Source organism: Microcebus murinus, chromosome X, assembly GCF_040939455.1.
Source record: "Microcebus murinus isolate Inina chromosome X, M.murinus_Inina_mat1.0, whole genome shotgun sequence".
Lineage (NCBI taxonomy): Eukaryota > Metazoa > Chordata > Mammalia > Primates > Cheirogaleidae > Microcebus > Microcebus murinus.
The window spans coordinates 38535633-38679811 of record NC_134136.1 but is presented as its reverse complement, the minus strand read 5'-3'; the positions used below and the strand labels follow the sequence as shown (position 1 = coordinate 38679811).

General features: G+C 39.2%; 1 protein-coding gene across 4 annotated transcripts; it reads left to right on the top strand.

Annotated features, from left to right (window-relative positions):
* The first annotated feature begins 22988 nt into the window (after window positions 1-22988).
* CHRDL1 (chordin like 1) lies at window positions 22989-143350 on the top strand. Of its 4 annotated transcripts, none has more exons than XM_075999113.1 (12): window positions 22989-23337; window positions 26861-27006; window positions 55574-55686; window positions 58337-58430; window positions 102160-102302; window positions 103701-103794; window positions 119520-119587; window positions 126247-126415; window positions 129881-130075; window positions 135286-135453; window positions 137923-138012; window positions 140954-143350. In XM_075999113.1, the coding sequence occupies exons 1-12, from the start codon at window positions 23186-23188 to the stop codon at window positions 141082-141084; spliced, it is 1563 nt and encodes a 520-aa protein (XP_075855228.1). In that variant the 5' UTR covers window positions 22989-23185; the 3' UTR covers window positions 141085-143350. The 4 variants fall into 4 exon arrangements, with proteins under 4 accessions (XP_075855228.1, XP_012605494.1, XP_012605485.1 ...); XM_012750040.3 differs by having other exon boundaries at window positions 22991-23337; window positions 102157-102302; XM_012750031.3 differs by having other exon boundaries at window positions 22995-23337; window positions 129881-130090.
* The last annotated feature ends 829 nt before the right edge of the window (window positions 143351-144179 follow it).

The window sequence follows — 144179 nt, the reverse complement described above, 5'->3', positions numbered from 1 at the left end:
GAAGCTGCTTTTCAGTCTCTTGAGGAAGCTGCTTTTATGAATAAGAGGACAAGGAACATCTTGGTAAGAAGAACATTTTTATATTTTTTATCTTAAGGAAAGTTGGCCCAATAGGAACTTACTTGACTGTTACCAAAAGTAGAACGCATATTAATTTCTTCAAAAAATATTTTTAATTACAGAAGAAAATACACGGCTATATTCTCTATTCTCCTTTTAAAATTTCAAATTGTATAGACAGAGGAAAAGTCCCTCTTGGACTACCCTATCTCATTCCCTTACCCCAAGGTAGCCATCATTAGTTTGGTACACATCCCTCTAGATCTTTCTCTATAAGATAAGATATATATGTGTATATATTAATATAAAATTGGGGGGGTTACCCATATAAATTAGATAAGTGGTATAAATAGAGGTTAAGAGTACACATTCTAGTGTCAAACTGCTTGAATTCAAATCTATACTTTTAGCACTTACCACCTATGTGATCTTAGAGAATTTCTTCAAATCTTCTGTGCCTCAGTTTACTCATCTGTAAAATGGGGATAATGATATTGTCAACCCCATAGGTAGGGCTATAATGATGTTAATAATCTAATAATACATATAAAGGACTTGAGATAATATCTGGTACATATTATGCTCTCAATAAATGCTAGTAACTATCATTATTCGGCAACTCACTTTCCCCCTTAACAATGTTCTAAGTTATATATATATATATATATATATATATACTTTAAAATTCATTTTATGCTACTTCATAGTATTTCATAATATGGATGGCCCCAGTTTGTCTTGCCCATTACCCTACTGATTGACATCTAGATTGTTTTCACTTTTTTGCCTCTTTTATGAATAAGAGGACAAGGAACATCTTGGTAAGAAGAACATTAGTCTAGGAATAAATCCCTAGAAGTAGAATTGCTGGGCCAAAATATATGTACATTTCAGTTTTGTAGGTTATGTGGAATAAAGCAAATGAATAATTAAGTGATATTCTGATCCCATCAACACTGCTTTCCTTGAAAATAAGGATTTTTAGGCAGATACAGACGCAAGGTAGAAAAAGTTAATAAAATCCCATGTCATACTGAGTATGAATTGAAATTATCAGTATAAACTCATAGGGTACTATACTTAAACAAGAGACACAATAACCAATCCAGTAGTAATAAGCATTTTCACAGCTTGACAATGGTCTTGAAATAACATTTCATGTGAAAAATGGGATTTCTTGGAGAAACAGATGATTAGAGTTCTTTCCATGGCTTGCAAGGCCTAGTGTCATCTGATCCCATCCTTGTCCTTATCTCCCACTACTTTCCTCATATTTCACTCCATTCCTGCCACACCAATCACCCTATTTAATATTGCAAACCATTCCTTGACCCCAGTCCTCCTGATCCCCCTTACACTTCTACTTTTTATTTTTTTCCATAGCACCTAGTATCTTCTAACATACTTATACATATACACGTACATATGAATGTATATGTATGTATGTATATGTCTATACCTATATAAAAAGGTATTTATCTATTTTATTATATCAGTCAAGTTGTCAAAATAGTTCTGTGTTAATATACTATCCCAATTCTCAGTGGCTTAGAACAACAATCATTTATTCTCAGTCACATATCTCTCATTGACTGGGAATTGGTTCCAAGCTGTGATTTGGGTTTAATCCTCCTCCACTTGGACCAGCAAGGCTATCAGGGACATATCTTTCTTAAGCTTATGACAGGAACATAAGAAAACAAGCTGAGCCTGGGCATGGTGGCTCACGTCTGTAATCCTAGCACTCTGGAAGGCCGAGGCAGGAGGATCCTTTGAGGTCAGGAGTTTGAGACCAACCTGAGCAAGAGCAAGACCCCATCTCTACTAAAAATAGGAAAATTAGCCAGATGTGGTAGTGTGCACATGTGGTCCCAGCTACTCGGGAGGCTGAGGCAGGAGGATCGCTTGAGCCTACGAATTTGAGGTTACAGTGAGCTATAATGACGCCACTGCACTCTATCCAAGTGACAAGAGCAAAACTATGTCTCGAACAAAACAAAAACAAAAACGAGCTGGACTGCACAAGCATATTTTAAGCTTTTGTTCGCATCACTTCTACCAGTATTTCATTGGCTAAGCAAGTCTTATGGCTAAAACTAACATTAAGGGATAATATACAATAATAACATACTGTGTCTCTAGTAGGAGGAACTATAGAGTCACGTAGCAAAGAACACAGATAGATGGAGGGTGAAAATTCAGAGACAAAAATTTAATCGACCACACCTGATATTGTTTATTTTCTGACTTCTTCAATTAGAATATAAATTCTACAAAGACATGCTTTGTCACTGGTATATTCCAAGTACTTAGAACAGTACCTGACACATAATAGGTGCTCAGTAAATATTTCTTGAGTTAATATATAAATGAAATAGTCCTGTCAGAATGAATTGCTTCCTTCTCTTTGCTTCCATAGCACGTGGTTTAGACCTCTCAGGTGACAATGCAGTGGGCCTTGTATGTGGTTTCCTCAGAAGACAGTATAGGATTATGTACCTACTAGTACATCCACCCTCTCAGCAGCAAGTGGGAGAGGGCAAAGACCTCAAGCCTCAGCCTCCTGCTCTGAATCCTGAGAAAGCTCTGTAGTTTGGGTGGGTGTGGCCTGCTGCTCTACCCCATAATCAGCATTCTGTTCGCAATGACAAGTGACGAGCAAAAGCTATGACAGGCAGCCTGCTGGGCACTTCTGACTGAAAAAAAAAAAAAAACAACAACTATAATCATGATGTGGAATCAAACGAACAAGAAATGCAAAATTGTTCTTTCTACCCCCAAGCAAAAACTTCTGTGTTGTCTGACATCCTTGCCAAATCCTGTGTTAAGCTAGCTGTCACACTAGCCAGGGTCTGGAACAATTTCCTCTAAGATGTTAATCATTGGTAACGGCATATTGTTTTATCTCCTTTGCAGCTGAACAGGACAGTGCCTTAACTAAGGATCTAGTAGGTTGGAGAGAAGCTAGATGGGGACAAATGGCTAGTGCTCCCTGAATCATCTATCAGAGGACCTGGCCAATAAACAATACTTTTACACACACACACACACACACACACACACACACACACACACACACACACACACACTCTGATGCTTGGGCTCCAACCACAGACATTCTGATTTGATTGGTCTGGGCATTAGGATTTCAAAAGGAAAAACTCCCCAAGTAATTCTACCATGGAGCAAAACTTGAGAACCAGTGCACATGGCTCAATACAACTACCACAAACTAGTAAACACCTGATGGATGGGAACACTAAGAAATTTCTCTCTGCTGCATCTCTCTGAAACATGTTATTGCTCCAATCTTTGAACCCAAAAAAACCCTCTTCTTGACACTACTTCCTCCGCCAGCCATGGTTCTATTTTTTCTTTTTCTCCTTATAGAAAAACTCCTGGATAGCATTGTCTACACTCTCAGTCCCTCCCGCCCCATTTCTTTTCTGCTACTTTCCCTTGAACTGACTCTAATAAGGTGTTGGCTTCCACTACTCCTCCAAAACTGCTCTTATAAGGTCACTAGCAACATCCACATTGTGAAATCCAAGGACTACTGCTCAGTTCTCATGTTAACTGACCCATCAGCACACTTTTTCATAGCTGATTAATCTTTGAAATACTTTCTTCACGTAGTTTCTAGGATGCTATCCTCACTTCTTTGTCCACTTACCTCTCTGGCCATTTCTTCTCAGTGTCCTTAGCTGGTTTTCCCCCATCTTCTGACCTCCAAATGTTGGAATACGCAGGGTTCAGTCCTAGTACCTCTTCTCTTCTTTATCTACACTTGTTCCTTAGAGAATCTCATCCTGGGTCTAAATTTAATATGCAGTCAATACAATTATGACTCTAACGACCTATTTGACATTCATTCTTAAATGTCAGTTAGGTATTTTAAATTTAACATGTCTAAACCTCGGTTCCTGATCTTTCTCCTCCAAACCTGCTCCCACTGTAATCTTTTTCATCTCAGTAAATGGCAACTCTTTAAGCCTTTTGCTATGTCCTGACAGTGAGTTATTTATAAAGAAAAGAGGTTTATTCAGCTCATGGTTCTGCAGGCTGGGAAGTACAACAAGCATGACGCTACATGTGATCTATCAGAAAATTATGTCTACTCTACCTTCAAAATTTATTGAGAATCTGACCACTTCTCACCATGTGCACTCTGCCATCCTGGCCCGAGTCACCATCTTATCTTGCATGAATTATTGCAATGGCCTTCTAACTGATGCTCCTGCTTCTGCCCTGGCTCACCTTAAGTCTGTTCTCAACAGAAAAGCAAGAGTGATCCTATTAAAACACAAGTCAGATGATGCTCCTTTGCTCAAAATCCCCCAAAAGTTCAACATGTCCCTCAGACTTAAAACCAACATTCTGACCATAACCTTCAAAGTCCTACATGATCTGGCCCTGTTCCTTCCCCGACCTCATCTCCCTACCACTCTCCCCCTCACTCTCTATCTTCTCCAGCCACACCGGTCTCTTTGCTGTTCTTTGACCATACCAAGCATTGGTTCACCTTAGAGCCTCTGCACTTCTTGTTTCTTCTGCTTGAAACACTTTACTCTCAGATATCTACATCGCTCACTTCCTTGGCCCCTTCAAATATCACCTTCTCTGTGAGGTCACCCCATCTCAGAATTGCAAACCCCACCCCCACTCTCATCGTATATACTCCCTAACTCCCTCTATTCTTGACCTAACATATCATATATTACAATACAACATAGTATATATTTTTATTACTTGTTTGTTGTCTGTCTCCCCCACCTCCATCAAAATATATGATCTGTGAAGGCAGAGTTTTTTTTCTTTTTTTGTTCCATTTTGTTAACCAATGTTCCCCAGAGTCTACAACAATGCTTGGCATACAGGTGGTGCTCAATAAGTATATGTTGAAAGAATGAATAAATGAAAGTAGAAGATATGTTTTTTATTGATATTAATTATTTTAATTATTCATTACTGAATAAACGAGCTCAAACCTAGGATCTCATTCTTCTTTTGCATCAAGGCAGTTATCATAGTGGTTAAGCGCATGGGTGCTGGAGTGAGTCTCCATTTACAAGCTGTATGACTGTGGGCAATCTACTGAACTTTCCTGAATCTCAGTTTCCTAATGGGACACTTGAGCCTCCTCAAGTGAGACAATTCAATGAACTGATCAGCTTATCTGCAAAATGGGTCAAAGCATGCATCGCAAGCATGAAGAAACAAAATAGTCAAGTTGGCTTAAAATCATTAGGACCATTAATTCTAACTGAGATTTCCCAGTTCAATGGACTTCTACCCGAACCGGAACTAGGTATGCCAACTGATTGATCAGCAGCCAAGTTCTTTAATTTCACACATGAAATGGTTAACAATGTTGTGACTTGGATTCAAATCTTAGTTTCATCATTATGTGACTTGAGTGAGTTACTTAACCTCTTTAAGACCTAATTTCTTGGGCCGGGCGCGGTGGCTCACGCCTGTAATCCTAGCACTCTGGGAGGCCGAGGCGGGTGGATTGCTCAAGGTCAGGAGTTCAAAACCAGCCTGAACAAGAGCGAGACCCCGTCTCTACTATAAATAGAAAGAAAATTAATTGGCCAACTAATACATACAGAAAAAATTAGCCGGGCATGGTGGCGCATGCCTGTAGTCCCAGCTACTCGGGAGGCTGAGGCAGTAGGATCACTTGAGCCCAGGAGTCTGAGGTTGCTGTGAGCTAGGCTGCCGCCATGGCACTCACTCTAGCCTGGGCAACAAAGTGAGACTCTGTCTCAAAAAAAAAAAAAAAAAAAAAGACCTAATTTCTTCCTTTGTAAAATGGGAATAAAAATATCACCCTGCCTTCTAGGGTTATTATGAGAAGTAAATGAGATAAGCCTACTTAGCTAAGTGCTTGGCACATATTATTATTATTTTAATTATTGTTATTTCAATAACCCCCATTCAAGTACATCAGCATTTATTTTGAGTTTAAGGAACTCTAATGCCTGATAAATATTAGATGCCACATAAATATTTATTTAATATATGAGGGAATTCAAATTTAAGCCACGTTGATCTTCTCATTAACAAATACCTGGGGCCAATCAACAGAAATGTTTTTCTTTTGCACTTATGACTTACAACATAGACACCAAATACATCTTTCAGGAGCATTAGCGGGCAGGCAATTGGTGAGAATGATATGGTCAGCATTTTCATTTATGCTTCTGAAGCACCTGAAAACTTGATTTAATCTGTAACATTTCAGGAAAAGAAATAAGACCAAGAAAGTACAAAGGTAAGATCAAATGTTTCTCTGTAATTAGAATATTTTCAATTAACCTGAAATCCGTCTGACATCAAACATACATTTGGAAGGCAAGGTGGGGGGTGGAGTACACTTTCAGTGGGAATTCTTAGTGGCTCAGTCTCCTTGATGTGTTATTAAATAATATCCAACTGGCATACAAATATGAACATTGATATAAAATTGATTCTGAGATTTCCCTTATGATACCCAAACAACCAGAAGAACTAGTTAATACAATGAAAAAGTCACTTAGAACTCTTTGCTTGCTTGCCCATAGTCAAAACATCTAGTTGATTTAATTTTTCATTTCTTAGCCAGTTCCTTAGGTGACAGGCAGACATAGCCCAAATTTTGTTTTTTATTCTTTTTTCATCTGATGACTTGCTTTTGGAAATGGGAACATCTGAGCCTCAATAGGTCACAATCAATTTATCATTGAAGCACAAAAAACTTTGAAAAGCTAAAGACATTAAGATCTACTCCCTCAGCAAATTTCAAGTATATAATTGATTATTATTAACTATAGTCACCATACCATAAATTAGATCTCCAGCACTTATAACTGAAAGTTAATATTCTTTGACCAAAATCCCCCCACCTGTCATTTGTGACAACACAGATGAACCTAGAGAATAGTTCTTGATGGAGAATCAGCCTACTTTGTGTTATACATAATCACACTCTTACTTTATTAATAAGTGTACCTTGCATATGAATAGCTCTTTGTCTTGTTTTACCCAAAGGAACACTTCATATGTATTATCTCATTTTCTCCTTAAAAAAACTCCTTGAGGTGAATAAAGGAAGTAAAACCCTGCTCCCATTTATAGATGAGGAAACTGAGTCAGAACCCTTCCTTCCAGCCTCCCACCACCTTATTTTCCTATCTTAGTTTGTTTTGTGTTGCTACAACAGAATTCCTGACACTGAGTAATTTATAAAGAAAAGAGGTTTATTCAGCTCACAGTTCTGCAGGCTGAGAATTATAACGAGCATGGTGCCAGCATCTTCATAGCTTCTGATAAGGGCTTTGTGCTTGGTCAAAATATGGTGGTAGGTCAAAGGAGAAGTGGATACCTGGGAAGAGGCAAAACCCGAGGGGCATCCTGGCTTTACAAAAACCCATTCTCACAGGAACTAATCCATTCCCCTAGAACTAATCCAGTCCTACCAGAGTGAGAATTCACTCACTATCCAGAGAGCAGCACCCAGCCATTCATGAGGAATCTGCCCCCATGATCCAAATACTTCCCACCAGGCCCACTTCTTAACACTGCCACATTGGAGATCAAATTTCAACATGAGGTTTGGTGGGGACAAACTCAAACATAACACTTCCCTACTCTCATTCCCTCTGACACTCATAAAGGAACTGCAAAATCTAATAAGTAGTGTGCATTAGGTATTAAGGGCCTTCTCTCAAATGTCTAATTTGTTGGTTCTCCCCATTTAAAATATAATTTTCTAAATGCCATGTTGTATCCTGGATGGAATCTTGGAATAAAAAAAAAGATATTAGTGGAAAAACTGGTAAAATCTGATTAAAGACTGGGGTTTTAGTTAATAATAATGTACCAATGTTAATCTCTTAATCTTGACAAATATACTATAATTATGTAAGATGTTAACATGAGGGGAAACTGGTTGAAGGGTATGTGGGAACTCTCTGTTCTTTGCAATTTTTCTGTAAATATGAAATTATTCCCAAATAAAAACTTGTTAAAATGTAAGTTTAAAGTACAGCAACTCTGAAATTAATGTCTTGTATATCTCACTTGGAACATATGAATTTTTTACCATTATCAGTACCATATTTTTACTTTCCCCTCTACTTTTCCCTTTTACTTTTTGTGTAACTCTCATGGCAGTGGGGGTGGGAGTGGTGAATAAAAAATAATACCTTCCCAAAATAATTTTCAACCTCTTTCTCCTTTGAAACATCTATCACAGTTCCAGTAAATGTCTTTCAGACCTATAAACACATGGCATCAGTCTGAAGAATAAGCTTCATATTGACCTTGGAAGACTAAGAGTTGGGAAGCAGCAGCTGGCTGACCATTGGCTGAAGTTAAAACAGTGAGCATCCTGTACCTCCCCTCCCCCAACAAGCCCATGATCTTCTCCCTAATTCAAGGTTCCCAAGACATAGACTAGAGAATTGAAAGGAAAGAAGATCCTCAAAGCCAACGCCATCTTTAAATAACTTTGTAAACCATATAAACTACTCCCTTTTTCTTATAAATATACTTTGCACCCAGAATCACCAGCAAAATTATTCATATCCAGCATTTTGCCTCTAAGTGGCACTTGTCTGTATCATGGGGTACTTAATTGTGGCATAAAAAGGGAAATATGTTAAGACATCTAGATTCAAATTGTGTTGGCCCTAATAATTGTGTAACTTTAGCAGTCGATGTTCTTTAGCTAATTGAGAGATAACCTAAAACAAGACTAAAGGATGTCAATGGTAATGCTGAGCTAGGAAGCACATTCTTTTTTATACTTTATCCACCCCACCTACTCTGTTTTCTGAGATAAACTATCAAGAGACAAGGGAGGAGAAAATAACCTAATTGATATACTGCATTTTTATTACAAAGATGATGCTCCTACAAAACAAATTCTTTGAGATGGTCTCTTAGTAGCTGGGTTCAGTGGCAGGGAGCCATCTTGACTCTCCTTTCCCCCTCAGACCATTCGTTTTGACCAAGGAATATCATGTTTAGGGTTTGACTAGGTATGAAGTCTCTGAGTTTTCATCTGGATAATTTTTTATATACTAACTAACCCGTGATTTCATTACAGGTGTTTCCTATTACTTCATTACCTTTCTCCCATTCAAGCAGATTCACCATAAAGCATCCACTGCCTCAGAGTAGAACCATCAACAGCATAAATAATGGGAGTTAGAAAAAAGAGTCAATTGTTGGCTTTTGAAGTTCAAAAATATAGACTGGAGGAGTAATATATATATATATATATATATATATATATATATATTTTTTTTTTTTTTTTTAAGAAAGAGTCTCATTCTGTTGCCTGGGTTAGAGCACCATGGCGTCAGCCTAGCTCACAGCAACCTCAAACTCCTGGGCTCAAGCAATCCTTTTGCCTTAGCCTCCCGAGTAGCTGGGACTACAGGCATGTGCCACCATGCCTGGCTAATTTTTTCTATATATTTTTAGTTGGCCTATTAATTTTGTTTCTATTTTTAGTAGAGATGGGGTCTCACTCTTGCTCAGGCTGGTCTCGAACTCCTGAGCTCAAATGATTCACCCACCTTGGCCTCCCAGAGTGCTGAAGTTCAAATATTAATAGAAACAAACCAAATACCCATCAGTGTGGGCATATTTACATACTGAAATAAGCTGTGATATCATCACACAATGGATTATCCTGGAGATGTCAGAATGAATGATCTAGAGTCACACACAACAATGTTGATGAAGTTAGTGATAGGAGAATGTTAGGTAAAAAAAAAAATATGAAGTCCCCCAAGGTAGATCATGATGCCCCTTTAGTAAAATTAAAAACAACCGTGATTTTAAACATTGAAAACTACTTTCTGTAACACATCTATTATAAATACAATAAAATTATATAAAAATGAAAGCAAGAGAATGATGAATATGTAATTCAGGATAACAATTACATCAGATAAGGGGGAAGGAAGGGATATGATGGGGAGTGGAGCACACAGTTAGCTGTAGGTTATTGTTAATGTTATAACTTTCTAGCTTTTGTTTTGAATGGGGTCTATTTACAATTATTAAAAATAAATAACTAGTTAAAGCAAAAAAAGGCCATATATGGAACAATGATGGGGGTGTATTTTGATACAAGGCTTATGATTAATTCACTTCTGTGCATTTAAGGATCAATTAAAAAATATCGGATAGCAACAAATAAACTCATAGTAGAGATAATTATTTGAGAGCAATGGGTTTTGAATTTCCTTATATCTTACCCCAAGATTCCAGCCAGAAACTGGATGTGTGGAGAAGAGCCTTCCTCACCCCTACAACAATATAAAGATCTTCCAAGTGGGTGAGTCAGAGAGTCAGCAAGGAGGCTGGTAGTGAGTCATCATAGTGAGACATGAGCAGGCTCTTATGTCTGACACTTCACTGGGAAGAGTTCTGGGGGCAATAGGAACCTTGTACTTCCCAACTAGTTTAGGGAACCCAAGAGGAGACTGATCCTATGGCCCCAGTAGGACACAAGAATAGGACCTACAGCCCAGAGTTATGTGGATTCAGAAGAAATGTCTACATATGGATCTGAGAAAAATGGGTGGGATTCAGCTCCACTTAATGTCTTGCAGCTACAGAGAAACAAGTTGGAAAATCCTGTGTCCATGTGCTTGAGGGTCGTGGAAGTGGCTGAGACAGAGCTGGACCTGGAGAAACCCTGTGGTGGAAAACAAAGGACAATGCAACAGTGACCTGCTTGAATTCACAGCCAAGGATCAAAGGAGATGTGACATATCTAAGTAGATACCAGCATATCCCCCCCTATCACCTCAACCCCATTCTGGGGAAACTCTTGGAAATCTCCAGAACTTGGATACAACTCTGGAGGAAGGGGAGGCATCTGGAATGACTAAGATGGAGAATCTAGTACTGGCATGAAGGAAAATATGATATAGAAATTAGATTGAGTTATGGAAGATTTAATAAAGTTACATTTCTTACACAACTGAACTTGTGGCCTGAGATATGAAACTCCTTCATGAAAAAGCTGTCCAATCAAGCCCTTTGATTATCTAGTAATATGAGATATGGGAAAAAGCAGACAGATTAGCCTTGCCTTTGCCCCGAAACTAGCTATGTGAACTTTAGCAAATTTCTGGGTCTCAGTCTTACTTATATAAAATAAGGGTGGTGGCCAGATCCCTGGTCAAGCTCTGACCCTGCACAGTGGTCATACTCACTGTGTGACATTGAGCATATCTCTTTCCTTCTCTGGGTTTCCATTTTCTTATTTGTAATATAAGGGAAATAGGTGAAATCTATGTGTTCTTTTAACATGAATAATCTACAAGTCTAACTTTCATATGGCCTTCTTTGGACTTCAAATGCACTAGATGCAACTAATATCCTCTGGGTCACTAACTATTAATATAAAGGTAACTCCTATTTTCTTCTAAAAAGTTTATAGCCAAATTGGGTTTGTAGTGGGTCATTTAACCAAATCTACAGCCTGTCACTCAGATGGCCAAAAACAGCTGAGACATTAAGATTTAACCACGAATAACCAGCGGGATTCCTCTGCAGAGCTAAATACAGTCAATTTTTGTTATTTTTCTAAATATTATTGGCTTGGCTGTCTCTGCTTGAGAACAGTTTCTAGGGTCATGAATGTGATCAGACGGCTCTCTTCTTCTAATCCAACCTCAAAAGAGAGAAGGAGGGTCCATTTATTTTTTTTAGGAGTCTGTGTATAATTTTTGGCCCCCTGCCTATTCTATTTATTTGCCTGTGAAACACCATAGAGATGGGGAGGTGGGGAGAATGAAACATGGTAGGCGCAGGTCTGGTGGGCTTGGAATCTGGAATTAGGGGATTAATTATCAGGGTAGTGTGGAGACAAGGAAAATAGAGGTAGTGGTACATACCAAGACATATGTAGACACACAGTCTACAGTCTCAAACACATGGAGACACAGAATGGATGGGACAGAGAGGGGTTAAAAGCATAGGCTGTAGATTCAGACACACATAGACTTGAGTCCTGGCTGTACACCTGACTAGCTGTGCAACCTTCCTCATTTATAAAAGATGGCATGTCCATAATAGTATCTATAATAATAATAGTTGCTGTGAGGTCTAAATAAAAGAATGCATGTAAAAGTACTTATCATGTTTGACACACAATGAGTACCTAATAAACAGTAGTTAGTGTTCTGATGACTAATAATAATCACAATTTCACAGAATCCTAAAGCTAGAAGGAACCCCTGAGATCACTTAACTTAGTCCTTTGCTTGTATAAATGAAGAAGCTGAGACTCAGAGAGATGAAAGGACTTGTCTTAGGGCACACAGCTATTAACAGCTAATGAAAGTAACAGTACAAGGGTCTAAGTCTCCTAAAGTCTGTTCCTAAGATCTTTCTACTCCATGTCACATACTTATATACTTTGGCAGAATTGCAATGAGGGTCACTTTGGTCCTTTTTGTCCTTCTACCTCTCCTTTCCCCATTCTGGTAACTACTAACTACTACAAAGCCCTGGGTCCTATTTGGGATAGATTTCCATTTCTGGGAGCCAGCCTACCCTCAGGGAAGATCATAGCAGAAAAGAGTGGCAAGACCAGCTTCCCCAGCAGCCAGAGCTGCCTTCTTCAGTGCACATCATCCACTTTGTGCCAGGCCTTGTACCCAGGGAGTCTGCAGAAAGTGCCCATGCTTGTGGCTTCAGGGCTTCCCTTAGGAGTGAAAAAGACTGTTATTGTTTCTCTCATGAAGATCACATGATGCTTTTTTCAATAAGTGTCTCTTTCTTACTACCACCAGCAATGACAAAATATCATTTTGTGATACACTTAGAGTGATATCCAAAACAGTTAACTTCTAGTCCACCATGGGCAATGATTGACTAGAATAGATGTCAGGAGGCCTGCTGGAGCAGGGGACCAAAGGCCTTCTGCTGTCCCAGCCAGTAGTCCATTAGTTATGGACTGTGGAGAGAACCCAAGGGGTCCAGGGGAGGGGCAGGAACAGTGCAGGGGACATTTGGGGAGGCTTGGGGCAGCAGCACTTTATCCAGTGGCAAGGAAGTATTAATATTTCAATGCTTTAACAATGGTACAACTGTCCTGGAGCACACTTGGATATACTTACATAGGGTTTTAGGCCTGGGGCTGACTAAGGGACCCAGCCAGAGCTGGGCGCAGTACTCTAGAAACTCACATGTTAGGCAACTATGCCCACACTATGGATCTAAGACAACTGGGCCAAGTGTGAAACCACTATCTGCTGGCAACTAAGCAGTTTACAGCAACACATTGCTCCCAAGGTTGAGAACTCTTCTTGCTGCCATTGCTTAAGTCTGCAAGGGCTGCAAGCAGCAAATGACTCAGGAGCCCTTAGATATGGTACTTAGTACTTTCAGATGAGGTGTCATTTTTTTGCAATGGATCAATCTAGTATTGTTCTGAAGAGGAACTGAAGGGAAAGGCTCTGATCTGTGGGGGACAGCATGCCCTTTTTCTTAACACACACACCATCTTTTTTAACCCAGACAATTTGCTGTATAGTCACTCCCCTCCTCCTTGTCTCATGTGGTAAGGTGTTCCAAGAAACCACAGAAGTACTGGATTTCAACAATGACTCTCCAAAGGCATATTTAGCCAATGTTGTTTTGACAAAAGTAGAGCTCATCAAATGGGCTGCATAAAGATGATAATTAAATTAAACAAAATTAATCCCAAGAACTACTATTATGGGATTGGCTGATTACATAGGTAGCTAAGACCCACTAACTACCATTTTCCCTGCTGGACTCAAAAATGCCATTTTTTGTGATGTATGAATAAGTAGTAAGAGCAACATAGCCCTGTCCACAGAAGGAACTCTTCTCTATAAGTACTGAAAATCGGGAGGCAGGACAGAGTCTCCAGGGGCGTGCACTCTGGCCTGATGGCCTCCCTCTCAATGCTCCTTGCTGTGCTCTGCCACAATTAATCAAGCTTTCTAGGTTTTAGTTAATTTCAGGACCCCAATAAATTGGTTTGTACTGGCATTATTCCAGCCCTGATAATTTCACAGCCGTGTGCTTGGAAACTGCTGCAAGTTTGCACAGGACTTAGCAAGCAGGGAGCTGGGGGGAGAAAGCATAAAAGGAACTCTTGTTTGGCTTAAGTTCCATTAATATTGGCGAGAGCTGAACTCTAAGTGACAGAAAAACATGGTTTAGCACATGGACTTTGTAGCTGGGAATGGGTTTCTCTGTGTTCTTTTAACTCTCTCCCCCTTCACCTCATGGTGGATTTGAAAACAATAAAATTAAATAAACCCAAACCTTTAGTTTGACATTTCTCTTTGTCTGATTGTTCTCAATTTTTTGTCTCTGATTTCACAAGAGTCCCTTGAGGAATAAGCAGTGGAGCCCATAATCTAGTAAAAGGTTAATTTGGGTTTAAGCTTTTTATTTTTAAAGATATGATTCTTTGTGAGTGTTTTTTCTTTTTCTTTTCTTTTCTTTTTTTTTTTTTTTTTACAATTTCAGGAGGCTTTTATAACTTGAGAGGTTACCAGGAAAATTCAAAGACAATGAGAGGAGGGGTCCCTAATAAAAATAGAAATTTGGAGCTGCCTTACAAATTAGCTACAGTGGAGAATAACCCCAACTACTAAGTTTTTTAGGCTTTCAGAGGCACAGCTATGTCTCTGTCACTTGGGTTCTAGAATGTCCTGTGGCCAGAGAAACACAGGTTGGAAGGGCCAATGAGTTGAGAGAATAGACACTTGGAATATGATTTTTTAAAATCAAAGACCAACAGTGCTTGAAGGAATCCAAGAGGTCATGGAATTCAATTCTTAAATTTTATTTACAGATGGGGAAACTAAGGCCCAAAGGGAGCAAAAGATTGGGATATGACCAATCCAAGGCAGAAATGGGACTAGAGCCAAGAGTCCTAACTCACAGTTCAAGAATCCTTTGAGGTTCTGATGCAGCTTCTTTGGTGACAAGAATATTATATTTTCTCTGACATGAAAAAGGAGAAAGAAAGTCTTGGACACTTGGTTATAGAGCCAGTGTGAGAGTGACTGTTTAGATTTTCAGATTTTCTTGGCAAAACTCCCTGGATGTGAAGATTCTCTGCTAGGTTTTTAAACCATCCAAACACAGAGAAAACTGGAGATGAGTGTTTTACTGTGTCTACATGATGCCTAAACAGACAGTTGATTCAGTCAAAAAATATTATTCATGTTGCTGGTTTGGCAACACAACCAGTTGGTGCATTCAATCTTTCACTTTTTAACTCCTTGAGAGGTAGTGTGGGATAGAAGAAAAAGCTCCAGACTGGCTGTCAGAAAACCTGGCTTCCAGACCTGGCTGTGCCACTTATCCTCCCTCTCTGGGCCCCAGTTTCTCCCTCTGTAAATCAATCAGATTTGGACTAAATTGTCCCTAAGGTTCTTTAGAGTTTTCACCTTCTAGGGTACTGTTCTACACATACTTGGTCATTTTTCCAGTGTGGAATGGGAGAGGATGAGGTCCCTGTTTGTGGTCTTTGCTATCTGCATGTGAGGTCAGCAGCCCCACAGTTCTAGTGTGAAAAGAGATTTTCTGGATGTGATTCATAGCCTATTTCCATTTCACTCTGAATTTGGCTTCTAAATACGAAGCTCCCTGCTCTCCTCAGTCCCTCCCTTAGTAATCTTCTCACAAAGAAGAAAAGGAGTCTGGTACTCAGTTGACAGGAAGGACTCAGCAGTACTCTCAGGGGTACTGTACTTTGTCTTCTGACCTCATCAAGCTAGTTCCAACCTTTCATCAGCCCTTACCTCCCTCCAAGATTACCCATGCCCAGAGGCTGGATAATTGGCCTGTGGGATTTTAAAGGAGAGCAAGGAAGTAGTGTTGATCTAATGATGGGTTCCATGTCAGGTGTTGAATCTGACTCTTTCTGGTTGATTTCTGACTCTTAGGCTGTGAATAAGATCTCCTGGCTCACACTCCTGACCAATCCATTAACTTGATGAAGCTTATTGAGCAGATTCAAGCCAGTAGCATTCTGGAGCCAGCTCTGACCAGTTTGTGAGAAACAATTGTGCACAGCTTTATCAACTCCACATTAAGTGACAATACATTGTTAGTTTGAAATTGGCCATGTTGGAAATATTTATACAACAGAAATTGGAAATTGCTACAAATCAGAGTGTTGTTTTTTCCTCCCTAGAGGACCAGTTCTTAAACAGTTATCACTGTATACTATGGATCAAACTCAAACACATCTAGGGGTTAGGAAGATAATGTGAATGAGTAAAATAGGCCTGAGGGTAACAAAAGGGACACAATAGGGAGTGATGGGGACTGCGGCAGTTGGCAAGGACATATGCTGTCCAAAATAGCAGTGACTACTGTGTCACCTATGTGACCATGCAGAGATGTCAGCCCAGTATTGCCAGCAATTTCAATTTTTTAAGCAGAACTATAATCAGAGTTTTTATGTTAAATCTACCAATAATAAAAATTAAAGATTGTTTAGAATCAATTCAAGTTTTGGAAAAAAATTCTGTACAGTCCAGGCAAAATATGTGGGCAGACTCTCCCTAGCCCTTGGGTGGGTCAGCAGTTTGCCATCTTTGCTTTATGGGATCTCTGGTTTCTGCTCTTCTTCCCTGGGTTATAGCTCTGATATGGAGTTGCCAGCATCTTTCCTAATCAGAAACAAGTTTTCTTTTCTTGAGAACTAAAAGAATAGGCAATTTGAATCTGAGAATATCCAGGTGGCTTTTTGTGATTCTACTCTGGCTTGTGTCTTGTTTGCTAGTATATGTGCTGTGACGTCAGAGAAGAAGATCCTAGCCCTAAATCTGTATCTAACATTTTATGACAGTCTCCAGGCACCAGGGCAATAGCTGGTTCTTGTGCACCTGTGTGCAAGGAAAGAGTGATTTCCATCTTGGCATCAGTCTCTTTACTGTTCGTTCCTCTTGAAGGCATGTTGGCACTCTACTCTCCAACTTACTCCCTGCCTTGAAGAATAGGGTGGGAAATTGGGCTAATTATTGGTTTTCTCTTCCTGTTTTTATCCCCACTCTCTTCTAAAGACAGGCGAACTGAAGCTGGAGTAGAATAAAGGACTTTACTGAATGTGAAATAGCTTTCACATTTGGACTAAATGGATGGAGGCAGGGAGGGGAGAATGAGGATGAAAACAGTTATTGTGCACCTACTATATGCCAGGCACTCCACATACCATAGGCCATTGAATCTTTACAGTAACATTATTATCATCCCCTTTTTACATACTATAAGGAAATAGGCTCAGAAAGGTTATAGGACTTTTTGGGATTCCAACTCAAGTATGCTGGATTTTTACTGGTTCTGCTAACAAAAACAATGGATTGATTTACTACCTAGCTCTGGGAATAAAGGGGAGTATCCTGAGAATTTCATGATGGTTCTAGGGAACCGTGGGTACCTTGGGGTCCTACAGCAAACTGTCTATGCAAATGCAATTTGGTAAAGTGATTACACATTCTATAGCAATAGAGCTTCTAGAGAGGCAATTTCTATTTCACCATATTGCATTTTTCTATGCATAGCATAATACTTGGACATATTATGTCTCCAGTTTGTTTTTATGACATCCTTGGTTAACAAGTTTTATACACCTTTGTAAAACTCCTCAAAAATGCAGTTAAACTATGTGAAACAAATCTTCAATAAGAACTGATTCATTTTATACTCTGCCCGTGTGACCCATTAATGGTAATGGTGGGGCACACTATAATTTTGGATCCAGGAAGTCACTCTCTTTCATCTTTTAGATATTTACTATAATCCGGTATACTATGATGAGTTTACTTTGATTTTAAAAATAAATATGTTCCTGAAATTTTCTGTAAACCAAATCTTGCTCTTTTAATGGCCTTTATTATAAATCTGGAGATGTGTGCTGTTGGGAAAAGAATCACTTAAAATGCTTCCACAAATATCTCAAAATCACTTAAAAAGAAAATCATTTCAATAAAAATACTATTCAGATATAGCACAAAGCACAAATAAAAAATACCTTGGGTTATTTTTGTTTGCTATAATAACTCAAAGGCATAAATAAGAAATGATAGTTTAACTAAAAAGAATACATTGAACCCAAAAGTACCTGCTTTTTTTAAGTCTATTTCCAAGAATCTATAACCTACTCTATTTATTTCTCTGGTTTTCATAAAATTCTAGGAAACAGTATTGTTTTTACTGGTGTTATCAGTCATGATTGGTTAGGTTATGCTGCAAAAAAAAAGCAACAACCAACTCTTAGAAGTTTAACACACAAAGATTCATTTATTACTCACTGTAGATATCTGAAATGAGTCTGCTGCAGGCTTTGCTCATCTTGGTCACTTAGGAGTTCAGGCTTCATTTCAGTACATCCATCCATTATGCCTGTGGTAGGAAGGAAGAGAAGGTGACAAATCGTGCACTCTTAAAGTTTCCACCCAGAAGTGACACATCACTTTTACTAAGGTTTCATTAACCAAAGCAAATTAGATGGCTATGCTCAACTTCAAAGAGAGAAGAGGAGTAAAATCCTACCTGAGCCCAAAAGGATGAAAACTGGAAATATTAGGTGAACCACACTAATGACAACCAAGTCTGTTTTCTAGCAGTTTTTAGAACTGGCTAGCAGGAAGAAAACACAACGAAGGGACAAAAATTCAGTAATGAGCAAGAATACATACAAGTAACAAAGGGACTCATTAGAATATGGTTTAGTAGTCCTAAAAGGTCTTTAGAGAGAACTGTCAACTTCTACATATTAAACTCTAGGTCGGTCTGATTTTCTGTATAAAGAGGTAAACCTATACTGTAATATACTTATTAATCATTATGTATTCTGCCATGTTTTGGGGAGTTAATTCAATAACCTGAATTTTCCATGTTCCAGTGGGACATGAAGCATGTAAAAGGATAAAATACTTTGTTTAGTATTAATAAACAATAATACTAAAAAATGTATTAATCATTTGTAATACTTCTACTTTCATGTGTATTTTTTAAAATAAGTATGAGTTGTGCAATACAATATAAGAGATCAGCACAAAACAATTAACTACATTTATATTTACTAGCAATAAACATGTGGCCACTGAAATTAAAAACACAATAACATTTACAATTACTCCAAAGAAATAAGTAGGCATGAATTTAACAAAATATGCCTAGAACTTATACGTTCAAAACTACAAAATACTGATGAATGAAATCAAGGAAGACCTAAGTAAATGAAGAGACATACTATGTTCATGTATTGGAAGACTCAAGACATTAAAGTTGTCAATTTTTCCCAAATTCATCTATAGGTTTAATGTAATTTCTATCCAAATACCAGCAAGATATTTTTGTAGACATAGACAAGTTTATTCTAAAGTTTATATGGAAAGATATAGGACCTAGACTAGCTAAAAACAATCTTGAGAAAGAACAAATGGGAGGAGCCACTCTACTTGATATTAAGACCTACTATATATGTCTATAATAATCAACACTATTTGGTATTTGCAGTGGGACAGACACATGGATCAATGGGACAGAGTAGAAAAGCCAGAAAGAGATCCACAGAAATATGTCCAACCAATGTTTGACCAAGGTGTAAAATTAATTCAGTAGAGGAAAAATAGCTTTTCTAACAAATGATACTGGAGCAACTAGACATCTATAGGCAGAAAAGTGAACATCAACCTAAACCCCACACCTTACATGAAAATTAATTTGCAATAGATCATAGAATTAAACGTAAAGTGTAAAACTATACCACTTTTGGAACAAAAACATTGGAGAAAATTTTCCAGATCTAGAGCTAGGCAGAGTTCTTAGACTTAACACCAAAACATGATCTCTAAAAGGAAAATTTGATAAATCAGACCTCACCAACATAAAAAACTTTTGTCTTGTGAAAGTTCATGGGAAGGGGATGTTCAAGCTACAATCTGGGATAAAATATTTGCAAAGAAGATATACAGATGTCAAATAAACACATGAAAAAATGGTAGATATCATTAAGTATTAGGGAAATGCAAATTAAAAGCACAATGAAATATCACTATCAGAATGGTTAAAATAAAAAAAAATAATGACAATAACAAATGCTGGTAAGGATGCAGAGAAACTAGATCTCTCATATATTTTTAGTTGGGCATTTATCCCAGGGAAATGGAAACTTATGCTTATGCAGAAACAAAACAAAACAAAACCAGTAGATAAATGTTCAAAGTAGCTTTATGTGTAATAGCTAAAATCTGGAAATCAACCCTTCAATGGATAAATGGTTAAACCAATTATGATACATCTATACCATAGAATGCTACTCAGCAATAAAAAGGGACAAACTATTGATACCTGGAACAACTTTAATAGGTCTCCAGAGAATTATATATGGGGGGGTGGAGCCAATCTCAAAAGGTTACATACTATATGAGTCCATGTAACATTCTTAAATGACAAAATTATAGAGATGCAGAACAGTTTAATGTTTGCCAGGGAGTGGGGGGGGGAGAAAGGTGGGTGTGACTATCAAAGAGTAACACAGTGGCACTGTTCTGTATCTTGACTGATGGTGGTCACATGAACCTGAACATGTGATAAAACTACATAGAATTCTACACACAGGTAAAAGAGTGCATATAAAACTGGTGAAATCGGGGTAAGGTGAATGGATTGTATCAATGTCAATATCCTGGTTTTGATATTGTACCACAGTTATAGCATGATGTTACTTACCACTGGGAAAAACTGGGTGAAGGGTATTCGAGATCCCTCTGAATTATTTCTTACAATTGCATGTGAATCTATAATTCTTTCAAAATAAAAAGTTTCTAAAAAATGAGTATGAGATGATCTATGCTCTCATCCCCATTTAATAAATAGAGAAAATAAGGCATTAAGTTTGTATAAGACCTGGTACAAATCTAGATTAGGACTCACTCAATTTAGAGTTCCCAATTCAGAAATCAAGAATGTAAATAATACAAGAACTGCTGACATTTACACTAATGAAGAACCTGTCAAAGAATTCCAGCAGCCCCATATAGAGTTTCAGGCAATATCTCTGCATAAGAGATCCTGATCAAGTTCAACAGAATCAATTCAACAGCACTAATTGACAATAACTTGTTTTAAGCTAGGTTTTGGGATGGGTAGCTATACAGTAATCAGACTACAACATCAAGCAAGGGGAGCCAGTGGTTGTAGCCAAATACGTGAGCTTTGAAACTCAGTGAGTTTATTTATTTTAAATGCTAGGATCCATGTTTTGTCTCGGACTATTCCTTGAAACCCATTTTCCTGAATACTCCGTAAGCATGTTAAAGTGATGATGGGGGTTGGGGAATGCACACACAAAGGAAACTGAACCACAAGTCCTTGCACTTGAAGAACTCACAGTCCAGTGAGACAAAACATTAATGCATTAAATGGCATGAGAACAGTTATAAGACAACAAATCAGCAAGTTCAAACCAATATACTACAGCACAAATTGAATGCATGTGGCAGTGTATGGCTACCCAAGCAGCAGGATGGAGCTAGACATTTTGGGCCCTGAAGGCAACATTTCAGAAAGGGCCCCCTTTCCTTTGTTAACAGCGAAATAAACATCTCCAGCAATGCAGGGGCTAGTTGGATGATATTAACACTTCTGAAGAAAGAAAAAGGAGGTAACTTCCACAGACAATTATTCTTGTTTTAATTTTCCTTTGTTCTCTGTTCCTGATAAGTGGTTTTTTTGGCAAGCCACAATTTCCCTCAGCATCAATTTCCTCATCTATAGACTGGAGATAACAACCAGAGAGCAGTGGGTTGAAATTCAGGGAATCTGACTTGGAATCTCAAATTTGTCATTTACTAGCTGTGTGACCTTGGATACATCAACTCCCCTACCCTCACCTCAGTTGCCTCTTTTGTGAAATAAAGAGGTTAAGCTGAGTGCTTCAGAAGGTCCCCACCAACTCTGACACTAGAGGCCACACATAGTTCAGGGTGTTGTGAGGGTTTAAAAAAGTAATATTGATGTATATGAAAACACTCTGTAAGCCATAAAGTGCTATGCAGATAGATGTTAGGAATATGGATGTTATCCAGTTCATGTAGAAAAAAAGCCCTACAGCTCTCCTCCAAATTTAGGGGCTTACAATACTGTCTGTCAAGGCAGCAGTTTCCTGGACCTTGGAAGATTCTTAAAATCCTTTCTATCATTTATGGAATAAACACAAATTTAGAGTATTCTGTCTCAGGCGCACCATGGCATAAGCAGTGCTTGTGATTTCAAGGTTCAGCTTTTGGCTCATCTTAGGAACTCGATAAAAACAGTGGTGGCTTTGGTGGGTCACTCCAAGTTTTCTTCAAGACACTTAACAGTGAGTAGAGGCCCTTTCCATGGGGTTTTGGAGCCCTCTTCATGGGAGAAAGCAGATTTCTAAGCACCTCCCGCCCCCAGCAACTCCCTCACACACCCATCTCCACCCCGGCTTTAAGGACATCAAAGCTTTGTCACTTTACTAGCCACAATGTGGATCTGGGAAACGCCCGAAATGATAAGCAGCAGGCTAGGGCGTAATTTGTGAGGCCAGCTCATCCTGCGTTCCGGGCACTAGCTCAGGACCAGACCAGGTGCACCCCTCAGAAAGGCCATAGTGCTGGAAGACAGGGGGTGCGAGCTTCCAGGCAGGGAAATAAGACAGTAGCCGGGGTCTTCAGCGCCCGCGCGAGTCCTAGGTGCATCCAGCGTGGAGGGGGAGGAGAGGCCGAAGGAGATGTGCGGTCCCTTTAAGACCCCAACGCTAGTCTAGCCAAAGGAGGGGGGTGCAGTGGGGGCGCTGCGTGATGGGAAAGTCGCCGGCTGAGCCTCACACTTTCTCCTGATTTTAAAACTTTCGGATCCGGGGAGCCGGAATAAAGCCGTTGTGCCGGGGCGGAGAAGGGGTGCGCGCTTGCAGCGGCTGCGTGCTCGCGGACTTCCCGCCAGCGCCGAGCGGCCGGCCTCTCAGGCCAAGTGGGGAGCTGGCGGGCGGGCGGGCAGGTGGCCCCGGGCCGCCGCGCCCGCGCCTTGGCTCTGCCCCCGGGAGCCAAGCGAGCCGCTGCTCCCTCGTGGTCTGAGGGCGGTGATGTTTTTCCTCCCACCCACTTTTGAGTCCCCCCTCCCCCCTCGCGCGCACTCTAGCTCTCGCCACAACCTGCAAGCCCCAGACTTCGGAGGAGCGCCCCGGGGAGCTCGGAGCGCGTGCACGCGTGGCAGACGGAGGAGGCCAGTGCCCAGGTCAGTGAGCAGTGCCCGGCTCCCACTTCCCTCATCTCCCTTTCCAGCCTTTGCACAGGTGGTGCCTTCTGGTGGCCGGAGCCGCCCTGGAAAGTTCTCCCAGGGCGCCCCGAACTCCTCAACCTGCCACCCCAACCGGTCCTGTGGTCCAGCTGCCTGCGGTGGGGATGGAGGTGGGGTCCAAGGAGCGAGACTGAGGCAGGTTGGGGGCTCTGGATTCGAACTCACAACTCGTCACTCCCTGCTCGGCCTGCATTTCTCCATGCTGTGGAGCTTTGAGAGGTCACTCGGATACTCCACGCTGAGCTACCTAAGGGGCTCTGCAGTCCCCTTAATTACTGCATGTGTCTCTGAGACTGTTTTCTCATTTGCTGAAGTGCCCTAGACCAGTGGCTGATTAAAACATGCTAAAATTCATGAAACAGGGTGGATGGGCGGGAGGCTCTCTATCCTCTGGACTTCCGCCTCGTTTTCTGGCCCAGACCACTGGGGTCAGAGTTTGAAACACTAGGCTCAGGAAATAACGTGGTATTGCCGGCGTATAGGGCCTGGAAGGCCTGCCTTTCCGTCCTTCCTGGCCCTACCACTAATTCAAGTCATTTGAGTTCTTTGGGCCCCCGGGTCCTCATTTTGGAGGTGGAGTTGTGTGGAATAAAATGAAATGATAGATAGGAAGGTGTTTTGCAAGCCAAATGCAAGGCATTGTTGGTCAGTCATAAGCAGCAATGACGACATTGCCTCTGACAAGAGATACCCTGGGCTAAAATTTTTTAGTGGCAACCTACCACGAGTTAACTAAGCTTTTCTTGCTGGGTGGTAGAGTGGGGAGAGAATTTCAGCTGATAGACAAGGGCCTGAGACTCCAGTGTCTTTCTTATTGTTTGTCAGAAAGAAAATTGCTACCCTAGGGGCTGTCCCACAGATGATAGTGAATGTGCGATTACAAGGTCAGTCAAGCCTCTCAGGAGGATTAAAGAGACACTGTGGGGCGTGAAGAGCTGGCAGATATGTACTCATCCCTTAACCTTCCCTTGGGGATGTCTCTGGTTCTGTTCAACCCAAGAGACCTATTCTGAGGGTGGGCTCCTGACACTTGATGGCCCAGATTGCCTTGCTGTTACAGTTGGGCAAGGAGCAGTTGGCTCCTTAGCTTGTTTTATAGAGGCACCTTAATAAATATCTTTCTTTTGGTGTCTGATATATTTCTTGTTCTCTTGTAAAGCCCACTTACCTTCCTACCCCACCCCCACCCCCAGCGTTAATTGCAGGGTTTTGTTTGTTGCTTTCTTGTTGGGTCCTGGATCCCCCAAAACATGTCAATAGCTACATTTCTAAGTAACCTGTAAAAGAGCCAGTGCAAGTTCAATGGGACAACAGCCTGTGTGAAGCAGACAGAGAGTTAATGCAGAAATAACTCCAGTTAACTGGGTCAAAGTATAATTTGAAAAATTAAGGACAGTTTGGCTCTTTGCAAGAATAAAAGTCGGCATGTTTGCTGAGCAATGCTTGCTGTGTTTACTGCTGCAGTCCCAACAAATGTTGTGAACCACCCGTCTCCCCCTAAAGAAAAAGTTAAAGAAATAAAGAGAAATTGAATGGTGGGGAGACCTGGGGAGGGAACTCTTCTCAGTTCATATTTCTGCACAGAATACAAAGGCAGGACTTCACGATCTTGTAAATCAAAAGTGAATATTTATAAAGCGATTCATTTTCTGATGTTCTCCATCACAGCCTGGGAGGCCACACAGATGACAGCAACGCCAAAAGAGATTAATTGCTCTCTAGTTACCAACTTTTCTATTTGCTCATAACATTAGTTGGGACCCAAGAAAAGCAAAAAATTTCTAAGAGCCATTTTCTTGCCAGCTTGAGTTATGAAGCAATGCTACTGTTCACCGAATCGCCCAACCATTGTACAAGAAAAACAGCCCTGTTGGTTCTTGCATGGGGAGACCCGAAAACCATGGTCTCAGAAACACCCCCTGAGACCCATATATGATTGTGATAAATTAGATTTCAGTGGTTAAAAATCTTTCTCTTTTGGAGGCTTGGGGGATAAGCTTATTAAAGCAGGCTCAGGAAGAACCTCACTGAGGTGGGTAGCTGTGTTAAACTGTTAATGAAAATGATTTGCTTCAGGGGAACCTGGTAGCTCTCAGGGGACAGCAACGTTCTGAGTAATTGAAAGTAGGCCATAAGCTCACAGAGGGGACCGATACATCAGAACCCAGGCCTTTGGAAGGCTAGGAACATATTCTAGGAGAACTTGATCCTTTTATAAAGAGCAAGGAGGAAATAGAGAAAGAAGGCGAATGCTGCTGCAAATCCTGCTTCATAGCACAAATTATTCTCTGTGATCAGTTCTTCTCAGTTACATATTCATAATTTGAAACTGGATTTTGGATGATCTGAGCAACTTCACAGCATTTAAATAGGAGCTGTGGCATCTACAGAGCCCAAAGACATTCAATTCTCCAAAATGATCATCTTGCACTCCCTCAAGTTCTTTATGCTCAATATTTAAGTTGGACTCTCAGAAAAGATCAATGACTTCAGTTCCTATTCAGGGTTAACCCCAGATTGAATTTGGTGTTTCTAGAACATTTAAATATTTTCAAATCATCCATTGGAGGAATCTTGCAAACTCTCAAGTCTGTGGAAATGACCTGTGACTGAATATGAGCTACAGCAAATTTTCTGTGTTCCAAGGCTTTAAAGGCTTAAGATTTCTACCCCTTAGACTAGAAATGCCAATCTCATATTTTAAAGAATTGTAGTTGCTTTAATAATCTTCTGCTTGGTGAATACTATGTGAACAAATTACCTATTTAAATTTGCCTAATTTCCATTAAAAATGGCCCATTTAAAATTTCCATTTCACAATGCACTTTGTGGGGGAGGAATAGTCTGAACCATTCTAAACAATAAAACCTTTCAGGTGTTTAATTGCATCCATTTGCTAATTACATCTTTTCCAACATAAGTAGCCAAACTGAAGATCCTTATAGATCTTATAGAGAACACAGGAGAAATTTTGATCAATTTGTACTTCATCCCTGAAGGATTAATGATAACAGTAGTTTTGAAGCTAAGATTAGTTAACATTCATTTCAGAAATTGCTTGGGTCTCGTGCCTATTCCTTTTACCTTGTTTGCCAAAATAGCCATTTTGCAAACTCCCGTTTCCCTTTTCTCCCAAAGAAAATCTCTTGAGAAATCAAATTTAATTCCCTTAGAAAGGAGGATTTCAAAATTTATTTTTATTTTCCTGTGACTTGCCTGTAAGGATTTAGCATCAGCATTGGATAGGAATGCATACTCATTCAGCTTGAATTTTCTCCCACAGTCTTCCCAAGACTGGAGAGGCAAGTTCTTTTTCTTATGCCAGCAAACAATACTTGTGCTTATGTAAATTCTCCTGCATTTTTTTTCTAGCAAGCTAGAAGCCTAAGTTTCAATGACCTCTATTAATACGTTTTAGAGGATTCTGTGTTATGTCTTTTTTCTGCTTTCTTCCCAATAGCTTGAGTCCACCGGGCCTTGAAGGTTCTGAGTTGCCTGTTGCAGTGGCCTACATGAGAAAAAAGTGGAAAATGGGAGGCATGAAATACATCTTTTCCTTGTTGTTCTTTCTCTTCCTAGAAGGAAGCAAAACAGAGCAAGTAAAACGTAAGTGTCTTATGTTTAAAAAATAATATACTTTCTTATAATTTCTTTGAAAATGTGGTTATAATCTGCAGGGATTGTGATTTAGCCCAAATGTGGCCATGCCATTATTCTAAGAGAAGAAAGTGAATGTTACTGGTTTATGCATGAGTTGATAAAAGAATGAGAGCTTTGAATCGGGCCAACTAAATTTGGGACTGTTTTTCTGATTATCATATAGTTTTCATCTCATAGAACACATGACACATTAGCCTATTTTCCCTTTCCTGTTCTAAACTATACAAATCTCATTCCATTTTACGTAACTCTAGAAATATCTGACAGATGAGCTGGATTTTTTCCCAAATTTCAGACTCTTCAGCAAAGGTTTTCAGTTTATGAAAAGAATGACACAGAAAAGAAAAAACAAAGAAAAAGTAAAGCAGGCTCTGCCTATTCCCTTATGCTGAAAAACGAGGAAGAAGCCTTCACATGAACTGGATTCAGATGAAAAATCCTTTGAGGAAATTGAGATTCCAGGGACTGTTAGCAAATTGGATGCCATTTATTGAAAAGAACGTCCCCGCAAAGCCAGGGAATATTTCTAGAAAGTCAGCGATCCGTGTGATGGGCTAACACATTGGAGAAAGCAGAGAGTGGCAGGAAAGGGGGTGGGGAGGAGATAATTAACCCTCCTTGCTGCCACATTTGGGAGATTTATGAGTAACCATCGAGATCTCCGTTCTTGTTAAGAGCTTTCTGCTGTCTTTGCACAGTGTAGACATTACCTTCTTTGAGCCACTTGCAGCTACCTCTGAGATGGACACTTGCTCTAAATTTGAATTAAAAGCCTTAGCTCTAGTTCCTCTTTTTGGCTGCATCAAAAGAAGCACAAAGTGGAATTGGTCCAAAAGGGGCATTCTCTGCTCCACTGAACTTATTCATGAGAAGGAGCTTTGAAAATATTCTTGGTAGGAGCTGAAGCAGCATCTGAAGCCCATCACTTAAACATTTATCTTCTTTATCAGCATAAGTTAAATAGATCAGGCAGAAGTCTTGTTGACAAGGAGAACAGTGCCAAGCCTATTCCATCCTTAAATGTGTTTCTGTCCCACTATGAATTTCATAGTAAACTTAGTCTTTTTCCTGTGAGAAATAGTGCTTTTGATTAAGCTTTTAAGCATGAGCAATCTATGGTGATATTTCGTATAATTGGGATACAAAAGGAAGTTTAGCAGGGCACAATCTCAGTGAGGAAAGTTGGATCACCTTCTCCTCTTGTATCCCTTAACTGCCTCCTTTTTCCACTTGTATATAGTTCATCTCAGAACCCTCCTCTTCCAGAAGCCCTCCTTGATTTAAGTGGATGTGACAGAAACGTTCATCCATTCTCAACCAGCTGGGCTTAAAAGTCCTCCTCTCTTAGAAAAAAACTTCCCTATGACCTGCTACTGATGGCCTCACAGGGGAAGCTTGTAACTCTCAGAAGACATTCTTTTCTGGGAAGTCTTCCATATTTAAGAAGAATTGAAGGATATTGTCCATGAAACTTAGAGATTAATTGATAAACCTGAGAAAACTGCAACTTAAAAAAATATTTACAGACTAAAAACTACTACTTTCTAACATTTCCTTATCTCTATGAATTTGTCCCAAAACCCTTTTGATATTTAGTTGATGCCAAAGTGATTATGTAATGGATGGCCTAGGGCACCAGTTCTGGTCTAGTGTTTCGGGCATATTGTTAGATGATGAGGCTAAAGTGATGGTCATTTTCTGAATGAGCCACTGAGCATGATCCTATATGGCCACCCTCAACCTAACTATCTCGAAGATGTTTGAAGATGTGCAAAGTCATTTTTGCTAAAGGGGAAACCTCAAAATATATGTCCTATGTATGTTGCCTTGATACACAGGCACATGTACACATGCACACACACACAACATACATGCACAGAGATTTGTATTGCAACTCTAGCAGTGAGAAGCTAGAAGCAGTGGAAATGTCAATCCATAGGGAAATGGTTACAAAAATGATCCAAGTAATATAATATCATGCTGCCATTAAAAACACTGTTTATTTAAATTTGGTGGTGCTGGAAAATGCTTTGCTAACATATTTATAACTTTCTTAAATTATAAAGTTAATATATATATACTCATTATACAAAATAATATGAAAACATCTGAGCTTCAATAAAGAAGATGTGCCCCTTAATTCCATTCCAATCTCCAGGGATAACCATTATTAATGATTTGCCATAGCTTCTTCCAAACTCTTTTCTTTGTGTTATAAAATCATACATACTTGTCTGTAGGGTTTTTTTCTTTTACAAAAATGGGTTATATTTTCCTAGATAGAGCTGGAACCCATTCTACTAAGTGAAGTATCCCAAGAATGGAAAAACAAGCACCACATGTACTCACCAGAAAATTGGAATTAACAGATCAACACCTAAGTGGACATATAGGAATAACATTTATTGGGCATTGGGCAGGTGGGAGGGGGGAGGGGATGCGTATATACATACATAATGGGTGCGATGCGCACCATCTGGGGGATGGATATGCTTGAAGCTCTGACTCTGGGGGGGAAAGGGGGACAGGCAACCCAAGTAACCTAAATATTTGTACCCCCATAATATGCTGAAATTTAAAAAAAGACAAAAAATGGGATATTATATACATTTTTCTATAACTTGCTTTTATTCAACAATGTGTCTAGGATATCCTTCCATGTCAGAACATTGCAATATAACAGTGCCATATTCTTTCTAATCAAATTACATGTGTGCCATGATTTATTTAACTAATCTCTATTTGTAGATATTGAGGCTACTTATAATTTTTGCTATTATAAGTAAGGCATTAATGAACACCTTTAGGCATTTGTGCAAGTATTTTTGAGGAATTGTTAGTCAAAGTATATGTTCAGTTTTAATCTTGGTTACATATTGCCAAATTGATCTTCAAATAAGTTGTATTAATTTTTACTCCCACTATCTGTGTGTGAGTGTCCATTTATAATTCCTTCACCAAGAGTGATATTAATTTTTGTATTTGGGGCCAGTTTACTTGGGGAAATCATATTTCGGTTTTGCTTTGATATTTTCCTATTACTGGAATATCTTTACAATTACTTTTTAGTTTAATCATATTTATTCAGTGAATTACCTATTTTTCAGTTGTGTTGCTAGTCTTATTGCTAGGCTTATTTGTTAACCTCTTGTATTTCAAATATGATTTTCTCTCTGCCATTTGTTTTAAACCTTGTTTAAGTTGCATTTTCCCATATAGAAATTTTAAAATTTATGTAGTCAGATCTGTCATTCATTTCCTATATGGCTTCTGGATTTCTTATTCCTAGGAAGATCTCTCCCACCTTATAGTCTATATTTTCTTCTATTGCTGTCATAATTTTGGCTTCTGCCCAAGGTTCTCTATTCCATCTGAAATTTATATTCATGAATGATATGCAGTAGGGAACTAATTTTTTAAAATCTCTGGATGGTAGATTTATAAATGTCATTTTTGTTCACCTTTGTGTGTCTATTGCAAAGTTTCCCAAATTAGCAAGTATTACTTTTACAATAGGGGAAAAGCTCTTTAAAGTATAAGGACAAATCATTTCCTATATTTTACTGTCCAATTCTAAAGATGGGTAAATATGGGAGTAGATGAAGAAAAAAGCGGGAATTTTTTTTTTTAAATTAGCAAAGCAACCACTTGGAAAACATGTAAGTGTAGGCATAATAAACCTTCACATCTCTCCTTGCTGCCTAATGCCGTTTTACCAAAGGAAGCCAAAGTTTTTGATCTTTCAGAGACTCGTTAGAATATAAAACTCTAGGAGGGTGCTCTGTAGTCTGTTTACTCTCCTATTTCGGACATCTGGTGGAATAAGGATGGATGCTGTTATGGTCAAAGATGCTCACTCAATTCGTGTAGAAATCTCAAGAGGTCTGGAAAGCTTTTTTTTTTTTTTTCAAGGACTGGTGAAGTTGGGTGCTGCCACTTGTTGGTAGCTAATTAGGCATAGTTACAGTTGCTCTCACAAGAAGGAAGACAGGCTCAAGAAGCCAAAAAATACTGATAGTGCATTGCAATGGATGAATGAGCCATTTGTTGCTTACATAAAAGTTTGTTACCATCCAGCATCAGCAAGGTTTGAGGTCTTTAGCTGGGAAAAGGTCTTTCTGTAACTCCATTATGCTCTGTTGTTAAAGTTGTAGTCAATGAGGCCAGGAAACTCTTTTGAAGTTCAAAGGAGCGTAACATTCACAACATAATATTCATGCAAATATGGGACAAATGGGCTGACGAGTTTGCCCCTTTTGGCAGATCTAACTTAGGTAATGAACTATTGATCAAAGTGAGGTTGAAGAATTGAGTTGTTAAGAATATTCAATTATGTATTTCTAATGGATCAGCCTGTGCCAAGTCTGGCAAAGGTTCTGGAGAGAGAAATTGTTCATGTATTTCATGGAGTCCTTTCCTGCTTCATAAGGTGAGTTAACTGGATCTTCAAGGGACCAGATTCTCACTCATTTTTCTCCTCAGGAGAAAAGTTTCACCATTCAAATGTGGCTGAAAGTGGGCCTCTGGACTTCTTAGGAAAGGCATACCACCAAAAGATTATTGGAAAGGGGGAAGATACTTAGAAAGTTTGAGACATGGGAAGCATGGCCTTATGGAGCCTACCCAGAACCTCTCTGTCTATTGTGAAAGCCAGCCAGGAAGCCATGAGTTTTCCTCCTCCAGATTCTCACTTGGACATTTGAGGTGATTATTGAACAATAGAAAGAAACAAGCCAAAGAGTAGACCTGTTCATGTCTTACAAGTTTAAGTAGGTAGAAGAAAGGAAGAACACCTTAAAATTAGATAACTTAATGGTTTTCAAAGGGCATAATTATTTTTTATTTTGGGGTAGGGACTTTGGGTTTTGGCATGGAGGCTCTGGAGTAATCCTAGATCCAACCCCCAGCTCCATGACTTAACTTACATACCTTGGGAATGTTACTTAACCTCTCCAGCTTTAGTTTTCTTATTAGTACTATGGGAAAAATAATAGCATAAAGAGCATCAACACGATCATTTGAAGAATAAATGAGATTGTGTATACCAAGTGCCTTGTACAATGGCTGGCATATAGTAAACTTTTAATAACTATTAGAGCAACTCTCTTACAAGCCAAATGGTATTATCCCCTTAATTGTAGACAAGAAACTTGAAACACAATGAGGTCAAGTGACTTAGTACGAAGATAGCCAGAAGCAAAACTAAAACCCAGATCTCCAAATTCAGTGTTCTGTTCCCTATACCAGTTTGCCTCTGACAATTCTCTGAGGAAGCCAGTTCATTCTCTTGAATAGAAGCCCAGTCCTTCATACATGACAGCTACTTAATACAAAAGAGATGATCCAAGTGAATAAATTAAGAACTTTGTAACTGGAATTCCTAAGAGAGGCAGTATACTATTTGAGAATTAAAAGACTGAGACTAGAAATAAAATTATTCAGGAACCTGAATTAGCTAAGCTGAAGGAAAGTAGTGAGGAAGGTTAAAAATATGTGTCTTTATCGCCATGTTTCTTAGAGTTAGTTCCCTGACTTCTCAGTAGGATTGGAATGTCCTCAAAGTTTAATGGAAAGAAGACTACGTTTAAAGTCAAAAGACCTGGTTTCTGGTCAGCCTTCTGTTGTTTGCTGTGTAGTATTGGTTGAGTCATTCATGTTCTTTGAAGTTAAAAGATTCTCTATGTACAAATTGAGAAGAATTCTTGCTTTCTGGACAGAAAACTAAGAACAAAAACTAGGCACTAAGGAGGTCAGACAAGGGAAACCGAGACCCTGGCTTTGTGTACTTGGAGCAAACTACCAGGACTTTTAATATTGTCACAGGTCATTGCAAAAAGTATTTTATTCACTTAAAAAAGATTTATAGGTTATCTATTTATAGAAAGATTAAGTACATGGAGATGAAAGTATAGGTGCAAGATAATGTTTTTAACGGTGAAATAAAATAGATGCCACCTGAAGAAAGTAGAAAGAGTAGATGTCTTTAACATCTGGTTAAGTAGATTATATCATTTGCACTCTAAGTTAGACTTATGCTTCCTGAAAGGATAAAAAGAGAAACTTTGGGTTTGTCGACAAGAGAAAATGTTCAGTTTCATCTGCAGAGATTATTCACACCTCTTACTCACTCAAGCAGTATTGATCATGGGATGACTGAATAAAGCACACTCTAGGTGATACAAGGAGACCATCTGTAACTTTGGTTTCATAGAAGAAAGAAGCATTGTCTGTTGGGCATTTGTTTATTGAGCCTCTGTAAAGGAAGAGAGAAAATATTAAATTATAATTCAATGAAGTTCTTTCTGTAGTTGGTAAGCAAACGTGGTCCAGGAACTTTATCTTTGAATGATCTAAGTTAATTGGAAGATAGAACATAGAAATGTTAAACAAATAGGTGTTTAATATGTCTACTAGACTGGATAGTTAACTACCAGATGCCCTAAGCAAGCTTTATATTCACATGATTTCTTTATAATTTTAAAATAGAAATTTAAAAATTGTTAAACATTCAGAAGATACATAAAAGTATAAGGAAAGCAAAAATTAGCAGTAATCTCAAAATGTATGGATAACCATAGTTAATTGATATAGATACTTCTAGTCTTTTTTTCTGAGCTCAACTATACAAACATATTATTTTACAAAATTAAAGCACTGTCTTATAACCAATTTGGATCAGGATTTATTATGTCAGTTCACAATTGGAGTCTCTAGAATACACCTGTAGTCAAGATATATCTCATGTTGTCTGAAGTAAAAGCTGGGTGGTTTAGATATCAGCTGCAGGGAATGCAAATTTGATTCTGCTCAAGAACCCAACTTGTATTCTTGACCAAACAGAAAGAAAGTATTCCTGACCAAACAAAATGTCTCTTTTAACAGAAACTTGCACAGCTGAGGTGCTGATAGGAAGAACAATTTGTTTTTTTGAACAAGAGTTTTGATTTTTGCCCAAGGTCCTATGCCATATGACATGGAAGAGATGATTTTAGCCACAAAAGAATATTCAGGTCAGGTTTCACGAGCAGATCAGCATTTCTGTAAAAGGATTTCCCCATGGCCTCATTGTAAAGACTAATGAGAATACTATTAACTTCCAGTTATCCATGCTAATGTGAGATAGAAGGGCACAATAAATTGAAATTTCATGGAAAATCTCCAGTTCTTAGCCAATGGTGTCACTTTGCTTGACTGTCAAACCTCTTTGAACTATGGACTCTTTTCTTCTCATTGAGTTTATCCACCTGCTAGTAGAAAAGTGAAATAGCCACAAGGAAAGTAGTGGGAGGGCCATGCTGTGAATAGGATACTCAATATATATTAAGTTGAATTAATTTTTTTTTTTTTTGAGACAGAGTCTCGCTTTGTTGTCCAGGCTAGAGTGAGTGCCATGGCGTCAGCCTAGCTCACAGCAACCTCAGACTCCTGGGCTCAAGCAATCCTCCTGCCTCAGCCTCCCGAGTAGCTGGGATTACAGGCATGCACCACCATGCCCGGCTAATTTTTTCTATATATATTAGTTGGCCAATTAATTTCTTTCTATTTATAGTAGAGACGGGGTCTCGCTCTTGCTCAGGCTGGTTTCGAACTCCTGACCTCGAGCAATCCGCCCGCCTCAGCCTCCCAGAGTGCTAGGATTACAGGCGTGAGCCACCGCGCCCGGCTATTTTTGAGCAAATGATTCAGCTAGTAGGAATAAGGTAATTAACTCCTACATGAAAGAATAAGCTGTATACACAGGATGGAGAATTTGGCTTCTTCCTGACTTTCCTTCATTTCCATATCCTGGAAATGAAGTCTTAAAGTCATGAGGAAATATGACAGTCTTCAACTCTAGGAAACATAATAGCCACAGAAATGAGAGACTTTTTTCCTTAACTATTATATCTTTCCCTTCCTACATTCTGCTTCAAGTTTGATAAATGACAGAAGTACTTATCCCTTTAATTTTTCTTCACTGTTCTAGTAGCCTTTTTAAGAAGTAAATAATTAAAAAGGAATTTGTTTACTTGATGTGTCCACTCATATAATGAACAGCAAAGATTCATCTCTCCCTTTCCACTGACTGTATGTGTTATAATAGAATAAATATTATTGTAATACTGACATGATGATGTGTCTACAGTAATAGCTCTTATCAAAAACAGTTCATGGGAATGTTTTCTTGATTTTGGACTGATGATGAAGTTATTGACCTTTTGACCTAATCCTGGGAGCTCAGCAGTAATGATTGGGCAAAACATTGATGGCATAGTGGCACATCTCTGTTGTTGCTTATTTTTTGTCATCATTGTTCCTATTACCAGGGGCCCCTAAAGTAGCAGGGATTGCCACCCCTAATTAGGGCCAGCTGAATCATTTGAAAAATAGCTATGATGATGCAGGTTGAAGGTCCATCTCACTTGTTAGTTGGAATTCCTTTGTGACAAAATTCTACTCTCAGATACCATTAATTAATACTAAGTCACTAATTCTATAGCTGGTATCTCTCAGTTATTGGCAAGTGACCACCTTACTTTTTTGCTTATATCTCTTAGAAGGTGATGAGGCATCTTTGTTTCAATAAAATCAACTCATTTGTTTTTCTTGTCCAAGATTATATACTAAGACTTTAGGTGTAGTTGACTATATGTGTAACTCATTAAATTATCCCCTAGGTAATGCCAAAATCTTTTTAAAAGTTAAAACTTATAAGCATATGCTGAAATTGACTTTATCATATTAATAATTTCTGAAAATTGATTATCCTCCAATGTGTTCATGGTGAAATCAGTATAATTGTGCTAACCATTCAATCTTGGACAACCATGCTGAAACATTTCTTAAAGATTATGATGTTTACTTTTGTAATGTGCTTTAAAAAATATCAATGTCAATAATTGCAGAAGCATTATTTAATAGCACCAATGGTATTCCTGTTCAAATCCTTATTTGCCTTCAGTTCCTGAAGTTTTTCCTTCTAGAAGTTGTGGATTTCTGTCTGGGGAATAATTGGCCAAATAAGGCCAATGCAGTTGAGGAAAGACCATTAAGTTTGCATTGTAGATCAGGTTTCTATTAGCAGTTAGTATTTGAGTAAGATACTTGCATCCTCAAAAAGCATAGTTTGGAAGATACTGGTATGTGGGATAAATGGCATGTGAGCATATGAAAAAAGTGCTGTTAGGTTTAAAGAGAATGAAAAATAACTTTTAGCTGAGATAATCTCATCTTCCCAACAAGATTTCAAAGCCCTTGAGACCATGGGCACTATTTTATACATTATGCTGTGTCACTGATATAAAAATGCAAAATAAAGGCTCTGCCAGCTGTACCATCTTATGTAGTCTGTCTTGAGTATTACTTGACTTCATTACAAATAAGACTGGTTCTTCAAAAGGTACTCAAAGTTGTGTTTTGAAGGCAGAGTGGAAGGGTAGTTTGAGAAAAGGTTAGGCACGAATATATTGAAGCCCCTTAATTTCCAAGTTCTAAAAGTGGGTGACCTGCACTTTACCAACTACATGGCAGGCCAGATAGAATTCTGTTAAGGTTATAGTCCTCAGTTTGAAAGTCAGACTACATAGGTTCGAATCCAGATCCATACCTTGATTAGTCATGTCAACTTGGACAAGTTACCAAACCTCTCTGTGCCTTAGATACTTCATTTGTAAAATAGAGCTAATAATGGGACCTATATTGGGCTGTTGTGAGAATTTAGTGAATTTGTATTAGAACAGAGCCTGGCTCTTAGGAAGTGCTCAAAAAACACTAGTTGTTGTTAATATTATTGTTATCACCATTTTCACCAGGCTCCACATTTTTCCAGGACCTGGTTTTCTGTCTGTTTTTTATACTTATCATCTACCTCCTAGCCTTTAAGCCAAAATTGGGGCAGGAAAATTCAGGTCACTCAGCTTTCACACTTTGTCTAACAATACTCCTTAGAGGCTGAATTTTGAGGAAATGGAATCTATTGGGTGAAATCGGTTACTTGGGTTATCTGTGGATAACTGTGAGCTCAGATATATCTAAGTAATCCGTTTAACAGTGTCAATGAAATAATCTATCTTAAAGATACTTTAGAGAAGAGATAGCAATTTGCTTGAAAGAGATATATATGTAAAGAATACCTTCCTTGTTGCATCAATGTAAACTGTGCCTTTGGAAATAGATTTTCCTGAAAGCTAGAATTTTTAACAGTTTGGATGAGAGTTTTAAAAATGTGTAAATGCAATTGAAACCCACATTTTGATAGCTTTTTTTTTAGTACTTGCATAGTCTTTCAGAGATATTTACTTTTTATTATCCCATTTCTTCCTCATCAAGTAAGGAAAGGGTAAGTCATTCAACTATGCAGAACACATAGCTGATAGCAAAAGCTCATTTTATTTCATATTTTAAATAGATAGATATGATGTCAACCTCTGTTGAGCTAATCCAAGCAAGAAAAATAACCCAGAACCAAATACATAATACACAGGTTCTATCTTACTTTGCAGTGTGGAATGAAATCTACAAAGTAACTTCTAGCTTACTTCCATTCAAGTATTAGTGGCCCCAGACCCATATGACTATTTATGCTAGCTTAATAATGTCATTTGAAGGAGCCACCTTCATGGATTTTCTTATAGTTGTATACTCAGATTCTTTCTGAAATGTTGAATTAAGTTGTATATGTGAAATACAAATCACTTGTCAATGAGACTATAAATTTATTACACAGAAACAATCACTCTCCTCTCACCAACATGTAGAAGGTAGAGAAAGAGGCCTCATTTAGATGTTAGTCTTGGGAAATTCATGGTCATCTCTCATCAGTTAAAGATGCTGAGATTGTTAAAATATTTTAAATATTTCTTACATATCCTTGAATATCATGGAGCAGAAGTTTAATTTGTGTCTCTACCAAGAAAACTGTATTGCTAAGACTTGGCTGAAAAACACAAGTTCTGCCTAAAATTATTTTTTATATTTTTTCAGTTAATAAATGGTTTTGAGCACCTAATCTTTGTCCACAAATACAGATTAATATAACAATGTTAACAATAATGGCAATATCATAAAAGGGGAAACAAAATGGTTACTAAAAATGAATGTATATTCACTTACTGATTAAAAAGGAAAGAAAAATTGGTTCCATTTCCCCCCCGAAATTGTCAAATTTTTAAATAATTAAACTACCCATTGCTAGGCATTATCACTCACTGCTAATGGGTTCAGCTTTTCTGGAAGGCAGTTTGGCAATATAGATCAGGAATTTGAAAGCATTTGAAACCTTTGACCCAAGAATTCTACTTATAAGAACTTATATTGAAAAAATAACTATTGTTGCACACAGAGGTTTATATGCAAGGATGGTTGTCATGGATGTTTTAATAGAACATAACCTAGTATCCCCACATAGGGGATTAGTTAGTAAATTATGGTTCAGCTGTATATTGGTGTAGAATTATGTCACTATACATGAGGTATGGGGAAATATTTAATGGCATAGCAATGTTCTGATATGTTATTTTTATAATGTAGTTTATAAGATGTGTATGCTATAAGTTGTTAATTTCATAATAAAACCTTTATACACATAATGCATGGAAAAAAGACTGGAAAGAGCTCAATCTGATATATAAATATCTTGGAGGTTGACACTCCTGTTATCACAAGAAAAAAGCTGAATTAATTGAAAATCAATAATAGATGCAGTAAGATGGGAAATGGGAAAAAAGTATACAGATTGAGAAGGAAGAAATCAAACTACTTTTATTTGCAGACATGATTGTCTGTGTAGGAAACCTCAAAGAATCACAACAATGACAAAAACATTCCTATAATTAATAAGCAAGGTGGAATGATACAAGATTAATGTACAAAAGATAATTGCTTTCCTATATACTAGGAATGAACAAGTGGAATTCGAATTAAAAAATAAATACCATTTACATTAGCATAGCCAAAACCAAAACACTTAGGTATAAATCCAAAAAACTATATACAAAATCTAAATGATGAAAGTTACAAAACTTTGGTGAAAGAAATCAAATAACTAAATAAAATGGAGAGATAATCCATGTTCATGGATAGGAAGACTCAGTATTGTCAAGATGTCAGTTTTCCCCAACTTGATTTATAGATTCAATATAATACCAGTAAAAATACCAGCAACTTATTTTGTGTATATCAACAAACTGGGCTGGGCGCGGTGGCTCACGCCTGTAATCCTAGCACTCTGGGAGGCCAAGGCGGGCGGATTGCTCGAGGTCAGGAGTTTGAAACCAGCCTGAGCAACAGTGAGACCCCATCTCTACTATAAATAGAAAGAAATTAATTGGCCAACTAATATATATAGAAAAAATTAGCCGGGCATGGTGGCGCATGCCTGTAATCCCAGCTACTCGGGAGGCTGAGGCAGGAGGATTGCTTGAGCCCAGGAGATTGAGGTTGCTGTGAGCGAGGCTGATGCCATGGCACTCACTGTAGCCTGGGCAACAAAGCGAGACTGTGTCTCAAAAAAAAAAACAACAAAAAAAAACTCGACTCTAAAGTTTATATGGAAAAGCAAAAGACCCAGAATAGACAATAATAAAGAGGATCAAAGTCAAAAGACTGATACTATCTAACTTCAAGACTTACTATTAAGCTACAGTAATTAAGACTGTCTGATATTGGCAAAAGAATAGATAAATGGATCAGTAGACCATAATAAAGAGCCCAGAAGTAGACCCAGACAGACATCATCAACTGCAAAGCAATCCAATGGAGAAAAGATAGTCTTTCAATAAATGGTGTTGGAACAACTGGACATACACATCCAAAATAAATAAATCAATAAATCTAGACATAGACCTTATACCCTTTACTAAAAGCTATTCAATATGGATCATACACCTAAATGTTAAATACAAAACTATGAAACTCTTAGAAGATAACATAGGAGAAAATCTAGCTAACCTTGGGTTTGGCAGTGATTTTTTATTTTCAATTATTATGGTACATAATAATTGTATATCTTTATAGGGCACATGTGATGTTTTAATACAGGCATGTAATGGTGATTAATCAAAATTAACCCTTTTAATAAAGGGATTTGTTCTGTGAAGTCTGGATTCGGTCAAAGGGCTGCACTTGGGGATACAGAGGGCCACGTGTGGCCTTGAGACCTCGGGTTCCCAACCCCATCATTTCTTTGTGTTGGAAACATTCTGATTCCACTATTTTAGTTATTTTACAGTATACCCTAATTTATTGTTCATTATAGTCACTTTGTTGTGTGGTCCAATATTGTTCGTTCTATCTAATTATATTTTTGCACCCATTGGCCATCCCCACTTTATTCCCCCTCCCCACTACCCTTCTCAGCCTCTGGTAACCATCATTCTACTCTCTGTCTCCATGAGATCAATTGTTTTTAATATTTAGTTCCTACATATGAGTGAGAACACATGAGATTTGTCTTTCTGTGCTTGGCTTATTTCACTTAACATAATGTTCTCCAGTTCCATCCATGTTGTTGCAAATGGCAGGATTTCATTCTTTTTGTGACTATATAATCTTCCATTGTGTATATGTAACACAATTTCTTTATTCATCTGTTGTTGGACACTTAGGTTGATTCCAAATCTTGGCTATTGTGAGTAGTGCTACAATAAACATGAGAGTGCAGACATCTTTTTGATATACTGAATTCCCCTCCTTTGGATATATAGCCAGCAGTGGGATTGCAGGGTCATATGGTAGTTCCAGTTTTAGTTTTTTGAGGAACCTCCATACTGTCTTCCATAGTGTTTGCACTAATTTATATTCCTACAAACCATGTACATGGGTTCCCCTTTCTCCATATCTTTGCCAGCATTCATTATTGGCAATGACTTTTTAGATACAACACCAAAAGTGCTATCCATGAAACAAAGAATTGATAAACTGGACTTCATTAAAATTAAAAAAATTCTGCTGTGCAAAAGTCACTGTCAAAAAAATGAAGAGACAAGTAACAGACTGGAAAATTTTTGCCAAAAGGACATATTCGATAAAGGACTACTATCCAAAATATGCAAAGAACTCTTAAAACTCAACAATAAGAACACAACAACCCAATTAAAGAATGAGCCAAAGGCCTTAATGGACACCTCACAAAAGAAGATATACAAATGGCAAATAAAGGTGAAAAATGCTACACATCATATGTCATCAGGGAAATGCAACAATAAGATACTACTACACACCTGTTAGACTTGCCAAAATCTATAACACTGACAACACCAAATGTTGGTGAGGATGTGGAGGAACAGGAACTCTCACTCATTGCTGATACGAATGCAAAATGGTACAGTTCTTTGAATGACTGGCAAATTCTTACAAAACTAAACATACTTTTACCATATAAACCAGCAATACACCCCTTGGTATTTACCTTCAAAAGTTGAAAACTTATGTCCACACAAAAACGTGCACATGGATGTTTATAGCAGCTTTATTCATAGCTGCCAAAATTTGGAAGCAACCAAGATGCCCTTGAGTAGATGAATGGATAAATAAACTTTGGTAAATCCAGGAAGTGGAATATTTTTCAGCGCTAAAAAAAAATGAGCCATCAAGCTGTGAGAAGACATGGACAAAACTTAAATGCATATTACATTACTAAGTGAAAGAAGCCTATCTGAAAAGGCTACATGCTATATGCTTCCAACTATATGACATTCCAGAAACAGCAAAACTATGGAGACAGTAAAAAGATCAGTGGCTGCCAGGGCTTAGCAGACGGGGAGGAATGAATAGGTAGAACACAAAGGATTTTTAGGACAGTAAAATTACCCTGTATGATACTGTAATGGTGTATACATATCATTATATATTTATCCAAGCCCATGAAATGTACAATACCAAGAATAAGCCCTAATGTAAACTAAGGATTTGGGGTGATAACGATGTGTCAATGCAGGTACATCAGTGGAAACAAATGTACCACTCTGGTGGGTGATACTAATAATTGGGGACACTATGTGTTTGTGGTGTCAGAGGGTATATGGAAATCTCTGCACCTTCTGAATTTTGCTGTGAACCTAAAACTATTCTAAAAAGTTGTCTTAATAAAAAAGACTGAATGAGAGCTAATTATACAATTATAGAATAATCCCCCTCCCCCTACAATTTACAACTGCATCAGATTTCTCTTTAGAAACTGCAAGCAGAGAAAGGATGTAGTGAAATACTTAAGTTGTTGAAAATAAAAAAAAAAACTAGCAATCTAGAATTATGTATCCAGGGAATTTATCTTTCAAAAGTAAATGAGAAATAAAGACTTTCTCAAACAAACAAAACTGAGAGAATTTGCCACCAGTAGTCCTATCTTGCAAAGATATGTTAACAAAAATTCTTAAGAAAGAAGGAAAATGACATAGGTCAGAAACTGGTATCAACATAAAGAAAGGAAGAACATTAGAGAGGTAATAAGTAAAGGTAAAATAAGATCTTTTTTCTTAATTGATATAGTAGAGAACAGTTTGTTCAAAATAATAATAGCAATGATATATTAGGTGGTTATACCTTGTGGAAAAGTGGAATGAGTGACAGCAATGTAATAAGGAATGGGAGGGAGGAATTGGAAACATTCTGTTAGAAGATACTTATGCTATACGTGAAGTGGTATAGTGTTATTCAAAAGTGGTCTTAGATTAGTTATAAACATATATTGCAAACTCGGCCAGGTGCGGTGCTTCGTGCCTGTAATCCTAGCACTCTGGGAGGCCAAGGAGGGAGGATCACTCAAGGTCAGGAGTTTGAAACCAGCCTGAGCAAGAGCAAGACCTCGTGTCTACTATAAATAGAAAGAAATTAATTGGCCAACTAAAAATATATAGAGAAAAAAGTAGCCTGGCATGGTAGCGCATGCGTATAGTTCTAGCTAATCAGGAGGCTAAAGCAGAAAGATTGCTTGAGCCCAGGAATTTGAGGTTGCTGTGAGCTAGGCTGACGCCATGGCACTCTAGCCTAGGCAACAGAGTGAGACTCTGTAAAACAAAACAAAACACAGAAAAACAAACAAACCCAAAACATATATTGCAAACTCTAGGGCAGCCATTAAAAAATTTATTGAAAGAAGTATAATTGATATGCTAAGAGAGGAAATGGAATAATATAAAATATTCAGTTGAAACCAGAGAGACAGCAAAAGAGTGGAAGACCAAAAAAGTAATAAAAAAGAAGGGCAATGAATAGAAAATAGTTGCAAATAAGGTCAATATTAATCCAACTAATTCATAATCACTTTAAATGTGAATTGACTATATAAACCAACTAAAAGACAGAGGTTGTCAGATTGGATTAAAAAACCAACTATATGTTGTCTACAAGAAACTAGTGATTTTTTAAAAAATATATATTTTAATAAATTTGATCATATATATTTAAGGTATACAGCATGACATTAATGAGATACATATATACTGAAATGGTTACTATAGATAAACAAATTAACATATTCATTATTAATATCTTACCCACAAGAACAGCTATAATCATATCAATTGAACAATTTGTCCCTGTGAGTCAAATTCCTCAGTTGTGCTGCGTAATATTCCTTAATTGTGATCAACCCCTGCAGGTCAAATTAGAAAAAAAAAATTTAGTGGTTTTGTTTTTGAGAAAATTCTCATTTCACTTCTCCTAATGGACAGACATTTATTTCAAGGATCACCACAGCCTATTATTGTCAGTGCTTCAGAGGTACCAGCTATATCTCAGAGCACCAAAATTTGCTATCCATGACTCTTGAATGTTCTTCATGTCACCATCCCTTACAATGGACGGTATGACACCAGTGCAAAGACAGCTATTTGTAAAAATGTGTTCACCACTATTACCAATCGTCATGGGTCTCCCTTTGAAAGGAGTGGTGCTCTCCCTTTGAAAGGAGTTTTTTTTCCACAAAATCCAATGTCTCCCTGAAAATGTGGCTTTGTCTTCTATTGCTATGGTCTATAGAAGTCACACAGACTGAAATTTCAGTCCACAACATGGGCAAGCATTACTTTGAACTGCATCTGATTTAGCTTGGTGGTCATTACTTACAAATCAATGAGTCCTACTTCGGAAGTAATGTTTTCAATTCTCTTTTACTGCATAGATCATAAAAATATCCTGTTAACTGATATGATGTTTTGACTTTTGGTTTTAGCATGTTTTAGTACAAATATCCAGGGACAATTGAATACACCCGAGAGACAAATTGTTCAATTGATCTGCTATAATCTACTCAGCAAAAATTCTGAACAAAATACACCATTATTAACTATAGTCCTCATGTTGCACATTCAATCTTTAGACTTGTTTACCCTGTTATACATATCTGCTACATTGTATTCTTTGACCTACATCTCCCCATTACCTCTCCCCAAACCCTGAGTCTGGTAACCAGTGTTCTATTCTCTAGCTCTGTGTATTTGACCTGTTTTTTTTAAATGCCACATATAAGTGGGATCATATGGTATTTTTCTTTCTGTGTCTGGCTTATTTTACTTAGCATAATGTATCAGTATACAATGGAACATTATTTAGCCTTTAAGAAAAGGAGGAGATCCTGCCATTTGCCATAATATGGCTGGACTTAGAGGACATTATTCTAAGTGAAACCTTCTTTAAATATAAAGACACAGATGTATTAAAAGTAAAAGGATGAAGAAAGATATATTGTGCTAGCACTAATCCAGAGAAAGCTGGAGTTGCTTAATAATTTCAGACAAAGAAAACTTCAACACAAGAACAATTATCAGGGATAAATTGGAAGCGTTACATAGCAACAAAGGGGTCAATTCCCCAAGAAGACCTAACAGTCTTTAATGTGTACGCACCTAACAAAGCATCAAAATACATGAGGCGAAAACTGATAGAAGTGTGAGGAGAAATAAACAAGCCATTATAGTTGGAGACTTCTACAACCCACTATTAGTAATTAATAGATCCAGCAGGCAGAAATTCAGTAAGCACATAGCTCATTTTAACCACCAGTAAACTGGATATAATTGACATTTATAGAATACTCCAGTCCTCAGCAATAGCATAAACATTCCTCTAAAGCTCACATGCAACATTCACCAAAATAGACTATATTCTGGGTCATAAAACACACCTTAACAGATGTAAGTGGTGCTCTCACACCACACTGGAATTAAACTAGAAAACATCCTCTGAAGTGAGGTATCACAAGAATGGAAGAATAGGCTCCATGTGTACTCGCCATCAAATTGGCACTGACTGATCAACACTATGGTGTTCACACAGTAGAAATATTCTCCAGGGATTAGGGGGTTGGGGGTGGGTAAACTCACAGCTAATGGATGTAGTGAGCATTGTAGGGGGGAAAGGGCACACCTCAATCATGGTTTGGGCGTGGCAAAGTCATAACTTGTAACTGAAATGTTTGTACCCCCATAATATCCTGAAATAAATAAAAAAATAAACTAGAAATCAATAACAGAAAGACAGATATAGAATTCCAAAATATTTCTGAATAGCACATGGTTCAAAGAAGCAGTATCGAGAAATTTAAAAATATTTTGAACTAAATGAAAATGAAATGAAATGAAAATGAAAATGAAAATACCACTTATCAAAATATGTGGGATGCAGCAAATGCAGTACTTAGAGGGAAATTTATAGAATTGGAATTAATATATTTAAAAAAGAAAGATTTAAACTCAATAATCTAGACTTAGGAAACTAGAAAAAAGAAGAGCACATCAAATCCAAAATAAGCAATAGAAAATAAATTTTTAAAAATGAGAGTAGAAATCAATGAAAGTGAAACCAGGAAAATAGCATAGAAAATCAATGAAACCGATAGCTAGTTCTTTGATAAGATAAACAATAAACAATAAATTGATCAACTTCTAACAAGGTTAACTAAAAAAAAGAGAGGACACAAATTAATAATATTAGAACCAAAAGGCCATCATTACTGATCTCATTGACTTTAAAAGGATAACAAAGTAAAGGATAACAAAGTTCAATATTATGAACAGCTCTATGTCCACAAATTTGATAACTTAGATAAAATGGACCAACTCCTTATAAAACACAACCTACCAAAACACACAAAAACAGATAATCTGAATAGGCCTGTATCTATTAAAGAAATTGAATTACTAAATAATACCTTCCAAAAAAGAAAGCACCAGTCCCAGATGGGTTTACTGGTGAATTCTACTAAACATTTAATGAAGAAAGTATACCAATTCTCTACAATCCGTTCCAGGAAATAGAAGCAGAAGGAACACAACCTACCTCATTCTATGAAGCCAGTATTACCCTAATTCCAAAACCTGACAAAGACATTATAAGAAAGCTACAGACCATTATGTCTAATGAACATAGATGCAAAAGTCCCCAAGAAAATATTAACAAATTGAATCCAACAATATGTGAGAATAATTATACACCACAACCAAGTGGGATTTATTCCAGGTATGCAAGCTAGTTTCAGTATTCAAAAATCAATTAAGGTAATCTATCACATCAACAACCTAAAGAAAAAAAGTCACATGAACATATGAATAGATGCAGAAAAAGCATTTGATAAAATCCAACACCATCCAGAAAATGAGAAATAGAGGGGAACTTCCTTAATTTGATAAAGGACATCTGTAAAAAAACCTACAAGCTAACATCGTCCTTAGTAGTGAGAAACTGGATGCTTTCCCACTAAGATCAGGAACAAGGTATTGATATTCACTCTCACCAATCTTATTCAGCATTGTACTAGAAGTTCTAGCTAATGCAATAAGATGAGAAATGGAAATAACAGGTCTACAGATTGGGAAGGAAGAAATGAAACTACTTTTGTTTGAAGATGACTTGACTGCCGATGTAGAAAATATTAATCGACAGCACTGACAAAAAACTCCTGAAATTGATAAGCAATTATAGCAAGGTTGAAGGATACAAGGTTAATATACAAAAGTCAGTTGCTTTCCTGTATACCAGCAATGAATAATTGAATTTTGAAATTAACACAATACCATTTAAGTTAGTAGCAATAAATGAAATACTTAGATATAAATCTAACAAAATGTGCACAAAGTCCTTAGGAGGAAAACTACAAAACTCTTAGGAAAGAAATAAAATAAATAGAAAGATATTTCATATTTGTGTATAGGAAAACTTCATATTGTCAATAAGTCAGTTCTTCCCAACTGGGTCTCTAGATTCAATACAGTAATAGTCAAAATTCCAGCAAGTTACTTTGTGGAATCAACAAATTGATTCTAAAGTTTATATGGAATGGCAAACCAGAATAGCCAACACAATATTGAAGAACATCAAAGTCAGAGTACTGACACTACTCAACTTCAAGACTTGTTGTAAAGCTACAGTAATGAAGACAATGTGGCTTGGTGACAGATTAGACAAATAGATCAATAGAACATAATAAAGAGCCCAGAAATAGACCAACACAAATATAGTCAACTCATCTTTGACAAAAGGAGCAAAGCCAATTAATTAGAAAAAGGACAGTCTTTTCAACAGTGGTGCTAGAACAAGTGGACATTCACATGCAGATAAAAATAATCTATACTCCCTAAAACCTTTCACAAAAACATAATTCAAAATTTATCCAAAAGGCTGGGAAGGGTAGTGGGGGTATGGGGAATATAGTGGGGATTGTTAATGAATGCAAAAATGTAGTTAGATAAAATGAACAATATTTGATAGCACAACAAGGTGACTATAATCCACAATAAGTTAGGGTGTATTTTAAAATAACTAAAATGGTGGGATTGGAATTTTCCTAACACAAAGAAATGATAAATGCCTGAGGTGATAGATACCCCAAATACCCTGGATCAATTAATTCACATTGTATGTCTGTATCAAAACATCACAAGTACCTTATAAAGATATATAACTATTATGTACCCATAATAATTAAAAATAAAATTTAAAAATTAATAAAAAACTCAAATGGATCAAAGACCTATATGTAAATTGCAAAACTGTAAAAGTTCTAGAAGATAACATAGGAAGAAATCTAGGTGACCTTATGTTTCACAATGAGGTTTTAGATACAACACCAAAAGCATATTCCATGAGAGAAAAAATTGATAAATTAGATTTCATTAAAAGTAAAATATACTGCTCTATGAAAGACACTGTTAAGAGAATAAAAAGACAAGCCAAGTACTGTGCATTTTCAATGCACATATCTGATAAAGGATTGTATTAAAAATATATAAAGAATTATTAAAAGTCAACAATAAGAAAATGAACAACCCAATTAATAAACAGGCAAAATATCTAAAGAGGCACCTCAGCAAAGAAGATATACAGATAGCAAATAAGTAAATAAAGAGATGTTCAACATTATATGCCATTAAGAAATAACAAGTTAAAACAACGTGATACCGTTACACACACTCACAACACCAAATGCTGGTAAGGATATAGAACGACAGAAATTCTCATTCATTGCTTGGGTAATGCAAAATGATAAAGTTGTTTTGGAAAGCAGTCTGGCAGTTTCTTACAAAGCTAAACATAGCTTTACGATATGATATAGGGACCATACTCCTAGGTATTATCCAAATGAGTTGAAAACTTATGTCCACATCAAAACCTGTACATAAGTGTTTATAGAAGCTTTATTCACAATTTCTGAAAATAGAAAGCAACCAAGATATTCTTCAATAAGGGAATGGATAAACAAGGTTTGGTATATCTGTATAATTAAATATTATTCAATGATAAAAAGAAATGAACTGTCAAATCCTGAAAAAACATGGAGGAACCTCGAATGCATATTACTAAGTGAAGGAAACTAGTTTTAAAAGGCTGCATACCCTATAATACCAAGAATGTGACATCCTCGAAAAGACAAAACTATAAAGATAGTAGAAAGATCAGTGGTTGCCAGGAGTTAGGGCAGGGGAAGGTGGAGGGAAGGGATGAATAGGCAGAGCACAGGGGATATTTAGGGTAGTGAAATTACTCTGTATCATACTATAATGTTGGATATATGTCATTATACATTTATTAAAACACATAGACCTGTACATCACAAAGAGTGAACTCTAAACCATGTACTTTAGTTAATCTTATCAATATTGGTTCATCATTAATAGTATTAATAAATGTACTACATTAATGGAAGATGTTAATAATAGGGGAAATTGGGAGTGAGAGTAGAAAGGGGACATATGGGGAGTCCCCCATATGTACTTTCTGCTTAAATGTTTTTTATAAACCTAAAACTGCTTTAAAAAAATAAACTGTTAAAAAAAAAAGACTGGACTTGAACAGAAATTTTTCTAAAGAAGACAGAAGAATGGCCAACAAACATATGAAGAAATGCTCAACATCTCTAATCATCAGGGAAATGCAAATCAAAACCACAATGAGATATCACTTAACCCCAGTGAGAATGGCCTTTATCAAAAACTCTCCAAACAATAAATGCTGGCGTGGTTGCGGAGAGAGAGGAACACTCCTACACTGCTGGTGGGACTGCAAACTAGTTCAACCTCTGTGGAAAGCAATATGGAGATACCTTAAAGCGATACAAGTGAATCTACCATTTGATCCAGCAATCCCATTGCTGGGCATCTACCCAAAAGATCCAGTGACACTCTACAAAAAAGACACCTGCACTCGAATGTTTATAGCAGCACAATTCATAATTGCAAGGCTGTGGAAACAGCCCAAGTGCCCATCAATCCAAGAATGGATTAATAAAATGTGGTATATGTATACCATGGAGTACTATTCAGCTCTAAGAAACAATGGTGACATAGCACATCTTATATTTTCCTGGTTAGAGCTGGAACCCATACTACTAAGTGAAGTATCCCAAGAATGGAAAAACAAGCACCAGATATATTCTCCAGCAAACTGGTATTAACTGAGTAGCACCTAAGTGGACACATAGGTGCTACAGTAATAGGGTATTGGGCAGGTGGGAGGGGGGAGGGGGGCGGGTATATACATCCATAATGAGTGAGATGTGCACCATCTGGGGGATGGTCATGATGGAGACTCAGACTTTTGGGGGGAGGGGGGGAAATGGGCATTTACTGAAACCTTAAAATCTGTACCCTTACAATATGCCAAAAAAAAAAAAAAAAAAAGACTGGAAGGACATTACCAGAATGTAAAAAGTAGTTATTTTCTGGTGATAAGGTTATGTGTGATTTTTCTTTCCTCTCTCTATTTCTTTTACTGTTTTTTTAAGATATGATTTACATGAAGCAAAATTCAGCCCTTTTTTTAGTATAGTTTTGTGAGTTTTTTTTTTTTTTTTTTTTTTTTTTTTTTGTTGAGACAGAGTCTCACTTTGTTGCCCAGGCTAGAGTGAGTGCCGTGGCGTCAGCCTAGCTCACAGCAACCTCAAACTCCTGGGCTCGAGTGATCCTTCTGCCTCAGCCTCCCGGGTAGCTGGGACTACAGGCATGCGCCACCATGCCCGGCTAATTTTTTTTATATATATATCAGTTGGCCAATTAATTTCTTTCTATTTATAGTAGAGACGGGGTCTCGCTCTTGCTCAGGCTGGTTTCGAACTCCTGACCTTGAGCAATCCGCCCGCCTCGGCCTCCCATTTTGTGAGTTTTGATAAATGCATTCTGTCGTGTAGGCACCACCATACCCAAGATATAGTTGCATGTGGTAGCTCACATCTGTAATCTCAGCTACTTGCAAGGATGAAGTGGGAGGTTCTCTTCAGTCCAAGAGTTTAAGATCAGACTGGAGGACAGAACAAGACCCTGGTCTCTTTAAAAAAAATAAGGAAAAAAAAAAAAAAGACATGAAATGGTTCCATCACCCAAAAAACTTGCTCTGTGTCCCTTTGTAGTCAAATCCTTCCCCTACCCAAGTCCTTGGCAACTACTAATCTGTTTTCTGCCCCTACAAATTGCCTTTTCCAGGATGTAAATAATTGAAATTATACAGTATTCTAGACTTTGAATCTGGCTTTTTTCATTTAGCATAATACCTTTGACCTTTGAGATTCATTATCAACTGTTTATTCTTTTTTATTGCTAACTAAAATTCCATACAGGTGTTCATAAATTGATCAGTTGAAGGACATTTGAGTTGCTTCCAGTTTTTTGCTAACTATGAATAATGCCACTTTAAACATTTATGTACAGGTTTTTGTTTAAATGTGCAGTTTTATTTCACTGGGGCAAATACCTAGGAGTGGGATTGCTGGGTTGGATAGTAAGTGTATGCTTATAAGAATCTGCCAACTCATTTTCCAGAATGGCTGTATTATTTTGCATTTCCATGAACAAAGTATGAGGAGAGTTCCAGCTCTTTCATATCTTCACTAACACTTGGTTTTTTGAGTTTAGCCATTTTAATAGGTGAGTACTGATAGTTTATCATGGTTCAATTTGCATTTACCTAATGACTAATAATACATTTGACATCTCTATATCCTTTGGTGAAGTGTCTATTAAAACTATATTCCCATTTTTAAAATTGGGTTATTTATTTTCTTACTCTTAAGTTTTGATTTCTTTGTATATTTTGGATAAAAATCTTAATCAGGAATGTAATTCACAGTACTTTCTCTCAGTCTGTGGCTTTTCAATTCATTCTTCTAACATTGGCTTTCAATGAGCAGAAGTTCTTAATTTTGATGAAATCCTATTTTACAGTATTTCTTTTATGGATTGTGTGTCATATCTAACAACTTCTTGCCTAACATAAGATCATAAAGATATTCCCTTGCGTATTTTTGAAATTTTAAAATATTAGGTTTTACATTAAAGTCTGTCATCCATCTTGAGTTCATTTTTGTATATAGTATGAAATATGGATTAAGATTCATTTTATTTCATGTTTTACATATGATTATCTGAATATTTTGGCAGTATTTGTTGAAAATACCATCCTTTCTTCATTGAACTACCTTTGCACCTGTGTTGAAAATCAATTGACCACATATATGTGGGTCTATTTTTGACTCTATTCTGTTGATCTTTTTTGTCTAACCTTTTGCCAATGCCACATTGTTTTGAAAACTGTAGTTTTATATTAAGCCTCCATCGTCTTTCTTTTTCAAAATTGTTTTGGCCATTCTACATTGTATGCCTTTTCATGTAATTTTTAAATTACATTACTAAGTTTTATAAAATATTCTACTGGGAAATGTATTGGATTGCATGGAATCTATAAATCACTTTGGGGAGAATTGATATCTTAACAATATTGTGTCTTCCAATTCACAAATAAGGTATAAGTCTCCATTTTTTAAGGCCTTTGTTGATATCCTTAATCAGTGCTTTTTAGTTTTATGAGTGCAGATCTTAAAAATATTTTATTAGATTTATACCTCAGTATTTTCATGTTTGGGGGTAGATATTGTAAATATTAGAAATATTTGAAACTTTGAAATATTGAAAATATTGGAAACTTTCAATTTCCAATTGTTCATTATAGAAAACATAAATGTGATTGGTTTTTGTATATTGGGCTTGTATCCTTCAATCTTGCTAAATTCTCTTACTATTTATAGTAATTTTTTAATAGATTCTTTGTGATTTTCAATACAGAAAATCATGTTTCTGTAAATAAAACGTTTTATTTTTTAATTCACAATATATAGGACTTTTGTTTCTTTTTCTTACCCTATTTCACTGGCTAAGATCTCCAGGAGCAGTGGAGCAGACATCCTTGCATAATTCCTGATCTTAGGGGGAAAACGTTGAGTATTTTGCCATTCAGTGATGTTAGCTGTAAGTTTTTCATAGCTGATGACCTTTATCAGGTTGAGGAAGTCCTTTTCTCAGTTTTCTCAGAGTTTCTCTTATGAATGGATGTAGAATTTTGTCATATGATTTTTCTGCATTTATTGCAATGATTATGTGGTTTTTCTTCTCCAGTTTGGTGATATGGTGAGTTAAATTGATTGAACTATGAATTTTGAACTTGCCTTGAATTTTTAGGATAAGCCCCACTTGCTCATAAAGTATTATCCTTTCTATATATTGTTGCATTTAATTTGCTAAAATTTTGTTGAGAATTTTTGCACCTATGTTAATGAGTGATGTTGGTCTGTAGTTTATTTTCTTATAATATCTTTATCTGGTTTTAGTATCAGTATAATGCTTGCATCAAAGAATCAGTTGGGAAGCATTCCCTCCTCTTCAGTTTTCTGGAAGTGTTTGGTAGAATGTTTTATAGAATTCACCAGTGAAGCCATCTGGCCCTGGAATTTCCTCTGTGAGAAAGCTTTCAACTACAAATTCAAATTCTTTAAAAGATATAGGACTATTCAGGTTATCTGTCTTTTCTTGAGTGAACTTTGGTAATTTGTGTCTTCTAAAGTATTAATCCATTTCATCTAAGTTGTTAAACTAACTGGCATAAAGTTATTCATAATATTTCCTTTTTACCCTTATAATATCTGTAGGCACTATAATGAAATCCCCCCTTTTGTCCCTAATATTTGTAATTTGCATCTTCTCTCTTTTTACCTTTATTGATCTTCCTAAAGAACCAGTTTTGATCTCACTGGGTTTTTCTATTTATTTTCTGTCTTCAGTTTCATTGATTTCTTCTCATTATTCTCTCCTGCTTTCTTTTGGTTTATTTTGTTCTACTTTTTCTAGTTTTTTATGGTGTTGATTTAAGACTTTTCTCCTTTTATAATGTAGGTATTTAGTAATATAAATTTCCCTCTAAATACTTAGTTGAATCCCACAATAATGTGCTGTGTTTTCTTTTTCATTAAGTACAGAATACGTTCTAATTTCCCTTTTGATTTCTTCTTCAATCCACAGGCTATATATATGTTACAAGTTTGTTAAAAGTGGTAATCTTGTGCTGAGATTATGCATAGCGTTTCTTCTATATAGTTTTATGTTTTTATTGCTGTTCTTTTTGTGTGTTTATGTATATTTTCCAATGAGCATGCATTACCTTTCTAATTAGAAAATGTCAACAAATATAAAATAACACTCTGTTTTATAGCACTTTATAATTTATAAAGTTCTTCAATTAATCTTCTAACATCTGCTTGAGAAACATAATCCATATTTCACAGATGTTGAAAACCAAGGTTGACAGAATTTAAGTAACTTGCTCAATGTCCACAGCTAGAGCTAGTTAAAACTCAAACCCAGATTTTCCATCACCCAGTTTTTAGTGTTCTGAAGAAGTTGAAAATAAGATTTGAAAAGTAAATTGGAATTAACCTTGTAGGTAGTTAGAAAGATTCATGGGGGTCTCTAAAGCAGTAAGTGACATGAGGCATTTATCTCAGTATAGTTTTAATTTGAATCTCTGATTGCTAGTGAGGTTAAACATCTTTTCATGTTTATTCTCTGTTCCCATTTCTTCTCTGACTTGCCTCTTCCTGGGCTTAGATTATTTTTTCTTTTGTATTCATTGGTCTTTTACTTATGGATTTGAATGATTTAAAAGGTTCCAATGCTAATACTGTGTTTATTATATGTTAGAAGTATCTTCTCTCAGACTTTTCTTTATTCTTTCAGTTTTGATCATCAGGGAAATGTGTACAGGAGTGAGGAAAATTAATGTGTTTGTTACAGGAGGAGTATTGGTTTATTTTGACCTTGTATGACAACAAGCAGGAGATAGAAGAGGATGGGATTAGAAGATAAAACACTTGATTTGGAAATTCAATTTACCAATTATTTGTCAATTGATTATATTTGTTGGCCACAGTGTATTAGGCCATGTAATGGATAGAGAGTAAAGAATAGATGTTGCCTACTTTTGAGGACGCTGATGGAGAAATAAGACATGTAAAATAAGACAAATAACATGGTATGTACTCAAGTGAACTATGGTATAAGATAAGCTGTGGCTACCAAAATTTCTATTCCCTTAAAGGGCAGTGGATGGTTTGAGTTAATTAGGAGGTGTTCATGCAAGAGGAATTCTGTAAATTGAATAGAAAGGGACTAGATATAAAAATTTCTGCTCATTGTTTTATCTCAAGCACTTAGTGTAGTGCCTGATAGTGCTCAAATATTTGTTTAGTAATTGCATGATGTTAGCACGTGTAAGCAGAGCCATTTGTAGAGACCTAACACAATGGGTACAGTCTGTTGCTTCTAAATCACCACCAAACAGCTCTGAGAATGTTCTCATATATCCACATTTCAGACATTAGCTTGCATTTCCAAAGAAAAGGAACACACCCTTTTGGGGGGAAAAAAGGCACATGATATGCTCCTTTATCTTACCATTGTAACAGAGCAGTAGTTAAGATCTTGTGCTTCCCTGTCAGATGAACCTGGGTCTGAGTTCCATATCAGTTTCTTACTGGTTATGTGACCCTTGATTTTCCTCATCTATAAAATGAGACTAATAGTTGTATCTACCTTATGGGTCATTGTGAGGATTCATGAGCAAAGTATGTAAAACACTGAGCTCATAGTAGGAGCTCTGTAAATTCTCACTATACCTCTTCCCTTGATAAGTACTAAAATGGCTGGAACCTGTGATTGCCTTTGAATTTTGTGACTTGGTCCATGTTTCATAACAGGCCTATTTTCCATCTCCTTCCCTACAGATTCAGAGACATATTGTGTGTTTCAAGACAAGAAGTACAGAGTGGGTGAGAGATGGCATCCTTACCTGGAACCTTATGGGTTGGTTTACTGCGTGAACTGCATCTGCTCAGAGGTACAATCCCTCATGTCATGTGATCTCCCAGTTTGTTCTTCAGCATGCAGAGGGGCTTTTAGTACCCAGATGGCCAAGGAGCACAGGTGATAAAAGCCTAAAAGAAATTAAGAAGCAGATTGCAAGGAAAAATAAACATCTCCTGTCTTTTATGCTCTGTTGTTTTTGGCTTGATTTTTATGGGCTCTTTGAGTATTTGCTATGGACAGATACTTATGGTCTCTTAGCCTAATGATAAAGGACATACTGGGAAAAGGCAGAAGAGCTTGATATTGGGGGTGGGGGAAAAAGCTCAATATAATGCTTGGATTATAAGACAAAATCGTTTTTGAAAACTATTTTCTAGGCTGACCTTAGAGAGGAGATTAGGTCAGATTATAAATTGGTTCATTGGGAGAGTAGATTTTATGTTGTCTCAGCCAATAACTATAATTAAGACTGAGTTTGTGAAACACTGGCCTCTACCAGGTGAGGATTAGAGTTCTTTTGGCATGGCTTTGGCTCCTGTCCAGTCACCCAAAGAAGCTGTTGGACAACTTAAATACTATCTTTGCAATAGCTAAGGCAGGTACTTCCATCTTCTTTTCATAGCCTTGACCCAGGACTACATCTGGGTGTGTGGTCCATCTTTCTGAACAAGCCTTTACCATAATAATGTGGGCCACAGTTTCTCAACCTCTGCACTATTGCCATTTGGGGACAGATGATTTTTTGTGGAAGGGGTTGACCTGTGCATTGTAGAATATTTAGAAGTATTCCTGGCCTTTACCCACTAGACAGTAGTACCAACTCTAGTTGTAACAATCAAAAATGTCTCCAGACATGGCCCAGTTGCCTAGGGAGCAGAATCACCCCTGGTGGAGAAACACTGTACTAGACCAGTTGGGAAGGAAGGCCTTGTACAAGGGCTTGAGAATTGAGAATTCTGAACAAAGAATTTTCAAGACCAGCCTCTTATTTGAGATCTTATGTAAGGGAATGCAACTCCTGCCTCATGCCTAGCTAGGACAGGAGTAGCCACTTGCAGGCCTGATACTTTTACCATTTGAACAGAATTTTGGAATTTCAGAATTTTGAGCATGTGGAAACCTAACCTTCAGGCTACATAAGGCAGCACTGAGAGGCCATGGGATTCTAGAATAAAAACAGACCAAGTTTCCAGCCCTGGCTCTGCCACCTATGAGCATGTACATTGGACAAGTTGCCCTAACCTCTGAGATTCCTTCAGCTTTCTCTTCCTTAAAATGGGATAATAATATTACCTATTTCATAGGGTCGTGGTAAAGATTAAATTTACAAATCCATTTAAATCACTTAAAACAGTGTTTGATCATGCAAACAATCAAGAAATATTAACTGCTGTTACTGTCATCATCATTGTCCTTGTCATTGTGGTTATTACCATTATTGTTATTATTAATCTGTTAACTCTAGAACAGAATTCAGTATATAGCATTAAGGAGGATTCAGTTTAGACTGCAGCTGGGAGGTGTAGTTTCTGATGTGCTTCAGTGATCTCACCTCCAGGTGATACCACCTGGCTCTGAAGAGTATGATACATAAGGGGCCTCTGTGGTGTTTCCGGATGTAACACTCCAAAAAGTTATTATAGAAAGTACATGAGAAAAGGAAAAGGTTGTGATGAGGTGATTCTGGATGGATAAAAGAAGCCTGTTTCTTTAAATGACTAGGACATGTATTAAATAGAGCATTTGGGGACTGATCAACTGCCTGGTATGGCCTGATTTTGTCAGATTCCTGACCCGACACATTGGAGACAGACAGCTAACCATTTGGGGGGTGAGGCTTTGATGTCTGCAGGGCAGTGGAAATGTTAATAGGATCCCAATGCCAACAGCTCAAGCACTAGACATCTTCTTTTTCTCCATTCTCTTCACTGCCCTTTTCCCTCACAACAGCCTGACAGATACATGCAGTTTTTGCTTCAAATGAATTATGGATGGAAAATGTAAATGTAAAATTGATTTCCAGAGTCTTCCTTTGTCTAGCAATTGTTGTGAGCTGTCAGAGCTGGGGATCTTGTGATTGTAAATCAGGCAGAGACTCAGCTGCCCCACCCAGGCATACTACCTAATCAGCTCAATTCCAAACTCCAGCCTGTTGTCGGAAGAATTTTGGCTGAAAAAGGAAAGGAGGAGAAGAGTCACTCAGTCTGTGCCAAGGCAGAGTTATGTGGAATCCAGAATCCATGTGCCAGAGATCCCTTTTTGCCCCGAGCTGGGTAGCAGCTCAGGGGACCCATGACCCATTATCTCTTCCCTTCCATGGCATTGGGCAGGTGATTATGAAATCAGAGTAGGCTCTTGGAAAAGACATGCAGTTAGAGCTGGGGAATGATAGAAATGCCACAGAGCCTGACCAGAGGAAGCCTCCCACAATTAATGGGAAACTTTGAAAACTGGAGCAGTAGTGATCCCAACCTTAGAAAAATATTCCAATAAACTATCAACCAACCCAGCAGAGGTGCTAGTGATGAGAAAAGGAAAGAAATTGTTGATTGTATTACGCTTCTTGAGAATGCGTTATTCACTGTCTGGATGGGTCCCTGCCTGACTGTTTCCCAAGCTGGCATGATCCCAGCGACCTTTGAAAGACATTTATTTTTTTCTTGTTGCTTTCTCTCTTTTAGAATGGGAATGTACTTTGCAGCAGAGTCAGATGTCCAAGTCTTCATTGTCTCTCTCCTGTGCATATTCCTCATCTGTGCTGCCCTCGCTGCCCAGGTAAACCAATTTGCCTCTTTCTTTCCCAGCTCTGGTTCTCCTTCCTCCCTCTATACTAACCCAACTCATCTCCCTAATTCCCCAGAAGGGAAACACGTCCAGACAGAGATAACAATAGGACACTTTTAGTCAGCCCATACTGGCCCCTAAATATGTTTTATAGCCCAAGCAGGGCACATTCTAGGCTCTAATAAGTTATTGGCTACCCAGTAACAGATTTTCATTGGGCTTTTAATCATTTGAAGGTGGGTGTCAATTGGGGGATGGGAATTCTGGCCCAGAGATTTTCTGCCATAAACAGCTTCTTCCTGCCATGGGCAACAGGCACCAGGGGAGTTGTAGCATGGCGGCACGTGTCCTATGCAATTAGTGCTGGAACTGCATCCAAGCATAGCATCTAAATTATGAGGGGCTATTCATAAATCAAAGGAACTGAACCAGTGAGGTTTATGACAGTATAAAGCTGCCTGCCTGCTGAATAGCCACCTCCTCCAGACTGCACATTTATTATGTACACATTGTTAAGAGCAACTCTAAGGGGGAGTCAGGCAGAGACTTTTTCACAAGGCTGTTAGGACGTCTACTTTCACGGTTAGCAGCTAGGGTGTTTGTCTGAGGCAGGGGCTCCCTCAATGACACTTTGTTCATGTCTGGCTGGGGCCTGGTTCCCATACCAAAGGCATGTAAGTGTGGAGTGATTCACAGAATGCCTGTGTGTCAAGCGGCAGTCCTAGGAAAAGCTACTTGACAGTCTTGGGATCTGCAAAGTAGAATCCTTGTCATTCTGTAAGTTGATTATATTTCCCTTTAAGATGGAAATTGTTGAGCTGGGTTCCTGGATGGGCTTTAAAGGGTCAGAGAACTCTTTAAAATTATTTGTAGTTTTTGGTGTAACTGTGTATATGTGTAAATTCCTTTAGAGAGGATCCTTAGCTATATTGGTATTCCTAAAGGGGTGTACATGAGCCCCCAAATGTGAAGAACCACCACCCTAGCTAGGATGTAGATGGTGCTTTTTAAGTAGTTACGAACTTTCTTGAACTGATAAGAGAGAAACAAAAAGTATCAGGGAAAAAATGGTAGGAATAGGGCTAGGAATGAGGTTCAGTAAAAGCTCAGTTAACTGAAATGTTATAAGACTAGAGTATTTGTTTAATGGAGAAAAAGCCGGGGGGGAGCATGATGTCTCATGCCTGTAATCCTAGCACTTTGGGAGGCCGAGGCGGGCGGATTGTTTGAGATCAGGAGTTAGAGACCAGCCTGAGCAAGAGCAAGACCCCATCTCTACTAAAAATAAAAAGAAATTAGCTGGACAACTAAAAATATATAGAAAAAATTAGCTGGGCATGGTGGTGCATGCCTGTAGTCCCAGCTACTCAGGAGGCTGAGGCAGGAGGATTGCTTGAGCCCAGGAGTTTGAGGTTGCTGTGAGCTAGGCTGATGCCACGGCACTCTAGCCCAGGCAACAGAGTGAGACTCTGTCTCAAAAAAAAGAAAAAAAAAAAGCCCCCAAACCCTTTTTGTTATCACCTTTATAATGTATTCTTTTTTTTTTTTTTTTTTTTTTTTTTTTTTTGAGACAGAGTCTCGCTTTCTTGCCCAGGCTAGAGTGAGTGCCGTGGCGTCAGCCTAGCTCACAGCAACCTCAAACTCCTGGGCTCAAGCAATCCTCCTGCCTCAGCCTCCCGAGTAGCTGGGACTACAGGCACGCGCCACCATGCCTGGCTGATTTTTATATTATATATATATATTAGTTGGCCAATTAATTTCTTTCTATTTTTATGGTAGAGATGGGGTCTCGCTCAGGCTGGTTTTGATCTCCTGACCTTGAGCAATCCGCCCGCCTCGGCCTCCCAGAGTGCTAGGATTACAGACGTGAGCCACCTCGCCCGGCCTATAATGTATTCTTTCTTGCATCAATAAATACACACTAATGAACACAGGAGATTGTTTTTCAGATAGCAAAAGACCATGCCATATCACAGGTTTATCATTCCGGGTGTTGGTGCTCGTAGTATATGCCTCAAGATGTGAGAGATTGATTTGGCATATGACCAAACTAAAAGTTATTTTTTATTGGAATAAATTTCATAAGTGAGACTTACTGTTTTTGTGTTTATTTTGCTTCTTCTACTTAAACTGGATTACAAGAGTATGGTAATGGGAGGGGCTCTGGTAAATGGAAGCAATGTTTCTGATAAAGTAGCCAGTCTGGAGAGCTTTTTTTTAACCTGCCAGGTAGCCTAACGAATAGCCTTATAGAAGCTTTTTTCCCCAGAAGTCTCCAAAATTAATCTAATGTCATAGAAACTTATTAAAACTACTATATAGACATTGTTCTTTCCTGGGAAGGAGGTTGAGGCATGACCCAGACACATAACATAGGGCAGAAGAACATAGAGTCTGGCTGTCACCTACCCCATATATTAGTGACTCAGCTTGGGCTCCCCTGTGGCTGGCTGGTCTATTTCTACTTCTGTTTTCTTGTACAGTGCTAGTCCCTGATAATGATTTTGGACTGGGAACTCAGCCACAACTGTCTACCTTGGGCAATCAGTGCATTTTGGGGGAACAACCTTGGGTGCAGAGAGCTATGTCAGCCCCTCTTTACACACGAGGAGTGTGACCCTAGTCCCCATCTTCATACAGGAAGCCACTTGCAGACTGTAGTTTCTCCTCATCCATATTGGCCACAAACTATCTATATCCAGTCCCAGCTGCCAGTGGACCATATGGCCTTGGCCTCCATTTATTGCGATATCTTCCTCACATATTTTATTCCAGAAGTGTTTCCTTTTGTTTTTGAGTATGATTTTGCAGTTTTAACAATTTATATCTTTATTTTCCTAGTGTCACATTTCATCCCTCTTCTTTGTTTGGATAAGAACAGCAGTATTTCTCATGTACTCTCTTTGCCGTATTAAACCAGAATTCAACCAGCTATTCTTTCTGTTAAAGACAAAACAAGAATAAATGGGTTTAAACCATAACAGAGGAGAGTGGAGTTTGACAAAAGGAAGAACTTTGGGCCACAGTGGTTGTTAAATCCTACAGTAAATGACTAAGGAGAATTTTAGTCTCTTTACTAAATATTTCTAGAAATAAAAAGGTCCCCACGCATCTGAAATAGAGTTGGCACAGTCCTGCTTTGAGATAAGGCAATGGATGTGATGACTCCTCTGTATTCCTTTCACCCCAGTGATTATTAGGCATGAGGAAACTCATGCCTTCAGGGCCACAGTAATGTTTGGTCAAAGGAAGGGTCTCTGGTTTTCTGTCTTAACCCAGTAAAAGGCACTGTGATAAAAATTTCCTCATTTAAAAAGAGGATATTTTAGATATTTATTTATTTAGATATTTCTAAAACCAAGATGATTGATTAAAAAGCTCTATATCAAAAGAAGAAAACAAGCAAACCATATACCCAAAGTATTGGCTTTACATACTGTCCTATAGCAGTGTTGACTCAGGGAGGCTTTCACCTAGGTAGTGACAGACTCAGTGGGAGGATCCTACCTACCATAGTTAGCACTCAGTTTCCATTGGAAGAGACAGAGGAGCAATCTCTTCCCATTTGTTTCTGTGTTTCCTATGGCTCTTGCTTTCCAAACTCCTTACCCATGAAATTTTCAAGAGTCCACCTGTATTTGAGGTTGTCTTCTGTACTCTTGCTAAACCACGGAAATCAGAGTATGCAGACTTCTTTTCCAAAATCACCAGAGAGAAATCTATACTGATTCTAACACAAAGAGCAAATGAAAAATTTTCATCAGTACTTGCCCAAGTCTTCACGGCAGAAGTCAAGGCTTGGCTACATATCACAGGGTATGTAAAAGAGGCTTGGTGCTACAAGAAGGCTGGAACATGCTTAATAGAAAAGTCAAGACTGCAAAAGAGTCATGAAGGGCATTGCATCCTGATCTCTAGGCAGGATTCCATGGAGTCCTTGATAATTAGAGATTTGTAGGAATGAAATCCCCCCTCTTCTCTTTTGGGAGTATGTAGTGGTAAAGGGAAGAGAAGGAGAGAAACAATATGACTTCCTTCCTTTTTTCTTTATATATAATTTTATCACTGAAAGAAAACTTTTATAGTGATCAGGAGCCTAAATTATGACATTATCTGAGAGGTTTTTTTTTTTTTTTAATGGTCATTCCACTGAGAATTTGCTATTCAGAATTAATACATTTGGGTTCCCTTGGAGGTATTCCAGCATTCCTGGATTATTAAAGAGCTGCTATAACATTGCCAAAATAACTGATTTTCTCTGGTTACCAGAGACCTAATCCACAGTGTTTCCTTTCAGCTAGGTGTGAAAAAGTTTGGTCGTATGATATGGTTTTACTAGGGACAGTGACAGTGTGGTTTTGCCAAGAGAGACACCCCTCACCCTGGTCTTCTAAATTTAAGGTAGATTAAGGAAATGACCTTTCCAGTGATGCACTATAATCTTCCTAAAAGAAGAATGTTGGAAGCACTCTATCATTTCTATCTCAATAGTAGTTGGGTTGTGAGTAAGCTAGCAAACACAGGCATTTTTGCCATAATAAAATATGTACATTTTTGAAAGTCCTCACATTCTGCAAAATTGTACACTGAAAAATAATAGGACTTAAAGAAAAAACAGGATTGGAGAAAAACACTCAAAACATGTGCAGTTTTGTAACCAGGATACTAACAAAGCAACTATACTAATAAAATACCAGCATAATTTAAAAAGACATCTTACATTTGTAATAAATAAAAAACTATTACAGTAAATATAGACTTAAACTTTTCCAGTGGTGACATTAGCTGGAAAAAAAGAGGGTGTAAGGAAGGATTCAAGCTACTGAGTTATAGAGACAAGAGAAAATGCACAAAGATTAGGGAGTATCATATAATAAGCACTTATAAGACAGAAGTTATGGCCAAACTGAGCTCAGAGGAAGAATGCAGGGTGAATGGGAAGAGGATAGAGTACTGTATCCCCCCCCTTTTTTTTTGAGTCAGAGTCTCACTCTGTTGCCCAGACTAGAGTGTGGTGGTGTCAATCTAGCTCACAGCAACCTCAAACTCCTGGGCTCAAGTGATTCTCTTGCCTCAGCCTCCCAAGTAGCTGGGACTACAGGCATGTGCCACTATGCCCGGCTAACTTTTTCTCTATATATATTTTAGTTGGTCAATTAATTTCTTTCTATTTTTAGAAAAGACGGGGGTCTCGCTCTTGCTCAGGCTGGTTTTGAACTCCTGACCTTGAGCGATCCACCCACCTCGGCCTCCCAGAGTGATAGAATTACAGGCGTGAGCCACAGCGCCCGGCCTGAGTACTGTTTCCCTTTAGCGCTTCTGATTTCAGTTGAGTTAGTGTACTTGGCTTTCAGCTGCTGTCACTTGCTAGTGCAAAATATTAATTTTCTGGGGAAAATCATGTATAGACTAATGCAATATCTACTTTACACCAACTTCATTCTCTTATTTAACACTTGCATATGAACAATTTTGCATTACATAAATCCATATTGTGGCAGAAACAAACTATGTAAGATGAAGTAGACATATGGCATTTGGCCTTTGACAATTTAGACTAAGCTAAGGCATTGAAAGTCACTTGACCACTCTGAATCTGCTTTTTTGGTTTTTAATCACTGGTCTCTCTGCACCTTTTTTTATTTGTACAAATTTATGGGGTACACATGCAATTTTGTTACATGCATAGATTGCTTGGTGGTAAAGCCAGGGCTCTTAGGGTATTCCATTACCCAAATGATTTACATTGTACCCATTAAGTGATATCTCGTCACCTTCCCCGCACCTACTCACCCTTTCCAGTCTCCATTATCTATCATCCTATTCCCTACATCCATGTGTACTCATTTTTATCACCCATGTATGAGTGAGACCATGAGATATTTGCCTTTTTGTTCCTGGCTTATTTCACTTAAGATAATGATCTCCAGTCCCGTCCATGTTGCTGTAAAAGACATGATTTCACTCTTTTTTATGGTTGAATAGTATTTCGTTGTGTATATATATCACATTTTCTTTATTCATCTGTTCGTAGTCATTTAGATTGATTCCATATCTTGCCTATTGTGAATAGTGCTACAAAAAGCAAGTGCAGGAATCATTTTTATATACTGACTTCCTTTGCTTTGGATAAATACCCAGTAGTGAGATTAATGGATTATATGATAGTTCTATTTTTAGTTTGAGAAATCTCCATACTGTTTTCCATAGTGACTGTACTAATTTACATTTCCAACAGTGCATAAGAGTTCCCTTTTCTCCACATCCTTGCTAGCATCTGTTATTTTTTGCTATTTATTAATAGCCATTCTGACTGAGGTAAGATGATATCTCATTGTGATTTTGATTTGTATTTCTCTGATGATTAGTAATACTGAGCATTTTTTCATATACCTGTTCTCCATTTGTATGTCTTTTTATGAAAATTGTCTATTCTTGTCCTTTGCCCACTTTTTAATGGGAATATTTGGATTTCTGTTTGTTTGTTTGAGTTCCTTATATATTCGGGATATTAGTTCTCTGTTGGATGAATCGTTTACAAAGATGTCCTCCCATTCTCCAGGTTATCTCTTCATTCTGTTGATTATTTCTTTTGCTAAAATAACTGATTTGCTCTGGTTGTCAGAGACCTAATCCACAGTGTTTCTTTCCTTTGGGTTAGGTGTGAAAAAGTTTGACTATATGATGTGTTTTTTTTATTTCAGTATATTATGGGGGTACAAATGTTTAGGTTACATATATTGCCCTTGCCTCCCTCCCCCCAAGTCAGAGCTTCAAGCGTGTCCATCCCCCAGATGGTGCGCATCACACTCATTATGCATGTATATACCCATCCCCTCCTCCCCCCTCCCACCTGCCTGACGCCCAATGAATGTTATTCCTATATGTGCACTTAGGTGTTGATCAGTTAAAACCAATTTGATGGTGAGTACAGGTGGTGCTTATTTTTCCATTCTTGGGATACTTCACTTAGTAAGAATGGGTTCCAGCTCTATCCAGGAAAATACAAGAGGTGCTATATCACCATTTTTTCTTAAACCTGAATAGTACTCCATGGTAGCTGAGCAGTACTCCATGGTATACGTATACCACATTTTATTAATCCTCTCATGTATCGATGGGCATTTGGGTTGTTTCTACATCTTTGCAATTGTGAATTGTGCTGCTGTAAACATTTGAGTGCAGATGTCTTTTTTATAGAATGTCTGCAAGAAAAGATCAAACAACCTTATCAAAAAGTGGGCAAAGGACATAAACAAAAACTTTTCAAAAGAAGACAGAATAATGGCCAACAAACATATGAAAAAATGCTCAACATCTCTAATCATCAAGGAAATGCAAATCAAAACCACAATGAGATATCACTTATCTCCAATGAGAATGATCTTGATCAAAAAGTCCCAAAATAATAAATGTTGGCATGGATGCAGAGAGGTAGGAACACCCATACACTGCTGGTGGGACTGCAAACTAGTGTAACCTCTGTGGAAAGCAATGTGGAGATACCTCAGAGAGATACAAATATATTTACCATTTCATCCAGCAATCCCATTACTGGTCATCTACCTAAAAGAACAAAAGACATTCTGTGATGTGGTTTTAATAGGGACAGTGACAGTGTGGTTTTGGCAAGAGCAACACCTCTCACCCCAGCCTTTTAAATTCAAGCAGAAGCATTTTAGCTTAATTAAGTCTCATTTGTCTATTTTTGTTTTTGTTGCCTGAGCTTTTGAGGTCTTAGTTATAAATTCTTTGCCTAGAAGAGTTTTCCCTAGGTTTCTATTTTTATAGTTTCAGGTCTTAAATTTAAGTCTTTAATCCATCTTGAGTTGATTTTTGTGTATGGTGTGAGGTAGGACTCCAGTTATTAATATACTCTTCTGGATATGGCTATCCAATTTTCCCAGCACCATTTATTGAAGAGGGTTCCAGCTCTATCCAGGAAAATACAAGAGGTGCTATATCACCATTTTTTCTTAAAGCTGAATAGTACTCCATGGTAGCTGAGCAGTACTCCATGTATGTTCTTGTCAGCTTTGTCAAAGATTAGTTGGCTACAAATATGTGGATTTATTCTGGGTTCTCTATTCTGTTCCATAGATTTATGTGTCTTTTTATACCAGTACTATTCCATTTTGGTTACTATAGGCTTATAATGTAATTTGAAGTCAGGTAATGTGATGCCTCCAGCTTTTTTCTTTTTGCTTTGGTTATCTGGGCTCTTTTTTGGTTCAATATGAATTTTAGGATTGTTGTTTCTAATTCTGTGAAAAATGGAGTTGTTATTTTGATAGAGATTGCATTGCATCTGTAGATTGCTTTAGGCCATATGGTCATTTTAATGATATCAATTCTTCCTTTCTATGAACATGGGATGTTTTTCCATTTGTTTATGTCATCTAAAATTTCTTTAATCAGTGTTTTATAGTTTTCCTTGCAGAGATCTTTTACCTTCTTGGCTAAATTTATTCCTAGGTATTTTTTCTTTGTAGCTATTTTAAATAGGATTTCCTTCCTGACTTCTTTCTCTGCTAGACTGTTATTGGTGTATAGAAATAATACTGAGTTTTGTATGTTGACTTTGTATCCTACAATTTTACTGAATTCATTTATCAAATCTAAGAGTTTTTTGGTGGAGTCTTTAGGCTTTTCTAGATATAAGATGATATCATCAGCAAAAAGGGATAATTTGACTTTCTCTTTTCAAATTTGGATGCCTTTTATTTCTTTCTCTTGCCTGATTGCTCTGGCTAGGACTTCCAGTACTGTGCTGAATAGGAGTGATGAGAGTGGGCATCCTTGACTTATTCTGGTTCTTAGAGGCTTTCAATTTTTCCCTATTCGATATAATGTTAGCTGTGGCCTGTCTACACATTATGTTCCCCTTTTCTCTAATCATATATATTTAACAAAAAGAGGAGGATCTAGGTCCATGGCTGTCTGTGTCTGTGTTTATGACTTCCACTGTTATGGTAATCAAGTAGACAGGCCTTGTTTGCTCCCTCCAGTTTTTTTCTAGGGCAAAAGTTCAAGGGAGGGATTTATTTATTTTTTTATTGTGGTAAAGTACACATAACATAAAATTTATCATTTTAAAGTATGCAATTCAGTGGCATTAAGAACATTTACAATATTGTGCAACCACCACCACTAATCTAGTTTCTGAAAATTTTCACCACCCCAAAAGGAAACCCTGTACACATTACATACACAATTACTCCCTGTTTCCCTTTACCCTGAGCTTCTGAAAGCAACTAATCTACTTTCTGTCTCTATAGATTTTCCTATTCTGAACATTTCACATAAATGGAATCATACAATTTGTGGTCTTTTGTGTCTGATTTCATTTACTTAGCATGAAATTTTCAAGGGTCTTCTATATTCTAGCATATATTAATACTTCATTCTTTTTTATGGCTGAATAATGATTAATTGTATGGATATATCACTTTTGTTTATAAATTCATCAGTGGGTAGTCATTTGGGTTATTTACACCTTTTGGCTATTGTGAATAATACTGCTATGGACATTCATGTACAAGTTTTTGTTTGGCATATGTTTTGTTTTTTTAATATATATATTTTTTATTTTGAAATATTAGAGGTTACAAGTATTCTTGTTACATAGATGAATTGTATAATGTTGAAGTCAGGGCTTTTAGTGTGGCCATCACCAGAATAGTGTACATTATACCCGATAGGTAAGTTTTTATCCCTCAGCACTCTCCCATCCTCACCCCTTCTTAGTTTCCAATGTCCTTTGCACTTGAAGACCCCAACCCCCAGTACAGGTCTGGTCTGCAGCCTGTTAGGGACCCTGCCACAGAGCTCCGCTGCCTCCCACTGCCCTTTCCTGGTCTGTGGAAAAATTGTCTTCCATGAAACTTAAGAATGGGATAGGGGGTGGGGTGGAGTGGGGAAGGGGCACACAACAGGAGGTGAGTGGCAGGTGAGTGGCAGGCCAGTGAGCAAAGTTTCATCTGTATTTACAGCCGCTCCCCTCCCCATTGCTGGCATCACCGTGTGAGCTCTGCCTCCCCCACCCAAATGGAAAAACTGTCTTCCATGAAACTGGTCCCTGCTGCCAAAAAAGGTTAGGGACTGCTGCTTTATACCATATTATGTCCATGTGTACACATCCTTTAGCTTCCACTTATTAGTGAGAACATGTGGTATTTCTTTTTCCATTCCTGAGATACTTCACTTAGGATAATGTTCTACAGTTTCATCCAAGTTGCTGCAAATGGTATTATTTCATTCCTTTTTATGGCTGGGTACTACTCCATGGTGTGTGTGTGTGTGTGTCACCTTTTCTTTATCCACTTATCAGTGGATAAACACTTAGGTTGATTCCATATCTTTGCAATTGTGAATCGTGCCATGATACACATGTGAGTACACGTGTCTTTTTGATATAATGACTTCTTTTCCTTTGGGTAGATACCTAGTAGTGGGATTGCTGGATCAAATGGTAGGTCTACTTTTAGTTCTTTGAGAAATCTGCACACTGTTTTCCGTAGTGGTTATACTAATTTTAGAGTCCTAACAACAGTGTATAAGTGTTCCTTTTTCACCACATCCATGCTAACAACTATTGGTTTTTAACTTTTTAATAATGGTCATTCTGAAAGGGGTAAGGTGGTATCTCATTGTGGTCTTAATTTGCATTTCCCTGATGATTAATGATGTTGAGCATTTTTTCATATATCTGTGTTGGCCATTTGTATATCTTATTTTGAAAAGATTCTGTTCATGTCTTTTGCTCACTTTTTAATGGGGCTATTTGTTTTTTCTTGGTGATTTGTTCTTTGCAGATTCTGGGTATCAATCTTTTGTCAGATGTATAGTTTGTGAATATTTTCTCCCTATCTGTAGGTTGTCTGTTTACTCTGTTGATTATTTCTTTGGCTGTGCAGAAATTTTTAAATTTAATTTAGTGCCTTTTATTTATTTTTGTTGTTGCTGTATTTGCCTTTGGGGTCTTAGTTGTAAATTTTTTGCCAAAGTTGATGTCTAGAAGAGTTTTTCCTACAATTTCTTCCAGAATTTTCATGGTTTCAGGTCTTACATTTAGATCTTTAATCCATCTTGAGTTAATTTTTGTATATTGCAAGAAGTAGAAATCCTGCATTCTTCTGCCTATGGCATCCAATTTTCCCAGCACCATTTATTGACTAGGGTATCCTTTCCCCAGTCTATATTTTTGTCTACTCTGTCAAAAATCAAAAATCACTTTGTCCTATAGCTATATGGTTTCATTTCTGAGTTTTTATTCTGCTCCATTGGTCTGTGTCTCTACCTTTATGACAGTAAGATGCTATTTTAGTTACTATAGCCTTGTAGTATAATTTGAAGTCAGGTAGGGCGATGCCTCCAGATTTGTTCTTTTTGCTTAAGATTGTTTTGGTTATTTGGACTCTTTTTTGGTTCCATATAAAGTTTAGGATTATATAATATTTTGTAGATCTGTGAAAAATGCCACTGTTATTTTGATGGGAATTGTGTTGTATCTATAAATCACTTTGGGCAGTATGAACATTTTAACAATATTTATTCTTCCAATCCATGGGCATGGGATGTTTTTCCATTTGTTTGTTTCATGTATACTTTCTTTCATCAGTGTTCTGTTGTTCTTCTTGTAGAGACCTTTCAACCCCTTGGTTAAGTATATTCCTAGGTATTTTATTTTCTTTGCAGCTATTGTGAATGGTATTGAGTGCTTGATTTCACTCTCAGCTTGACTGTATATGTAGAAATGCTGCTTATTTGTGTACATTTATTTTGTAACCTGAGAATTTGCTGAATTTATCAATTCTAGGAATCTTTTGGTGGGATCTTTAGGGTTTTCTAGGTATAAGATGATATCATCAGCAAACAGGGATAATTTGACCTGCTCTTTCCCAATTTGGATGCCCTTTATTTCTTTCTCTTGCCTGATTGCTATGGCTAGGACTTTCAGTATTATATTGAATAGATATATAGATTACAGAGGATGACAGGGGGCACCTTAGTCTTGTTCCAGTTCTTAAGAGGAATGCTTTCAACTTTCCCCCATTCAGTATGATGTTGCTTGTGTGGTTGTCATATATAGCTTTTATTATTTTGAGGTATGTTTCTTCTTTGCCTAGTTTGTTGAGGGTTTTTATCATGAAAGGGTGCTGGATTTTATTGAATGCTTTTTCTGCATCTATTGAGATGATCATAAGGTTTTTGTTTTTACTTCAGTTTATTTGGTGAGTCACATTTATTGATTTGCTTGTGTTGGACCATCCTTACATCCCTAGGATGAAGCCCACTTGATCAAGGTGGATTATCTTTTTGATGTGCTATTGAATTCAATTTGCTAGTATGTCATTGAAGATATTTGCATCTGTGTTCATAAGTGATATTGGTCTGTAGTTTTCCCTTTTTGTTGTGTCCTTTCCTGGCTTCACAGAATGAGTTAGGGAGGGTTCCCTGCTCCTTAATGTTATGGAACAGTTTCAGTAGAATGGGTGCCAGTTCTTTGTAGGTCTGGTAGAATTTGGCTGTGAATCCATCTGTGCTGGGGCTTATTTTCAATTCGTTTGGGTATATACCTAGGAGTGGAAATTCTGGGTCTTATTGTAATTCTATGTTTAATTTATTGTGGAATCTCTCCCAAATTTTAAGGCCGCCCCATCATCTTTTGGTTCATTTCTTTGTGTATCTACTGCCTGCTATCCTCTCCTCTCTTCTTTTGCTCTTTTCTGATTTCTGTATTCACTTACCTCTTGGATTTTATTGAAAAAGGTCAATTTCTTTTAAATAGCAACGGCCAATTAGCATATTGTATTCCTATAGTAAGGTGACAGTAGCTATAATATGCAAGATGAGTAATCAGGTGTCATTTCTTTACCTGCAAAGGATTGGTGTATTTTTTTCCAAAAACTCTTTCTGAGCTCCAAGCTATCCAAAAGCCTAGGGATTTGGGGATGTTGGTCTCTGGACAGCAGAGCTTTTACTTAATCATTATTATTATTGTTGTTCTTATATTGATTTTTGAGGAGTTGCCAAAGGAGATGTTCACTGTTGATCACTAGCCCCTTCATGTCCATAGTGACTCCTCTTTTAGATCCCTTTAACCATATTCTATGCTTTATTTCCATTATTTTTCTCATATGCTTGGTCCTTAGACACTTTGCAGAGTATGAATGGTTAAAACCATCAAGAAAGCAGCACCTAACTTACTCTTGCTAGGTGAGGTGATCTTTGTCTCTGGTAAACCCTGGGAATTTCAATTGCTTTTTAAAAAGAATGTGATTTCCTTTTAGCCTGCTAGAAGCCCTTATGTCATATAAGAACCAGGCTTTTAGGAACAGTATGGCATCTGTCACAGTAGAGCAGAACTCTTAACTTCTATTTCTTCCAATGGACATTAGCCAAATCTGGCTTCACAAAAAGATTAAGAAGGTGAATCTTTATCGAGGGATACCTAGAGGCCCCATTTCTCTCAAGTAAATCTTCCATTTGCTTTCTTTCTTTCTTTTTTTTTTTTTTTTTTTGAGACAGAGTCTCGCTTTGTTGTCCAGGCTAGAGTGAGTGCCATGGCGTCAGCCTAGCTCACAGCAACCTCAAACTCCTGGGCTCAAGCAATCCTCCTGCCTCAGCCTCCCGAGTAGCTGGGACTACAGGCATGTGCCACCATGCCTGGCTAATTTTTTTTCTCTCTCTCTATATATATATATATATTAGTTGGCCAATTAATTTCTTTCTATTTATAGTAGAGACGGGGTCTCGCTCTTGCTCAGGTTGGTTTTGAACTCCTGAGCTCAAACGAGCCGCCCGTCTTGGCCTCCCAGAGAGCTAGGATTATAGGTGTGAGCCACCGTGCCCGGCCCCATTTGCTTTCTACATTCAAGAAACCTTTATAATCACTTTCTGGATTAAGATACTGTTTCCCAAAGTTTTCCTCAAGGAACATAATTTTATGAGATGGTATAGGGTTTACCAGGGAAACATATTATGTATTTTATATGTATATATATATGTATATATATGTATGTATGTATATGCTTTAGAAGAAATAAGTTTGATTTTTTTATCTTTTAATTGACACAGAATATATAAATAGTGATATTTTAGTGATATTTTGATACATACAATGTACAATGATCAAATCAGAATAATTAGCATATCCATTTCCTCAAACATCATTTCTTTGCATTGGAAATATTCAAAATCCTCTCTTCTAGCTATTTGAAACTATATAATAAATTATCGTTCACTACAGTCACCCTGCAGTAGTATAGAACACTAGAACTTGCTTCTCCTATTTAGCTATAATTTTGTATCCTTTAGACAACCTCTCCCTATCCTCTCTCCCCGCTAACCATCCCAGCCTCTAGTATCCACTATTCTACTCTCTCCTTCTATGAGATCGACTTTTTTAGCTCCCATGTGAGTGAGACTATGTGGTATTTATCTTTCTGTGCCTGACTTATTTTGCTTAACATAATATCCTCCAGCCACATCCATGTTGCTGCAAATGATAGGATTTTATTCTTTTTTGTGGCTGAATAGTATTCCATTTCACACACACACAAACACACACACACACACACACACACACACCATAATTTCTTTATCCATTCATCTATTTATGGACACTTAGGTCAATTCCATATTTTGGCTATTGTGAATAGTGTTGCAATAAACAGGATGCGAGTATCTCTTCCATATACTGATTTCCTTTTTGGGGGGATATATACCCAGTAGTGGGATTGCTGGATCATATTGTAGTTCTATTTGTAATTTTTTCAGGAACCTCCATACTGTTCTCCATAATTGCTGTGCTAATTTACATTCCTACCAACAGTGTATAAGAGTCCCCTTTTCTCTGTATCCTTGCTAGCATTTGTTACTTTTGTCTTTTTGATAACAGCCATTCTAACTTGAGTGAGTTGGTACCTCATCATAGTTTTTATTTGCATTTCCCTGATGATTAGTGATGTTGAACATTTATTCATATACTTTTTGGCCATTTGTTTAGCAGAGCCATTAATATATTAATATGCATTATGAATCTACCAGAGAGGTACATGAGATGTAGTATTTTCTAAACTTATTTAGCCATAGGACCCATTTTGGGCAGGCATTTTGCAGGATCAGCATTCCTTATTATATGTTTTTAGAAGTGTTATATTTTGCCATTCAATTCCTGGAAGTTATTTATGTCATAGCAATAAGCTATGGGTGCATAGAGTTATTGTAGTTAAAGAACTTTATTAGAATAGTGGGCCATTTTAGCACAAGACCCTAAATTATTTCTACTCAAACTTTAACATGCTTAAAGACAACACCTTGGGGGATTTGATAAAATGCAGACTCATAGGCCCTACACTAAAAATTCTGACTTAGTTGGGTCTCATTGGGTAACATACATTTTAAACAAGCACCCCAGTTAATTCTGATGCAGTTGGCCTGAGGACTGCACTACATTAATAAGGCCCAGGGGAGATTTTGAGAAAAGAGGCCAAGAGAACTTCCCACAGAGAGCAGTCCTGGGTAAGATCTTGCAGTAGGGGCCTTGTGCATCTGCAGAAGGCTGTGGGCAACATAACAACATTGTTTCTCTGACAATGGAGCACAAAGGCACCCTGGAAACACATTTTGCCTATGTGACATTTCCCTAGGACCAACCCTGCAGTAACATGTATACAGTGTGCCATCTGGCCTGCCTCCCTGCTTTCCCAGAACTCCCACCCAAAGCCTTTCTTTTCTGCCATCTTCCACATTCAGAGCCCCTGGCCGTCATGTCCAGAAAGCAGGACCCTCCGTGGGGAGCTCCCCCTGCTACCCCACCCATTGTTCTTGACTTGTTGTTGGCAAGAAATGAATGGCATTTCTCGGAATTAGCCCAGGAATTTCTGCTGATAAACAAATGAAACTCTCAAAGGGAAAAGCAATCAACATAGTTTGAAATAAAATCAGTGTTTTCAGCTTAGTCTGTTTTCAACTTAGTTTGAAATAAGAGTCACATCTAGGGTATTTTAAGGAAAAGATTAGCAAAATGGCCTTTAGTGGGCTTTCATCCTAGTTGCAGGACTGACCCTTGAACCAGGGCCTGCTTTCTACTGAAGTAAGCAGAGGAGGTGATTATTACCTTGATTTCCTGTGACCTGTGATTCTGAGACCTGTCCCACCATCTGATCACCCTTGCCTACCTTTACCCCCACATCCTTGCCAAATTTCCTGACACCTGAAATTGTCATTATAGCCTCATATTTTTAATAAGCTTTGATTCCTGATAATTCATCTACCTTTGAAAATGGTAACTTAACTCTTATTAATCATTTTTAATTTAATCTGAATACAAGATTAAGAAATCATAATTTTATCGTAGAGAGAAGGGGAGGGTGCTGCAGGGGTGTGGGAGGAAGGGTGATCCTGAGGCCACTAGCTCGGCTGGGTACCTGGAAAAGTTATGGAAGGGGATGGGTGTTGAAGGAGGAGCCTAGGAAGTCAGGCTTTACCTTCTCTGCAGTCCTGCAGAGCACCAGTAATATTAAGGATAAGTTCTTTATTCGTGGCAGAGGACACAGTGGTTTCTAGGATGAGTTGCCAGCTCTCAAATTTTTCACTTTAGGGTTGTTAATTTAAAACCAATATGTTCTCAAAGTAACCAAATATCTTTGCTATCTGTTGCCTAGAGCCAAAGGGTTTCACTTCAGGGTTTTGGATGCAAACTAACTATAACCCAAAAAGTTTGCCAGATTATTTGCAGCCACTAAGATAAATAACGGTCTTTATTAGAATGATTTTGTCTGATTTTTGTATTTAGAATTTTACACCGTCAGCTATTCCCTAAAAGTGATTTTAGAAACTGGCAGACGTAGGGTGTCAGTTATTGAAATCTGTTCCAAAATCCACCTCCTTACAGGACTCCATTTTTGGCCATCAAAGTAGTCTATTTTATAAGTGTCTTGATGTGTTGTCTCTTGTCTTTGCCACATATACTCTTAAGACGCAGAGAGTGGGAAGTGGTTCAGTGTGGCTGCTTAAAAAGTGTTTTCTATGGAATGCTTCACACATTTGTGTGTCACCAAAAGCCCTGACTTAAGCATTATACAAGATATCCATGTAACAAAAACACTTGTACCCCCTTAGTATTTTGAAATTTAAAAAATTTCTGGAAGGTGATAGAGTGAGCAAAAAAAGAAATGTGTTTTTTATGGTTATACTCCCAGAATTGGAGAGAGGCTAAGAAATATACATACCGCATCTTTCAAGAAAGGGCTAAGTCAAAGTTGTCTGCAGGAGGGGGAGAAAGAGGGTTGGTTGGATTTTATTTTATTTGAGGAAAAAGGAAAGACACCAAAGTTGGGAGATGAGGTTATTTTTTAAAACATGAAGATAAGGTAAGCTCCATTTTCTTTTCTTTAACAAATTCATGCAGCTTTGATTTCTCCACATTCACAAAATTGTGCCCTCAGGGATCTAAAGCCAAATCAGAGTCCATACTCACCACCATACCTTTTATATGGTATATTCATTTATTACTTTAATAGGAGAGAAATGGAGGTTGAGAAGGAGAGGGCAGGGAAATGTGACTTTCTTTCTTATTTCTTTGTTTACCTTTTTTCATTCCTTTTTTTCCTTTTTATTCTCTCTTTTTATTTTTTAAATTTGTAATTATTTTATCATAATGAAATATCTATAACATAAAATTTACTATTTTAATAATTTTTAAGTGTACATTTCAGTAACATTAAGTACTTTGACATTGTTGTACAACGATTGTTACCAGCATCCATCTCCAGAACTTCCTCACCTTCCCAAGCTGGAACTCTATACCCACTACACACTAACTCCCCATACCTCTCTCCCTCTAGCTCCTAGCAATCACTACTCTACTTCCTGTCTCTATGAATTTCACTCCTCCAGGTACCTCATATGAATGGAATCATATAGTATTTGTCCTTTTGTGACTGCCTTATTTTGCTTAGCATAATGTCTTCAAGGTTAATCCATGACATAGCATGTGTGTTTCTTTTTTAAATGGGGTAGAAAGAGAAGTTTGAGAAGAGGCTGGTGGTAGAGATGAAGAAGTAAAGTCAGGAGAGACCAAGGGATCATAAATGAATCAAGAGCAAATGTTAGTTTTCAGAGCACATTTTTCATAGGATGAGGGAGACTCCAGAGACCACACTGTCTTTAATAATAATAGATGTGACAAGCAGTAACTAGCATTAATTACTGTGCAAAATGCTGTGTTTTGAAAGACATATTCTTTATTAATGTTACCCAGGCAACTTCAGAGAGTGTCATCTATTAGGAGCTGATAACCAGCAGGTTTTGTCATCTGCTTTTGGAGAAATCCATAGGGGTAAAACAGTACCCTTTTCTCCCTTTATCTGGAGAAGTACATTTCCAAAAGGACCTCCTCTGTGATTGCTTTCTGAGGGAAATCATCCCTGGAGCCATTCAATATGGTTTTATTAGAAAGATTATTAAAGGATTAGAGTATGAAACCTATGAGGCAATGTTGAAGGAAAACTGTAATTACTGAGGCTGGTGAAAGAAAGACTGAGGAGACTTCACCAAGCTTCAGAGACATAAATGGGCCTTAAAGGATGCAGATCAGCTTTCTCCTTCCATCTCCAAAGGGGGGGAGAATGGGCAAAAGTGAGCTTCAGGATAAGACAGTTAGGCACAAAGAAGTACTTCCAGGCATGGGTAAGGGGAGCAGAAGTGATTTCAAAGTTAGTATATTATAGCTCAAGCCTAACGTTGAGTAAAAGCAAGACAGATACAAATGCACAAACACATGCAGTGTGATTCAGTTAATATTAATGTCAAGTTAAAAACTGGCAAAACTAAACAATATTGTTTAAGGATGTGCATAAATGTGATAAAACTATAATTAAAAGCAAGAAAATGATTATCACAATAGTCAGCATGGTTATGACCTCCAGTGAGCATGGAGGGGGCTTCTAGGATGCCCACAATGCACTCTTTCTTGATCTGCATGGTGGTCCCATGGGTGTTTACTTTGTAATCACCAGTTCAAGTATACATTTATGTTTTGAGTATGTAAGTTATATTCCTCATTTCAATTTTTAAATGGTTTTACAATTTTCATTTTTGGGAGGCGGTTATGATTGGAGGCAGAGGTGACCAGAAGACCTTGAAAGGTTATACCAAGTATAGGAATCTGTATGTGCATATGGTGGCTTGGGGGCTGTTATTTTTGTTTGGTTGTTTGCATTGTTTTGGTATTATTACTGTTTGGTTTGGTCTTTATTTGGGGTGGGGGAATAATGCAGAGTATTACCAAAACCTAGAGAAGGGTGTGCCCTCTGTCCTCTGGGTGGGCCCTCGGAGTTAGTTAAAAGGCACGTGGGGCATTTTGGAGGTTTTGATCTCCAGGCTGCAGAGTGCATAGTGTGTTGGCATCTGGATGAAGCCATCTGGCTTCAGGCTTATATCACTGACCAAAGGGCCTGTTTGGCTTCCAGAAAGTCAGGCTGATCAAGACCACCTATGGGAAGGAGGGAGGGCTTTGGTCCTATGGGGTATACATCCCCTCAACCCCAGGTGAGGCTATATTGTGCTCTCATGGGGGGAGTAAGGCATGGGGCCAGGAAACAGATGGGATCTCGCCCTGTTCTCCCCCCAATTCACCGTGGGACTTTCACAGAGCTGATAAACCTCTTTGTGCCTGTAAAATGAGAGTGATAATTACTATATTGTCCTAAGGTTTGCATTGACAGTGAACAGGAAAGTTGATGTGGGAAATCACTTTGGAAAGTATAAGGAGGTATATATAAGCAAGGCAGTGCTTAGCAGTGGAAAGAATATATTTAAATTCTAGGCCCCAAGATTGCATCTGAGCATATCTGCAATATAGGCAAAGCGTGAAAGCTTGGTATTTTGGTATTTGTTCCATAGATCCCAGTACCAGGCACTGACCATGTGTCCAGCCTCAGGGAAAAACTGTGGGGAGTCTAAAGGAAATAGGTGACAGGTTTAATGACTGTTAGGTAGAAGGCATAAATAAATGGCATCAGCTCTGCCTTGCCTTTCTATTTCCTTCTGATTAGATTTTCAGAGATGCCTTGAGTGAGTGTGCTGCACAATACTGCTTGCATTCTCAAAGCTGAGTAAGCCCTTAGCAGAAACATGGGGTAGTGCTGAGAAGGTACTCAGAGACAAAGTAAACATCTCTGGACTGCCTCAAAAACTTGAAGGGGAATTTTTTGGGGGGATGGAGCCTATGCCTAACTTTTCTTCCCTCCTGAATTGTAAAAACAGAGAGCAGGATTCTCTGCTCTCTACTGTTGTGTGGTGATCAGGCTGCCTAACTCCTGTTAGCTGGCCAGGACTACTTTGGTCCCTACTTTCTTAATAATTCATGTTCTGGCTGGAGCCTGTCATCCAGCACCTCTGAAAGGAGCACAGCATGACCCTATTGCAGGGGGCCTCTCAGACCACTGGGATCAGCAGAAAGAGCCATTCTGTGGTACTACTTCCAAACCAGGGAGGATTAGTACCCCCACCACCCACATTTCTCTTAGGGCTTTGTAAATGTCTGGGAACTGTTTTGATTGTTACAGTGATCTGATCAGGGAAAGCCATTGGCATTTAGTGGGCAGGAACTAAAGATGCTTAATGTTCCACAATGAGTAGAAACACAATATAGTGAAGAAGTGTCCCACACAAAATTCCAGTAGTGACCCTATTGAGAAACACTGGACATCAGCCTTACCCAGAAAAGCCTAAGGAAGGGAGTTTCCTCCTAACCAGAAGTTGGTAGTACGAGTCTACTCACTCATTCACTCACTCACTATTCATTTCACAAACATTTACATAGTACAAATTTTGGGCCAGGTTTCCTGTATGGTGCTGAGATTTCAGAGTCCCTGCCTCAAGGAGCTCACAGTATAGTGGGGCAGACAGACATAATGAGATCATTAAAATGTAATGTGGGCCGGGCGCTGTGGCTCACGCCTGTAATCCTAGCTCTTGGGAGGCCGAGGCGGGCGGATTGCTCAAGGTCAGGAGTTCAAAACCAGCCTGAGCGAGACCCCGTCTCTACTATAAATAGAAAGAAATTAATTGGCCAACTGATATATATAAAAAAAAAAAAAATTAGCCGGGCATGGTGGCGCATGCCTGTAGTCCCAGCTACCCGGGAGGCTGAGGCAGAAGGATCACTGGAGCCCAGGAGTTTGAGGTTGCTGTGAGCTAGGCTGACGCCACGGCACTCACTCTAGCCCGGGCAACAAAGTGAGACTCTGTCTCAAAAAAAAAAAAAGAAAAAAAAAAATGTAATGTGGTGAATACTCTGGTAGAGGTATGGACTGTGAAGGCAGAGAGAAGAGAAAGAGAGACACTGTATAAGAGCCAGGAGCCAGGCACATCCTCAGAGAGGAGTGGACATTTGAGCTAGATTCTGACAGATAACTGGCACTTTGCTGGATGGGGAAGGGGGAGGTGGAGAAGGTACCTGCAAAGGCATGTGTGGGACCCATGACCCATAACTGCAGTTAAGTGTGGTCTGTGCGGGAGGAGGCTGGAAGAGTCGGGTTGATGGAGGCCCAGTCTCAAAGGACCTTGTACATCTTGTGGTTAGACATTACTTTGTACAGCCAACTTACTGCAAAAGTAGGGAGTCTTTAGTGCTTTGGGACATCTTTTTGTATCTCCTTTCCTCTCTTGCAGTCTCTCACATCCTCACCTGTCTTGGAGCCACTCAGCTCTCACATAGGCCCTAACAGCTGATGGGCCTCTTTCCAGCAGAAAGGTCAACACTTTTTAGCTTAACTACAAGAATTCACTAAAGATAGAATTCCAGATGTCAGAGGAAGAGACTTTGGGCAGGGGACCTAGAAGAACTGAGCACTAAGGAGATGGGGCAGAGGGGCTTTGTTCAGTTTACACATACTTGATATGAGTAGGAGTGTATGTGAGCATGTGTATGAGGGTGTGTGTTAGACTGAGTGACATTGTGTGTGTACGTGTGTGTGTGTGTGTGTGTGTGTGTGTGTGTGTGTGTGTGATAGGACACTAATAGTTCATACCTCAAAGGACTGTTGTGAGGATTAACTGAATTAAGATATGTAAGGAATTTGGCACAGTGCCTAGCCCGTAGTATGCCCTCAATACATGCAAGCTATTTTTGGTATTATTTTGCAATGCAGGGCCAGAGTTTGGTCTGGAGAATTGAGTACATGCTGATCAGGATAGAGATGAAGATTTTGTACTAAGACTTAGTGACTTTGTCTGGCTAGTTTCAAATGTGTGCCTAGGCTACATTCTAATCCTGGGACAATGATTTTTCAGCATGTTGGCTTATCAGAATGTACATGTTCCCACATGGAGCCATAGCATTATTTTGTGTACATTTGGGTACTTTCTTTATCTCCACTCAGAACACATGGCAGGTCAGAAGCTGTTGTTTTACAAATGGTGTGGACTTGCCTTGAGGCCCAGGTCAGCAGGTCTGTCCTCATGTATTGGAACACAAAATAAAAGAACCATAGCACAGGGCCAGAGCCAGGAAGATGCATTAGAAAGGAATTAACTTGGGAGGGGCTGGATTAGAGAACAAAAGTCTTAGCTGGAGAAGGAAGGAAGGAAGGAGCAAAAAAGGGAGAAAAAAAAATCTGGGAAGGACAGGATACATAAGATCATCCAGCTGCCCCCAAACTGAACTTACAATGTTTTCTGTGTTCTCTTTGGAAGAGGAGTTGGCTTGTCCAGCATTCAATGGAAACTTGTTGATTGACACTGAGTTGGGCACAAGTTCAATGTGAGTGTGCCTTCAGCTATTTATTTGATTTTTAAAAATTGCACCCTTTGCAGTAAGACTGTTTAGTTTCTACTGGCGCCCTGGGGCAGTGAGTTTAGATTGTTAAAATAGCAGCCATTACCACTCTCCATGTTATGACACTGTCCTCCCTGCCCCCCTTTAGAGGAATTGGGCATAAGGTTGTTTGACAAAAGTTTAATTCTTCTCTCCCCACCAAAAGAAACTGAGATTCCTTGTCTGAGTCAGAAGCGCATTTGCCTAGCCCTAACCCTGGAAGCCTTCAGATCTGCCTCTCTGCTTCCCCACTGTCGCCACAAACGCACGCTCACACGTGACTCTCGTGCACTCTCAAACACACTCACTCTCACATACACTCTCACACGCTCACACCCACACCCATCCCACAAGCTAGAGGAACCCTGGGGAGCCCTTGTGCTTGTCTTGCTGTTCTTTTGTTTTGCTTTCCTTTATTTGCTTTGTTTTGATTTGAAATCAGTCTTTGGGATTACATTGGATAATTTTTTCATGTTATTAATAGTGCTGTGGAGGGAGCATGTAAGGACTTTCTCCTCAGTCCTGGCCATGCTTACCTCTCCATCCAAACTAATAAATACAATGCCGACTTTCTGATCAATCAATCTGGTCTTGGTTGGACATTGCATACAATACCTCTTGGGCAAATTAGCCCAGGGAACTCTAAAAGATGCATGAATTCCTGGATTATCTAGATTTTTCATAGGTCTGCTTAAAAGGGAATTTTTCACCAGAAGACTGGATGGCTATGACTTTCCCAAAGGCCCTGGGGAAAGATCAAAGGAGCAGAGACAATGGGGAAAAAGTATGGAGCTGCTCAGCTCCCTGAACGAGGCAATAATCGTGACCAAAAGATCAGCATTGGTCACAGCTGAAGAGCCACCATAAGCCAAGGCCTAGAAGGCATGGAAGGGAAGTTCTGTGTTCTCTGGACATCTTTGGTACATGTTGTTTATACCAACACTGTCTGATAGAACTATTTGCAATGATGGAAACATTCTTTAATCTACAGTCTCCATTATGGTAGCCACTAGCACATATGTCTGTTGGACACTTGAAATGTGACTGGTATGAGACTGAGGGCTTGCATTTTAAATTATATTTAATGTTTATTAGTTTCAATGCAAATGTGACTAGTGGCTCTCATAGTATATGGCACAGCCCTATCCCATTCACTGGATACTTTCGTGCTTTGTTGAATTTAATTTTGTACCTCTGTCTGCAAGACATCTGTTCAGTGTCTTGCAACTAGATCATAAACTTCTTGAGGGCAAGAATTATATATTCTACAGATGTAGAAAATTATAGCCTGAAAAGATATTTTGTCCAGTTCCTTCTCCCCACATTTGACAAATAGTGAGACTGAGAAACACACTGAAACTTCCTTGAAGCCACAGTGTTCACTAGTAACATTAACCAGTGTTCACTAGTAACATTAACCAAGCCTGAAACTCAGTTCCCCTGCCTCCTGGACCGTGCTTCTATTGCATCTCCCTTGTAGACAAGTTTCAAAAGAGCAGTGAGCATCTTCTTCCTCTCCATTCTCTTAGCTGCTTATAACTGAGATTCATCCCCTGATATTTGGAAATAATTTGGATCTCAAGTCTATATTTATCTCCTCATGTGCCAAAGCACAAAGTAGGCTCTGGACAAATCTTTATAGAGTGGATTAATTCTCTAAGGCCTTCCTGTTGTCTATTATTTTTTATATTACTTTTAAAAAAAAATCTGTTTCTGTATCAGTGTGCTTGAGTCAGCCAGTACTCATGCTGTCTCAGCCCAGGGAGATGGGGTCCTCTGTGGATGTGGCCATAGCCTGGACAGGTGTTCAGGTATTGACTAGAGAACCCTGGCAGGTTGAAGAAAAGCTGTAGCACTTTGGGCTCGGGGCTTCTCCATATTCCAAATTCTCTAGACTTGAACTAACCAAGGACATCAGGCATAACTCCCTCCCTTCTCTACCTCATCACACTAACCTAGAACTAAAGGTGTCACAGGGAGGACTTAGGGGCCATACCTTACCCATCACCTTAGAAAATGAGAGAAAACACCAAGTCTAAACTAACTCAGAATCAACAGCTAAAAGGGAAGACAATTCAACTTGTAGGTCCAGGTAAAGTATCCTTTTGTCTCCCTTCTCCTCTCTCTGTTTCCCACTCCAGGCCTTTAACCTCAACCCAGTACTAACCAAAAGTAACTCAGCAATAGCTGAATTGAAGCAAACCTGTTAACAGCCACCAAATGCTGAGTTTTAGCCGAGCAGCTGGCTCCCCCAGGCAGCCCTGCTAAGGGCCAGGAGGAGACAAGCAAATAGCCCGTGTCCCATCTGCAGTGGAATGGCCAGTTCGTTTGCTGGTACCACCTAAGGAAGGAGTGATCTGGTACTGAGATAGAAGGTTTCCAGGGACCCGCCCAGCCCTAAAAATCTTAAGCCCAAGTATAGTCATTGGATGCCAAGGACACTGAAGAAAGTCTTTGGAGCATGTAGAACACCAAGCCAATTGCAGTGCCTGCTAGGCCAGCCCAGAATTCCTAGCATTCCAGCCACACCATACACACCCCCACCCCCAAAGGGCAGCCAGTGGCCACAGCAGAGGCAGAGTCCAGTGGGCTGAGACCCTCATCAGACCCTCCAAGAGCCTGCTTCCTCACTTAGGGCCTGCCTGCTTGCCCTGTGCTGAGTTCAGGGAGGTGGACAAACCGTACCTCCCAGTTTAGCCTATGAATCTGACTTGCTATGGACTCTCAGGCAGTGAATCATTTTGAGCAAGCACTTAAGCAACTTTCCACTGAGTCATCCCGAGGACTGTCAGGTTCACTAATCCTGACATATACTGTGTATATCCTTTGTTCGGATCCTGTCCCCATCCTGATACTGGGGAAGAGGGGTTATAAACAGCAGAACTTTTAACGATGTGCTTGTTGAAAGTCATCTGTATCAGGGCTCACTTTGTCTCCCTGTTTCCAAAAAAAGCCTGAAGCACTAAGAGAAATCCTGCCAGTACCAACTCTTGATCTGTGTATGCTTTTGGCTACATAGCTACCAAGAGTATGTATTCTTCACTCTGAGTGGCAGTGCATGTTGGATTTCTTTTCCAGACCCTCCATGGCCCTGTTTTCATTTGGCTTCCTCTAAGCCAGGGGCTAGCAATATTTTTTTTTTCTGTAAAGGGCCACATAGTAAATATTTTGGCATTTGCAGGCCATATAGTCTCTGCTGCAATAACTCTTCTGTTATAATGTGAAAGCAGCCATAGACAGTATGTAAATGAATGGTCATGTCTGTGTTCCAGTAAAACTTTATTTACAAAAACAAGTTGCAGGTCAGATTTGGCCTATAACCCCTGTTTCTAGATAAAATGGGCTAAATCAAATTAGTAGGTGAGACCTACTTTCAGCTGCTAGAGTGCCTGTGAGCACATTGGGGAAGGGACCATTCTTATCCTTAATTCTTTTGGGGAAGAGATATAGAAATTGTAGGAATATTTTTATCTTTCTCATTTTGAATAACAAAGTTCATTCTTCATCAAATAATTGGATACTCTGTAGTAATCAGAATTGACTAAATTATGATGCAGTAACAATCTACAAAGCTCAGGACTTAAAACAAGAAAGGTTTATTTCTTAGACTAACATGTCCATCTCAGGTTGGTGCATATCATTCTCACCTAGGGGCTCCAGATGACAGAGCCTTGCCATCTGGAACTTAGTTCCAGAAGTATGGGAAGGAAACACAGCAACCTGTGCCCTGGCTCTTAAAGACTTTTGGCCAGAAATGACACAAATTACTTCTGCTCATACACCATTGGCCAGAGCAAGTCACATGACCATGAGTTGACTTCTATGGGACAGGAAAATGCAATGTTACCATGCACCTGTAAGGAAGAGAATTGGAATATTGATGAACAGCCCTAATGATAGCCACACACCCTAAGAACTCCTTTCCAGGTTTCTTCTTCATATCCTTCCTTGCCTATCCTTTCGGTTATCTGGCCTAATGGTCTCTTTTGCCCAAGTTTCTGCCTGACTTTCCTCAGCCATGCTAGTCATTGGCATTGACGCGGGGGAAGGGAGGATATCTTAGAAACTAAAGCATCAAGACAGTAAGCATTTCTAAAAATGCTATGTAGACCAGCTATGAACATGAAGTCAGGCCTCTGAGCCAGGTCCTACATGCTATTGGATCCAAGGATTGATTGCCATTGGGCAGCAAGCCTGAGAACAATTGGACCTCCCATGCCTCTGGTTTTGATTTCACTTTGGTTTACTTTTAATGGGAATTTGAATCAGAGAGGGAGTTCTAAGCATATTGACTCTAGGCAGTTCCTGCCCTTAATGCTATGGAGAATAGTTGTCAAGATGGAAGAGGGATATGGAAAGTGAAAGGTAGAAAGTGTAGGTGATATTAATGTAATATCATGGGCTAAAGTGAGACTTATGGCCCATGATTTTCAAAGAGGGAATATATTGCAAAAGAATCAGGATAAGCCAATTACTCTAATGATCCCCAAATCTCAGTGGCTAAACATAATGAGGGTGAGGGTGGGAGGGCTGTGGAGAGGGAGGGCTCTGTTCCATGTAGTCATTCAGGGACCCAGGCTCCTTTCCCATTAGTGGCCTCACCTCTTCTAGGGCCTCGGAGTTTATCACTGGATCCTCTGCATGTGGCCCTTAGTTTAGGGAAAAGAAAACGAGAAGGAGAGTTGTGCAGCAGGTTTTATAGGTCAGGTATGTACATCATTTCTTCCCACATTCAATTGACTAGAACTCATTCACATGGTTCCACCTACCTTCAGGTGAGACTGTGAAATGTAGTATAACTGGGTGCCAGAATGGAGGACAAAGATGAGTTTGATGAGCACACAACATTGTATATACTACTGTATACTTGTCTTAAGCAAGGGTGATGCTTTGTATAAAGGATTCAAACTAAGTCTTAGACTGAAGTTTTAACCAACCTACTCAATTTTGAAATGTTTGCCACTCACAGAACCTTGTAGACCTTGGTGGAATAAGAGACTAGTCCTGCCCTCAAAAGCCTTGTATTATAGAGATATGATAAATGCAATTCCCTGCAAACCTCACATTTTACTTTGTACTTCATATGGCCTCTAGGGCTGTATATAGGGCATTCTTATATAGAGGCTTGGAATGTGTGTTTTAGGGCAGAAACACGAAAGAGATGACGTTCAGTGAAATGATGATCATTGACCCTGGGCATCTCATTCTGAATCCCAAACTGTTAATAAACCACTCTAAGAAAGTAAAAGGAAGCCATTAAAATGGGTGCTTTATAACTAATCTTCTTTCCCTTTTTGCCCTGGCTACCAGGGTATTCAGAGTCCTTTAGCACTCACATACAACAAATATGTTAACCTTATTGGTTGGTATTTCTTGTAGCTTCTCCCCAGCCATTTAATGTTAATATGAGGCAAGGTAGTCAAGTACTTCCTTTTGATCAGCTACCTTATATCAACTTCTTCATGGTTCAGGTTTTTTTGTATTTTTATTTTTAATTACTTCATGATATATACCATTTGTTGTAGAAAGGATAAAAAAATGTAGGTGTGGTTTCTTTCTGTTTTATTCAATGCTAGGTTTAAAGACTGATATTTGTGAAAAAGATTTTTCTGTGGGTGTTATGACTTCCTGAGTAGTTGGTTTTACATGGTGTGATTTTGGAAAAGAACTTTAGGTCAAAGGAAGGCTCAACTCTGTAAGTCTGATATAAGCCAAAGGAGTACATCACCCCTTCAGTGGCAACTAGAGTTTTGGTGTCTAACCCAAAGCTATTCATCAGAGTGGAGAAAACCCCTCTAGGTGCCTTTTCTCCCTAGCTGTGTTTTGAATATTTAGGGATCAGATTGTATATATTATTTCCTCTAGTCCAGAGTTTCTCAGCCACTTTAGGGCCAGATAATTCTTTGTTGTTGGGAGTCATCTTATGCATTGTAGATGTTTAGGACCTTCCCTGGCCTCTACCCACTAGATACTAGTAGTACCGTCCTCCACTCAATGACAACCAAAAATGTCTCCAGACATTGCCAAATGTCACCAGGGGGAAAATTGCCCCCAGTTGAGAACCACTATTGTAGTCATATTTTTAAAAAATTGGATAGATACCCTCAATTCCCCAGGATCCTGGTCTGTAATTAAATGTATTTTGCCATTTCTCATAGAGATGGGAGTTGGAAACAAAAGTTACAGGCAGCAGGGAGCTCAGTTCCAAGATTGCCTGCATTTACACCTCAGTGAGGTGTAGATTGAAGCAGTGAGGATCAAACACTGCATGTATATGTCCAGTACTGGGAGTAAAAAGGCTTCTTAATACTCATTAACCTTTGAGGAGCTGACTCACTTCTAGGCCATTATTGAAGGTTCTGAATAAGATGAACTCTAGAACCAGAAGCCCTAAAGCAACACTTCTCAGACTTGAATGTACACATGAATCACAGGGAATTTTATTGAAGTGCAGGTGATAATTCAGTAGGTCTCGGCTAGGGGTGTGAGATTCTGCGTTTCCAATTGGCTCTCAGGTAACATTAATGCTGCTGGTCCTCATACCGTGCTTTGAGTCGAGGGTTGGTGGTCTCTTGAGAAGAGGAGCTGGCCATTTAGATACCTAAAAAGGTTCTGCAGAGGGAATTGCTCTTTTCAAGATCATTCCATTGGCCCAATATCTAGTAAGGTAATCTGCAGTTCTTAAACATTCCCTCCTCCTTCTGCTCTGAAGAAGGTACAACCCAAGGCGCTAGCCTCCCTCCCTTCTTCCTTCATTCTTCCCAGCCATTTAGGGCTAATATGAGTTGAGGTAGTCAAGTACTTCCTTTTAATCAGCTACCTTATATTTTCTAAACCTTCTATGTGCCTATGTGTGTGAGAGTGTTTTTTTCCCTCGGTGGAAACATTGAGAAGAACTTAAGAAAAGCCATTAGAATGACAGAAGAGATTCTGTGTAGGTGGCTATTTTATCCTAGCTGGAGTTTTGGATAATGTGATCTCTACCTCTAGAGCAATATATCGTAGCTCCACTTCTAGGAACCTTGGTTCCAATTCTAGTTCGAGCACTTCCTAACCTTAGTTTCCTCATTTATGATGGGAGATAATAGCAATACCTACCTCAGAGGATGGCTGTAAAAAGAAAGGAGCTAAGGAACATGAACTGAAATCCTGAACACAAAGCCTGTTCAGCATGACCACAAGTCAGTAAATATTAGTTGCTAATATTATTGATGCGATTACTTTAATTATTGGAACTGTGACCCTCAAACTCTTTTCTGCCTCTAAATCATTTGCATATGTTACTCTCTCATCAGTGACATTTCTCATTATGTGCAGTGATTCTCAGTGAGGGGTGAGGTGGTGTGTGGAGTTTGAAACCAGTCCCATCAGAGACTGTGGTCTACTTGCTCCCTCTCTGAGAATTACTGGTCTAAAACAGTAATTGAACCTCATATTCTTCTTCCAGCATTGGTAAATCCAAAGATGGTAATATGCCTTATTTACCTGCTTAATCTCTGACCCCTATAATCTCACCTTTTCTCCTAATAACTTTAATATGTGCATCTAGCTGCCAGAAGAAGAACTCCAGTTTCAAACTGGAAATTTTTATTAATCTTTGGCATTTCTTTACTCCTCACACCGCTGTTTCCTGAGGAATTGTCACCATCCTATGGTAATCAGTGGTGGAGTTCTTCAGAATCTAGATTTCCTAACACCTTTCCTTTCCTTTCTCTACATTGTGTACTCTTACCTAAATTACCCTCCCTCCGGCAGGGACTTTGGCTTCTGTTCTTAAAGGATTTCCTAGGAGGAACAACATGATACTTTCTCTTTTCCTCTAGTAGTTTCCTGAAATGGCAGATGAGCTGCCACCCTTGGTCTCCAGGAAGAAGTGGACTGCATTTTCCTAACGGCGTTCTCACTGCTCTAGCAGCCTAGCGCCTTGTCTGCCACCACCTTCCCTGCAGCCTCTGCCAGTGGCCTCCAAGGACCACTCTCTGAAGCCTGCTGCCAGCAGTTTTCCAAACACAACAAAATGTGTGTTGGAGGATTAGTTTTCTCAAATAATCCTCAAGTACCAAATGCCTCTTTTCTTCCTTTAGCAAGTAATGTGATAGCAATGGGTTCTTTGAATCACCTCCTAACAAGTCCTGCCTCCAACCTCATTGTCTGTCCTCCAATCATCCCAGAACAGCCTTTCAAAAATGTAAATCTCATCAAATCACTTCACTGGCTTCTCATCATGTACAGGAAAAATACAAACTCCTGGGCTTGACTTCTTTTATTAAAGCTTGCTAATGAGAGAAAGAAGGCGAGGGAGAAGGAGAGGGATGCAGCCACCTAGGAGAAATATGTTAGGTCTTAGCCGAAGGTTGAATGTGACTGAGGGTAGGAGCGAGGTCCCGAATTCAGTAGCTAATAGTGGTCATGAGATGGCAAATATTCAGATCCTCAAAATATGTAGGTATTAGATGTGGTACAGGGCAGCGCTTCCCAGGGGTTGTTCCTAGGATGTTCATAGTTGTTACTAGGTGAAAGTTTAAAAAAACAACAAAAAAAAGGAGTCCAGTGGTTCAGTAAAATCAGTCAAAGAAAATGCTGAGTTGTAATTAAACCAGCTTCTTTACTATGGGACTTCGGAGATCCTTTAACATGCTGAAAGGGACATCATAAGCATTGAATGTGGATCTTTTCCCAACTTTATTTGAAGCACAGAATTTTGTTTTCACAGAGCATCTTGTGGACTAGTAGAGCTCTGCAGAGCAGACTTGGGAAATGCTGGTGTAGGCAATACAAAGGAATGCTTGACTGAACTCTCCACTGTCTCATCCAGATGCCTCACATTGTTTCTGTAAATGCTGCTTGAGGGTAGTGACTAATTTGTCCATTTCAAAGGGTCATCGACCTTCAAAAAAAAAAAAAAAGCCTGATTCCCAAAGGATTAGAACTAACCAAGTAATAGTAGATCTCATTCTTTATTTAGGGAGAAGAGGAAGGCAGTGAGTGACACATGTTACCACAAAACCTGTCATTAACAATTAGGCAACATGCACAATAGTTGACTTAACATTTTCATTGCAACTACAAGTCCATTTATTACATCTTTTGGTAGTTAGAAAAAATTTTTTAAAACCCCAGTATGGTAGCAAAGGAATAATACAAACCTATGGGATCCACCCCAAAGGGGATTCCTTTTCTTGGGCTGTATAATCCAAGTTCAGATGAAGGTTTGAGATTGAGGAATTAGCCTCTGAAAACAGAAAGATTTGTGTTTTTTTCTTCCTCAGTTATTGGACTGGATTTTAGTGGGCTTCTCTAGCCCTCACCTTTTGTGGCTGTAGGTAAAATTAAGAGACCTAAATTTGAATCCTTGATTTGGCACTAAATAACAGTGGCCCCTTGGCATCTCTGGGCCTCAGTTCCATCTGCCTGAAGAGAAGGCCATTTCCAGTTTCCTCTTGGAGATAAACTTGGGATATATGTAATGAGATTGGAGTGGTCCATGAGCTGAATAATGGAGTGGATAATAAAACTGTTCGATAAAGTGGAAGAAGAAATTTTGACAAGAAAGAACGTAGAGGTTCCCTCTGAAGATTAGATTATGAGAAGCTTCTACCAGTAAGCACTCTCAGCACACAGAAAGCTAAAAATGTGTATGTATAACCCTAGAGACCTAGAATCTGGAAAGGGTTGCCTGCAGAGATCCAGTACTGCTTAAATGCAACCCACAGGCCCCTCACTTTGTATTGCAATGGTACAGTCACCTCTTTGGGGTTATGGAATACTGAGAATCTGATAGAACCCATGGACCCTTTCCTCAGAATTCATACATTTTCATAGACTCAAAATTGTGTAACTCACTTCAGAATCACTTTCTAGAGTCATACTTACTTCTCTCTAGCTATTGGGGCCTTAAATGAAGAACCAACTTGCCCCTGGATGTGCACATTTAATATTTTAATGGAATTAATAATAGACTCAACATCAAAGCATCACTATCACTATTTGAATGTTTGTTCCCCATGCCATGCTCTGTTCCAGTGTGAGAGCCAGCAGGAGATAGAAAAGTACAAGACATAGTATTGTCCCCTTTGTACTTATTGATCCTTAGAAAGCAGGATACCTGCTATCAGGTGCTAGTCTATAGGACACAGACAGACCATTAGAGTTGTTGCAAGAAATCAGAGTGTGTTCGATGGACCCTGGGGGCTGGGTAGGATATGAGTAAGCAAAGGGTAGTCTGTGGGGATAGTTGGGTCTAGCATGAGTCAGGGCAGAGTTGGCAAGGAGGACAGTGGGGGCAGAGACAGTGTGAAGTTGAGCATTCTTTAGCCAGGGGATACATCGTTGAGATGTATTCCATGACCCTGGCAGGGCCATCCTGTGGTGCTGCTCCATACATAGAGCTTCAGCCACAAGCTGGTGGCTGACACTGTAAGGCTAGAATTGCTACCTGAAAGGGAGCGAATCACCAGCTGAGGGGGCTTTCTGAGTTGGCAGGACCTCTATGGGATGTAATAAGCTCTGGACACTAGACCGCCAAAGCAGACACAATTATAAATCTCTTTTTGCCTTCGGATGGAAAACACTTGGTGAGCAGGAAATAACCATAATCAATTGGCTATGTTGTATATATCTTCCTTACTCCCTGAGCCTTTTCAAAAAATATGATCGTGTTTGTTCTTACTATGTGCCTGTGAAAGAGAAGCAGGTGAAACAATTACCCGCAACTAACACACACATATTCACAAACACAGAAAGTTCTTTAGAAGCTGAAGCTCAGACATGGCAAAGTGACAGCAGTCCTATCACACAACAAGCCAATAGCACAACCTAGCCAAGAACACATGTGCTCCCCCCACTGAAAGAAACCCAGATCTATGCCCAGTCTGCAAGCACCCCTTGCTTCACAGAGACGTGTTCCCTTCTTGCACAAACCCTCTCCTCAAGCCATCCTTCCCAGCCATCTGCCTGACAAGACGGCGTATTCAGGCAGGGTCAGCTACTGACTGACAGCAGCTGAAACATTAACGGAAGTGAGATGAAAAACAGCCCGCAGATGGGGTCCGGATGAGGAGGGGGAGAACTGGGATTAGACCAGGGTGTGAGCTTTCAGCGCCCTCTTCCACTCTCTTCTCGCCAGCTGGAGCAGCAGATGACTGTTTCCTCTCACTCGGCACCTTCTTGGTTGGGACAGAGTGTTGTGTCTGTCTGTTTAGCTGCAGAGTGATCTGCTGAATCTGCTGCAAGAATTCTCTGGCCTGGGACCTCACTGGGGGTTGGGCTTGGGGTGGGAGTAGGGAGGCCACTAGTCTTGCTGAAGGTGCAGGCCCACACAGAGTCTCCAGGAAGATTCCACGCAGGAGAAAATCTTTGCCCTCATCTGTCCCCTTCTTTTGCTCAGCTGTCTCCCAAGGTGGATACTTCGTGGCCAAGGGGCACTGGGCAAGATTATGGCTAGGATTGACCTCTTCCACCCCATTGTGGTTCTCCCTTTCTTTTTAATTTATCTTTCCCTTTGTCACCTGCCTCCCTGTCACCGGGGTACAAAGTACCTTCATTTTGCCCAGGCCTGCCCCACTCTGACACCCTGCCTGCATTGTAGGATGTTTAGTGGTTTTTGTTTTTGTCTTTTATTTTTATTTTTTGGTCACAGTTTCATTGAGGTATAATTCATATACTGTAAAACTCACCCTTTTGACATGTACAACTTAGTTGGTTTTAGTGTATTCACAAACATCACCACTATCTAATTCCAGAATATTTTCATCATCCCCCAAAGAAGCCCCATACTTACTAGCATCACTCCTCATTCTCCCCTCCCCTCAGCTCCTGGCATCCACTGTTCCATTCTCTGTCTCTTTGGATTTGCCTATTCTGAACATTTTATCTAAGTGGAATCATGCAGTATGTGGTGTTTTGTGAGTGGCTTTTTTCACTTAAAATGTTTTCAAGGTTTATGCTCTATAACTGAATTATATTGTATTGTATGTATATACACCACATTTTGTTTATCTATTCATCTGTTGATGGACATTTGGGTTGTTTCTGCTTTTTGGCTATTGTGAATAATGCTACCATAAAATTTCATGTGCAAGTATCTGAGTCCTTGCTTTCAATTCTTTGGGGTATATACCTAGGAGTGAAATTGCTGGTTCATATGGTAACTCTATTTAACTTTTTGAGGAACTGCTAGGCTGTTTTCCAAAGCAGTTGTACCATTTTGTGTTTTTATATTCTCACCAGCGATGTTCCAATTTCTCCACACCCTTGCCAACATTTGTTATTATTGTCTTGTTATTATAGCCAGCCTAGTGGGTATGAACTGGTATCTCATTGTGGGTTTTTGCCCCCCACCCAGGGCCTATCTCTTCATTGGGGGACTGTTTCAGTCTTCTATACGCATTACTTTGAATGTATTAAACCTTTGGGAATAATACGGCCCTTTTCTAACTAACATTTGAACCCAGGGTCAGGTCAGGCATTCTGGCAGAGCAAAGAGGAAGAGAGTTTAGGAAAATGGTGAACTTGCCACCATTGGAAACTCCATAGCAGAAGCAGTCTGCTCTACTGATCATTTTCCCTTCCCCAAAAGAGACCATCAAGTGCAGTAGTAGTTAGGTGAGGTTTCTTTGAAAAGGTGAGACAAGAGCTGGACCATGAATGGCAGGAGGAAAGAGGATGATAGGTGAAGGGAGAAATAGAGAGGCATCCTAAAACGAAAAATATGAAATCCTTTCTGAAAAGCAGCTCAGATGCTGACCCAAAACAAAAATGGGTCTCTCAAACCAATCAACAATTAATATTGTTTAGCAATTCTGGAAAAACATGCTGCAGGAGAGGACACTGGAAATAATGGCTAAAATACAGTGGAAGAATTGACTGAGGGGTTCAATCTTTCCCTCTCTTCTGTGCCCTTTAGAATGACTCAGAATCACAAATACATTTGTGACCCTTCTTACCCGTAAATCCGCCTGTCTGGGGCCCTCAATACATCCAAAGCAGAGTCTGTGGGTTTGGTAAATGGCTCTGGCCAGAAAGCAACTGCTTGTCTAAAGAAAACACCTGGTGGGCTCCCCACTGATATGGAGAGATGAAGGGGCAAAGGTTGTCAGCCCCAGAGCTGGGCATAAAAGCATTATCAGTGAATATAATGGCTCAGAAGTGACTCTCTAGTTACCACTCAGGATCTAGCAATTTTTGAGAAGTTCTACAGGGCAGTAAAAAACAGTGTTATATTGCATGGGGGTAAAAACACACCTTATCACTATGTTGCAGATGTTGGGAATTTTAAACAGTTATAGCACATAATACTGACTGAAAAGTGACTGTCACTGCTACTTTGGAGTTTGGCATGGACCTTGTACAGAGGCAAGGTCTGCCAAGGTGGGAAGAGGATGGCCACTGTAAGGACGGGGTAGTCCCACATCTCTTCCCTTACCAGCCTATTTTCTGCCCTCCAGAAACCATATCATTTATAGTTAGTAGTAACATAACAATAATGGCATTTATTGAGCATTAATATGTACCTGGTATTCTATGCTGACCAGATTGTACGTCTTAACTTGTTTGATCATCACAACAACTTATAAGGTAGGTACTATTATCATCCCCATTTTATAGATGGGGAACTGAGGCTCACAAGTGCTAAGGATTTGCTCAGCTAGTAAGCAATAACTAATTAATAGTGCATCTTTAATTTGAACCCAAATGGGACACTCTGAAGTAAGGCCTTTGCTCCCATGAGGACATATCTTGGAAGCTGCATTTTCAGCAAGCTTCCTGTGTGAGTCCTAAGTTCTGGAAAGTTTCACACACTCTTTGCCCTGTGCTCTATAGCCTCATTATGGATAAAACATCAAAGGCCCATGTCACAATGTAATTATGTAGAAAAGGACCCTGTTTTAAATCATTGACTTCCATTGGCATCTCAGTATGACTTGGTTAATGGGATTAGTGCTGAGGCCTGCTAGCAGGACCTCAATGTGATGGGCCACAGAAGAGTTAAGTTTTTTATGGAGCAGGAGAGATTGAGGAAGATCTGGAAATCATTGGACTCTGGCCAAGGAAAGCAGATCTAGTTAGTCATCACATCGAGAGGCCCAGGGTAAAAAGAAGTGATGGTGGCTAGAGCACTGAAAGGAAGAAATCTAAATGGTAGGCATCCCTGGATCAGCTGATGGATCCATTTGAAGCAGTACCTCTCATCTTAGTGAGCATTCCAAAGAAAAACTCATCTGAACCCACATGGCCTCAGAGCATGAGCACTGTTAATTTTTGGAGGGGACTACACAGACACCCACTGTTTGGGATACATTCATTCTGCAAGGTGTTTGGCATCCTTGCTGTATGCTCTTACTTGGCCTGAGTAAGATGCAGCCCCCAGCTGTCCCTGCCTCTACTACAGCAGCACTCTGTTGGAGGGCCACAGTTGGTTTCCCACTAGCACCCTTATTTGTTGGCTTCCTTTCCATTTGGACCAAGGCCTAAAAGCCAGCCCAAATTTACACAATTACTTTAAAACTGCTTAAGAAAGTAACGTATCAGCTCCTACTTTCCCCAGATGGAGGTGCTGAATAATGTGAGTAGGAGAAAAACCCCTTATTGGAATAAGACTGGGAACACAAAATCATAGCTAGAGTCTGTCCTACTACTGGGAATATGACTGGGAATATTCTGATGACCAGCATTGTAGGATTGATTTTCTTCTATATTTGAAGCGACCCAAAATGGTCACCTAGTTTAGCCCTTGGCCTTCTAGTAGAATATTTTTCAAACACAATCTTCAAATTTAATTTTTGAATGACAAATACATTTGTATCATTCAAGAATATGAATGCATATGCGTATGTACATGTATATATGATTATATATGTATGTATATATAAAAAAAATGCAGAATTTCAAATTCACCCGTCCTACACTCACCCAATTCTTGTCTTCCACCCACAACATGTAGTGCCTCTCATAACTTCTAGTACTTTCTTATGTATCTTTCCAGATTGTCTTTATGGAAATATAATCAAATATGAATATATACTCTTTTTAAAAATGTATTCTTTTAGATAAAAGGTAGTATCTTATGCACATCATTTTATACCTTGTTATTGTCTTCATTTAATAATACATCTTTCTGTGTTAGGGCATAGAGAGCTTATTCATTTTTTATACAACTACATAATATTTCATTATATTAATGAGCCATCACATATTTGGCCAGATGTCTATTGATAGACATAGAAGTTATTTCCAATTTTTGGCCATTACAAATAATACTGCAATAAATAACTTTTATATGTTTCACATATGTGCAAGTATATCTGTAGAATGAATTCTTAAAAATAGGACTGCTGGGTCAAATATATACATTTTAAATTGATAGATATTGCTGAATTTCTCTTCATAGTGTTTTTTATCAGTTATTTATAGCCTTACCAAGAGAGCATATTACTCAAACTTTTGGATTCTTGCAAATCTGATAAGAAAAAGCTTTAATTTACATTCCCTTATGAATAAGGCTGAATATATTTTTCTATGTCTAAGTGCCATTTTTAGTTCAATTTCTATCAATTGTCAATTTATATTCTTTGCCCACTAGCTTATTAGTCTTTTTCTTACCAATTTATAAAAGCTTTTTATATATTAGGGACACATAGGATTTTAATCCTCAAATAACAAATCCCTGAAGAGATTCTATTCCAGTGTTTTACAGTGTGTTTTAGTAGCAAACCCTTTCTTCAAATGAAATCATAAAAAATAATAAAAACACATTCACCAATAAAATTGGAGATATTCTGTTGAAGTGGAGATGGGGAAGGGATTTCTTTTTTTACACCCCTCAGACACATCTGAAAAATCCTAAGGCAGCACAGACATAGTTTGAAAATGACTGCCCTACACAGCTGTTTGGCCTGGAATTTCAGTTTCTAATAACCTTTTCAGCTAGGATTACTTTCTGGTATCTAACCCGAATCTTACTGATGCAGTTGATACTACTTCCCATTTGACATTGTTTGGCAATTTGTGGTAATTTGGTCTGTCTTCCATTATGAACCTTTATGTGTTATTTAAATGTGTTATTATTTAACAACTTTTTGTGCCTACCCCTCCAGTGAAAGCAGGGAAATGTCTTATTTAAGGGAAATGTCCCTTAAAGTCAGGGAAATGTCTTATTTACCTTTGCAGCTTTAACCTAACATAGTGCCAGGTATTGTCAAGGTACAGTCAAGGACCTATTAGTGCCAGTTATAGTCAAAGACCTTCATAAGTACTTGTTGAATGAAGAAGGAAACAGAGTCTTAACTGATGTTCCCTAGTACCTATTATGCACATAAGTACAAAGCAAATGCCTTTTAAATAGTTGTCCTCCATGGAAATTAGAAAAATCCCTTCCATTGCTTTCTTCTCTATGCCATCTTTCTAGACCAGCATCATCTGCCATTTATTGTGAATGTTGTTATGTACACGATACTTTGGGCTTTTAAAAATAAATGATCTCTAAATCCCACAGCTATGTAAGGTAGATGGCATACTCATTTTGAAGATGAGGAAACCAAGGTGCAAAGAGATTAAGTAGCCTTCCTAAGATCACAAATCAAAGATGTGCCAAAGCTGGTGTCCTAATGTGTTTGGGCTGCTATAACAAAATACCATAAACTGGGTAGCTTATAAATAACAGAAATTTATTTCTCACAGTTCTGAAGGCTAGGAAGTCCAATATCAAGGTACCAGCAGATTTGCTCTCTGGTGAGGGCCTGCTTTCTAATTCATAGATGATGCCTTCTTTCTGTGTTTTCACATGGGAAAAGGGGCAAACAAGCTCCTTTAGGTCTCTTATAATAAGTACACTAATCCCATTCATGAGGATGCTGTCCGCATGATATAATCATCTCCTAAAAGCCCCACCTCATAATACCATCACCTTGGGGATTAGGATTTCAATTTATGAATTTTGGTGGGACACAAACATTCAAACCATAGTAGCTGGGACCCCACAGACCAATGTTTGCCAACCCCAGAGACCAGGCTCAATTCTTTTGTCATGTATTGCTATGAGATGCAGAGCTGAAAAACACTACGTGCAAATAGCACCCTATTCCAGGGGTTCCTTTCCTAGCCCCCTTGCCATTCGCTCTTCCCTTGTGTTTTTGAGACCTGGGTTAGAGTCCCTTGGACTCTACAGTTCTACTTTGTTGGGTGTGTGTGAGTCGCTTTCTGTCTCACAGGCAATTAAAAAGAAAATACTCTCTTCTCTCTAGCCTTTACTTTCATCTCCATAACCTCCCTCCATCCCTACCTCCCCCCCCCCAAATGGCCTGCAAATGTGCTGGGACTCTACCAGTAGAAATACAGAGAACCAAAGAAACATTAGAATCCAGGCTCAGCCATCAAAAATGAAGTAGGAACCAGAATAACAGCAGCGATGTCAAAAGAAGGGATGACTGATTTGTCTCCTGGAATACAAGCTGCCCTTCTGACTAGCCAAGAACTTCCCCACTAAGATAATGAAAGTTTAAAGGTGGGGAGAGTGAGGAAGACAGCAACCAGTATGAGGACTGGGTTCCAAAGAGTTGGAAGAAGGGTAGTGCCAGGAGAGGAGAGAAGGTATACCAGAAGTTGGGTAGGACCACATACTTCTTAGTAAAATTTGCCAGTTGTTCTGAAGACAAGAAAAAAAAAGCCTGTGACAAAGTTATTCACACTGAAATGTGAGTGACAACATGTACCCTCTTGCAGAAGTCTTGAGATTGTGAAATCTGATTGCAAAAGGGCAGTTATTGAACCCACAGGAATGGACTCTAATGGTGGCATCTTAGGCATCAGTGAGAGAAAACATGGTAAGAGATATTTAGGATAATGGGGTGTTTTCTGAGCACCCCAGAAATCATAGTTCTGCCTACATATAACACCATCCTTCACCTGGGAAGAAGAAACCATTTCTTTCCCAACATATCAGTAGTCATACGGCTTAGTGCTTATCTGCTTACCCCATGATGCCCTTCCTCCATTTCTCGTGGTGTTGTGTGGGAATTTGACTGGACACAGGAGAGGTGGGGGAGGCTAGAAGCCATGCAGCCTGGTCATTCCTGTTGTAGTCTAAGGGGCCCTGGAGCCAGATTTGCTTTAGACTGATTTTCTGCCAGTTTTCAGTCAGGAACACTGAATGTATTCCAAGGATAGTTGGTTAGAAGCCTAGCCACCTTGGAAAATCTGGGAAGGGAGAGAGTAGAATATGAGGTGGCTTTTCTTCTGTGGTTGGGAGGCATGCTGTGTTGGCTCTCTAAAGATGCAAGGGGAGATTTGAGTCTCACATCCCATTCTTAGACAGAAAAATTGAGGGCTAAAGCGATAAAGTGCCTTGTGCAAGATTATGGGATGTCAGTACCTGAGATGGGATTATGACTCAGGAATTCTGCCTCAAAGTTTTAATACCCACGCACCTGTGAAAAGAGCACCAATTTGAAGGTAAACTATATTTCTGAGTTGACTCTGATGAAACAGCTGTGTGAATGGACTCAAATCTTTTGGGGTACTAGTAGCCTCATTTTCATAATTCCCCACCCCTACACACCATTAAGGATGTTAGAAGAATTAAATAAGAATAAATGAGAAGATATTAAGATAATTTTATTGCATAAAACTAGTCTTAAGCATAACTATAATTGGTTTCTTTTTCTTTGATTCTGTCGTGTCTTCCTTTCTTTCCCTTTCGCCCCATCTCCTGTTGAGTAGAATAATAGACTCCAGTGCCAGGTTACTCAGAAGACTATTGCAAGGAAGATTCTCAAGATCATGCTTCCACTGGAAAATCTCACCCTGCAGTTGCCTTGCTGTTGATCTCTTGGTGGAAGGCCTGGTTCAAAAATCAATCCACATTCCTTTGAGGCGAAATAATTCCAATTTTTTTTTTTCTTTTTTTTTTTTTTTTTGGTATTCCAAAGATCTGCCAGCTTCTGTAAGAGCCATGGCAAATATTATTTTGTAGGTCACTGTAGTTTTCCTTCACCACAAAATGCTGAGATTTGGAATAATTAGAGCCCAGGGGGCAAATGGCCCTGCTTCTGTCCTTTCTCTGATGGGTTTTACTCATGTCTGCCAGCTGCAGCTGTCTGGTTGTATACACTTGTGAGCAGGGGCAGGGCCTCTTAGCCCAGACAAAGAGTCAATTAGTATGAGTTAAACTCTTTCTAGGAGCTAAGTCGTCTTCTTTTTAAGGCAAAATTAACGAACTTTTTTATATTCTATAAGAGGTCATTAGTAGTTAATGCCCAAGGAGTTGAATTACTCAGAGGCTAGTTCAACTTATATAGCTAAGTATGGAATTGAGCTAGTTATCCAAATCATTGAAACCAAAGAAAGTGCAGTTTCTATTTTCTGAGTATTTTAGGCCACACATTCTAGAAGGACAACACAACCTTCATGTTCCATTGGTATGGGTTTGGGTTTTAAATTAAATGGTGCCTTCCTTGTTATAGGTTTGAAATGACTGATATTCTTTTTAATAGTGGCTAGGAGGGAAGGTTATAGAACAGTCAGACCTCAGTTTATATTCTGGTGCTGCCACTTACAAGTTGTGAGGCTTTGGGTGAATCAGTTGATTTCTTAAGCTTCAGTTTCCTCATCTGCATAATGAACATAAGCATAATGTCTACATCATAATGTTATTAGTAAGAACCAATGAGATGATATACGTAAAAGCACTCACCATTGTGCCTGACATATAGTTAGGACTCAATAAATGTTGTCTATTGTTAATTTACTTTGATTATGGGTATTATTATTGTCCTTTATCATTTTCACTACATCCTTAGAATAATTTCATTCTGTTTTTTTAAATAATTGCATTGAGATATAACTTAGCATAAAATGGACTCATTTTCATTATAGTTTTACTGATGGAAAGAAAGTGTGGTCCAACTCTTTAAGCCTCTCCCAAATGAATACAACTCCCCTAATTTCTCTTCTTCCAGTATCTCACAGCAGGCACTTTCCAAGCTCTGCTTATATCTATTGTTGATTTTTATTCCCATTTCACCAACTCTGCTAGCTTTGTGGCTGTAGATAAGTTACTCAACCTCAGCGACTTGGTTCCCTCCAATGAAAAATGAAGGTAAGAATCTACCCTATTTGATTCACAGGGTTGTTATGAGGCCCCATGGTAATAATATACATGAAATCTCTATGTAAATGGCTTACTAGGTTGCTATAATTCACAACTATGAGTTCCAATAATATTCAATTGCCAAATTGTGTACTTCAGACATCACATGCCTTGAGAAGTCCAGATCGTGGGCTGGAGTTATTACGGAATGCTTCGTGGTGGAAAGGGGATGTGAGCTGAATCTTCATAATCTGATAGAACTTCAACTGGTGGAAAAGAGTGGGGGGAGCAGGCAATCTTGGTGGAGGGATTAAAAATAAGCAAAAACTACAGAGGCTGGAACAAGCATACAACACAATAGATGATATAAACTGTGGGAAGGGATAAAGTTACTAGGCTAGTTATAATAGATGGTTACTCTTCTGAAGCAACAGGGGAAAAAAGACTAAATAGAAGCAGTGTGGACTCTCTCCTTTCAGGCAAGTTAATATTTTATTCATCTAGGACTATTAGCTCCATCTAGGCAGGAGTCTTGTCTGTGTTCTCTGATCTCTCTCTACTGCTTATTACAGTGCTTGGCACATAGTAGGTGCTCAACAAATGCTCAACACCTGAAAAAAACGAATGGATGGGAATACCATCTGCTGTTCTTGTCAGGCTACTTTAATATTATCTAAAATCATTAGCCACTGAAGCTAATGTCTTTTCCTCCCTCTATGTAGTACAGCCCCATCTGCTGTTGAGATTTATGAAATTCTTTGCAATGATGCCAATATTCAATGTGGTTTTTCTCCACTCTGTTCCAGAAGACTCCTTACCCCCAGTGAACAATAAGGTGACCAGCAAGTCGTGTGAGTACAATGGGACCACTTACCAACATGGAGAGCTGTTCGTGGCTGAAGGGCTCTTTCAGAACCGGCAACCCAACCAATGCACTCAGTGTAGCTGTTCGGTAAGACTCTACTAGCACCTACCCAAATATGAGAATTTTCTTTGTACTTGTACTTTTTGCTTGCACCTACACTGTAAGGTTTTGAATGAAAGACCAGTTGCATTTAAATCATAAGCCTCCTTGCCAATCCAAACTCCCTAATCTTCATCAACCCTGGACAACTCTGTTGAAGAACTCAGATTCAGTTCCAATCTTAAAGCTATAGGACTGCTGAAATGGATAAAGATGAGCTGTTTGTCTTGATCTGCACTCCTTTTCATTATAGATACACCACAAAGCCTTCATCTGAAGAACTCAAAATTAACCGAAGCCTTGGGAATGCTATAGTTCAAAAAGCACTGTCACCATCAAGGGCCACTTAATCCAATTCACAAGAAAATGGGGTATCTGTTGGTTCCCATCTCTGAAGTATTCTACTAACCAGTTAATTCTTGGTGCCCTGCAGTGAGAAAACTCTATAAATGCTTGATCATGATGATTCCTGGGACATTACCTGTCAAAAGAACTCTGCTTACTTCATAAATAACGTACACCAATGATATCTTTAGCTAAAATGGATGCTTAAACTGAAGCATAAAGGAATGAAATTAGATGCAGAAACAGCTTTTCTGCCTATAAGGGACGTTAAACACTGGATTGACAAGGGAAATTATAGGATCTCTTCCCTTTGGAATTTTTAGTAAAAATATAGTATCAGTAGTTTGGGAGAATTTGACTGTGGCCTTGCTTTCCTAATGACCTTTCAGGAACCCTTTTAGCCCCAGAAGAATATACTTCTAAGAAGTAAGAATAAGGTTTAAGGAATAACACTTGAAAAATAGTATTTTAGGAAATGAAGATTACTGGAAAGACAGATGTAACCAGCAAGTAAATTTGATCTTCTTCCTTGCCTTTTGCTGGACTGAACTGTGGAATGCAGATCATCTTAAATAGTTTTGTATTATCCTCAGAGAGCTTGTCTCTTTGGTTTGGAAGGGAGACCCTAGTGAATGTTACAGATGGTGGCTATCACACAAATCCTCATTCCTTTAAACTCCCAACATCCATCTGGGGTATGATGGGAACCAAGGGATATAGTGAGCAGGGAAGAGAGGAAGCAGACTATATTTGGTGATTTGGAGGCTCATGGAAGCCTCACAGACACTTTGTACCACCTTAGACCAAGCTGCCTGACTATGATTGCTATCTCTTCTGTGCCTTAGTCTCTGGCATGGAGGAATAGCGAATAGAAAAAAAAATAATGCATAATAAAATGTATGCAGCACCTAGAACTGAGTATGGGAGAGTAGTAGGGAAGGATATACCATGTTTTGAGCCCCTACTCTCTCCCAGGTACTGAGCGAAGCCTTTACATTTATCCACGATCCTTCTGATCTTAATTCTATTTCTCCTCTGCAGGAGGGGAATGTGTACTGTGGTCTCAAGACTTGCCCCAAGTTAACCTGTGCATTCCCAGTCTCTGTTCCGGATTCCTGCTGCCGGGTGTGCAGAGGTAGGTGCCCCAAATCTCAAGACCTGGGGTGCTGCCATCCTGAGTGTAACAGAACTTAGAAAAATACCTGTTCAGTGTCCTAGAGAAAGGAGGTTTTTTTAAAAAGTAGCCTTAGATTTAAAGGCACTTTTATTCACAAAAGGAAAAGTAAAAATAAAAGCATTGATTTTAAGGGCCACAGCCTAAAAGAAACTGTGGTGGAGTGCGTCAGGGGAGGATGGGTAAAAGTCATCTAATGTGAAAGTAAGTATCTTTATCTCTCCTTCCTTAATCTCTTCTAGCTTGGCCCCTAAATTATTATATCATAAAACACAGACCATCTTCTTTCATACCCTTAAAAGGAAGAGTGGACCTTGCAAAGCTTTAATGTGACCATTTTGAAGACTATGCAGGGCAAATTTAAGTATATTTTTTTAAATCCCACAATAAAATGGTGACAGATTCAATAAAAGCAAAACAGAGGGCATCATCTTCTCAAATTATATAAAAATGGGATCACCATCTTCTCAAAAAAGACTTCTTCTTTGGGTTCCTTTTTTTTATTGATAATAGCACCTTTTTTCCCCCTCTAGGTTTCTAGGATCAGACTTAATCACCTTTAATTCCTCCTTTGTTGCCTCTTCTCAAATTGCCAAATCTGTCAGCAGTCTTATCTCTCCCTTTTCACACTTTCCCTCTGGCAGTATTCTAATACTATTTTCTTTCCTTTCATACAATCAACATATTTGTTGAGCATCTACTATATGCTCAGCATTGTTTTAGAAGTTGCATATATATTGGTCAATATACTAGACATCTAGGACACTGTTACACCATATGTTATCTTTATGTGAATTACAAAAAGGATGTCCTTACTTAAGATACTTCATTACCATTCTCCAGAAAATCCTTGTGAATTTCCAGAAATCCCATATCTGTGGCATCCTCATGTAGTACACAACCTGCACAACCATATATGTCATATGTATCAGCAAAGATATGTGATTTGCTCTTATGGAACTCACATTCTATGAGAAAAGACAAATAATAAACAAGTAAACATAAGTTGAAATTCAAACAATGTAAGTACTATGCAGAAAATATTTAGGTTGAGTAGTCAGGAAGGCCTCTATGAGGAGGTGATGTTTAAGCTCAGATCTGAAAGATGAAAAGGTGCTATCCATGAAGAGAACCTGCAAAACATTATGTATTCCAGGCAGAAAGAAAAGAAAGTTTGAAGGCCCCAGGCAGGGAAAAGCTTAGAGAAGGAATCCTCAAACTTTTTAAACAAGGGGCCAGTTCACTGTCCCTCAGACCGTTGGAGGGCCGTTGGAGAGTGCGGCGCACATTCCACACATGCGCACTGTGAGCCCGGGACAAGTTGGCTGTTGAGCAGGACAGGCAGCGGTGGCAAAAACACCCGGCGGGCTGGATAAATGTCCTTGGTGGGTCACATGTGGCCCGAGGGCCGTAGTTTGAGGACCCCTGGTTTAGAGCATTCAAGGAGCCTAAGGACCAGTGTGGCCAAAATCCAGTGATCGTGGTTGAAACTGGCACAAGATGAGACTGGAGAGGTGAACAGGAGTTAGACCATGAAGGCATTGAAGGTCACGCCAAAGAGTTTGGGTTTCAGATTTTAGGGCATTGAGAAGCCATTGGAAGGTTGTGAGCAAGAACATGACATGATCCAGTCGATGTATTAAAAGAGCTCACTGGCTATTGTGTCCAGACTAGATTGGAGGGATACAGTAATACAAGTGGAGAGACCAGGAAGATGGTTGATGTAGTAACCTTCCCAGTGTGGGAAGGCAGTTGCTTGAGTTGGGGACACATTGCAGAGTAGTGAGTGGTTCAGAGTGGAGCCCTTGGTGCCAAACTGCCTCGGTTCTAATCCCAGATCTGCTTGCTACCTTCTAGCTGGATGGCCTTACTCAACCGTTCTAATATTCTTTAAAGTGAGAATAATGTTAGCTGCTGCCTCCAAAATGATTGTGAGATTTAAATGAGAAAAGGACCTAGTACAATGTCTTATACATAGTAAGGACTCAATAATGAAAAGTGTACAAATTTGAAATATATTTAGAGCATTGGTTCTCAACCACGGGTGCATATTGGAATTATCTTGGTAGATTTATACCAGACAAGGAGGAAGAGGTGATTTCAATGTGCAGCCAAAGTAGAGAACCACTGAGAATTGAGTTAGAGGGAAAAAATTATAGAACTTGCTGATGCAGGACAGGTAGGTAATTTTTATACATTACTGTCACCTTAATCTTCCAAAAAAGATAGGCTTAACTTTGCCACACCCCTATTTAAAAGTCTTTATACTGACATATCATACTTACTAGATGCAAGTCCCAGTTCTAGGCATTTTACAGATATGAACTCATTTAATCTCATGACAACCCTATGTGGTGAGTACTATTATTATCCACATGTTATAAATGAGGAAACTGAGGCAGAGCGAGGTTGAGAATCTTGTCCAAGATCAGGTAGCTAGTGAGTTGAGGAGCTAAGGTTTAAGTCCTGCCATCCTGGCTCCAGACTTCAGGCTCTTAACCACAACACTCTGCACTGGAAGGGATGGCTCCCTGTTGCCACTAGAATACATGTCAACCCCGACTATAACAGTGATGGCCTTCCATGGTCTAGCCTCTGTTTACCTTTATAGGATGAATACATTGTTCCTGTGCTCTGTACCTTTGTACCTTTGCTCTCTCTACTCCCTCTCAGTGTTTCTCAGGCTTTAGTATTCTTCAGTATCACCTAAAGAACTTGTTAAAATCCCTGGACCAGATCCCTGGACCACACTGCAGAGATTCTGATTTAGTAGCTTTGGGATGGGGCCCAGGAATCTGCATTTAAACAGACCCCTATCACTTATTCTGATGCAGAATGGTAGTCTATGGGCCACTACTTTGAGAAACCACTCCTAAGGCCATATAGATGACTAGGGACAACCCGAAATGATGGTTTTACATCTGAGTTTATTGCACCTAAATTGAACCTATTAAAAGTCTGAAACCTTAGCAAACCAATAGAAAAGCAACCAATTTCAGTCTCCAATTGGTCAAAGCATCTAATTCCAACCATATGGCAACCAAGTTTAAGGTAAATGAGTGGTAGGTATTTTATGATAAGGAACTGGGAGGAAAAGGAGACAACATGGCTGCCTAAGTAACAACCGCACATGTACAGGTTAAGAGGAGAGAATGGTACCTCTTTCTAGAAAATCCTTTTCCTTCATCCCTTCCTGTGGAAGTCCTGCCAGTCCTTCAAGACCTAGCTCAAATGCATCTTCCTCAGATTCTAACACAGGCTGTCTTTGATAAATACCTAGCTGGAAGGCCTGTCTCTTCTCTGCCTTCCCACCTCCATCCCTAATTTGTCCACCCTCAAATCCTGCTTATCTTTCAAAGGCCACCCTACATGCCACCTCCTCTATGAAACATTTTTTAATCCTCCAAGCTATGAGTAAACCTGTCTCCTCTCTAGGACCCTTCAGCACGTAACCTGTACTTCTCCAGGAGTATTTATCACCTTGTCACCTTTTGCCTTTTATCATTTGTACCTGTGTCTTATTGTCCCTACCAATGAATAAACTCCTTAAGGCAGAAGCTCTTTCTGATTGGTCCTTATTTTCCCCACTGCACTAGGCACAGAGTGGGTGCTCTTCGAATGAATGCACACTAGATTGGAAAGATTACTAGAATGTTATCCATGCTTTTAATTAATTGCTACTAAAATAGGATATGATGCTTGTGTTTTTTTCCCCTGAACTGCTGATTGACTGTGGTGGATGGTACTGACTATACATCCATTCATGCTGCATAGGAAATTACTCAGTGTCATTCCTAATCTCCAAGTTGTTTTTTCTCCCCTATCCCACTCTAGGACATTATAATTAATATTGCTTTTTGGAAGGAGTGACCTTATTCTTACTACCAGTATATGCTTATCACTTTTAATATGCTATTTGTACCAGCTCTTGTAGGTCGATATGCATTTAGTTACAGCCTAATTTGATTTATGCTTCAGTAGGGCCCCAGATCTTTCCATATGTGCTTCTAACAATGTATGTGTATATATGTGTACCACAGTGCAGCTGTTAGGTTTCAGTCAGGAAAGATGGATATTTTGTTTCTCACCTCCTTTCTCATCTTTACCCCAACTTACTTTGAGTCTGCCCAAAAGGAAGAAAGTCCATACTGAGCAGAGGTGGACATGTGGTTGCTAATGTAGCCAGCTGGTTACTATAATCCAGCTGTTAGGCTGAGATTATTTTGTTTGGGGAAAAGGATATGTTAAATCTAAATTGAAGAACAATTAATGAAAGAAAGGAGAGGAAATCACAAAAAGACATATTACCACAGCCAAGAGGCAATATGATATAGTGCAAAGGACATAGGCGCTGAAGCCAGAAGGTAATAGATTTGACATTGCAAAGCTACCACCTACTAGTGCTTTTATCTTGGAAAAGCTACTTAACCACTCAGAACCTTAGTTTTCTCAGCTGTAAAAATGGAGATTATAATGTCTATCACCTGTGAAATGGCTGTAGCGTTTACTTGAGATGGCATAAATTACTAGGAGAGAGGGCCTAATACAGAGTTATTGCCTAATAAGTGATAATTTTTATATTTTATATAATAATTACTATATTACCCTGGAGTTAAGTAGAATTGCACCTTCTCCTCTCTCTCCAGTAGCTTTGCCTTTGTATTTATTTGTATTTTTATTTATTTTGTTTCTCCATAGACAGAACTTTATTTCTAGCCCTTTGTGATAACAGATCCCAGAACTATTTTCTCAACAGTTCTCTTGTCACAATTTAAATTTCTTTTCTTTTTTTATGTCCTCATAAGCAATAGATAAAAGCTAATTACTACTGATCATATATTGTCCCTTCATATACTTGACAATTCATTAAATTCTTTCTTTGCAATCTCTTCTCTGGCCTAAACACACCATTTTCTTTCATCTTTCCTTCTAAAGACTAAATCCTACACTTCTATAAAAATTATTGTTTTCTCTGTGACTCCAATTTTTTTACATCTTTCAGTTATATATAATGTGGTTGAAACTCCTTTGAAGTTCTAATTTTCAATCACCTAGTTATTTTTTTCTGTGAAAATGATGTTTTTATGATGGTGTATCTTGTATAAGCATATTACTCATACAGCAGGGAACTCAGACACTTCTTTCCTATGCTGGCCACCCTAACTGCAGGCCAAATACTGAAAAATAAATAACCTTTTGAGTGCTGAACTTGTAAACCTTGACATAAAGGGCCTCATTGAACAGTCCTCTGCACTGTCACCAAACAATAAGGTGTGCCTTTCTTCCTGGGTCAGACAGCAATCCTGGATGTGGATTGGATCTCAGACCTCCCCGCCCCCCGCCTTAGTTGTTTAGACATTTCTTTGAGGCTAGGACATTCAGGAGGGTATTGGCACCATGTGTGTCATTGCTGGCACTTCAGCAAACCTCATCAGGGCTCCAAGCATAGCGTAAATAGCCACTGGAACCTTAAGGGAAACTTTATCAGAAGAAAAAATCTCTTCAGAGATTGTACTAATGCCACATTCTGGGCAGATAGGCCTCAAACCCAAACCCACACTCAGCTTCCCTCCACCGTTTATCATTTCTGCTTCCTGTCTCCTGCTTATCTTGCCAAAGCAGTGGGGAAGGCTATGTACTTGGATTCTAGACAAGGGAGAGGTATTTGGGGGTAGGCTGTTGACTGTATTGAAAGCCAAGAATGCATTTCTTAGATGGTGGATATATGTAGTACTTACTATGTGCCAGGCAGTGTACTAAGCACTTAGGTGTGGGATAGCTCATTTGATCTTCACAACAATAGTAGCAACTATTTATATCCCATTCTACAGATGAGGAAACCTGAGGCAGAGAAGTTAAGTGATTTGTCATTGGATACGTGGTAGTAAGTGGCAGAGCTAGAATTTGAACCTAATCAATCTGGCTCCAGAGTCCCAAGTTCTTAACCCCCATGCTACCTGTTGGGATCCATTTATAGGCCTGTGACAAGAGCCTTTTCTAGTGCAGGGAAGTAAAGGGGAAGAGGGGACATGCATGGCACATTAGCATATGCAGATACTCCTAAGAAGGTAACCACATTGCCCATCTTTCCTCATCAGGGCCTCAACTTACCCACCCCCAAACACCTGGGACCACCTTCATCCCACTTTTTTCCGTCTCTAGGCTTAAGGAGTCCCAAGTGTAAATATCTACCTTCTTTCATTCAACAGACATTTGTTAGGCATCCACCTGGCACTGTACCAGTGCTGGAGATACAGTGGTGAACAAAAATGAACATGGAACCTGCCCTCATGGAGTTTTAGTGGGGAAGACAGACGTTTACCATATAATGATGCAAATAAATATAAAGTTGCAACTGTGCCACATGTCACAAAGGAAAGGTGTTATAAAAGCCAGTAAGTGAGGCAAGGGGTTGACCTAGTCAGGGAGGTAAAGGAAGACTCCACAGGACTATCTCTCCAGCCTCAACTCACATCGCATTCCTTCTTGCTCTCTGCATTCCAGGGTGAGGGAAGATTGGCTCAAAAGTTAGGGAGATAACTGGTGGCTGTCCTGCAGTCCCAGGATCTCCAACTTCTGATCCCACCATGAAACCTGCCCTTCCCCAAGGCTGTAGGAATCTCTATAATGTTCTTTGTACATTGTATTGCTGCATAATACCCTAGTCTAGGAATTTTCTTAAGAAACTACATTCATTGGTTGTTGGGCAGATGGGAGGAGGGAGGAGAGGATGGGTATATACACGCCTAATGGGTGTGGTGCGCACCATCTGGGGGATGGACACGCTTGAAGCTCTGACTCGGGTGGGGCAAGGGCAATGTACATAACCTAAACATGCATGCCCCTGTAATATGCTGAAATAAAAAAGAAAGGAAAAAAAAACTACTTAATCATGTTGGTCAGTGACTACCATTTCTTACCATATTATCCAATCTAAATTCTTCTGCTTATTTTTAAAGACCATCTGTGAAACAATCGGATCCTTCCTTAATCTACTACCCAGCATCATTTCTCTGACACTAATACACACACCTTTTCCTTTAGGCTGGTTGATCTTGTTGTTCTATAACATGTTCTGTTTTTTTCTACCTTCCCTCCTGTTATGTGCCTTTCTTAAACCCTTACTCCTCACAAGCTTAGAATAGCTCCCTTCCTCTTTTCTACCTGTTAGGATCCCACTCATCTTTCAAGAGTTCAGCTAAAGTTGCACCTCTTCAAATAGTCTTGCCTGATGACTCTTATCCTCATTGATCTCCTTCTTTGACCACCTTCAGGGCTTAATCTTGTTCATAGAGTTCAGCATTTAAAAACATTTTCTTATATCATTCATTGTTTTGTGTGTCTTGGCTTCCCAACTGGGCTTTGTAAGAAAAGGAACATCTTTTATTCTTCCCCTGTTTCCCTTAGCATAGTATTAAATGTATATCATGCTGATAGATTTATTAAAAACAAAGAGACCCACAGTCCCAAAAAGCTCTTAACAGTGCTCCAAGTACAGGCCTGGTAGGGAGGCAGGAGAAATGACGGAACTCACAATTCACTCAACCCAAGCCCATTCATCCAACACATCTCACGTGAGCCAAACTGGAATCTCTTTTTATGAAATTGAGGTATTTCTCCTAATTCCTTCAAGGTAACTAAAACTGGAAGTAACTGTTTAAAAGTAATTTCTCAGTGTTCAAGACAATTGCCATTTTACCAAAGAATCTTGATTTCTCTTTCCCAAAAAGCAGCAAAATTCTACCTCAAATGCCATCTTGGCTAAAATCTGGGGATCTTGGGGGAAGTCGTTTGTGAGATACATCATCAAATCTACCAAATTTAAACATCATAAAAATCGACCAAACATTTCAGTTTCAAAATCAAAGAAAACTGGAGAGAAAATAACAGCAACTTCAAATATAGATCCTCACAAATCAGTCTCGAGTTGTTTTTGTTTTGGCTCACATTTTCTGCAGAAACACCACCATCTCCTGGTCATGATGATAGGAAGGAAACATTGTTAATGAGAAACACTACTTAAAAAAATAAAAATTCATCTTGCATAACTGAAACCTTATGCCCGTTTCCCTCTCCGAGGTGAATAAATTCTAGAGATCTGCTGTACAACATTGTGCCTTTAACAATACAGTATTGTACACTTAAAGTTTGTTAAGAGAGTAAATCTCATGTTAAGTGTTCTTACCACAATAAAATGAAAATTTTAAAAATTAATACAATAATTTTTGAGTTAGTATGTTCTCACTTAAACCCCAAATTATAGTCAGCCCTCTATATTTGTGGGTTCTGCATCCATGGATTCAACCAACCACAGATCAAAATTAATAATGAAAAAATAAAAAATAACAATACAACAATAAAAAACATACATTTTAAAAACCAATACAGTGTAACAACTATATAGCATTTACATTACACTAGGTATAATAAGTAATGTAGAGGTGATTTAAAATATATGGGAAGATGTGCGTAGGTTATATGCAAACGCTATGCCATTTTATATCCGAGATTTAAGCACTCACAGATTTTGGTATCCACAGGGGGTCCTGGAACCAGTCCCTGGTGGATACAGAGGGACAACTGTATATTGAAATACTTTGATCTTTTCATGGCTATAGAATAGTCTAGCCACCATTAGTAATCTCTTTTCAAAAGTGAATCATTTATGTTCATGAATACGGGACCATCTTAGAGATTTTCTATCCCTGCCTACCTCTCCTCTCCTTCCAAATCGCAACTGGAACCTTTCTCCTTCCATGGAAACTTTCCAGGTTGTTTTTGTTCTCTGTCCATCCCTTGTGCTCAGAATTCATCTCCACATGCTTGCTGACTATCCCAGGACCCCCACCCCTCTGAGGTCATCATGTTCCTTCTTGGCATGTTTCTTGTGTCTAGAATATTTCTTCCTGGACACGAAGTCCTTCAGACAGTGAATGGGAGAGCACTGACTTTCATATTGAGCTTAACAAATTAATAGCAGTGATTCCTAATTGGCCATCTGGGATATCCTGTCAGGGTCAATAATGCCCCATCCTGTTTGTAGGGTTGCAGGTCTTTTTGTGTGTGTATATGAGTCTGGTTCTACAATAAAAATAAGGAATTCCCAGCGAAGCGTTTCAGAGCAATTATTTCTTCATGGGTGGTTAAAGCCACTCTTCCTTCAGCCGTATTCTTTCTAACTTCTTCAAGGAATGCCATAGCTGTCCAGAAACACCATTGGATATGCCCATTACTCACACTAGAATAGTCTTTATGAGCTTAGACTCCAACATTTATAGAAATCAATCTGATTTGTTGACTGACAGTGCAAACAGAGAAAAAACATGAGAAAGGGGAATAATGGCAAGCAGAGGAATCATACTTGAATATTACCCACTCAATAACTATAAGAACTTACAAAGTCTAGGTCTCCGCAGTCCAGTTATAGTGAACAGATATAATCATCCAGTTGATTCAAGCAAAGAGCTAGTATGACTACATCTACTTTCCACTTAGCTTTAGGTATTGAAACCATACTGATGTCCCCCACTCCTACCAAGTAGTCCAGTGCCCTTTGGGCAGGCCAGGAAGCCAAAGTAGTGTTCATGGAAAGAAGAAGGACCTTACAACTGACTGCTTTTCATTTCCACATTGACCAGAATGTAAACATGGGTATATCATTGAGTTTCCCTTCTCTGTCCTGCTTTTTATTTTTAGTTCATGGATGTGGTAGCACAGGAATGTACTTTAATGGGGTACTTGGACTTTTAACACTTTACTTTATAACTATGTATATTGCACTGCTTCCCAGTGAAGCAGATATCTATCCTTTTAAGTCTCGTTTTTAGCCAAGAGAGAAAATGGATTTTAATTAAGATGCAAAACTCATTTTCTAAAAAGATGAAAATAGAGGACTAACATAATTATGAGAAAATCTAAGTCAATTTAGAAGATATGAGCTGAAGGAATCTCTGCAGAGATTTTTTAAATATCTCCAGGACCCTGTCTTCTGATGATTTAGCAAGGAGATAATCCGCTTTCAATGTGCAATTATAAATTTTCTGTTTGCTAGGGTTTTTTTGTTTGTTTGTTTCATTCAAACCCTTTCCTCTGTTAAATACCCAGCACACTTGTGGGAGTCCTTTAAGCTGGATTTCCCCATGTGTAAGCTATTCTTGAGGAGCTAGAGGAAAAAGTGGAGGGAAAGAATGGGAAGAAAAGGGAGGGTTGAATAACAACTGACATTGGCCTGCCACTTACTGTGTGTCAGGCAATGATTTAAGCACTTTGTACGTGCTAATTCATTTCATCCCTGCTAATTCATTTCAATCCTATGAGGTAGGCATTATTTTCTCCATTTTAGCAATAAGGAAACCGAGGCACAGAGAGGTTAATTTATTTGCCCAAAGTCACACAGGTAGGAAGGGACAGAGCCAGGATTTGGACCCAGGCAGGCTGTCTGGTTCTAGTCTGCTCTGTTAGCCATTATACCATACTGCCTCTCAACTTGGGGAAGCAAAGCAGAGTTAGGGAATTCTGTTATCTCTTAGACTTCTGGGAGGAACACACTTTGTGATGTCTCTGTTTCCAGGGGCCATATATGGTAACAATCCAGCAGATACATTGTTACAACTTTAGGAAGCAAAGACCCCATTTCTAACCATAAACTTGCATCTGTTTAGCCACATCTCCATAGAAAGAACAGAGTGTGGGTTGTGGGCAACATCCAGCTAACAGTTTCTTTATTCCCTCTCTTCTGATTCTCTCTTGCAAACACATGTACCCTCACAGTGCACCTTTAAAAAAGTAAGTATTTCTGATTTTTCTGGATAAATGCATTTGTATTCTTCAGATTTGGCTTGTTGCTGTTGGCAGAAAGTTACCCGTTGTCTGTGTTTTAGTATTTCTCAAGCAGATATTTTGTTTAAAATGCTAAGAGCTTGTATCGACAGTCCAAACAATAAAGTGCTTTATTTGACAATAAAGTATGTTTTTTTAAAAAAATGACTTTCCGCTTTATAAGAGTGAAAAACTTCTTATAGTACTGTATATCAGTATTGGAAGCTCAAATGTCTATCAGTGCAGAATCCCTACACCAGTGTTTGTTAAAGCTTCCCTCAAATTTCAGCATGCTTGCTCCCTCCCAGCAGAATTTGTAGAATTAGATGTTTGGCAGAGGCACCCTAAGGTCATCTGCTTCCACCTGCTCCTTAATCTCCAGCTAAGGTACAGAGTACTGGCAATAAAGTAATCCGCCACAGAACCTGGCAAATTTAGGTAAGTGAAGATTTCACTATGGATTTCTTCCTCCCTACCCTCTTCCACTTTGCCCTGATTCTGCCAATTTCAGCTTATTCCTTTGAATAAGAGATCACTTCCCCTGTCTCAGGGATTCATTTCATTTCTATTTGCCTTATGATTAGAGTGACTATATAATTTACAATCCCAACTGAGGCACTTTTGAAAGTGAGGGGGCAATCTAAACAATAATGCCTACCAGAAAAGTACGTAACAAAAGTGGGTTGTCTGAGATAAATGGGGCCTTGTGGTCACCGTGTTATGATGTCTTGTGTGGTTCAGAAGTGGCCACATTCTGGCCACATTGCTATCCGTGGCTTATCTTCATGGGTATCTTAGAATCTCATTGTACACTTCATCCTTTAGAGAGGACAGGGTTTACTTTCCTGACCTGCTCAAGCCAACCAGAGATTAATGGAAGCCATGGGAGTTATAAACAGTCTGAATTTCAGCCTAGCTTTTGACCATTTTTCAAATACTTGTTCTCCATTTCTCCCATTACCAGAAAGCCAAGCCATTCCAGCTCCATAGGGTACCACTCAGAGTATAATTGAAGTTTGAATAAACAACACATGTGGCTTTTAAGGTTAAATGAATATTGTTTGACATACAGTACACTAGAGTTGTTTTTCATTTTGGTTTAAAAAATTGGTTAAAATTACATCTTGTTGCTTCTCGGAATTAACTAGAATCCATCTGTCTCCATTAGAATCACTGTTTTTTACAAAAACCTTGGCTGAATGAAAGAGGCTCCATCTCACTCAGGATAATTTGCCCACTGAATCAGAAAAAAAAGAGAAAAGAAACAGGTTTTTTTAGGGTATTGGTACCTACTTTTTCCAAAATATAATATCTGAGATTGTAAATAGACACACTTATTTTCAGCTATCCAGACAGATCATACCTAGATCTAAAGAACCATTTATAGCCATACAAAATGTCAGTAAGAAGATAATTCTGATTTAAATATGGTTTAAATTAAAAGAATAACTAAAATGTTGAAACCTTTAGCAGCTACCTAATAGAACACTAAAGCTTAGAGAATGACATTTTGATGACTTTGAAAGCCCAAAGGCAACAGAAATACTAGCTAGCAGTCCTAGTATTTATATATATTATATATATATTTATGTATAATTTACATAATGTATATATTATTACATAGTATATATATATATGTGTGTGTGTGTGTGTGGGGGGGTGTATTTATATACAGGTTAAGTATACTATCCGAAGTGCTTGGGACCAAAAGTGTTTTGGATTTCAGACTTTTTTCAGATTTTGGAATATTTGTATTATGTTATACTTACTTGAGCATTTCCAATCCAAAAATCCAAAATGAGTATTTCCTTGGAGCATCATGTTGGCACTCAAAAAGTTTTGGATTTTGGAGCATTTCAGATTGGGTATACTCAACCTGTGTGTGTGTGTGTGTGTGTGTGTGTGTGTGTGTGTGTCTGTGTGTGTGTATCTATACATATTTAATGGCTCCACTAGTTTTTAATGAAGTGAAATAGTTCAAATTTAGGTGCACACGCCTGTCTGCAAATGCTCAGGTTTTCAAATACAGATTGTGACACATTCATCTGAACTTGTGTTACAGGGGATTAATATTCTGCTCCCATGTTTGATACTGACTTGCCTCGTTGCTTTGCCATCTTACCTCTCTGCTCATTTGTAACCGGGACTATATGCTTCTATGATGCTTTGTGATTCTGACTGGATTATAAGTATTCAAAGATACTCTTTAATTAAAAGCCCTTTAAAAACTCTAGGGTCTAAATGCTATAAGTTGAACTTCTCAGAAGGCCATACTAAGTAAACATTTCATGTTAGTACCAATCATTAAATCTACATTTAAAAAGAACATTTGATGAAGAGAGCTAGTCTATTATTTTTCTTTCCTAATTTGTTTTCTCTTTTGGGGCAACTTAGATTAGGCTTGAAACCACATCCTATAGCTTTTACATTTTGTTTTGCCATTTGCTGGTGAATCTTTTCTGGTTTCTAGTCTTCTCTCTGGTCCCATATTTTATCTGGCTCATACCCACCACTGCCTGCTAAAATGGGACAAGTAAATCTACGTTCATCCTCACTCAATCACTGTCAATGACAGTGGCATTCCCCAGCTCTCCAGGTTTATAACCTGAGAGTCATCATATACTATTTTTCCCTCTGCCTTCCTCCTCCATTGTCAAATCTTCCTTCAGGACCTTGACATTTTCTTTGTATCTGCAGCAGTCTGATTCAGTCTTTCTCTATTATTGTGCAGATTCTCGTGGCTTATCACATATTACTATAGCAGCTTCCTTCCTGGTTGGCCTGCCAGATTCCAGGTGCTTCCCAACTAGTCTATGCTCCATTGCCAGAATAGCTTCCACAAATATTTTTACCATAGGACCCCTACATAAAGATTGGTAACAGGATCAAATGTGAATTCTTCAGTCTTCTTATGAAGTGCATGCAGCAATTATTTACCACCTCTATTTCCCTCAACAACCCACCCCACTCTCTCCCTCCCTCTCTCCTTTGCTCTCCCTCTCCTTCTTCCTTTCTCTCTCTCTCTGTGTGCAACTACCAGCCCCATTTCTCTGGTTTCCACATCTGATGTTTCTACTTATGCCACATCTTGCTTTCTGTCTGCAGTATGTGACTTGCTATTTCCAAAGCTCTGGTCCTTTGCAGATGCCATTCCTTTCAGTTGAGATACTCTCTGCCCACATCACTATCTGTTTATGCTTTGCGGCATCTACTTCTAAAAATGTGATTTACCAGTTATTTAAGGAAGCTTTCCGTGATTACATCTGACTCTGCTCACTCCTCTCATTCAATATCTCCTAAGCATGTGTACAAGGTCTGCCCAGAAAGTATCCAGCCATTGTTAATATACATATTCACATTACATGGCTGGATACCTTCCAGACAGACTTCATCTTCCATTTGGACTTAGTTGTTATGTGTCTTGTGTGTGTGTGCTTTCCTATCACCTTCAACCTGTGTGTAAACAAACGTCCAAGGGCAAGAGTCCAGCTTGATTTCTCTCCTCCCTCTGCTGTTAAGATCAGGCTCTTCACTCAAGAGGCATTCAATGAATGTTAAATGACTCTTGGGCATTGTTTTCTAGTCATAAACACAGGTGAAATCATCTTTGCTTTTCCAGTGGTCAGTCAGGGTTTCCACATAGATCTGCTTGCAGTCTACCATGGAATACTTAGCCATGGAATAAACAGGAAGAAGAGAGTATACATTTAGCCAAGGACTTAATTCCATATTTTTAATTGCAGTTCAGTACATATATTGAGCACCTGATGTGTATCCAGCAATATAATATGTTAAATATTCCAGCCCGGTTATTCTCAAACTCCTGAATGCATCAGAATACTCTTGAGGGCTTGTCAAAACCCAGATCACTGGCCACCACCCCAATGCTTCTGACTTAGTAGGTCTGGGGTGGGGTATGAAATTTTGGATTTCTGACAAGTTCCCAGGTGATGCTGCCAGTCCAGGGAGCACACTTTGAGAAGCAGTGACCTAGGAGACACAGAGGTAGCCTAAGATGTGGTCTCTCATTTTAAGGGATTTACAATCTCTCTAGAGAGACAAGACTAGTCCAGGAAATATTTAACAGCACTATATATCATATCATGATTTAGAATTCATTCATTCAACAAATATTGAATGAGTACTAACTATGTGCCCAACACCGTTCTAGGTCCTGGAGTTACATCAATGAACACAATAGCTATCATGGGGGAAACCAGACAATAAACAAAATCAATAAAATGCATAAGATGTAAAACTATGATAAGCCTTCAGGATGCTAACTAAGTCCTTTAGGCAATTAGCAATGATAAGAGGTTCTCTGTACAAAGAGTGAATCACATAGGCCTAGAGAAATGTGTGTCAGGCAAAATTAAGGGGAGCATCTTAAATATTTGTTATGTAAACACTCTAATCATAGCAACTTTTGCCTTAACTTTCAGATTCTCAGAGACATAATGGCAAATTATGACAGACCAAATCCTTAAAACTCATTGTCTAAGGGTAGTTTAAACACAAGTTAAATATGACCTGCAAAATACTTAACCGTCATGGGAATAAAATAAGCAAAAGTGACAATGATGTCTGTATGAAGGTGGAAAGTGATTATTTTCCCTTTTATTTTCCAGATTCTGGATAATGTGGCTAGACGGTCTATTGAGAAAGTGGCAACTTTTGTCAGAGTTGTTTTGAAAAATGAGGCACACCCAGAGAAATCTTTCAGAGTCATTTTTTGAAGGACACCCACAGAACTAAAACATCCTGAGAACTTTGAGATCATAGTACCAAAAATGTTGCTAGGTCGCAAGGGTGATAGTTTTCCCTTCTGTGTATGTATGATTCTTTCTTTATTTCTTTTTAATAAACAGGGGATGGAGAACTGTCGTGGGAACATTCTGATGGTGATATCTTCCGGCAACCTGCCAACAGAGAAGCAGTAAGTGTGAATAGCTCAAATAATTCAACACTTCACAGCACCAGGCCAAGCTTGCCTCTCCCTGTGGCTACTATCCCAGCAAATCCAAAAAAGGGCCGATTTCTAACATCATTTTTCTTCCCCTTTCTCAGAAACTTGAATGACATCATCACCAACCTATAACCATTTAAGTGCACTGTATAACTGGTAACTGGCCAGGACACGTACACACAGAAACCATAGTCCCAGCCCTTCATCTAGATCAGAAGTTGGTACCCTTTTCATGATGACTTGCCAAGTCTTTATGTCCTTCTGTAAGGAAGGTAGGTCACTACCCCTGTCCCCAACAGTGAGGAACTTCTGTGGAGTTGTAAGGTAGCCCACCCCATCCTTTTGGTGGGTACTTTGGACATATCTACATAAACCCTCCCCCAAGCCTTAGCTTGGAGTCATATAGTTATAAGAGAGAAAATATAGCAGTCCTAATTCTCCTCCCTTCACCCTGTGACATCTCATTTATGTTCTCAGCATTAATCTCAGAATAAGCCTCACAAGTAGGCGTCTCTCTATGTATAGCAATACCATCTTTTGTCTGTTTGCATTTTGAAGTAACTAACAAAATAGGATCCCTCTCTAAAAAAATACATGTCTAAGAAGAATTATACTTTAAACTTCCTAAAATCTGAAAGGAAATATTCTAATTCAAAGAATATATCATATTAAAAGACTTATAAAAGTGTACAAAATGTACAAGATGATCATTGCACATAAATACATGTTCATTATACCTTTGTACACAAAAGTGTACAGGGACATTCGTTGCAGCATCATTCTCATAAGAGAAAAACAAATAGAGACCACCTAAATGTCTATCAATAGGGTCTTGATTAAATATACCCTATCTATGGAACACTGTGCACCTGTTATAAATAATATGATACATCTAAATGTAGTAAGATAGAGCTCCAAGAAATATTAATTAACAAAACAAAGTGCAGGAGGAAATTTTACACTATCATTTCCTTATGCAAAAATTTTATGTGCATGTATGCAAATGCACATAAAAAGATCTGGAAGGTCACATACCAACATGTTAAAAGTAATAATCTTGGAGGGCTACAAGTGAGCAGAAGGAAATGTAGACTTTGACTTTTTACTTTATATCTTCTGTATCATTTGATATTTTCCCATAAGTATCAATTAGTTTTATAATAAAATATAAGTGATTTTCTAAAACCTTAGGAATTAGTTCTCAGCAAGCACTGGATCTGAGGCGGGAATCTAGGGAATTATAGGATTGGCCTGAGAATATTGAGGGTGTGAGGAAGGTGTTGATGGGAGATGCAATAAAATGACTGATACAGGCTGGTCCAAAGGTAGTGAGTTATCACAACTGATTGTTCACAGGCAGTTACAGGTCGAACTCTTTGCTCTACTCTTTCACCCCTTCTTGCTACTACACTTGACTAGTCTTAAAAAAGAAAAAGAATGATACAAACATCACAGTGTTGCTGAGGCTGGGGTTCCTGGTCATTATATGGGCCACTTCTGACTTTCATGTCCCCAACCCAAAGGCCTCAGCAGTGAGATGGAACAATTTCTATTTGCTTTACTCTCTAGCAGTATTGCTTTCAGGACACTGCTCTTTCTGAAAGAATTTAGAAGAGTTGTGGGGGGAGAGTGGAGAACAGTACTCTAGATATCTCAAAAAAGCAGCATCCTGCAAGAGAGGTGGGCTGCCCAGTTTGCTGGTTAATATAGACCCAGAGGAAAGATTTTCTCCATCCAGTTCTATCTGCTTTATGGTAAGTGAGATTCCTTCCAGATCCTGACAGGAGATGATGTCAGTCTTAGTTTTCTGTGTTGTGAGTTTCCTCTTTTTCAGCCCCAATTTTTTTTTATTGTGGTAGGACATTGAGAGTTGCTAAATTAGGGGCTGTCACCCAGATGTCATTCTAAACCAAATTTAGTGCTCAGTCACCTTAAAGTATGTGCCTTACTCCCTAAGAAGTACCCACACTATGCACTGTGGCCACTTTAGCTGTCTTGTTGGTAATGCCATTAATTAGCTTTTCTTCCTTTTTTAAATTTTTTTTATTTCAGCATATTACAGGGGTGCAAACACTTTGGTTACATATAATGCCTTTGCACCACCCAAGGCAGAGCTATAAGCATTCCCATTGCAAAGGTGTGGAATTAAGCCAAGTAGTCTTTCTTTTTGACTTCGTTTTGCACTGCCCCCAACTCCATCCCTTGTCTTTCAACTTCATTGTTCTTCCTAAGCTGCTAGTGAAAGGGCTGGACTTAATCCAGTAGTTCCTGTAGCAAAAGAGGTCAGGTACAGAAATGTGAGGCCTTGAAATAGTTATTGATTTTCAAAGGAGTTTAAGACCTATCTTTAGAAACAAACATTTGGGCCTGGTAGACCAAAATGGCCAGATGGTTTCACTTTATTATAAATAAATATTTTCCTTTGTTCTAAAAAGGATAGATATTGTGGAATACTATTTGAATAATAAATAGCATCTGTGGTAATGGAAAAATATATACCTGACACATAGTAGGCACCCAATAAATACGTGTTGAACAAATGGGTGTGGAAGGTGGAGAGAAATATGTGCGGTAGTGGGATGGAAAGGGGACTTTTCATTAATTTTAATGCGTAGAAATTTGCCTCAAATCAGAGAGAAATTCTTCAAATCTGTTGTTTGCTCTTGACCAGCCCCAAATGAGAATCCCTTCTGAATATCCTTTGCAGGCCCAGCTTCCTGCATGGTGAAGAAAAAAAAAAAAAGCAGCCCTAATAACACATTTCCTATCCAGTAGATTGTTCTTTTTGTAAACTGTTCTTCTTTATAGGGAACCATCAAAACCTCAGTTCAACAGAAACACAGCTGATTGGTTTATTTTGCCAGGCAGCCTGAAAACCATCAGCTTACCAAGTTTTACAAAGTGCACAGGAAGGGGAACCAGTGGTTCAAATACAACTTCTTTGTAAAAACCTGAAACAGCTTTTGTCTGATTTCCAGGTCGTAATTTCACATGAATTGGTCCTCATGCCATTGAAGGGGGGAGTATGTGGGGTGTGTGTGTGTGTGTGGGTGTGTGTGTGTGTGTGTGTGTGTGTGTGTGTGGTGTGTTATGTGGGGAGGGAGAAGTGGACACAGGGTAGAAAGCCAAAACATGAAAGCAACCATAATTTTGTTTTGGACAACAGCCAAACTCTGATTTTTGCCCCCAGTAGATTACGTCGAAATTGACCATTAGAAAAGCTAAAGAGTTTAGGATAGAAACAACATGAAACAGGCAAAAATCTATCTCTCGTTCACATAGTCAGAACAATGGTTTGCGAAGGAAACTGGCTTGTGTTCCAGCCAAGGATAGTCCTAGGTTAGTAGTCACTAAGGTACAATGTTTTCATGCCTCTGTGGATTATATTATAGAATACATTCTGAAGACACTTTTTAAATGAAACTTTTTATTTTGAGATAATTGTAGATTCACTTGGAATTGTAGATAATACAGAGAGATCCTATGTGCCTTTGCCCAGTTTCCCCCAAGATGGTAACATCTTGCCAATATATAAAACAATATCACAATCACAAAGGCCCTTTTAAGGCCCCTTTAAGGCCCTTTCTGGACTCTGATGATTTCCTGTCTCTGCCTATAAAACCCCTGTGTTTTAGACCTTAGAACAAGTAAGGAAGAAATTCCTGGGGAGCCTCTATAATGGTAGGGATTTTCTAACACCAGAAAAGAACTGTTTTAGAGCCACTTCAAAAGCGTGAAATATTTTCAGTCTTTCAAGTAAGTAAATTTTAAAAAATACCAAAATACTAAGCAAAGTAAAACAAAGCATATCTATATGGTCATTTCTAACTGGTTTTTGACCTGCTCCCTTCAAGCATCCAATTTGCAGCTGGATTTTAAGATAAGCTCCAATTTCACTTACAATTCTAGAGTGTTAATGCCTTTTTCTCTTTTGCTCTAAGTTACAAGGTCAGAATGGTCCCTGATAAACCTCTTTCATTAGTTTAGGGGAGCGACTCTGAAAGAGCCATTACCCTTAAATCAAAATCACACACCACCCCTTCCACCCCTAGCCCTAAAACAGAAAATCTTTTATGTCAGTGATTCTCAAGTTTGACTTCAAATTAGAGACTCCTGGGGTGTATTTAAAAATCCTGATGCCCAGGCCTCCCCTAGACCAATTACTAAAGAGTCCCTGGAAGTGGGACCCAGGCATCAGTATTTTTGATAGCTCTCCATGTGATTCTGGAGTGCGACCAAAGTGGAGAAGCAGTGGTGTATGTGGTTGTGAACACTAGTGGAAAGGACTTCATCATCTGAAAGAACTACTCTTTGGAGCAGCTTTTAGCCAAATGTTTGTGGACCACTGAATTTGACTGGACATTCTCTCCTTCACTTTCTCCTCCTTATCCTCTTCCTCTTCCTCTTCTGTTCATCATCCCCCTACTCTCACTCTCCCACCATCTCCAAAAACTCAGTCTTCATTGTCACCCTGAATAAATCACCTGTCCTCCCTGGACAAAAACTTCAATAAGATGAGGTTCTAGGGGGCCAAATGATCTAGTATAGGGCTTCTTTAAAACAAAAACTTCAATAAGATGAGGTTCTAGGGGGCCAAATGATCTAGTATAGGGCTTCTGACCAAAATCCCTGAGGTTCTGGGGTTTTGCCTTGAATCATTTTCCTACCCTTATCACATGTTTAGGGTCTGACTCCCTGGTGCTAAAGGACAGCCTCTGATTTTGTGTTCACCATCATGAGTCAGAGAACTTGTTGTACTTGCAGCTTATTCTGGGTCAGTGACCTTCCCTCTCTAATTCTATCCCTGTCTAACTCCTTCCTTTTAGCATCAGTGGGCCACCCACCAGCCAAACTGTCTTCTGTGTGTTCCTTTGGCAAAAATTTGACAAACTCCAGAAAGGACAGAACAATCTGTAATGGCCTTAGTGGGATGTGAGTGATTATGGCAGAAAAAGACATCTGAACCATTGTGGGAATGACAAATATTTGCACTGAGAATCCCATTCGTGTGCATGATAACAAATTGATGCAAATTCATATGTGTCAATTTTTATAGCAATGCATCAGCATGGGCTCTTCTTAGAGAGAATAATGTTCTCTTTCAGAAGTCTAAAACATCCTTTTATTCCAGCTCCTGTTCACTCTCCCTTTCTCCCGCCAGTGCCCCCTTCCCACCAAGAGAGCAATAATACTTACCAAAGCTAAATTTACAACATGTATGTCTATAGCACATAACTTTAATCAATATTTTATGGGATGGTGGCATCAGAGGACCCCATAACTATCTTCCCAAGGTTTCCCATTGTTTCTATCACTGCATATAAGCATCTTCCTTTTTAATTGCCTGTGGGAGATTTTTTAATGGGTTCCCCTCCTTCACCCCTAACAATTGCCAATTGCCCCTAAAACACAATTAATGTTATTTGACTTTAAGCCTTAAGATTCTACTCTTCATTCGTTCTATTTTCTTCTACCTCCAAGCTATCTCAGCTCCTGGGAGAGGGGTGGGTAGCCCAATAGTGAGCTCATCATGTGTCTTGAGCCTTTGCTGAAGGAGCAATGGTGAGATTATATGTACTATATAGACTCTACGCTTTCCTTAGGGACCATAGTTTCATTCATTTGATAAATATTTTATAAGCACCTTCTAGATGCTAGGCACTGTTCCAGGCACTGGAGACATAACAGTGAATAAAACAAAGTCCTTGACTCTGTGGAGCTTACATTCTACTACTGTCATATACTGTCAAGTATTCTATCTATAAAATGTCTAGAGTATCTGTGCTGTGCTGTATGATCTTATACCATTGCCTGTGTTTTGAGTCTCTGTACATTTTATCAAGAGTATACTTGGTTCTCATCTTTTCCTCCTGTCTAGTTCACTCTACAAATGATCAGGGTTCAGTGCTTTGAAATACAGTTCTGATTACATTATTTCCCTACTTAAAAAAAAAAAATCCTCAAAGCCTTCCATATCCTCACCTCTATTGCTTACCAAATAAAGTCCTTACCCTTTAGCCTATCATTTAAAGTCCTCCATGATCTGGCTCCCACCCATTTTTGGAAAGTTATCCTTCAACTGTTCCCTTTTATGGACTCTGTGTTCTCTGCTACACCTTCTCAGCTTGGAAACCCCTGCCTGGACTATTGCATACAAACGCTGCCTATAAAAAGTCTACCCACCCTTTGTGGCCCAAGTCACAAACCCTCCCTAACTGGAAGCTCTCTTTTCCTCCTGATTTTCACAGTACTTTTTATTTCTCCTGTGGCCTCTGTTACATTCTGCCCTGTGTTGCAGACTACTGTCTTAACTATGAAACTCGAATGTGAGAGTCTTTGGAGCAGGAAGAACACTTTAGCCTTTTGAGTTGTTTTCTCCCCCAGGAGTTTGTCTACAAATCTAGTCTCATCTTCTAGAAGAAGAGAAAACATCTTTTAGAAAAAGAATTGCCAGAGCTGCTTTTACATTATCACATCCCTGTTTCTACTGGTGTAGGTGGGTGTGCAGCTAAGATCAGAGCTCATCACTATAAATCAAAATCATCAAATGGCTTCTAATATATATAACTGAATCTCCACCATCTCATTGGTAGACTTCTTAGACTGAATTTGTTCTTGTCATTTTGTAGAGACATTCTTACCACCGCTCTCACTATGATCCTCCACCAAGCCGACAGGCTGGAGGTCTGCCCCGGTTTCCTGGGGCCAGAAGTCACCGGGGAGCTCTTATGGATTCCCAGCAAGCATCAGGGACCATTGTGCAAATCGTCATCAATAACAAACACAAGCATGGACAAGGTAAGGGACATTCTCCTTTTATACACTTTTGCATTTTGACTTCAGGAGCCCTGGTCTTTAGAGGGCTGGAGGTAAGACAGGACCCTTTCTCCCACAAAAATCACATATTCACACATGGCTCACTTACCATCAAGTCTACAGAGTATGGACAAGTGACTCTAAGGGACTCTTAGGGCTTCCCTAAATGCAGCCAAAGGAGTATAGTGAAGGCCCCTTTGCTTGTGAAGCAGCCTCCAGCATTTTCTCAGTTGATCTTGGGAGTTGGAGGCTGTTTGGGAAAATTTCATGAGTCTTTAAGAGAGTGAGAGGTAGTTCATTTTCCCATAAGATACCAACATTCAAAGGCACTCAGTGCCAAAACACTTCTGAAACTCTTATCCATACATTAGAAATAGCAATTGTCAAACCTCACTGCACCCAAGATTCTCCTGGGGCTCTTGTTAAAAATATATATATTCCTGGCTCCACAATGAGGGGTTCCGGTTCAATGTGTAGCATATGAGATTGTCCCTAGAAATGAGTGATCCAGTGAGAAATGCAGAAACCACCTGGCTGAGCACCAGGAGGACTGATCAGGTTAACGCTGACATGCAGCCCATTCAGCCGACCAACTGGCTGCAGCAGGCACCTACAGACATCCTCAGCCCCCATTTCTTCCTGCACTGCATTATCTGACTTCTGCATCCCCCTCCCAGTAGCAGGGGTGCGGGGAGGAGAAATTCAACCAAACAATTGACCTCTTACTTTCTTAGGCGTCCTGTCAACCAGCTCTTCAGAGCAAGAGCTCAGCTGGTTCCTTTTTATGAAACCACAAACATGTTTTGTTTCCTTTAAAGGGAAAACAAATCAAAGGCAGTTCTCTGAATGGGTTAAAAGTAATAAATTATTAAACCAAATGATTGAATAATATGAGTGAAAAACAATCCGTTACAAAGAACTCCTACCATAAATCTCAACAAAGCTAGTCAAGCCAAAGCTAGTTGATCACATCTGTTCCTAGTTAGATGTAAATTTCAGATTACAGATAAAAAAGTAAATTGCTTTTGAAACTTACAGGCTTAAAAGAACATTCAAAATAAAACTCTTAATAAAAAATGGTGGCGTATTAGAAGAATTGGAAATATTTACTATCGATCTGCGTTTGATTTGAAATTTATTATTTTTAAGTTCCAAAGCATTCTGATACAAGTTTATGAAATGAGAAGGAGGAGTTAGGTAAAGATGCAGTTTGATTTTCAATACTAAATTGCCTCCAATAGATTCCATTTGCTCTAAAAGTATTTCAAAAGCCTTTTTAAAAAGTGTGGGAAAATGGACTTTGAAAATCCCAAATCCCATAATTTCCACAAGGCGTCTTTACATTCAGGGCAGAGGTTCATCCCTTGATTTTCTGTGTCCTACAAAAGTCCCAGCTGGTTTACATTTATTCATTTGCCCCCATTGATTTGGATGCAGCAGTTCACTTTTGACCTTTCCATTATAGTTCACTGGAGAATCGCTTGTCCCCACTCCCAACTCCTAACTCCCCAGCTGGATGATTCAAAATCATCTTGAGAATTTTTTGGTGGGCAGAGGCTGTGTTTGCCTCTAGAGAGTTGACCTCACCCTGTTCTACTGCACCGTGTGGGCTCTCACCCAGTCTGGACCGTTCCCTTAGTCCACATGTTTAGGGGTGAGGGAACCTAGCTATATAATGCTAGGAGTCCTGCCTGCTTATGATGTGGTCCTCTAAGATACATCTACTTGGTTCCTTGTTAGAATCAAAGAGGAGAAGTGATAGGACTCCACCATTTTGAACTTGAATCCAGCCTAAATGTTCTTGAGGCAGACCATGTACCCACTTAATCGCACTGTTTAGAAGAGAATGTCACTGTCTGGAGAAGAGAGATAAGAGGTGAGGGAAGGGGAGAGAACAACACATCTGACCTGTTTTGTGTGATCCTGTCTACAGCCCTGAACCTCACAGTTGAGGTGTCAAGTCTCTGTTCTGTCTCACTGTAAGATTGGGAGCCTCTCTGGTTTGGGTTCTTGAAAATCTTTACATGGATTGACCCATTAGAGTGCCCAGTATTCCAGCAGCCCTTGCAAAGGACAGAAAAAGTCAGCCAGGAATCATCTGTATTTCCTAATGTGACCCAGTGGACTCGATGAAAAAGAAGTAACCCAGTGATTCATCCTTCTGAGGCCATTGTCTTGCAGCCAAATCAGTCAGTTCCTAGAAACGCCCCAAGTGGGGCTTTCTCCCCCTCCCCCCAGCCCCGCCTGAAGTGATACAACCCACCCTAGAGATGTTGTTGATTGGGATGCTGACAGGTCTCCCTCGGTATGATGAGGTGATGGGAATAATGAGAAATACAGCCAGTCCCAGTGATGGCTTGAAATCTCCACAATGCTCCTGCACTCTCAAAAAGGAAGAGAACTCATTCTCAGACTCTCCATTGACAGCTCTTGCAGTTCTTATCCTGGAGCCTGGCTCCATGCCTTACAGTAGGAGCCAGGTATGTTTTGGGTTGATTTGCATGGAAGGATGTTCCTGTGGCCTCTTCCTTTTATAGGCCACTTGGCCTGTAGCCCAAATGCTCACTCCTTCAGGCCCCTCAGAAAACATGGAGCCGGTGACTTCACTTCCCACTCAACAAAGAATCAGACTGCCAAAAAATATCAGTGGAGCAGGCAGTGATTTCGCTGTAGCCAAATCTCTACAGCCACTCTAAGGAGGGATACTGAGGACATTGCCTGAAGATTAAAGGCATACAAGGCTATTGCCTCACAAGTTACCTAGAGTCATTGGTCCTTTCCCCCTCAATCTTGTCTTCTTTCCCACACCAGGAAGTAGGCCAGCACAACCAAGTTCCACATCCATATATGTTGGTAGATCAGACTCTTATAGCATTGACCATTTCTGAATGGATTTGCTTCAGGATCTGGAAGAAATTTGCCCTTTGGGAAGAGCAGTAGGTTTTGCATCTAGCCTTCCTAGAAAGCAAATATCTCTAGGAAATTTTCATGCCTGGTAACACATCAACTAGGGCCATACAAATCTTCCATGGAACTGCAGATATTAATACTACATTCTACTAGAGATTTCTTATCTGATGCCCAGGACAGATAGAATTCTGCTTCCATGCATTCCTTCATTCCTCTATTTGAAAAAATAATAGCTTCTTGGCCTTTTGGCTAAGATCAAGTGTAGTAAAAAAATATTTATGAACTGCCTACTATGTGTCAGGCCATTTGTGAGCATCCGGAGGTCGCTGCTAAAGAATCTGGGGAGCTGCTGACAGTAAAATGTGACTCAGGCTGTTTTTTGGTCACACAGACTGCTCTGTAAATGTATCTCCACGACCATGACAAGAACAAAGGATACTTGACATGTTAAGGAGTTCATATGGGGCTTGGATTTTCAGCATAGAGACCCATTTTAGCTCCTTAGCTTTTAGTTTTCATTTCTGTGTTCTCTTCCAGTGTGTGTTTCCAATGGAAAGACCTATTCCCATGGCGAGTCCTGGCACCCAAACCTCCGGGCATTTGGCATTGTGGAATGTGTGCTGTGCACTTGTAATGTCACCAAGCAAGAGTGTAAGAAAATCCACTGCCCCAATCGATACCCCTGCAAGTATCCTCAGAAAATAGATGGGAAGTGCTGCAAGGTGTGTCCAGGTAAAAAGGCAAAAGGTGCGTTGGTTGGAGGCTCTGCCTTTGGTTGACTGAAATCCCCACATAGTCCTTCTCAACTTTTTTTGAGCATCAGAAACACAATCAATCTGTCACATAATTATAATAATACTTCTAATAATAATAAACTTCATTCTGTCCTCTCTTGAAAGACTGAAAAGATGGTTGCTTGGAAGAAATTTACTACTCAGAAGTATACTAGGAATTTGCTTATGTCTACCAATACTTACCATGAGCCCTAAGTGCTGAACTTATCTGTGCTTTTCTGAATAGTAGAGAATTTAGGTTATCATGATTATTAGGAAGAACAGTAGCTCCTTTCATTTACATTACCATTTAACTCATCAAAGCACAATCACATCCATTATGATTTTGAGACAAGGTGAGAGTCATAGTCAAAGAGACTGGGTTCTGGTCCAAATCTAAGTTGTTGCATGACTTAGAAATGTGCCATATCTACTCTGGGCTTCATCAGCCTTATTTGTACAATGAAAAGTTTGAAACAATTGATCTCTAAGCTCCCTTCTACACTAAAATCCTTTGATTATATTGTTAGTTCTCTTTTCAAGATAAGAAAACTGAAGTGCATAAAGTGACTTGCCCAGAGTGATGCAACTAATTGATAATAAAACCAAGGCCTAGAACCCAGGTCACTTCCAGTCTATTTTCTTTTCTAGGCCAGTACAAAATGCTGACTGATTTAAAAAGGCAAATTAATTATTTAAATGGTGGTTTTAAAACATGAGCTACATAAAAATATAGTTCATAGTATTGGAGTTGACAGAGGATATTTATTGAGGATTTTCATGTAGACCAATGGTTCCCAAACTTGCTTCTATAACTACCTGTGTTCCATCCCCAGAGATTATGATTTAATTGATTTGACATGTGGTCTGGGCGTTGGAGTTTTTTAAAAGATCCCCAGGTGATATTAATGTGCAGAAAAGTTTGGGAACCACTACTGTAGGCCTGGGTGTTTATGGTCTTGCTACTCCAAGTGTGGTTCATGGACCAACAACACCTAGAGCTAGTTAAAAATGCTGACTCTCGAGCCCCTGCCCCCAACCTTCTGCATCAGAATCTGCATTTCAACAAGATCCACAGGTGAATCTAATGCACATTAAAGTTTGAGAAACACTAATTTATGGCACAAACAAAATCTTCCTCAGCGTGACAACCCCATCTCCCAGAGTAAACAAAGGGCAGGGTGTGGATGGGAAGGACAGGAGCCATCTGATATGGAGTCAAGAACTGGGGCATTAAAATTTATGAGGAAATGTATTAATTACAGGTAGGGAGAGAGCATATTCTAAGAATGATATGGACATTGGGGCCACCCAGCCATGATGATCTATTATGACTTTCAAGTCTGTGATCTCACTGAATCCCCAAATCTCTTAGTGTCACTTAGTGGCAGTTCTACCAACACAATATTCTCTTCTGTCAAGGGTCTAATACCTATAATTTAAAAAGTAATGCAACAAGATTATTTCAGACAAAAACTAATAGTTGACTAAACTATCCATTCTGACCTGAATCTTAGACCTTCAGACCAAATCCCATTTCATTGTGTGCTTAGCATTTTATTGATAGAAGCAATCAAATACAAAGTGAAACAATCAAAAAGTTGTGAGAGCAGGACACACAACAGGCATTGCTTTTTAAATAATTGCCCTCTCAGGTTGGTAATGTTTATTAAAACATTTAGCTAAATAATTCCACTCTTAAGAATCCTAATATAGTAATGAGAGACATATACAAAGATATACAAACAAGGATTTTTGCCACAACATTGTTTACAATAATGAAAAATTGGAAACAATCTGAAAATCTACCAATATGGGAATGGTTAAATAAATTATGGTATATCCGTACTGTGAAGTATTAATACAGCCATTAAAAATCATTAAAATCACCAAGATTTAATGGCACAGAAAGATATTTCCAATATACTTGTTAAGTAAAAAGAGCAAGCTAAAAATACATGTATATTATGATCCCACTTTTTGTTTTAAAAAAGAAAATGCTTATATATGCTAAGACCAAAGGAAAAAAAAAGACAAGACTAGAAGGGCATATGGCAGAATATTAACAGTGACCATATTTGGAAAACTGATTATAGGTAATTTTTATTTTTTTTTTGTTTATTTGTATTTTCTAAATTTTCAGTAGTAAACATGTATTAATTTTGTAAATAGAAAAAATAATAAAAGTTATCATTTAGAAAACTGCCCTCCAGCATCCCAATTGGCAATATGTTGAAGAGTCTGATTGACTAAACCAGTTTCTCTGGAAGAGCTACTTTATCTGCTTTCCTGTCCTGCTCCAGTGTAGTGAGATAGATTTATTGAGCAGCATGAAAGGAAAGAACTTCTGTCCCATTCTGTGCATCTGTTTCTCAGTGGGCCAGACATGGGTTTCTGCATGTTGAACCACTCCTGCTAGTCACATTGCCTAAGAGGCATTATCCACATAGCCCAGGGTACTCAGCAACTGCAGAGCATCAGGGAGTATGTACTCGTTCATGCATTCCATCGGGAAATATGTATTAAATGCCTACTGTGTGCAAGACACTGTTACAGACACTGAGGACAGAGAGATGAACAAGACAGACAAAGGCTACTTGTTGGCATAGTCTTTGTATTCTAGTGGAGAAGAAAGACAGTGAACCCAAATCAATAAGGTAATTTTAGATTGTGATGGGTACTGTAAGGAAAACCCAAACAGGATCAAGAGATAGTGAAGTGAGTAGGGAGGCAGCAGGAAGAACTTTCAAAAGAATGGTCAGGGAAGCCTTCTGTGAAGAAGTGATATTTGAGCAGAGTCCTGAATGACGTAAAGGGATGAGAAATGGGATGATCATGATATCACCGGCCTCTTAAAAAAATGACAAATGACACAGAGGAAAAGGAACAAGGGAGTGAGGAGGGAAGAAGATAGAAGCAAAAAAGAACAGTAAATTCAGTTGTGTTGATAGGAAAAAAGAGATAAATCAAATGCACTAACAGTACAGCCAAAAGTTTCATTGTAACAAATGATTACAGGCTCCTACAGTAGCAAATGAGGGCCAAAATAAAGGATGTGAGTTTTGCCTCTCTGTCTTCCTTTGCCCTGATAGAGGCTGGCCTTGTCTTGCATATCAGTGGCCACCTACTGGCTTCCACTTCCTAAAAGTTCCCTAGCTCACATCTCACCCACTACATCACCCCAATACCTAGAATTCCTATAATTACACTCCTTTTGGGTTATGGTATAAAATCCCCTGTTAAGACTTAAACGTTTCCTGGGCTGGAATAATACATCTTCGTCAGTCATCACTACTTCCATAAGGAATGGTTTCTCAATTTCTTAGTTTTGGAGGGCTCAGGACAGGAGTGTTCTCATGGAAAGTGGAAATGACCAGAAATGACTTCAAGCGTGGCATGCTTCCCCAAAAGAAAATGAGAGTATGTGAACGTGGAGTGATTAGAAAGCACCTTGAGGTGGAGAGTGTGGAAAGTGGAGGATGTTGCCAAGTAGGTAGTTCTAAAGATAAACTTTGCTTTTTTTAGTATTTTCAAGTGCCAGCCAAGGTTGAGTCAAAATAGGGTTTTGTTTGTAGACCCCTCTGGTCTAGTAAATTAAGTTCTTGGAGGGGAGGGGGTGGTGGAGCAGGATGACTCTTCAGGCTACTGGAAGACCTTTTAGCATATTATATACTGCCAGTGCCATCATAGATTTCATAAGTTGGTTATAGCTGTGACCAATATTAAGCTGGTGAGCTGAGTTTAACTAGTGGACTCAGCTCTCATTCTAAAAGCGATAATTGAATACATAGAATTCCCTGTACACTCAGTGACCTCCTGGCCTCCACCCATTTGAAAAGTGCTAGTACACAACCCCATAATTATCTAACATCGCCCAAAAGACTGGCTCACTGAATAATTAAATAGCTAAAAAAGAAGGACAAAAGGAGAAAAGAAGCTTAATTCTAGGATAATCCACAATTTGAGTAATCCAATCTGGAATCATCAAGAGAAGATTCTGGTTTTGTCCTTACAGTGCCAAATGGTGATGGGGGTGGAAAAGCTAATCAGGTCAGCAAGAGACATTCAATAGCAATTTGATTACAACTTCTATTCCAAATGTGTCTGATTGGCTAACAGTGAGTCTCCCTAATTACAGATCCAAAGCACTCAACACTCAACGGTTTTATCCACAACGATTCAGATACTCTTACAGATGGCTTCTGCACATATTCAAAGTTTTCAGGGTGTCCAAGGCTTCTCTTTGTTGTTCCTGATTTGAATGTGCACTTTAAATATGCAGCTGAAGAGAGTGCTGATTACAAGGCCAACAAAGAAACTTAACTCACTGATAACCAAGGAGAAGCTTTTTTTTTTTTTTTTTTTTTTTTTTTAGTAGAGGGCTAAGGAAAGGGGAGACTGGAGCAGAATGGGGAGTATTAGGGGGCTGGTACCTTTGTGCCTGGGAGCTGAAATTCCCCAGTTTAGTTTACACATTAAATGATCCATAGTTGAGGGATTTAACCAGTTTTTTGTGTCTCCCAACCGTTCATTTGGCATTGCATACATATGACTAATCTGACATCTAGGTTTTGGCACTGGTGTTGATCCAGCATTATCGTTCCCCTTACAAACAAATCAAAGAGCATTCAGAAATGTCAAGCCAATTTGGATAGATCCTTTGGGCAAGTATATGCACATAAATGAGTGTCATAAATGTTTTCTAAGTATACCTAAATGATGTCAGGGAAGTTAACTAAGGCCTTTTGTCAGCCCATTCCCTGGGCCTCTCTTGGCAACACTGGGTTGGACAGAACATGATCCTGACCCATTATGGAAACTCCTATGTTCCCTTAAGTGCCTAAGAGATTTATACCTGGCCACATTTTTCCTCCTCATGAAAGTCAACTTCTCAGTGATGGTGGTAGGGGGCCAGTGTTCTACAAGACTATGGATTCTGTCAACGCATGGACTTTAATCAACAGTTATATGCTCCTTTGTGATTCAGTGGCATTTACAGGGGCAACCTAAGCTGAGCTAATGAAATAGGAGTGGAATTTCTGTCTCTGGAGGAATATTCTTGTTAATTGTCCACTTTTGATAATTATAAACAGCGAGATTGATAAGTGCAGAAGTTCACTTCTGATTTTAGAAAATCATGACAAAACTCTACTTGCTTCCTGATTCCAGAAGAACTTCCAGGCCAAAGCTTTGACAGCAAAGGCTACTTTTGTGGAGAAGAAACGATGCCTGTGTATGAGTCTGTGTTCATGGAGGATGGAGAAACTACCAGAAAAATAGCACTGGAGACTGAAAGACCACCTCAGGTAGAAGTCCATGTTTGGACCATTCGAAAGGGTAAGCAAGACAGCATTCATTTATTGTCATTTGTGAGGGGGACATAGAGAAGGAAAGTAAGATTCACCTTAATTTTGCTTCAACCTGTTCCTCTGGGTCAGAGTTTCCCTGATGACTTAGAAACTGACAATGTCTAGCACAGTTGGCATTATGGCCTTTCAAATTTAACCATGGACTACGCTAAAGATTAAGTATTGACTCTTGGGGTTCCCAAGATTGTCTTTCTCACACCACCTAAAGCTGGATAAGTGATTCTCAACCCTGGCTACATATCAAGAGTCATCAGGGAGAGTTTTTTGTTTGTTTGTTTGTTTGTTTTTAAAATACCAAATGTCTAGGCCCTACCCCCAGAGATTCTGATTAGGTGGTCTGAGGTGGGGCCTGAGCATCAGTTTTTTTTTTTCTTAAACCTCCACAGATGATTCTAATGTGTGGCCATAGTTGCAAACTACCAAACTTTAGTCTACCATTCTTTCCAATACAAAGCTCGACAAACATGAAGACCCATTCATTCACTGCAAGGCTGAGTTCCTAGAATTGTGCTGTCTATTCTAGGGTAAGACAAATTTAAAACATCATCCCTGTCCTCAGGAAGATTACAGTAGTCTCACTGAAGAAACCACCCCAGTCATGATGTCCAATTCCTTTTCTGATTGCTCAGTGACTGCTACCGTAAGCCACATTCTGTTCATTGTGATCCTACAGCTATTCTAAGGATTCTATAGGTTTATGATTAGTGCTGATCTAGTCTGGTTGGTTTTCTAGGAATCCAAAAGTGGAGGTGATATTTCAGATGGAAAATATTAAACATCTTTTTGCTACTGGCTCCCACATCAGGCTCGAGAGTATACAAACTTTAGTGTGCTTCAGCATCACTCAAGGAGCTGGTTTAAAATGCAGATACCTGGACCCATCCCAGAGATTCAAATTCAGTAGGCCTTGGGTAGGGTCTAAACATTTGCATGGTTAACAAATAGCCAGGTTATTTTAATGCAGGTAGTACTTTGGACCATAGCTTGAGAACCACTGCTCTAGTATTTACAGGGCTTTTTTTCTCTCCCTTTTTACCACAGCCTTTCTTTCTCTAAAGAATGAGTTCTTCCCTACTGCTTAATAAAAGATGCTTGAACATACATGTTTCTCGTCTATGCTTATTTTTGCTTCTATACCTAGGAGTGTTTATTTTTCATCTCTGACTCCCTAGATCATCCCTAATGTGTCACCTAGGACTAGGCACAGGTCTGTTGGCTTCCCCAGCAGGGGGCCCACTATCCGGCACCTGACATCTTTCACTCCACAGAGGTGTGTGGATGGTTTTCAACTTGCTAGTGTATCATGTAAATATCATTTTGTTCACAGTGCTGGATTATCAAGATCTGTGCTTGATGGGCAGAGAAAAACCCAGGCTTCATCTACTTTGCCCCCATCTAAATAGATGACCACTTGAATATTATTTAAGTGGGCTGTAACACGTTGGTCCTTAACTACAAGGCAGTCTGCAGTTGTTTACCTGTTATTGTGATAAAAGCTATTCAGACAAGGTTGAGACTGTGGGGGCTGCTTTATTTTAACTCTCCCCATTTTTTTTTTTTTTTTGAGACAGAGTCTCGCTTTGTTGTCCAGGCTAGAGTGAGTGCCGTGGCGTCAGCCTAGCTCACAGCAACCTCAAACTCCTGGGCTCAAGCGATCCTTCTGCCTCAGCCTCCCGAGTAGCTGGGACTACAGGCATGTGCCACCATGCCCGGCTAATTTTTTTTTTATATATATATATCAGTTGGCCAATTAATTTCTTTCTATTTATAGTAGAGACGGGGTCTCGCTCTTGCTCAGGCTGGTTTTGAACTCCTGACCTTGAGCAATCCGCCCGCCTCGGCCTCCCAGAGAGCTAGGATTACAGGCGTGAGCCACCGCGCCCGGCCACTCTCCCCATTTTTAAATAAGGGAAGTATAAAGGAGCTGTGATTATTTCCCAAAGGAAAATATGCTTTTTAGTGAGTTCAGGAACAGGGGTGGCTTCTCCATTTGCATAAACAACCTGCCTGCAGTCCTACTGCTGGCTGTCACTCCTTAGCCAGGAGGGCAGTCCAGTGGCTCAGCAGGGACATAGTCTACATAGATTTGGGGCCAGGGCAGAATTTCTAATACTGCCTTTGGCTGCAGAAGCTCCAACCAGCACCCACGCTTGATTCCATGTGGCTTTCCCTAGGAGGGGGTCCCACGGTGAGCAGCACTATCTCCCTTATCTCCATCTCCTGGAGAAGCCAGGGGGAGTCCAGTGAGCCAAGGAAACAAATGGAGTCAATTATAACCCTTGAGCCATCCAAGTTCTTGGTTAAGCACATTACACAGCCCAGCTCGATACTCCTAAGCCCTAGTAATGAGATGATATGCTCAGCCCAAGCAGAAAAAGGGGTTGGTGTTTCCAGATAGAGCCTCTGACCACCTGCCCCACTTTTTGCTTGGCCCCAGGCATTCTCCAGCACTTCCATATTGAGAAGATCTCCAAGAGGATGTTTGAGGAGCTTCATCACTTCAAGCTGGTGACCAGGACAACCCTGAGTAAGTGATATCTCTCCTTACCCCTCTTTGGAAAACACATGCAGTTTCCCAGGTAGCATAGCCATAACTAAAGCCCCTCTGCATTCTCAGTGAACATTAGCAATGCTCAGTATCAACAGTAGAGGATGTTCTGTCTCTCTTCTGGGTGACTTGGTCAAAGGGGTGTCTGAATGTGATCTGAAAAGCTTGGACATGGTGAATACAAACACAAATGTAGTCTGAGCATAAGCTGCCTTAGGTAAAGGCTTCCTGAATGTCTTTAATGAAACTGCTAAGCCCAGACTCTCAAGAAGGTTCGAGAAGTTCACAAGATTCCACATCTGGTCTATTTATGGAGACTTACATCTGGAAGGCTATGTCCTCTGGTGGCAGGGATGAGAGACAGAGAGAAAATGAATGCATATCAATTCCCATATTGTATCAGAGCTCTTTGACTCTTTGGGAATGGGCCCTGGGTGGCAATGTTTCTTTAAAACATTCAGGCACTCAAGAATACTTGCAGCTCTCCCACTTTCTACACTAGATGGAGCCTGGGGACTAGATACAGCTAGGCACTGGGGGGTGGGGAGCACTTCTAGTGGAATAAAAGGCACACAATTTCTATCCACAGGGAATTCTAATGGGCGAGACAGAACATGAAAATGTCTTCCGTATGACTTAGTATAGTTCTGAGATGTTAAATAACTAAGTGCTCAGGGGAATCTGCAAAGAACAATGAGATGAGAGCCAGGTGGGCTTAGTCGGGGAAGGCTTCGGGGAGGAGGTGTGTTTTGAAAGAGAAGGGTGTGACTGGGCAACAGGTCAGGAAATCAGTCCAGGAAGAGGGTGCAGCCTAAGAGAAGACTCAGACAGGAGCAAACAAGAAATGTGGGTGGGGGTGAGGAATGATCACAAAGGCCACAGAGGGTGCACTGAAAGATGAGAAGAGTTTAGAGGCAAGAAGTAGTCAGAGGGCCTGGAAGAAGCCAGTAAAAAGTTCAGATGTAAGGCAAGTAGCATTGGGAATTGCTGCAAACTTACCAACAGCATAGCAATGTCAAAGTGGTGCTTTGGAAAGATGTCTCTGGGCTGTCAGATGGATTCCTTAAGCACATACTTTCATAAAGCCAGATTATGAAGAGCCCAATTTGCCATGCTAAGAAGCTGGACTTGATCTCCAGGCCAGAGAACCCCAGTGGAGAATTTTAAGCAAGTGAGTAGTACATTCAGATCTGTTTTTAAGAAAGAGGTCCTTGCTGTGTGGAGTGAAAGATAGACTCCTAGTGAGAGGGTTGGTGATAGTCTGAATTAGGAAGTGATTATAGTATATTAAATCGTTGAGACAGGGGAGGAGAGGTCACTGTGAGACATTTGTGAGGTTAAATCAACAAGATCAGTAGCAAAAAGAGAAATGAGTTTGGAATGACTCCAATATTAACAACTTTATAGTCTGGGTAAATAGTAATGCCATTCACTAATGGAGGAAACTCTGAAGAATAAGTAGGTATTGGTAGAAAAGAGTTTCACTTGGAACATGTTTAGATTAAGATGCTTAAAGGCCATCTGAGCAGAGTTATCCAGTAGGCAGGTGGAAAGTCGATGAGGTCAACTGTTTTATCTTCTGCAGGACTAATAGAAAAGAAACTGCACGGTATGAGAATTTAAATGGAGGACTTGGGGGTCCTTATACACCAGTAAGGAACTAAGGAGGCAAAGTCTAGGATCCCAGGATCAATGATGTGACTTTTGAAATGACATCTTTTGGTCCTACTGTGAACAAGGCACTGTGCCAGGCTCCAGGGGACTTGAAAGAGGATCATTGCATATTCTGTGCCCATAGCAGGATTTCAGGAGTATAATGAAGTAGATGGTGTGTGCTTCAAACTGTGTGCAGCTGAAGGAAGTGGGTAATGATATGATCCTGCAGGGTCACCTGGAAATAAAGAAGAACAGGCCTGACTCCTATATACAATGTGCCAAGCAGAGCCTGGTATATGATAGGGCTTCAGTCAAAGCTGGTTCCTTGCCCAAGCCCTCTTCTTCTTTTTCCATCTATCTTCCCACTGAGTCAAAGAGAATAGAGAAAAGGGAGAAATCCAAGGGGAAAGGGTGCAGAGAAATCGAGTCCATAAGGAAGTGGGGGGGTTATGTTTTCATGTGGCTAGGGAAAGAAAAGAGGTTCAAAACAGGTGTTAGGTTAAGAAGAGTTTATTTACCTTGGACTAGGAGTTCCTTGGGTTCCTGCACCATGAGTGCAGAAATAAAAAGAAGACTGAAGAGGATATCCAGAGTGGGCAGAGATAACAGGGAATGGAAGGCGTACAGCCAAGTTCACCCAAAGTAGAAAGGAATTCCATGGGCTACATGAGAATGGAATACTATAAGAAGCCATGAGAGGGTTGCTAAGGGAGTGTAAGGACAGCATGTGGACATAAGAGAAAGCAAAGGTGAGAAGTTTTGACAAAGGGTAGCAGGAATAGGGAAAAGAGCGGTAAATAATCAAGTAACCCAAACCAATATTCAGGGCCCCTAAGAGTGAGCAAAGCCCCAGTAATGTAGTGCATACTCTTTTTCAAAGTGCCTTTTTTGACCTGGTGCCAAGTAAGCCTCCAAAATAGCTAACAAACAGATAGCTTAGTAGAGCATTTTGCAGATGCTAAATATACTGTAAAAATGTCAAGAATAATACTTAGGTTTTACTCTTGAGGAGGTAGTTATGTATTATTCTTGGGATTCTTACAAATGCTATGTGTTGAAATGAAAACTTTGTGGCCCATTTTCCATATCTGGCCCCAGAAAAGTGTTTTGGGGACTATTTTGCTAAAACGACCTAACTTTTGTATTTCAAATCCCCTGGTGGGTCCATGAATAAGTGGTAAGGATGGAGGGGATATTGGTTCTGTTTCTATTTTGCTCTTGTCTCCTCTTACACTCTCCTCGCCACTTTTTGTTTGCCTTTTAGGCCAGTGGAAGATATTCACCGAAGGAGAAGCTCAGATCAGCCAGATGTGTTCAAGTCGTGTGTGCAGAACAGAGCTTGAAGATTTGGTCAAGGTTTTGTACCTGGAGAGATCTGAAAAGGGCCACTGTTAGGCGAGACATACAGTGTTGGATAGGGTAAAGCAAAAAAAAAAACTCAAGCTGCAGCTGGACTGCAAGCTTATTTTGCTTAAGTCAACAATGCCCTAAAACCCCAAACTCAAATGCAGTCAATTATTCACGCCATGCACAGCATAACTTGCTCGTTTATGTGGAGTGGTGTGTCAGCCCTCGAACATCTCCTCCAAAGACACTAAAAAAGTCTTGAATTATTTGTGGGAGGAGGAGGGATAGAACACCACAGCACTGCTCTAGTTTCTTAGAGAATCACATTTCTTTACAGGTTAAAGACAAACAAAAACCCCAGGGCTTCTATTTAGAAAGTTACTCAAACGAAAGAAAGAGAAGGGAATTGCTTAGTAGGAGTTCTGGAGTATAGAGCAATTATTTGTATGAAATTATACCCTTTGAATTTAGAATATCTTGTGTTTTTTAAAAAAATTAATTCCCCATCCTCATACACACACATACACATGCACATCCCTACATCCATTAAACTACAGCCTCCATTCTGAGGCAAAGCTAGTCTAGACTCTCCCATATTTTCCCTTGCTTGGCTCCTAAGTAGCTTGGAGATTGTTAGTGTTAGTGCCCAGGAGAATAAATAAATTGTAAGCAGAATGCTCTGCCCTTAGGTCTCTGATATGGCTGTTGAAGTCACCAAATACAATGGCAGAGTGAAGAATAAGAACACTATTTCATGGCTTCATTCACTTTGAAGTGGTTAATGACTTGTCCCTAATGATACCAATTCTCTTTTCTCCCTGAACCTGTGGGTCCTACAGAAAGAAATTAGAATTAAGTAAAATTTTCAGAAACTGAATCCATAAAAGACAAAATAATTACTGAAGAAAGGAGTTGATAGAAGTCACAAAGGCCATCTTTTTGTTTTCACATCAATAAAAGTCAACAATTAATAGATCAATACTCACTAATTTTCTTGAGGCCACAATTGTCTAGCCAGAAAACTTAGGTTAAATTTTTAAATTGTAGAAGCTTCTTAAAGGGGTATTTTTCCTTCTTCTCCAATTATAGGAGTTGATTTTTTTTGTTCACAAAGTGGGTTTGGTCTTCACAAGCTTCTGTGGTGTGTTAAGAGAGTTATTATTCATTTTGGGGAAGCTGGGAATTCTAATGAATATATTTATCCTTAACATTTCTATCATCCTGGCTTTATCCATCAAACATGCACTTAATCATAGATTCTAGAGAAGGCCGCTCCTAAAATGTCTACTTGTAGCCCAATACCAGAGCATGAATTATCCATTCTGAGGTCTGGCTTTAGAAATTGTCTCTGTGGGAAAACTTCACAAACAAGGATCTCAAGCCAGCCTTCTAGATTTGTTTTTCCCTCTGAGGGGCATGAATGAACTCTAGTGAGTACTTAAAGGTATTAAGGACCCAGAAATCCCATATTTCCTGCTCCATGACTATAAGTGAGAGAACTCTTTTTTCCTAGAGTATTTGAAACTGATAGGGAAAAATAGCCAGTCTTTATGGCAACCTGGCATAAAGGAGTTGGTTCTCATAAAAGAGACACAAGGGCCTTGTGGTCAGGACTTCATGGGACAAGCCTCTCACCGGCCCATCACACACATTCTCCTCAGAAGAGGGAGGTAGGACATCCTGGACTGAAATGTCAGAGAACATTATTGTGTGTGTAGAGGGGGAGGGTTAAGCAGCTGCTGCCTCCCTCCCAGAGGTGGCAGTATTTCCATAGTGTGGAGACCAGTAACGGGCCCGTGAAGCAAAGCGGTGATTCCCCTTCCTGATGATTCACCCCAAAGCCTTCCCACCCAGGTGTTCTCTGAAAGCGCAGCCATAAGGGAACACCCAGAGAGCTTCCCTAGATAGACTTCTGCCTCCAGGTGCTGGGACACACCTTTCCAAAGTGCTGTGAGAAGCAGGAGCCAGGGAGCTGTGTTAAGTCAGCGTAGCAAACCTCCAGTGTTTGGTGTTGTGTAGAGAGTAGGACATAGGGAAAAGAGGCCAAGCCGCCTGTAGTTAATAAAGAAGAATGGATTTGGTTCTTCTTGTGTATTTATTTGTATCATAAACACTTGGAACAACAAAGACCATAAGCACCATTTAGCAGTCGTAGCCATTTTCTAGTTAACTCATGTAAACAAGTTAAGAGTAACATAACAGTATTACCCTTTCACTCTTCTCACAGGACATGTACCTCAATATGGTACTTATTTATGTAGTCACTATATTTCTGGGTTTTTAAATTAATAAAAAAGTTAATTTTGAAAAATCATCTGCAGTCATGTCATGTAAGTGATTGACTCTCTGGCCAATAGTGACCTTGGACTGGGTAATGTGATGGGTGGGCCTGGTACTTTCACACTCACCTTGCCATCCCTCTCCTACTATAGCATAGTAGTTAAGAATGTGAACTTTGCAGTCAGACTACCTGAATCTTTAAACCTAGCTCTGCACTTAGCAACTATGTTTGTGAGCCTTTCCAACTACAAAATGGGATAGTAGGAGCACTATTTGCCTTTGCCTGCAACCTTGTAGTGAGGTTTAACTTAGTCAGTGCTTGTAAAGCGATTAAAATGGTGTGTGGAGCATAGTGAGACTTTGTTTATGACCATGGATGTTGCAGGATGGCATGGCACTGAAATTGGCCATTGATTTCTGGACTCCCTTTGGGTGAAGATACTTAAGATAGTGAGTACAGAAGGCCACTGACTTAGGTTTCAAGGGGGCCTCAGTTTTGGCCTGCTGCTCACAACTTTTTTATACAAAAATTTGTGTGGGGATCAGAGTAAGAGTCCTGTTACACATATTGATCCAAACTAAATTCCCCCAGACTTCCCATAGCAGTTAAATTTGTGCTATCACAGAAGCCAAAATATGAGAGTGCTTCAAGAGAGAGTAGTCAAATGTGTCAGGTCCTGCTGACATGTCAAACGATGTAAAAACAGAACAGCATGCAGTGGTGTTGGTACCACAGAAGAAGAGAAGTGTTGGTGGAGTGGTTGGAACTGAGGCCAGACTGGAGTGGATTATAAGAAGTGAGTGGGGAGATGAGGAATTAGTGGTTAAAGACCAGTCCTTGGAGAAGTCCTACTGCAGGGAAT

Bases quoted from the DNA above. Each gene is read 5' to 3' on its own strand.
- CHRDL1 (XM_012750023.3), top strand. From the start codon at position 23,186: ATGTTTTTCCTCCCACCCACTTTTGAGTCCCCCCTCCCCCCTCGCGCG. The intron at 102,303-103,700 runs GTAAGACTCTAC...TCTCCTCTGCAG, and splicing joins GCACTCAGTGTAGCTGTTCG to GAGGGGAATGTGTACTGTGG. The intron at 119,588-126,246 runs GTAAGTGTGAAT...GTCATTTTGTAG, and splicing joins AACCTGCCAACAGAGAAGCA to AGACATTCTTACCACCGCTC.